The 144,179-nt window shown below is 41.3% G+C and overlaps 1 long non-coding RNA gene across 1 annotated transcript; it reads left to right on the forward strand.

Annotated features, from left to right (window-relative positions):
- Positions 1-14,776: 14,776 nt before the first annotated feature.
- On the forward strand, positions 14,777-87,149 carry LOC139185720 (uncharacterized). Its single transcript, XR_011569199.1, has 2 exons — positions 14,777-14,938; positions 79,758-87,149. It is a non-coding gene; the product is annotated as an uncharacterized lncRNA (long non-coding RNA).
- The last annotated feature ends 57,030 nt before the right edge of the window (positions 87,150-144,179 follow it).

Below are 144,179 nucleotides of genomic sequence, written 5' to 3' on the forward strand. Positions count from 1 at the left end.
TGGTTAACCTGAAAGTTTTCTTCCAGTTCAAGGTTGCCTGCAGAGCCCAGCCTCCTCAGGGTAGCTCAGGCATGATTTGGGGTTTACCTTCTCTCTTGAGGTCATGACTGCACTGTTTAGGAAACAGCCTCAGAACATAACACGACATAGTGTGTTGATGCAAAATACCCAGAAATCCAAGGTGTTGATTTATTGTTGTTGTTCAGTCTCTAAGTCACGTCCAACTCTGCGACCCCATGGATTGCAGCTTGACAGGCTTCCCTGTCCTTCACTATCTCCTAGAGCTTGCTCAAACTCATGTCCATCAAGTCTATGATGCCATCCAATCATATCATCCTCTGTCGCCCCCTTCTCTTCCTGCCCTCAATCTTTTCCAGCATCAGGGTCTTTTCTAATGAGTCGGCTCTTCACATCAGGTGGCCAAAGTATTGGAGCTTCAGTTTCAGCATCAATCCTTCCAATGAATATTCAGGGTTGATTTTCTTTAGGATTGAGCCCACAGAAAAGTGGGGAAGAACCATGTGAAATAGCTGTGGCTATGTTTTCTGAGACTACATCCTTGAAGCAAGGATAAGACAAGAGCAACAAAAGGAAAGAAATTCTGTTGTATTATATTATATTATTTATTTGATTTTTAATTTAGTCTTTTTTCTTTCTGGCGTAACCCCTTTCCTTCTAGGTAGAACTTTGCTCTTCCAAACCATGCCCTAGCCCACTCCTGTCCCCATGGCTCCTGGGTACCACCAGGCTCTGTTTCAGAGATCTGAGCAGGTGGATTTGACCACCTTCATTGGCCCTGAATACACCTCTGAATAGTGTCATCTATAGCATCTCACTACCATGTGGCCTCACATCCTCTTAGAAAACCATCTGGCCTGTATATCCTGGGATTATTAAGTTGACATTCAGTTAAACTTTCAAAACAATCTATCAGTTCAGTTCAGCCACTCAGTTATGTCCAACTCTTTGCAACCCCGTGGATTGTAGCACGGTAGGCTTCCCTGTTCATCACCAACTCCTGGAGCTTGCTCAAACTCATGTCCATTGAGTCGGTGATGCCATCCAACCATCTCATCCTCTGTCGTCCCCTTCTCCTCCTGCCTTTAATCTTTCCCAGCTTCAGGGTCTTTTCCAATGAGTCAGTCTATGGCCACTCACAAATAGGGCTTCCCAGGTGGCTCAGTGGTAAAGAATCCACCTGCCAATGCACAATACACAGGAGATTCAGGTTTGATCCATGGGTGGGGAAGAGTCCCTGGAGAAGGAAATGGCAACCCACCCTAGTATTCTTGCCTGGAGAATCCCATGGACAGAGGAGCCTGGCAGTCTACAGTCCATGGGGTCACAAATGAGTCAGACAGGACTGAGCAACTAAACAACGGCAACACGAACAATATGGGCAGATAGAACAAAGTAACAAAGAATCAAGTGTTTTCCTGTTTCTTTCTACTATCTCTTCCTTCACAGCATACAAACACACACACACATATGTGTGTGCCTATGTATGCACCACACAGCAATTACCACTTTTAGAATTACTGTTGAATTTGAACAAGAAGAAGCATTTGTATGTACATAGTGTACTACAGTAATTCATTAGTCTCTTTTTCTCCTTTTTAATAGCTGTTTTTCCAGTTTTATTGAAATACAATTGACATAACATTGTATAAGTTTAAGTTTCACAACATAATGACTTGATATGTAAATAGGTCATGAAATGATTACCACAAGTGTAGTGAATGTTCTTCAACATACACAGTTACAATTTTTTCCTTTATGTTGAGGACTTTTAAGCCCTAATCTCTTAGCAACTTTCAAATATAGGAAACAGTATTGTTAAAACAGTCAGCATGCTGGACTCATCCCCCTAGAAATTGTTTATTATATAAGTGAAAGTTTATACCTTTTGACCTTGTGGCTTTTCATAGCTGCTTTTAAGTTTTAGAGCAAGTATTCTTCTCTAAAAACGGTGACTATTTTGAAACGTCTTACAATTTCAAGGAATTAGCAGGATCACTGCAATAATTTTTTTGTGTTCTTCACAAAAGATGCCTTTCTGTAGATGTGACTTGGTTCCATCACCAGCTGAAGATAATTATCAATAGCACAAGAGGCTTACTCTATGTTGGACATGCTCATACATGGGAATGGCACCCTCCTCTCTGACTTGTGTGGGGAAAACAATAGCCTCAATGCCACCAAATTATCTAAAGGAGAGGAAAGCTTCGGTCCTTGGAAAATCCATCTTATTATTTGCTTTACTTCTTTTGAGCTGTATTGTTACCTTAAAACCATTATGCTGTCAAAAACGTCTTTTCTGTCCTGTTCCAAATCTTTTAACACTCTTAAGACAGTAGGTGGTGTAGGAAGGAAGGAAGTGACTCCCTTATTCAGACAAAGCCTACCAACAGCACTTACTAAATTTGGGCCATCAAGGACCTTGGCCAATCAACAAAGAGCTGTGAGCTCTACTTAGCCTTATTAGATATTTACCTGTTCTTTTCAGATTTTTATGCAGAATAGTTTCTCAGGGCCAGAGTTTTCTCACAATCATTACTGGGTGGAAATAACCATCACTGTCTTCTTTCTCTGTCACACACAGCCATCTACACTGCCTCCCATGTTTGTCTGTATGCTTCTTATACAATCGCCAAGTCTATTAATCTTCAGAGAATCTTTCTTCCCTGTTTTCAGTGCTAATGGTAAAGAAGCCACTTCCCAATATAGGAGACACAAGAGTCTCAGGTTTGATCCCAGGGTTGGGAAGATCCCCTGCAGTAGGAAATGGCAACCTGCTCCAGTATTATTGCCTGGAAAATCCCATGGACAGAGGAGCCTGGTGGACTACAGCCCATAGAGTTGCAAAGAGTTGGACATGACTAAGCACACACACCACCATCCTTCATGAGCCTTTAGGGAGAGTACAGGTAGCAGATTTGATGGGCTCACAAAGGATATTGATCCATCTGTAAAGATGTGGATGGGTGGGTATCCAAATGTTAATATCAGAGAGGCTTCAAGAACTTAGGTCTGACTGTAGGGGTTTTCCTGGGCAATAATTCCACTTGCAGTGGGGTTGGAGAGGAGAGACCACCCAGTTCCTAGGAGTTACATCTGTGTTGAATTGAGACCCATGTGAGTCAGCATCATCCCTCTGGCCCAGGTTACTACCACCGCCCTAGAAGAAGGGGTTCTCTAGGTAGACAATTCCCATCAAACATGTTCAGACAGAGGCCCTAGCAGGAAGCTCCTAAAAGGATGGAACAGCTCAGGAAGTTCTCCAGTGCACGGTTACCAAGTTGCACGCTCTCATCCACCACCCAGTCTTCCCACTGAGATTTCATCTCCTTGCCTGGACCTTCCTGAGTTCATTTCTCTTCCTTTGATGCCAAAAATTTCCCTGAACCCAGCCCTTTTTGGATGCCAATTTCCTAACCAGATCATGATTTGCAGAGACATCCTAGACTTTGGGTGGCTTTCCTAGGTCTAAGATACCTGGCTCCTTCTCTCTTCGATGGCTAACCTCTCTGGACTTGACTTCGCTCCAGTTGCTGACTTTCCCCTGGCCCACCAGGACACCATCTTTTTCTGACTTCAGAGCTCACAACCCTTCTCTCTGTTCTTGAAACAACAGAGATATACCTTTATTTTGATTTTTATTGCATTATATTGTAAAGACTTGTTGGTGTCTGGCTCACAAGCCATGAGCAACAGGAAAAAAGGAAAAATTAGAAATGCCACTCTAGTCCCAGAAGTATACAAGAGGCTGTTAATTATAGATGTTCAGTATATGTTTGTTGAGCCTGCCTGACTTATGGACCTTATGTAACCAGCTCCCCTAAAATATTCATATTTCCATATCTCATTGGCCAAATTCATAGACAAAAATTTATTTAAGTTGGATCTATCATTTTGGCTAATTTTAGATAATATTGTTTAAATCAGACTTTTGAGGATATTACAAATATAAATTCTATAATGTCAGCTTACTATCAATGGATAGTCAACATGTACATTTTAAATATGTGGAAATCCTACTACTTATTTAACACTTGTGAGATGGTTATCCAGATACCACTTATATGTGGAATCTAAAAACATATACCGGTGAACTTATTTACAAAACAAAAGTAGGCTCATAGACATAGAAAACAAACTTATGGTTACCAAAGGGGAAAGAAGGGAAATAAATTGGGAGTTTGAGATTAACAGATACACTTTGCTATATACAAAATACGTGACCAACAAGGACCTACCGTATAACACAGGGACCTATACTCAGTGTTTTTATAATTACCTATAAGGGAAAGGAATCTGAAAAAGAATAAATTATGTATATATATACATGAGTGTATAACTGAATCACTGTGCTGGACACCTGAAATGAACACAATGCTATAAATTAGCTATATTTCAATTTAAAAATATAATTATCTAGATGAGCTAATACATTAATGGAAGACATAAGCTTGATAATAAAATGCACAGATTTAAAATTTTCTATAATGGTTGATCTGCATAAGTTTCATTTTTCAAATAAGTGGACTCTTTCTAATGCTTGAGGGTGCTATTAATTTCCTAGGGAGGACCTGAGGAAACTTGTTTCACAGTTGAAGAAAGAACATTGAGATAAAACTTTGCACCAATTTTATGACCCCTTTGGTTTCAATAATTGAAAATGTTTACATGTCTTCATTCATCCCTGTCACCACCATAGTGGTGCCGTTGACAGCTGACAGTCTTACTGTGGGCTCCCTACCACAAGGAATGTGCATTGAATTCTGGCTTTGAAGGATCCCAGTGTCTTCCTTGGAGAAGGAAATGGCAACCCACTCCAGTGTTCTTGCCTGGAGAATCCCAGGGACGGGAGAGCCTGGTGGGCTGCCGTCTATGGGGTCTCGCAGAGTCGGACACGACTGAAGCAACTTAGCAGCAGCAGTGTCTTCCTTGGTTGGGGAAGATTCCCTAGGGGAGGGAATGGCAACCTATTCCAGTGTTCTTCCCTGGGAAACCCCATGGACAGAGGAGTCTGGCAGGCTACAGTCCATGAGATTGCAAAGAATCAGATACAACTTGGCAACTAAACCACCACTGCCTCTACTAGGGTCTCCCTGGGTACTTTTCCCTGGTATCCCAAAGACCGATGCTAGTGGGACCAAGACTGTGGGGTCATAGCCATGGCCCCAAGTTTGCCAGGTTTGGTGTCTGGAAGAGGGTCCGAGGTGAAATTCTGCCTTTCTTACTTTGCACTGTGCCCAGAAGGCCTCCTCCGGCCACAAATTTGAAATGGATATTTCAAAGTACTCTTAGTAGACTCTGTAAGAATCACAGCTATTCTGTGTTTCTTGTACATTCCACATCCTTGATTTGGGCTACACAAATATTCTTCCTGTGGTCTTACTCAGAAAGGCTAAAACAATAATATTCTAACCAATTGAATTTGAGGGGAAAAAAGGCCATCATTTCTGCCTCTTTGTCACCTTAGGTTTGGCTTCTCACTGAAGCTCAGATACTATGAACATCTTTCCTGAAGCAGCATGTACAGTGGGGGAGTGGGCTTCCCAGAAGGGTAGTGCCCTTCCAAGGGCAAGGCCAGCTGGATGGTTTCAGAGCAGAAGACCTGGGCTTCTGTCAGCTCAGAATTCTGCCCCTAAATCATCTTGTGTCCACGTCATGTCCAATTCAAACCCTATATGTTCTCTTTCTTCTTCCTACCTCCCTCTCTCTTTCTCTCTCTCTCTTCCTTCTTTTATTTCTTTCTTTAATTCATGGATGGTCTGGGCAGAATCTCTAAGATGTTTAAATAAGCCCATTCAAAAGACAGATAAAATCCAGTTCTTTCTTTCCTTCTATGTAATTTTTTTCCCAATTCTTGTGTTCTAAAATACCAAGCTTTAGTAATACATATTATCTTTTTTCCAAGCCATATTACTATTTCATGAGTGTGAGCTTTAAAAACAGCCTTGCTAAGAAAGGTGGGTCACTTGTAAATGGAAAGACTGAGGCAGAGAGTGATGCGGCCCTTCTCTCAGGGCCCCTCGTGGCTAAGCCCAGGCTCCCGTGGACTTTGGAAGCTTAATTTATTCCAGAGAAGGGCCAAGTTCCAGACTATGCAACTTACACATGAAAAGGCAACCCAAACAAGACTACTTTCCTGAATTTTAAATAGAAGTCTCAAATTGCCTGCAAGTAAGCATAAAATTCCAAGTTTTACTGTGCAAAAATCCTATAGTATAGGCACACAGATGGACAAATAAGCTGGAAAATGATGAGAATGAGAATGAAAAACACCTTCTTTACAATATTTAAATATATTGTAAGATACATTGTGCTTGTTAGGAGATTAAAAAAAATTTTTTTACTTGTATGTAGGTTTCATGCCTTCACTACTAATATACACCCAAGACATCACTAAGTATCAATATTCACCTTGTACGTGTTTCATGTTCAGTTATCAACTTAAAACAATTTACAGAGCTCTTCTTTTTTTAGCTGTTTATTTTATACTGGAATATAACCAGTTAACAATGTTGTGATATTTTCAAATGCACAACAAAGGGACTCAGCCATACAGATACATGTATCCATTCCCCCTAAACTATTCTCCTGCCCAGGCTGCCACATAACATTGAGCAGTAGGACCTTGTTGGTTATACATTTTAAATATAGTAGTGTATACAGTACTCTTGCCTGGAAAATCCCATGGATGGAGGAGCCTGGTGGGCTGCAGTCCATGGGGTCACTAAGAGTCGGACACGACTGAGCGACTTCACTTTCACTTTTCACTTTCATGCATTGGAGAAGGAAATGGCAACCCACTCCAGTGTTCTTGCCTGGAGAATCCCAGGGACAGGGGAGCCTGGTGGGCTGCCGTCTATGGGGTCGCACAGAGTCGGACACGACTGAAGCGGCTTAGTAGCAGTAGCAGCAGCAGCAGTGTATACATGTCCGTCTCTAACTCCCTATCCCTTCCCCTGGTAACCATAAATAAACTTTAAAATTTCAACAGAGTTCACCCTTACTCTTAGCAAAGTGTTACCTAAGTGACAGACATCTGAACAAACCACCATAACAGGAGCTTGCGTTTGCATCTCACATTGCAGTTTTCCTAATGTTTTGCTGTACGGTATATTTGATCATGATGTCTACTCTAGAGTATATTTTACACTTCACCGTTCTGTCCCAGCCTAAAGATGGGGAACACTGTAGCAAGATAAGACACCTGGGTGAGACCCCAAGAAGTGGCCCCCCAGGTTAAAACCACAGTGATGACTACAAAGCTGATGCAGATAAGCATCAAGAAGTTCTGGTCAGAAACAACAGAAGCAGACAAAGTCACAGACCCGGTGAGGAGGAATGAAAGAGACACAGGAGGAAAGAGGAAGGCCTTTGACCCCAAACAATTCTGACCTTAGGTCAAATACTGTTTGCCTGTGGTCTCCTCATCTAGTCCCTGGTAGGGGAGGTTCCGGGGGATCGCGGTGGGATGTCCTAGTCCTGAAGGTTTGTACAGGGTTTGAAGTGCATTTAGACAGCATTCTAACTACAGCTGCGGGTGGAAGTAGACCCAGAGAAGTGACATTGTTAGTAAAACACTTACTGAATGCATGTTCAGTCTTGTCCTAGTCTTTGCGACCCTGCGAAATGTAGCCCACGAGCTCCTCTGTCTATGGGATTCTCCAGGCAAGAATACTGCAAAGGGTAGCCGTTTCCTTCTCCAGGAGATCTTCCCGATACAGGGATCAAATCCAAGTCCTTGTGTTTCCTGCATTGGCCAGCAGACTCTTTACCATTAGCACAAAGTGGGAAACCCAGTAAAACACTTACCTCCAGTAAATAGAATCAGTGATAATTAATTTCTCTTTCTAGTTTCCAATTGATATTGGTCATGGTTTCTTGATTTTTATGTTGAACTCTATGTATATGTAAGTATGCTTGTGTGTAAATATACATATATATATACATACATAAAGGTAAATATTCCTGTTTAATTATATCTTGATTGTATTCTGGTGAAGAAGGCCATGAAACATACACACAAGTAAAACTTTTGTCAATGTATTTTACAATATAATTTTAAATGTATATGTATATATACATATATATGTGTTACAAATGCAACTTTGAATGTTTTAAGTTTATACAGTAAAAAGGTGAAAATTTTCAAGGCAGATAAAATTAGCTCTAACTATTCAGTGTTGTTATTTACATTCAAAAATAATCTTTATATTTAAAATGCTAACCTTGCTAGGCTTGACCTTACACAAGCTTGCATTCTCAGCATTGATTTATAAAACTTATATACTCAGAGGAAAAAAAATTTTTGAAATAGAAAATAAGCAATGCTAAAAAAGAAATTATTCCACAAAGCATCATATAGATAGGAACATAACTTGAAACAGTATGAAAATTCTGAGTTTGTGTGTTTAGTTGGGGTTCTATTTATGCAGCCACTCTCAAAGTAAAGGAAGAAATACAAGATATTTTTAACAATAATCTATCCATACATTCAAAATAGTCTTGGAGTTTAACGGAATTTCATACTATGTTATGGCTTGGAATGCACTAAATAGATTTATAGGTAAATTTCCCAAAACAAATCAGTTGAGGCAGTATCATAAATGGAAAGATTCTGTACCAAGATTTTTTTTCCCCAGAAAGATATGGATGAATTAACACCATAAACTTGAAATGGTAATTTTATGTTAATCATCTTCTGTGTTTCAGAATGCATAGATACTTCTGTGTAATGCACTAGTGTGCTTGTGTGTGTGTGTGTGTGTGTGTGTGTGTGTGTGTGCGCGCGCATGCACATAGGCATAGGTGTGTGTCTGCAGCTCTAGATGTTAATGCTTTTCCTTAAACAGGCTGGGCTCATCATAGCAAATACCCAATGAAGAAATAAATGTCCTTGACGTTCCATTTACTAGACAGTGGGTGGCACCATCTTAAGAAGCAGATGATGCAAGTTCGTACTTGGCACTATTCTCTTTATTTGGGCTACAAACTCTATCCAAATTGTGAAGGACTTTCCACATTAGTAATTAATAGAGCCCCATTATGCTAACTATCACCCAACTTAGGACATCTTAGAGGAAAGATAAGAGATGAATAATTTGAAGTAATTTTCTTGTAATCATGCCAATCACTTGAGCAAAGTAGTTATTAAAGGAAACAGTATTACGATGAATTATAGGACTTCTTGCACTGAATACCTTTTCTTATCAGCTGCTTATAGTTTCTGATGCTTAAAAAAAAAGACAAACAAGCAAAAGTCTATTCCGAAGAACACTCATCCGACTGTAAATACTAGTTTGTTTAGCAAACCCTGCATTTTAATGAGGCTTGAAAGACAGACTTTATCGTAGTTTCTGCTCATCTCCTTGAAAAGCGCTGAAGTTTGTCTGTCTCACCTTCCCTTAAAAGGTACATGTGACGAGCTTGAGTCACCTCTGATGACAAGGATTCTTCCAGTTCAGATTTGCTGAAGTGATTAGACATTATTTATCTAATTAAATGTTCCAAACACATCGTTATTGAAAGGAATAAATTTAATACATTTGTTGAGCAGTGTTAACTGAAATGTAACTGCACATCATTTGACTTTTTAACATTTTATTATATCTATTAAGTCTTTCTGTGCTTAATTAAATCAACTTATTTTTTACAGTTAATTTAACGTGATTTCATTTTCGTTCCAGAGTCTGAATCGGATATTATGGAGAAAGCCAACTGTATACACAAATTAAGTTCTGACTCCTCAGGTGCCCCCTTGCATTTCATTCAAATCTGGAAGCTTCTGGGAATTATCATGTTTTAAATGGATGTTATTTTTCACAGAGTGGAAAGCTATCTCTTCGTCGTCGTCTTTTTTTTTTTCCTAACTTAACAATTTTTAAGCCTACCGAACCATCAGAGTTGTACTATTTGCATCATTGATCATGGCCAACTTTTGGAAGAAATATTATTTTTAATGCTTGGGGAAAAAATTAATCAGATCAAAAATGTGAAAGGATCAGTCTTAGTTGCCACTCCCTGGGGGTTAGACTTTTTATTTGTCTCTGTAGAAACAAGGGTGTCTAAATAATAACACTACAGTTTCCAAGATGACACGAGCATTTGAGTAGCAATACCTGGGCGGGAGTGTAATGTGGAGGAAGTTGTTTTATTATTATTACTATACTCAAATTAGTGCTTCTCACTGATGATTGTTTAGCAGCATTCTTTTCTTCTCAGGAAACCCAAACTCTGAAATGGGAGGAGGAGCAGAAATAAAGCCACAAATGTTTGATGCTGATCACAGCCATGAATCGTGTGACTGGGCCGTGAAGGGGGAGACTGGTACATTCAGACCCCCCCACCCCAGAAGTGCTAAGATGGAGTGCATGGCTGGAAACAAACGGGAAAGAAGATTCGAAGGTTGCAAGTGGTGGTGGAAAATTCTAATGAGACATTTACGTCAGCTTACAAAGCTCCTTGTTTTCCCAAATGCTGGAGTGTTTCAGGTTGTGTCAGTCTTCGACTGAAAAGTCCTAACAGGGAAAGCTTCTGAAATGCTTGTGGAACCATCAGGATGGTGAATTTAAAAGGTGACCACAAATGCATTTGGTGGAGATTAACTACCCCATATCAGAGAACAAAATGAAAAAAAAAAAAAAGAAGACAGTGAGTGTGTGTGTGCTGACGGATGGTTCCTCCAGGGGCCCCCGACGTTTATCAGAAATTCTTGCCCCCCTTGGCTCTGGGGGCCCACTCCTGGCTACTCGGTGGCCACTTGCACTGGCTTCGATTCCCCTCTGGGGGAGGTGTTCATGATGGCAAATTTGGCCAAAAGATTTTTTTCACTACCCTCCAACATCTCCTTTCACCTCCAACCTCAAGGCAGGGCCCTGGCTTTCACTTTAGAGTCGGGAGGATAAAGACGTGGGGCCATCCGGGCTGACCCCCAGGGCCTGGCTGTCAATCACAGCCTCCCCATCTCTGCTCCCTTTCACACCAGGCAGCTGGACCCATGGCTGTCAACCAGGTAACAACCTCCAGACAATAGAGGCCTGAAAGCCTGGTCTAGACACTCTTTTAGCCACTTATTTGCTGCTCTTGGCAGCTGTTGAAGCATAAATAAGCAGTTTGTAATCAGAAAGCTGACATCATCGCCGCTCGGCTGAGAGGGGAGATTGTTCCTGAGGTCTGAACGGCTTTTTTTTTTTTTTTTTTTTTTTGTGAGTGTGACAACAGATTCTGGGGTGGAGAATGCAGATTTGTGCCATGCTAAGCTGGTCTTTCTTTGATTTACAGAAGACAATTGGATCAGGTCCCCGGCTCCAGGACACACCAGAATTTTTTTTTAACATGTTCAGTTCCTGATGACCAGTAAAATTGGATAATAAATTGGGTGGCCACGGGCCATGGGCCAGTCCTGAGAAAGAAGAAAGCAGGGTACATGGAAGTTTGGGCTTGGGACCTTCTCTGGGCCACCGGACATACATCTCATCCTCCCCTTGAACGTGGGCCTGGGGCACAGTTTGGGCGGGACGCATAGAATGGAGGGTTGGTGTTGAAGTGTGTCTGTACGTTTCATTTCTCAGGAGGCAGCAGAGAGACGGGGGTGTTTATTGCCACTTCCCAAGGGTGGTTCCTTGTTTTTGTTGTTTTTTTCCCCAAGATCAAGTTTGCCATTCAAAGTGACTGGCAGTTATCCTGGTGAAAGAGAACAGACTTGAACCATTCTCCTGAACTGTGGACTTTCCAGCATCTCTACAACTGAGAAAACTGCCCTCTCTCTGAGGTTCTTTCCCCCAAAACTGAGGTCGTTATCAGAAGGAGCCTAGCTAGCAAGATGGCAAACTCTTATTTATTTATAATAATTGATTTCTTATAATTCTTTTGAGGATGTTCCCCAAAGGAGGGAGAGCTTCTCTAGTTTCTTTTAGCAATGAGGTCTTGATGGCTCTTGTGTCTGCCTAGAAATCTGCTCAGGGTCTGTTGGTAGATGCCCGGCCCAGATGAATTCCAAGGTGCCAGGGAGCCTGTTACCTGAAAGCCGTTCAGGTGATGCTGCCCATCTCCAGTTTCACTGACCGAAAAAGACAGTTTCGCAAAAATATTGACTTCCTATCTCCCGGAGGGTCCCTGGTATTAGTTTGCTATAAGTAGCTCATGATTTAGAATACAAAGGCATTTCCAGAATGCATGTTGAACAAAATGACATAGCAGATAATTGAAATTTATTTGCAATTTTCAAACTACAATAAACACAATTCTCCTTTTCTTTCATTAATAATCGCACGGCTAATGCATAGCAATTCCTTCTGCAGCTTTACAAGCAAACTTGAGCTGCTGTGTTGTAATAGCTGGAAAAGTTAATGTAGCTTGAACAAGGTTCCTAATTGTCCCTGTCTCTGTCATATTTGTCTACTTGAATGGTCCTAAATACCACAGCGATTAATTACTCCAGAGCAGGTATTACAAGATGTTATCATCTTTCCCCGACTGTCTGGGTGAATGGAGAGAAGCGGGAGACTGTGCCAGTGTTTCATCTCTGCTCTTCCTGTAAGGCACTTTAACCAGAAGATTTAACGTGTCAAAGTTAACTGCGTTCTCTAGCAGATATTCACATTCTAATTAAAGATTAAGAACGCAGTACATTACACTGTGATTTGTCATACATGGCTTGTTAAATAGGAAACCTACCGGGATTCCCTAACATTTTATAAACATTATTCAGGGCTTTTAATGTGGGCAAAGAAAAAAATGATTTGACTATAGTGCAGTCTGGAAAGCGGGTCGCCCTCCGCCCAGCCCCCTGCCAGCCCCCAGTAAATCACAAAATCAGACGACAACTCGGGCAGTTGAGAAACTGTCTTGCTGCAGATATTTTGTTCAAACCCTGAATCAACTCTGGTTTGTCTTGGGTGGTGCAGGGGATATCTTGGTTATTATGCCTCGGTAATTTTTTTTTCTTTTTCTTTTTTTTTTGACTTTTGCTTTTTGCTGTCTCCCAAGTAGAGGACGAGTCTTTGTTTGAATATGAGTACCAAAGGACGGCAGGAACATGAAACAGTGTTTTTACCGCAGCCTCTCATCCCCTTGGCCCGAGGAGCACTAGTGGCCCAGGCCTGGTTCATGTTCTCTGATTGCCTGAGGAGTAAATTAATGAGGTTACTGAGACGCTGCACATTTGCATATCCACAGATGCTTATTAGGTATGAATGCCAGGTGCACTGAATTTGGGGGATGCAGGATTTGTTAAGCATTAACCATCTTTCCGCTCCTTGGAAAAGAGGTGTTTTGTCACTAAAAATAAGATGCAGGCAAAACTCCTGCTTAATAACTCTCTGAATAATCACGATCAGATAGAAAGCCAAGGAAAAGGAAGGTCTTTCCTAAAAGCAGCAGAGAACCCACCGGGCTTGCCCTCGTTGCGGGGAGACCTAGATGTGGTGGTCCCAGAGCATAAAGGAAGTTGGATGCGATGTTCTGCTTGGAATATGGACTTTAATGATGCTGGTGGCAGGTGCAGCAGACCATGATGCCGTCATCCCGAATGCAAAATTATCAATTGAAGGAGACCTTACATCTGTAAATATTATTGACTGGTCGCCAGTCCAAGCTGGAGCAGGGGAGACCTTTGCTAAGAAAATGATGCTCAAGCCTGAATCACAGAATCAGTCCTACCTGTGTCTCTGAGGGGTGTGGGCGCATGTTTCCACTTGGGTGATCTCTGCTGTGTGCAAGCACATTGTGTATATCTTATTGGGACAAGGTCCGTGGTGCCTTAGTGGTGGCTTGGAGACTCCGTCCTCAGAGCTTCAAGGGTCAGGTTTCATATTCCTCCTATTCTTAGGAACACTTGGCAAAACAACAGGGTGGGAAAGCCTGCCTGGCCTTTTTGCTCTCATTTTATACAGGTAGGTTTTCTTACTTTCAATTTCTTTTTTCTCTCTCTTTTTTTTCCCTCTTTAAGGAAAATGATTGGCAGCACTCAACCTCAAGGAACTGATCTATCAAAATCAAGCTGGGATAAGTATTTCCTTGAGAAATAATATATATTTACCAACAGACTCTGTTCTGCCCCCTTGTAACCCTGTACCTGGCACACCACTCCCGCCCACCCTCAGACCAGTGATAACCCTGTATTAAGAATATAGTCACCGTGTCTGTATGCAAATAAATATATATTTTTTCAAAGATTCCATGATACATATTCTCTATTTTGCAATGTCTTTTCTTGATTGTAAAAATATTTCCGAGATCTAAAGAGCGTTTTGAAAGATCCTCCCCCCTATTTTAAAAAATAGCTATCTAAATATGAATGACTTAAGCATCTTCCCAGAGAAAAGTCAGAGCCTTTATTTCAATCTCGCATCAGACTTAAGCTTTTCATTTATTCTGTTGAGATTCAGAGGTAGAGTAATTGTCAGAACGCTACCCCCTCACCCCGCCTCCAATGATCTGCACATGTTTTAAAATTTGATTTATTTTCTCACACAAATTTCTGAAGCATTCATAAACATACTGAGAAATCACAATTATTTCAACGTGGCAGAGTTGTAACGACGCCCCTATATATTTTCATAAACTGGAGTATTACAGATTTACCACTATTTGTTAATAACATTATATAAGACATTAAAAAAAAAAAACCTGCATTTCACCCCAAAAGGGCCTGCCTGCAAACATACACTGCAGTACAATCACTGGAGTCCAGGGTTTTTGTCACACAGGCAGAGCACAGATTTTTTTGATTATGTAGATTTCTTTTCCTGCCGTAGTTTCATATGCAAAGCATGCAGAGCCCCATCCGTGCTATCTCCTAAAGCAGTCATTCTGAAACCCAATCTGGGGACAGTGCAGACTAAATAAAATTTCATTTTGATTTGGCCTCCTGCTGCGAATGGGACTGCTTTGTCTCAGCCGACAGAACGAGCGAGCCAGAAAGGTATGTCCTGTTTTGCATGGCTGATGGTGTGTCTTGCGGCTCCCAGGCAGGCCCTCCTGCAGCCCGCTCCTGCTCAGGCGGGCTCCCAGCTCCTAGACTCTGCTTGTCTTTCTCTTCCCCCTTCCATTGCTTCCGGGACTGCCTGCCTTTACCTGCAAGGCAGAGCCGGGACAAACCCACACCGATGGTTTACTTTGGCAGATGCTTAATAGCTTGTGTGGCTGTGTTCGTTTTTTTTCTCCCTGTCTTTGTTGCCGGTTTTTTTCTTCTTCTTCTTCTCATTTGGTTTTTGTTTTGTTCTGCTTCCCTGCCCCACACTGGCTGTCCCTGTTTCTCAAGGTGTTGAATGCCAAAATCTGAACTTAAAGAAAAATTGTGTATTGCGGCTAGGATGCTCCTGAGATTTTCCTGGGAGATTTTTGTCATGCTGAATTTTATTGTAAATTGGAAGCTGCGGTGGACAGCTTTGAAAGACTTTCGTTTGCACAGCCCTTTTGAGCCTCCTTGGCAGAAAAGCAATCGCCCATTTTAAAGAAAGGGAGAAAACAGAAAATAACAACTCTTCCAATAGGACTGAACTGTTTTGCCATCTTGGTATGTTTTTTGTAAAATGTATTGTGGTATCTGCCTGAAGAGCTGCAAAAAGTGACTCTTTTTTAAATGGTGACCTTCATCACAAGAGGCTGGATGGTGTCAGAGACTGTCGTCCCCCCTTTTGGAGAATGGATAGTGATCAGGGAACGACCTGCTCTGATGTTCTCAGAAGAGGCTACAGATAACCATGGCGATGTGCCAGGGAGGTTGCCAGTGGGGGAAGTCAGTTTTTAAGCCCAAATTTCTCCTTGGATTTGTCATTGCCCTTGATCAATTCCTATGGCTCCATAAGGGAAAGAAGTTCTTCCCTGGTTAATATGCTGAGAAACTATTAATATAAACTAGATAATAGCAAATTGGTAAAGGTGGGTATTAAACAAAAAATAAATTAAGAGAAGAGCAGGGAGGGGCTGCTCTCTGACTCTGGGTTTGACGTAAGTAATTCCAAAGAGGAGACAGAGGAGTAGAAAAAAATGCTAATTAGTTGCATAGGGATCTCATCCACCCCCACCATCGGAAGTAGAAACAAAATGTCACAGAACTTTGCAAAGGGTCGGAAATTAACTTTATAGCTCCATACTATTGCACTGTTGCAGTCACCCCCGTGTGCTGTGATAAGTGCACCTCTAGGGGTCATTCTTGATGCCATGTCTCAAATTCAGTGGGTGAGGTCTTTGCTATTACAATGAATTGTCCTTTTGTAACTAAATCTCCAAATTCACTCTGTTGCATCATTTGGCCAAGAGCCATCAAAAATTTTCCTAATGTGTTGACAGACCCCTGCTTGTCATGTACAATAGGTTAAAGAACAAAGTTAAAGCTAAAGAAGACATCGAAGAAACTATACCCTGAAAACAGCACAACATGTCTGATAAAGATGGCACCATCTTTATAAGGAAAAGGAAGACGGTGGTGTCAGATGGGCCTGGCAGTGTTCCATTGGACAGGGGCATAGTTTCTCCATCAGCATGTCTTTTTGCTCTAGCCTCAGTGGCAGAGTCAACTCAGTTATTTTACAGCTGCTAGTTGATTATATTAAAAAGCCCAAGTTTGTGTTTTGTCTAATTTGTAAATGTTTTCACAGAACCATTTATTGGCATTATAGGGACTTTTTTGCTGACTAAGTGAACACATCAAAAAGTAAAATCCACTACATTACCTCATTGGCTTTTTTAAAATTATGATTATTTGGCAACTATAAAATACCTTTTTAAAAAATCTATAATATGGACACTGGTTTTGAATAACAAGATTTTATTTGTCCATAAAAGTATACGGGAATTTATGTGTATGTTATGTGTATATATACATATTTGTATACATGTATATGCATGGTTTCCCAGGTGACTCAGTAGTAAAGAATTGGCTCGCCAAGCAGGAGATGAGGGTTCCATCCCTGGGTTGGGAAGATCCCCTGGAGGAGAAAATGGCAATCCACTCCAGTATTCTTGCCTGGAAAATCCCATGAACAGAGGAGCCTGGCAGGCCTACAGTCCATAGGGTCGCAAAGAGTTGGACATGACTTAGCCACTAAACCACCACCACCATATATGCAGAGAGAGAGAGAGAATGAACCAATGATACTGTTTTTAGAGCCACAAAGTTTATCTTGAGGAAAAAAAACAACAAATACATCTAGCAGAGAAAATTCTATGCTATGATTTGATATATCATATACATGTAATTATCACCAAAGTTTAGCGTTAAAGCATGGGATATTTTTATTAGTTCATGTCTTCATCTCAAAGTCTGCCTGTAGGAATCAGATTACTATAGGAAGATTTAACCTCTTTTGTAGTTTAGGGAAATGACCTCAAAGAAGAATGGGTGCTGCCTTAGCATCAGCCTCTTCATTCCAGTCTTCTGGCATCTGCCATGCCTGTTGGCCTTCATGTTTCAATCCATGTGCTCCATAAATATGACAGTTGAGTGTGCCTGCAAGCCCTGACTGTAACTGGTAGAAGTATTGAAGGTATAATGACTGTAATGCTGGCTTTTGGCATGTGAACTTAGTTTGTTGTTGTTGTTCAATCACTAAGTGGTATCCAACTCTTTGTGACTCCATAGACTGCAGCACAACAGATTCCTCTGTCCTTCACTCTCTCTCCAAGTTTGCTCAAATTCATATCCATTGAGTTGGTGGTGTTATCTAACCATCTCAACCTCTGGCACCCTCTTCTCCTCCTGCCTCCAATCTTTCCCAGCATCAGGGTCTTTTCCAATGAGTCAGCTCTTAGCATCGGGTGGCCAAATTATTGGAGCTTCAGCTGGGACAAATACTCTGAATATTCAATATTCATCCCTGAATATTCAGGGTTGATTTCCTTTAGGATTGACTGGCTTGACCTCCTTGCAGCCCAAGTGACTCTCAAGAGTCTTCTCCAGTATTTTATTTGCCAATGTTTGTGATAAGCAGTCTGACCTTCTATAATTCATTATCTGGATTTCTTTACAAGTAAGAGAAAGATGGAACAGTGGCTGGAGTTAAGGCAAATTGTAGCCAAAGACACAATTTTTTCTTTTGACCCTTCCTAATGGCAACCCACTCCAGTGTTCTTGCTTGGAGAATCCCAGGGACAGGAGCCTGGTGGGCTGCCGTCTGTGGGGTCACACAGAGCCAGACACGACTGAAGTGACTTAGCAGCAGCAGCAGCAGCAGCAACTCTTGGGAAACAGTAGATACACAAGAAATCCTCCTTGAGAGAATAAATGAGTGAATGAGTGACCCTGGTTGAGGGCAGGAGGAGAGGAACAGGAGAGCTTTCCATCCTTGGAGCCCATCTCCTGTACATCCAGCGGTCATCACACATGAGGAAGGAAGAAAACTTGAAAGCCATGGATTCTCCACCTGGGGCCCACAGTTTTCTTAGGCATGAGAATCCATTGAAAATACATGCACATCTTTTTCCCCCCAAATATTAAACTGCATGACAACCTCAAAAAGATTTAACTAGAAACCTCTGAATGTTAGGGCTCTAGGATTTTAAGAATATCCAGCCAGAAAACAGTCACAAGTGGCAGGCAACGGGAAAGCTTAACATTCTCTGAAAAGCTTGGAAAGAGAAGTACAATTTATTTACTCTCTGCAACTATTTCCTGGCTACAAAGAGGAAATAGTTACTCCATGAAACGTAGAGAGGCTAAAAAAGAGCAATACTAAAAAACAAAATTATAGGGAAATTTTGTTCTACATTTCAGCAGGTGTGCTAATAGACAACAGAAACCAAAACAATAATGAGAATGCAAGTTAGAATCCAGACTTTGGTCTCTGGGGAGGTACCATTAAAAAACACCTTTGGCATTATTTTTCAGAGACTCACACTGGACTTGGAAATAAACTGCTAATGTTGTTTTAATAAAAATAGCTATATTTAACAGAAAGGCCATTCACTTTAGCAGTCTTAATAGGCAAAACACTCTCTACTCTTTTGACGTATGTGATAATAAAGAAAATTTCTGATCTAGAAAGTACAGGAAGAACTGTGAACAATTAGGTTTTCTGTGATAAGTTAGGTAACCTTGGAAAACCCCCACAAAGCAGCAGATCAGGGAGGCGATTCCAGCAAGATTAGTTCTTGGACAATGGGACATCCAACTGTCCTGTTGGAGAGAAGACTTCTACTTGACCTATGACATCAAAAGTTGTATGGTCAGAGAACGTCTGTAAACTGTGGTTTTCATGCACATGGAAATAATCCTAGACTTCAATATTTTCGCCTTATGAAACTTCAGTAGATTTTAGCATCCAGATTAAAGAACTTGAATGTTAAATGTAGAGCAATACATGTTCTCCATACAATGGTCATCCTCAGAAAAAAATGACATAATGTTTCTTAGAAAGCCCACATTGCACTGATCACTGACTTGTCAAGTGATTAACCAGAGGGGAGTCCTGTGGTTGGGCTTCCGTGGCTGCTCATGATTACTCAATGGGTGGGAGCTGCTGTCACAGCAAAGACTGGGAAGTCACCACTGGCCACTGAGCTGGACTGAGTACAGGGCAGGGGCATGGGGTTCTCCGGATGGAGAAGTAAACTGAGGTCATACCCACAGGAGGAGTCCTATGCACTTCCCTTGTCGTTCTGCTCAAGACAAAATAAAACATCATGAGTTCCTCAGCTCCAGACTGCTCGCAGGAAAGCAAGTAGCCATCTAAAGACCACAGAGACAATGATCTCAGTCAGGAGAGGACCAGAAGACAATGTGATTCCTGCCCTATCCCCAAGCCACCCGGATGCATGAACTGTACCCACCTTTCCCCACACACTAGCATGTCATCTTAGGGGAAGAAGCAGAGAAGGGGGTAAACACCCAAGAAACTGGGGGTTTTATTCAAATGAAAGAATGAACACCAACTGAGAAAGGCAGCTTAGATGGTCAGGCCTGACCTGACAGCTCCAAACTTGATTGGACTTTTAATTAATTTCTTTCCTGTACCCTCCTTCGCTACTGTTTGAGGGCTCAGGAAGAAGCTGAGATGAGCTGCAACCAAAGTAAACTGAACTTTCACTTCATATACAAGTCAAATTGTCACAGAAATTTTGCAACAGCTACGCTCAAAAGATTCTAGGTTTTTACATAAAACTTCCCATCGATGACCTAAGGAAATACTAGAAAGTCTATATCCCGGTCTCAAAATAGAGGGGGAATAACATTGAACAAGTATTGGTTGCAATATGTCAGATTAATCTTCTTCCATACCTGCTATTGGAAGGACTGATGCTGAAGCTGAAGCTCCAATACTCTGGCCACCTGTTGGGAAGAACCAACTCATTGGAAAAGACCCTGATTCCAGGAAAGATTGAAGGCAAAGAAAAAGGGAGCAACAGAGGATGAGAAGGTTGGATGGGATCACTAACTCAATGCACATGGATTTGAGCAAACTCCAGGAAATGGTGAAGGACAGGAGAGCCTGATGTGCTGCAGTCCATGGGATTACAAAGAGCTGGACATGATTTAGTGACTGAATAACAACAAATATTTACCATACTTTAACACCAGAGGGCTAGACCTCACCTCTGCATGGATTTCTCAGAGCAATTTCTCCATTTGTGGGAGGAATCCTTGATGTAGAAGGGTGAGCCCTTAACTCATCTGCAAATTTCCTGAGTCCTGACCTAGTTCATGGGCCAGACTCCATAGGAGCTCAAATAAAGCCATATTATTCCTCCCAAGAATTTAATGTTTGAAACAGAAATGCCCACTTTTCAGGAGATGTTGGAACTTGATGACATCAATGTGGATGTGGAAAAAGACAAATGATTTGATACGTCCTCCCAAAGACCTAAGTGTCGTCATCTTTCTGCTCCTTCTGCAGACTGGATTCATCAACTCCTTATGTCTGATGCCATGAAATGCCACAGCATTATCTCCATCAGTCCCCCTGTTCTGCTTAAGTTTTCTAGAATTTATTTCTCTTGTTTCCAACTTAAAGGAATCTCATGTGGTGCCAACAAATATGTGAACAGGAAATTCTTAGAAATCAGTGAAACGTCCTAGGCATTCAACCATGCGGCCTCACAGAGGAAGTGTAGCAACCGAGAACACAGTCTTGGACTCAGATCCACGTAGTGAAACTGAAGTGTGTTGTTGAATCTGATAATACAAATGTTGAAAATGCTCATGATGTCAACCAGAAGTGTTCTAGAAAGGTACATAAATGTCTTCAGGAATGCCAATACTTCACATCAGGGAGATGCCATCTTTGAGAATTAAATGTTCCAGGGTACAGCATGTAGAATAACTTTCCAAAAGTTATGCCATCTTCCTTCTGTTCCATTGGCTTGTTTATTCATGTAAAACATGCACCAGGCATGGTGAATGTAAGCAGAAAACTATCTTAAAATTCAAGAGGAAAGTCAAAAGACTCGAGAAGTATCATAGCATTCAAGGACAGAGGCAGAACCAAGCTGCTACTATAGGGATGGAGATACAATAGGGATCTAATTATTTCTCTAAACAGAGACCAGGGGGCTGGAGTTTTCAAACAGTGCAGGAAAATAAATGGAAATCTCAATTTTAAAAAACATGCATTATTTTGAAGGTTTGCTACTAAAACACCATCTTTGACTTCACCAGTACATCAAACTAGTGAAGTGGTCTAGATATAAAAAAGAACAGCTGTGTTATGAATAAGGCATAAACTAAGGCTTGGTTTTCACCTGTAGAATTTCTCCCTTACAATATTTTATATAAGCATTCAGTAACTCAGATTACTAGTATTAATGTCAATGGTTTTATTAATGACTATTGATGGGTAATTTCCTGGTGGCTCAGACAGTAAAGAATCTGCCTGCAATGCAGGAGACCTCAGTTCGATCCCTGGGTCAGGAAGATCCCCTGAAGAAGGAAATTGCTACCCACACCAGTACTCTTGCCTGGAGAGTTCCCTGAATAGAAGAGTCTGGTGAGCTATCATCCATGGAGTCGTAAAGAATCTGACACAATTGAGTGACTAACAATGTATTATCAGGTGATGTTTTTGTCACCCAAGAAAACACTCTTTCAGTTCATAATATGCAAGGATCCTATTATAAAAGAACTAGTGTAGAAATAGATAACCTTGGGGAAAAGTCTTCACCTGATCATTTTAGTGGTGTTCTGTGTCTGTGTAAAGGGCAAAAGAAGGTGAATTTAGCTATACCATTATCACCCACCCACATTAAGAATGCATTTATTCCCCTCTAGTCCATTACAGACTGCTGTGCTTTTCACTTACAGACTCTTTTTTATTTTCTTTGCTTATTAAAAGAATACTTGAATCTTTTACCACTAAAGAATGCTTTTGAGGAGAACAGTATATATGGAAACTGACATGCTTCTCAAAAAAGAAGTGACTATCTGTGGTCTAGCTAAATGGTAACCAAGAGTGTTTTTATTTTTTTTACCAGCAATCTATGAGTATTTGAAAAGCATAAACATTAATGAGGGTGAAGGGCTCCGTGGAATGAGCGGATAGGGTTTGGAGTAATGGGATGAAATTAAGAAAAGGGAAAATTAGGTTGATTACCAATTACCAATTGAAAATCTTGTTAATGTTGAGGTCTATTAGACTGTAGGGTAATCTTCCAAGGGAAGTGGTGGGACTCCCATTGCTTCGATGTTTAAAATTAGAGTGGACAGAGCACTATCAAGAGCACCCCGTGGGGAAGGATCCACCCTGTTGTGTGGAATGAGCCTGTTCACCTTGGTTGCCTTTATAGGCTCAAGCTTCCACATGCCATAGGGAGAGACAGGGAAATCATTTTTAAATATTTCATCTGCTTTTCATCTAGAACCGTCTTTCTGACCCTTTGATAGAAACCCCCCAAAAGGCAGTGTCTTTTTGGTTTTTTTTTTTTTGTCCACAAAGACCTTCCCAAGGTATCCTTTCTACCTAGGAACCTGACATCTTTCTGAGATCCAGAAAACCAGCATCTTATGTCTCATGGTACTTTGGTTTTCAGGAAAGTAAAAATTAGGGTGACCAGGTAAACAATACTTTAATAATATGGCTATCACAAGAAAGTTTCCTCAGTCTTGAAAGATAAAGAGATGGACTGAATGAGAGGGAATGCTACAGACGGAGAAAGAACAGAGCTAATTAGCAATCAGTGAGCATTGCACTGTGTTCCGGCATCATATAAAATTAGGTGGCACCAATCACATGAAAAAAATGGATATTTTCTTCTATTCCCTGGGAGTCCATCATGGTATGAAGTTCATTTCAGAAAAAAAAAAAAAAACAGTCTTTATCTTAATGAGAACATTTCTGGAAATTAATGTTAGAAAAGATAGTTACAGCTTCTAATTTTAATGAAGTAGTACTTTATACTTTTTGGAGGTTCTGTAAATCATTATAAAAAAAAGAAAGAATACCATACCCACATGGCATCCATATCTTTGCACAATATCTCTTTATTCTGGTTTAAATAAACATGCCTAGCCTCATAAATCCCCAAAAGAAAACAGGCATGAGGTTATAAGCATGTCTGTGTAAATTGCTGGGCTGAGTGGACAGTGGGATTCAGAGTGTCCATTAGAACAATGACAATCAGACACCCAAATCCCAATATCCCCTCATTACTGGAGGTGGCCCAGAGGAGGCTAAAGATTGTAGGATGGTGAAGGCGGAGAGAGCGTGTGCCCTGAAAGTCTGCATTAGGCAAAACCAGTGTGTCAAACCAAGTAGGTCAACAGATCCCACACTGCCTCTTTTGAAGATTTTGTTTGTTTGTTTTTGGCTGCGCTGAGTCTTTGCTGCTTCACAGGCTTTGCTCTAGTTGTGTGAGTGGGGCTGCTCTCTAGCACTGGTGCTCAGGCTTCTCATTGCAGAGGCTTCTTTTGTGGAGCATGGGCTCTAGGCGGCTGGGCTTCGGTACTTGTGGCTCATGGGCTCAGTATTTGCAGCTCCTGGGCTGTAGAGCCCAGACTCAATAGTTGCAGCACATGGACTTTGTTGCTCCAGGGCACGTGGGATCTTCGCAGACCAGAGACTGAACCGGTGCTCCCTGTGTTGGCAGGTGGATTCTTTACCACTGAGCCACCAAGGAGGCCATCACTCTTCCTCCTCTTCACTCTTTAACTTTCTAGTGACTAATAGTTAAAAAGTCATCCTTGGTCTTCAGTAAAGAAAATTGGGGATGGTAGAAGATACGTATAATGCAGGATTTCAATTTGTCTTCTAAAAACGATGCCGGGAAAAAGTGAGAGAGTTCAGAGAAAAAGATTAAAACGGTACCTTTCATATTACACGCTCTGTCTTCATTTCCCATCCCTTCCATCTGGTAAATTCCTTCCCTGTTTATGAGTTTAATGTTTTAACTGATTGCAAAATTGCTGTAGTTGAAGATGTTCAATAGAAATCTCTCACTCCTACCAGTTGGTTTCACACATGAAATGAACATTTTCCAGAAAAAAAAAAAATCTTTTTTTTTGGTCTACCATGGGAAACAGCTTCTTTAGAAACTTGTGATTGTACAAGATGAAAACTACATTTCTGAATTCAGACACTTCCATGCAATCCATTGCTGTGATTGTTCTTGAAATCACATCCATGCGATGCTTATTTCACAGGAATGGCATTCGGAGAGAATCTAAGTCCAGTGCTGTGAGTGCAAGTGTTGGGTACTTGGCAGATGTGTGCTGAGCCCTAGGCTGAGGCCAAGGTCAGAGAGCCGGGCTGATGACAGTGGCTCCCTCCGGAGAGCCGAGCTGGCAGGACCATCTTTACACCATAAGCCAAGGAAAGGTGATACCAGCTTAAGAGCGGAGGTACAGAGACACCACGTCCCTTTTCTTTTCTCACTTTGTGGCCAAGCTGACAAGAGAGGTTGATAAGTGACACACTAAATTTTCTAGATAAGGAAACAAGTGAAGTGCTTTTATGAAAGCAGTTGTTTTCCCTGTCTAGAGACTAGCCAGGGAAGGAACAAGGGTGCTCGTGTTCTGTTGTTCAGTTGCTAAGTCATGTCTGACTCTTTGCAACCCCATAGACTACAGCACACAGGCTTCCCTACCCTTCACCATTTCCCAGAGTTTGCTCAGACTCATGCCCATTGAGTCAGTGATGCCATCCAACCATTTCATCCTCTCTTGCCCCCTTTTCCTCCTGTTCTCAATCTTTGCCGGCATCAGGGTCTTCTCCAATGAGTTAGCTGTTCACATCAGGTGGCCAAAGTATTGGAGCTTTATCATCAGTCCTTTCAAGGAGTATTCAGGGTTGATTTTCTTCAGAACTGACTGGCTTGATCTCCTTCCAGTCCAAGGGACTCTAAAGAGTCTTCTCCAGCACCACAGTTCGAAAGCACCAATTCTTCAGTGCTCAGCCTTCTTTATGGTCCTACTCTCACATCCATACATGACTACTGGAAAAACCATAGCTCTGACCATATGAAGCTTTGTCAACAAAGTGATGTCTCTGTTTTTTAATATGCTATATATATTTGTCATAGCCTTTTTTCCAAGGAGCAAGCATTTAGAAATCCCCAAATCACCAGTTGTTCTTGTTCAGTCATGCCCAACTCTTTACACCCCTGGACTCCAGCATTAATCCTGCAGTCCATGGACTGCAGCCTCCCTGTCCTTCACTATCTCCCAGAGTTTACCAGTTAGGGTACCTTAAATTCAAAATATGGTGTTATCCATCAGAAATAAATACCCAAATTTTTCCTTATAGACAACTCTTACTGAGAAATGTACAAAGTCATTTACATTTACTGTCAAAATTGAGTGTATATATTATTTAAATATCCACATACTCACTTCTTATGTTCAATTAGGAGATACTTTTTTTCTGTAGACCCCAACATTGCAATTTATTTTTAGAACGATACTACTTTACATATAAATAAAATTTCAGAACACTTTCAAGCATATTATTTCATTTTATCTTTTAAGAAATGTTCAATTTTTATTGTCAATAGCAATTTAATTATAGCTTTATTTTATTTAACCAACTGGTAGAAGAAATGTAGACTTGAAGTTATGCATCAACAAAATTCATATCCAATAACAAATGTAGTCATAATAACAGACTCTAGCAAATTACCAAATTATAATCACATAACACATTTTCCAGGCAGCTTCCCTGGTGGCTCAACAGTAAAGAACCTGCTTGCCAATGCAGGAGACGTGGATCTGATCCCTGAGTCAGGAAGATCCCCTGGAGAAGGAAATGGCAACCCACTCCAGTATTCTTGCCTGAAGCATTCCACAGAGAGAGGAGCCTCGCGGGCTACAGACCATAAGGTCACAAAAGAATCAGACGCAACTGAGCGACTAAACAAAAACAATCAACTGGTCATTTGTAGGACCAGGTAAAATGAACCTGTGGGGGCCCTTGTTAAAAATAGTTGAGAGACTTGCCTGGTGGTCCAGTAGTTAAGACTTCATCTTCCAACATAGGGGATGTGGGTTCAAGCCCTGATCCAGAAGCTAACGTTCCACATGCCTCACAGTCAAAGAACCAAAACATAAAACAGAAACATTGTTACAAATTCAATAACTTTTTTTTTTAATTGCTGTTGTCAGTAATTAAACTCAGTAATTAAAGCTCAGTCATGTCTGACTCTTTGCGACCCCATGGACTGCAGCATGCCGGGGCTTCCCTGTCTATCACCAACTCTCGGAGCTTACTCGAACTCATGTCCATCGAGTCTGTGATGCTATCAAACCATCTCGGCCTCTGTTGTCCCCTTCTTCTCCTGACTTCAATCTTTCCCAGCATCAGAATCTTTTCTAATGAATCAGTTCTTCTCATCAGGTGGCCAAAGTATTGCAGCTTCAGTTTCAGCATCAGTCCTTCTAATGAATATTCAGGACTGATTTCCTTTAGGATTGATTGGCTTGATCTCCTTGTCCAAGGGACTCCCAAGAGTCTGCTCAAAACCACAATTCAAAAGCATCTGTTCTTCGGCACTCAGCATTCTTTCTGGTCCAACTCTTACATCCATATCTGAGTACTGGAAAAACCATAGTTTTGACTAGACAGACCTTTGTTGGCAAAGTAATGTCTCTGCTTTTTAAATGGTCCACATTAAAAAAAAAAAAAAAACTGGCTTAAAATTTTGAAAGGATGATGGCAGAGTGTTAAACCCTACACACATGAAGGGGGCCTCTGTCACCACTGACTTTTCTGAGTGTCATTTGATTCTGCTTCCAAAGGCCCAGATTTCAGTTCAAGGCAAGAGGAAGCTATATAACAATTAGCTGTTGCTCAGTTGCTCAGTGTATCCAACTCTTTGCAACCCCATGAACAGAAGCACACTAAGCTTCCCTGTCCTTCACCATCTCCTGGAGCTCCCTCAAACTCATGTTCATTGAATTGATTATGTAACAATTAGGGCTGTTTACAAATAGAGCAGCCAACTTTGTTACACAGCCTTTACCCTTCCATGGAAAGTTCACACAGAACCTGGAAGATGACCTGCCAGAGACGCTGAAGGAGAAATTAATTCCCATTTTGGGACAGAGCCAGACATAGCTTTAGAGGTCCCGTTTCATGCTACAATTCTATGAGTCTGCCAATTTTCATCATCTTCAAATTTCTTAAAGGAGTCACTTTATACGATTCGTTAATACGACGTAGGAAGCACACCAACATTCTCGACATTGTCACTTTAAAGGGATCATCTCCCTGTCAAAAAATCTTGGCATTGCCATTGTTTGACATAAATAAAGGTGGCCAAAGATACATGGGCTTCATGAGCACTTATATGACTCCACTCAGCATGGAAGAAGCTTGTTAACAAACATGCAAGACAGTCAAGGGGGTTGGGTATTTCACTACTTGAAAATCCACGTGTCCGTCAGTGCTATGCAAAGCTTGCAGTCCCCTAACCCACAGCTATCACAACCAACCCTTTGTGGTCACTGTAAGTCTTCATATAATTGCGGCATCATTATACAGAGAGGCTAAGGTAAGAAGCTACTGAGGATGAATTTGAAATGTTGAAGCCATAATATTGAAATGCACATTACGAAGAGGCTACAGAGGTAAAAAGCAGCCAAGAATCCCATGCGTCCCTGAGTTGATCAACAAAGAAACCAGCCCACAGGTAGAGTCAGAGCAGAAAAACTATTGAGATTCTCACAAGGACCAAAACAAGGGACCCATGGAACTACCCGGGTCTTATTGTTTTGCCTGAGTAACATAATCATTAGTGATATTAATATAGTGTATTTTTATTGAGTCCCTTCAGGCTGTTCAACTACTTTGAATCTACTTAATGTTGGTTAAATGGCGTCTGGCTGGTAGTCAGATGGACGGGCTCTTGTTTTCTTCCAGAGCTCACATTCAGGAGCATTCACCATGGCCATTATGCTAATAAAATAAGGATGGGGCTGGTTCTAGCATCCTGGATTTTTGTTGAGCACAGCAGCGTGGTGCATCAAAGGCGAGTCGAGAGATGTGACGTAAATGGAAATCGCGGAATATCATAGTGCCGCACAACAGGTGCACAAAATAGATGTTCAAAATGGTTTCTATTATTTGGCTTTTTTGGAATCAAATCAGAATCAAGAACAATAGTGGCCATTTCAGATAAATTACTTCAGCACATTCTTGCAGACTGAGCAGCTGTAAAGGAGGGGAGGAGGGAAGCTGGGGGTGCTTGCTGTTTGGAAGGTGGTTGCAAATACATTTCTAGGGTGTATATAGTAGATGCGGGATATTATATTTGTTTTTGCCTTTCATGCATGATGATAAAAGTAGTTTCCTTTCCAGGGTTGCATGTTTCATTAGTCCCGGCATTTTAATAATTAAGTAGCACAACTCTAGAGCCAATAGCTAACATAAAAGTTTGCAGACAATCCATTATTTTTCTCAGACAGCCTGTTTGAAGAGCCCATGGAGATGCAGGTTAATGATTTAAGTTCTAAAACAGGTTGTTCCATAAAATCTTGGGTGTTTATGTAGTTTTGTTCTAGCGGGTACTGTCTTTTGTCAGGTGTGGTGTTATTAATGACAGGAGATGGGGTGAGGGGCCGGTGGTCCCCTCTGTACATCATTATCCACTTCAGCCCACTCTCTGGCTATTTCTGCTGTATTACAGTTACTATTTGTAATTTTTAATGTTGGGAAGGGAGAGGTTTGTTGTCTTTATAATCCTCTCTGTTAGCATATTCTATTTTATTAGACATAATTCAGAGGAAGAGAGAAAGAAGGCGGCAGACACTGGTTAAGGGGGATATATAATTGGGTGTAGTGGGATTAAACTGTTATTAGTGTACACTCTTAATGGATGCCCCATAAAGAAGCCATGGCAAAGGCATTAATGAGCGATAAAGGAAGAGAAGGCAAGTTGAACAGTGTTTCCAATACTGAGATGCTACTTAACAAACAAATTGTTTAGTAACCACTCGAAAAGCACACCAGATTCCTGATATATTTAAGCAGGAAGATTTTCCTCCAGAATTGTCTGTTGTTTTTAAATCTGTAACTTCCCATTGGCAGGATCTTTCTCACACCCCGATCCTAATATTGAGTTTTGCTCCAACATCGAGCCTTGAATATTAAAAAAAAAATAAAAATAAAAATCCTGAAAATTTTCAATCGAATGGAGAAATACATAAATGTATCTAAAAATACGGCTCTTCTTTGATTAAAAAAAAAAGAGCAAAATATGTGAGCACTAATGCCCCCAGGTGATGGGAGTGGGAAATAGGGACATGATTTTTTAGATATAAATATTCAAATGTTGAAAAAGGTTAAAAGTGAAAATTGCAATGTACTTTTCTGTTAAACTTTTTATTAAAAAGTCAGGGCCAGCGTCCTTTTGCTGTGGTCGTTGATGTTGCAGGTAAAAATCAAAGAGAAAGCGCAAGTATAGATGGTTTCACAGATGATTTAGATAACGTGCTGTAATCTAGTGGATGAATTACTCTTTGGGTTAAGTGTGTATCTGATGGATCACACTGTGTAAATGTAGACAGTAACTTTTTCTGCTTTATATTCTTTTCATTATTTCCCTTTCTCACAATAAAGTAGGATTTTTTTCCCTCTCTTAAAATAAACATATTATAGATTTAATGACCACAGCAGAGAAGCCAGAATACACTATTAACAGCATGATGTTTGTGTGATATTTTTCAAACCTCAGAGATTTTTGATAAAACTTTTATAAAAGAATTACTACTTCACTTAGATTGCACACTCATAACCACGAATATTTATAAATTGTATTCCCCACAAAAAATCATCACCCCACTTGTTGAGGACTTTTTTGGAGGCTTCTTTATTTTAAACTTTTGTAAGAATTAATCCTTGAGGTCCTGTTCAATTGTGAAGTTCTGAATAATATTCTTTTCCATTTGAATATATTTTTAAGAACAATCTAAATTCCATGGCTGCCTGTGTTTTCTAGAAATCCTCTCTACCTCTCTTCTGTGAAAGACTGTCTAGCATTTGTGACTTGGAATGTGTTTGTAAAATATGAAGGAACCGCGGATGGTGTCTAAGGAAAACTCAGCTACCTCCCGAAATGGAATGTTTATGTGAGCAATTTCACAAGATAAGGTTGACAGTCAAGGTGGCCCACCTCAAAGATCTAGGACTTAACCTTACAAAGATGCACAGTTTCTTTCTTTCTTTTTTTTTTTTCCTTGATGTATCTTTTCGCTTTTATAAAAATGGGTTTCAGTTCTCATGCATAAACGACTCAGGCAGAGAAATGAAAAGTTCTTTGCATGAGAAATAGGATCTTAGGTATATGAAAACTTGGTGTTGGAAGTAGTTTTCGCTTTTTTCCATTCGTTTTTATTGCTTTCCAAAGTGAAAACTCCACAGAGTCAGAAGCCAAAAGGCCTTTTGAAAAATGCCACTTTCAGATTTCAGCCAACAGCCTCAGCTGACTCGACAAGAGAGGTTCTAACAAGACAGTTGCTCGCTGCCGGCTACAGTTCCCGCTTTTGTCTCCTGTGGAAACTAACACGGGGCAAATTGAAAGAGTGATTATTTTAAGGCTCCACTGTCTTTCCTGATCCAGTGTCTACAGTATTTTCATAGAAAATGGGAGCAGGAAAAGCAGGGGGAGATGTCAGACCTTGTCAGTTTCAGCTGTGGTTGTTGGCAGAGAGCTGAAAGTTCTAGCTTTTCAAACAAGCTGCAGAAATCTCTGCTCCTTTTGCTTTTAAAACAAAAATGTTAGTTGAACACCAACTTTACCCTTACCTGTCCCTTCTATGCTTTCCCTTTGCATTGTGATTTTTAGGGAGGAAAAAAAAAAGGCACAATAGTTCATTTGGGCAGTTCTGAGGGAAACTTGTGCTGCCAAAACTTTGTTCCAATAAATAAGCCATGAATAATGGATGCTCTCAAACCATGGGACACTGTATCTGTGAATGTAAGTAACTGGTTTATCCAATCGGCGATTTATTCAGACCCTTTGGTTTGCTCTGTTGTTCTCTCCCCAGCGAACCTTTATTCACTTTGTAAATCTCACCTTTTATGGAGTAAGACAAAAAAGGCAGGAGGTACTATAAACAGTTGCTCAAAAAAGCATATATTATTACAGATCAAATTAAGGATTAGTCTGTCTTTACAATCTAAACCTGTCCTGTCCTATTAGCTACTTCTGTCCTATAAAATGCTACTAATACTTATTAATTAGCTATTTCTTTAGTATGCTTTAATGATTTTAAAAATCATTACCTTTAAATTTTACAAATTCAACGTATTTAACCCATTTTTGATCTCCCAATTCTTTTTTTAAAATCACATAGTTTAATAACATTCTATTTTAAGACCTCAGAATATAGGAATGTTTTTTAGTGCTTCAGACTATCATGACAGGCAGGTTCTTATGACGATGCTGTGTGATTGCATCTATTATTATTGGGTACTTACTGTGTACCAGGCACTTCACACGCATTGTCCCAATTAATTCTTCGAGAAACACTTTGAGGCAGCTGCTATTATCCTTATTTCACAGATGAGAAAGCTAAAGGCGAGCTTAAATAACTTTCCAACATGACACAGGAAGAGCTGGGAGGTGTGCAAACCCAGGCCTCTCTGACTCAGAACACATATTCTTAACAAATGGCGCTGCGTCACAGTTTTTACCTCTGCCTGCTCACACAGGAGAGGGGAGGTGGGGAGTGCTATATGATGACAGTCCGTGCATAGCTTGCTGGTGTAGATAGCAGGTCCCAGACTGTTAGGCTGACATGTTGGAGGGCACAGTGTGGCTACCCAGGATGATGCTGTAGGATAATTAGTAAGAAGGAAAGCTGTTCACAGGCATAGCTATACATAGAGGCTTGGACTGTCCTCCCAGTTGGAAGCCCCCAGTGAGTCCAGCCAGCCTCGGTGTCAGTAGGTACCTAAGCTCCTACCATAAGCACATAGAAGGAAGTGGTTCCAGTCCCCACCGCTCTTTCCTGAAGCTGCCTGAGCACAGAGACTCATCTCAAAGCTGAGATGATAGAGAAATGCAGGAGGCATGTGACCTCAGAAATACATGCTCCCAGCCCCTGGCATCTGGGCATTTTGGACACAAAGGAGAAAGACGGTGTTTACATCAGCCAGAGGGCTGATGAAGACATTCCCTCTCTTTTCCAAGGACACCACTCTCACCTGCCTCCACACACATACACCTTGAAACAAACCATGTTTACCTATAATTTCAAAGTTAGGAGCAGACCCCGTACTTAGGCTCCAGTTCAAAACTGACTTTCTTTGATGAGAGGAAGGAAAAGATATTCATTCTACAAATCAGAGTTACTGCCATAAGGATTCAAATATCTGTGAGATTTAACAATTGATGTGCATGTTGAATTTAGAGTGTAGACGAAGACCTCAAATTATTTCCCAGGTGTAAAGCGATGGGGAGGCCCTCAGGTGTCGCTAAGACCCTCGTGGTCCAGAGCCTTGGGAGCCAGCGAGATGCAGCTGCCCCCGGGGCAGCGAGGGGCAGAGCTGGGGAGTCAGGCCTGCTCCCCGGAATCCGGCTGTTACGTGTACTGTTAATTGTGCACCAGCGGTTTTGTCTACTTTAGTTCATTTATAAAGTTGGAAAGGAAAGGTCTCAAAAGTATGCTCTCTGCTTGTTATTGAAGCAAGAGGGCTTTTTCCAACTTAATTACTGAGGTAGATTGCCAACTTTCTTTTCTTCAGTAACAAGAATCTTCTTTTTAAGGACTGACTTCTCATGGATTCCTATTAGATAACAGCATTTTTGAAAGAATTTGTGTATATTTTTCAATAGAATCATTTTCAACTCCTAGAGGAAAACCCCAGAAGTACTTTGAGTTATCCTACAAATTAAAAATACGTAGCATTTTCCAAGGGCAAATATCCAAAATCTTCTAATTTAAAAAATCCTAATTATTCTATAAATTTCTACTAATCTTGCTGGCATATATTTGATGGTATATACTACACACACACACATACATAAACACATACACATACATATATACAATATACATACACCAATGCATATACATATATATAATATGCATCCACATATACATATGCATAATATACATGTGTACATGTGCATACACTTATGGATATATACATACACACATGTGCACACGGGATATACATACACACAATATACACATATATATACAGACACATATATACATATATATATACATGATACATGTACATATATACATATATACAATATACATACATATACAGCCTACATACACAGTCACCTATACCACACACATTTATGCACACATATACACAATATAAATGCACATACACATATACACAAACATACATATATACTTATATACACATGCACATACACAATCTGCACACTGTACACATATACACACACCTACACATATACATACACATATATACCCACATACATATACATGCACAGACACCTATGCACATATATACATTCACGTATTCATTTATATACATACATATACGCCATATACATACACATACACATATATACAATATGTATGCACTTATACCTACATGTTTGTGCTCAGTCATGTCTGAATCTTTGCGACGCTATGGACCATAGCCCTCCAGACTCCTCTGTTCTTGGGATTCTCCAGGCAAGAATACTGGAGTGGGGTATCATGCCCTTCTCCAGGGGATCTTCCTGACCCAAGTATCGAACCTACATCTCTTACGTCTCCTGTATTGGCAGGCAGGTTCTTTACCACGAGGGCCACCTGGGAAGCCCCACCTCTATTCTAATTCGAGCTTATTCTATCCCAGTGAGGTGGTATAGTTAATATGACATTGCAAGTCAACCGGACCCTAAAACCTTTATTCTTTCCGCTAAATCACATCACCGTCTTTTCCTAATTTACTCTTATCAATAGATTTTCTTCTTATATCTACTTATTTTAAGGCTTATATTTTCTTACTTGAACTTATTCTTTATATATTATGGATGCTTATTCTTTAATGATTATGTAGCCATCTGTTTAAATTTTTTTTTACCTTTTTATGTAGAAAAGCCTTGTAGTGTGTTCTTTTTTGCTATCATTTAAGAAATACTTAAACTCTGTATCAAAAGTATATTCTCATATTTTCTTCTGAAATGTTTTGTTTTTCATTTTGAATACACTTTCCCATCTGGAATATATTTTTGTGAAAAGAGTGTGAGGTAGAGATCTAATTTTATCTTTTCAGTCCCTTCTTCCAGTTTTTTTATATTTATTTTTATTTATGCATGTATGTATGTATTAATATCTGGCCGCACTGGATGTTAGCTGCAGCATGAGAGATCTAGTTCCCTGACTAGGGATCAAATCCAGGCCCCCTGCATTCGGTGTGCAGGGCCTTAGCCACTAGACCGCCAGGGAAGTCCCTCCTTCTCTTTTTTTCTTTACCCTCTATTGACAAACCCATTATGCCTTTCTATATTTGCAGTCCCAACTCAATATAGGGGTTCCTATGTGTATATACACATGTGTATAGATGGCTGTTCATGAGCTCCTGATTCTGTTCTGATGGTCAATTTGTTTACCCTTCCACAAGCATCACAATGATTTAGTCGCTATGGCTTTAGCATAAGCCTGAGTACCTGTTTTCCTCCTTTCTATTAATGTTCTTTTATGAATGTATTTCTTTGGTCTACACGATTTTTAAGTTCCTCTTGTACTTTTCTGCTGACTTGAGGGTTAATTTTTGTTTAATGTTTGTTTTAGAGATTTATTTTGTGTTGGCAAAACTCAGAGTATGCATTCTGAGTATATATCTAAATGAGGATATATTGTCATTACGGTTTTTATTGAAGTATAGTTGATTTACAATGCTGCACAAGTTTCACGTGTTCAGCAAAGTGATTCTGTTATATATACCTATGTATCTAATTTTTTTCAGATTCTTTTCCCTTACAAGTAATTATAAAATATTGGGCAGAGTTCCCTGTGGTATACAGTAGGCCCTTGTTGCTTGTCTATTTTATATACAGTAAAGTGTATATGTTAATCCCAATCTCCTAATTTATCCTTCCCCCCTACATCCCCTTTGGTAACCATCAGTTAGTTTTCTGTGTCTGAGGGTCTGTTTCCATTTTGTATATAAACTCACTGTATCATTTTTTCAGATTCCACCTGTAACCAGTATCACATTCTGTTTGTCTCTGTTGGATTTACTTCACTTAGTATGTTAATCTCTAGGTGCGTCCATGTCGCTGCAAATGGCATTATTTCATTCTTTTCTATGGCTGAATAATATTCCCTTGTATACATCTTTAATTCCTTGAGTAACCCTTTTTCGATGATGCCTGTGAATGGTAGACTCTGAATCTCTGTCTGAAAACGTTTGAATTTCAGGTCTAGTTTCAGTGGTTATTTATCTGTACTCAGCAGTCTCTGCCGACTGTTTGGTTCCATTCTTCCAGTTCCCCTCAGATACCATCCCTCCTTCTGCCAGCTGAGGAGTTTCCACGTCAACACCTAAAGAATCTTCAGTAAATTACATCTCGCTTTCTGGTATTCATACCCAGAGGACATCCATGGTATCACACTACTAGAACCAGAACTCTTAGGATCCCCTCATCAGATCTTAGCCGGGTACCATGTAGCAAAGGTGTGCAGTGAAAACAACAGTGAGATTTTCAAAGACTAAAGCAGTCTTCTTAATCTTATCTTTGTATACTCTGAATGAATATAGAACATATATTTCTATACTCAGTGATACATTTCAGATATGTGTTTTTATTTCCATGTGGGTAATATTCCAGTTAGGGAACAGTATCTGAATAGTTAGTCAATAGCATCTGTTAGCTAGCCACAAAATTTCAAGTTTAGAAACTGGAACACTTCAGGACATGAACCCCACCACCTTCGTTCTGGACCCTCTGTGCATATCTTCTTTGTAGCTCTCTGGGCCTCGGTGTTATCCTTGCTTCTTGTCCCTTATTCCAAGTGGACCATTTTATCTTCAGAAATAGCAACATGTTCTACCCCACCTTGTGTCTTTACAACCCAAAACAGTGATTGGCATATAAGGAGGATATTATGAATGCTTGCTGAATAAAGGAATTATATAGAGGCAGGTAGAAGTAACAGGGATAAATCAACACAAATCAAGCAAGATTTAAAAAGCAGTGCCCTGGGACTTCCCTGATAGTCCAGTGGCTAAGACTCCGTGATCCCAATACAGGGGGCATGGGTTTGATCCCTGGCCAGGAAACTAGATCCCACATGCTGTAACTAAGGGTTCGCATGACACAGCTAAAGATCCCACATGCCACAAGACTCAGTGCAGCCAAATAAGTAATTTTTTTAAAGCAGTGCACTTATATTTATATATAAAAAGTTACTTCAGATGGGGAATTTGGGGGCGGGGAGAAGGCTAGTGAAATGAAGATATTTATTTTGCTACGAAAGAAAATGTAGAATTGTCCATGGACAGAGAAATACATTTGGGGAGTGACCTGCTGTGGAAAAGACAGTCTAGTTCAAAGAGAAGGAGCAGAATCAGAAAAAAGAACGTGGGAAGAAGCATAGCTTTTCCCAGCTGTGGAGGATCACGAAACAGATTCCTACTTAGGAATTCTGATTCGATTCACCTAGAAATTCGAATCTGAGACACACTATCAGCATAACAATTATGGAATGGTTTAAATATTGCGCACGCAATATCAATACACATTATTTAAGAACCATCTATAACATGAATGCTAAATCACTCAGTAGTGTCTGACTCTTTGCGACCCCATGGACTGTAGCCCACCAGGCTCCTCTGTCCATGGGATTCCCCAGGCAAGAAAACTGGAGTGGGTTGTCATTCCCTTCTCCAGGGGATCTCCCCTACCCAGGGACTAAAGCCATATCTCTTGCATTTCCTGTATTGGCAGGCAGATTATTTACCACTAGCAGGCTGACTATTAGTTCACTCTATAAATATATTACATTTTGCTTACCCACAAAACACTTTACAGATATTTGGGTTATTTCTAGTTTTGAATAGTATCAATAAACATTCAATTATTTATTGTGTACATATTTTTTATGGATTTATATTTCCAGTGTCATTTTATTTCATAACTACCTAGCAGTGAGATGGTTAGATCATATGGCAGGGGATTGTCTACCATTTTAAGAAAAATATCACACAATTTTTCAAAGATTGACACCATTTTATTTCTCCAACAGCAGGGTATCAGTGCTCTAATTCATCCACACCCTCATCACATCATATGAGGACAAGTGCTTTCAATCCTAGCCAGATGCCATTCTAATATGTATGTTGTAGTATCTCACTGTGGTTTTAATTTGCATTCCCTAACCATTAATGCGGAGAAGGCAATGGCACCCTACTCCAGTACTCTTGCCTGGAAAATCCCATGGACGGAGGAGCCTGGGAGGCTGCAGTCCATGGGGTCACTAAGAGTCGGACACGACTGAACGACTTCACCTTCACTTTTCACTTTCATGCATTGGAGAAGGAAATGGGAACCCTCTCCAGTGTTCTTGCCTGGAGAATCCCAGGGACGGGGGAGCCTGGTGGGCTGCCGTCTATGGGGTCGCACAGAGTCGGACACAACTGAAGCGACTTAGCAGCAGCAGCAGCAGCAACCAATAATGATGTTGAGCATCTCTTCATGTGCTCATTTGTCACCTGTATGTCTTCCCTCCTGAAGTGTCTGTTCAAATATCTGACCCATTTGTAATTGATTTGTTTTTGTTTTCTTATCACTGAGTTTTGAAAGTTCTTTATGTTCCAAACACGTCTCTTTTTTCAGATATTTGCTTTGAAAATGTTTTCTTTCGTGTGTGGCTTGTCCTTGTTTCTTAATAACAGTGTCTTTTGGAGAGAGGAAATTTTCACTTTTGATGAAGCTCAATTTAAATGTATTACTTTTTTTTCCTTTATGGATAGTGATTTTGCTGTTGTATCTAAGAAATCTGTAGGCTAGCAAAGTCACAAAGATTTTTCTCTTGTGTTTTCTTCCAAGTGTTGTATAGTTTTATGTTTCACATTTAAGTCGATGATATGCTTTAAGTTAATTTTCTTCATATATTAGATTATACGGCTCAAAGTTCATTTGTTGGTTATAGATATCTAATTGTTTTTTCACCATGTGTTGAAATATGTACAGTGCTTTGATATATACAGTTTTTCTTTTAGCTTTTTGGTTCAGTTAAACGTATCAATCTTTACATGTTTCCCTTTTGCTTTTATGCTTAGAAAAGGCTTCTCCAAACAGAGATCAAATAAATTACATTTTCCCCAGGAAGTTTTAGATATATAAAATATTTAATTAATTAGAAAATTACAAAATTCCTTAAACCAAAGGGGTTCCCATTGATTTTAAAGGTTGCATGGAAAAATTAAAACTGAAAGAACAAGAACACTTAAATTTTTGTTAGGGTAAGCTGGAACTGAAATGTGAACTATTACCACATAAACAAGATGTTAAAATTGTAATATAATACCAAATATATATTCAATACTAATACATTTGGAAACATTAAAGAATCTAAGAAAATATAAAATGACAACATTGGCTGGGAGAGTTGACAAACTTAATATAACAATAAACATGGAAGGAACTTGAATTGTTCTCAAAGAATTGTCTCAAATGAAATGTAGATCCAAATAGCGTTATGGGTGAATTCTTTCAAAAAATTCAAAGAAGTTCCATGGTATATAAACTGCATCAGAGCATAGAAAAAGATGGCAAGTTTTCTGGCTACATTTGCAAACCTTGTACCACACTCAAAAACAAAACTACAGTCTAATGTCAAATGTGCACGTGAATGTAAAAATTCCCAAACGATGTTAGAAGACCAAATCAATCAAATCTAGAAATACAGAGAAAAAATTGACATCCCACACCCAGTTGAGTTTCAATCGAGGTTCTCACAAATGGTTCCTTATGGGAAATCTAGGTATTAAATCAGTAGAGAATTTATGTGATTAGCGTAAACCATTACCAAAGATCTGTTTTTTAAAAACATTTTTTATTGAGTTAATTGTAGTCCACACACAGTTATAAGAAATAAAGCAGAATAATAATGTGGAAATAATACACCCAGTTTTCCCAGTTAACATCTTACACAGCTATAGTACAGCATCACAATCAAGAAATTTATATTAATGAAATCTATCAGTCTTATTTAAATTCGGCCAGTTTTACATGCACCCATTTACATGTGTTTAGTTCTATGCAATTTTACCACTAGCATGACCACCACCAGTCAAGATGCAGATACTTTCATCATAAGGACCTCTTATGCTGACTTTTATAGCCGCAGACACAGCCTATGACTACCTGTGACCTGTTCACTATTTCTAGGATTCTGTCATTTTATTTCCAAGAATGTTGTGTAAATGAATCATGCAATATATATTCTTTCCTCACTCAGCTTAATGCCATTGAGATTCATCCAAGTCGTTGCACACACCAATAGTTGATTCCCTTCGTTGCTGAACTTTATTTCACGGTATGGATGAACCACAGTTGTTTTTGCTTTGTTTGTTTGTTTTTAACATTCACCTGTTGAAGGACTTAGACGAGTTGTTCGGTGTAGTTCGGTTACTACGTACAAAGCTGCTATGAAAATTTATCTGCAGGTTTTTCTGTGAACATAAGTTTTTATTTCTCTTGAATAAATGGCTCGATTCCTCCCAAAATGTTTTTTTAAGTGCAATGGCTGGGTCATATGGTATGCATATGCTTAGTTTTGTCATCCACTGCATACTCATTTTCATTTTACATCCCCACTAGCAATATACAAGTTTTCCAGTTTCTCTGTATCCTCACTGGCATTTGGTGATATCACTATTTTTTTATTTTAGCCATTCTTTTAGGTGTGTAGTAATATCTCCTTGTGGTTTTAATTTGCATTTCCCTAATGGCTAATGATATTGAACATCTTTTCATGTGCTTATTTGCCATCTGTGTATCTTCTTCAGTAAAATGTCTCTTCATGTCTTCTGCCCATTTTCTAATTGGTTTGTTTGTTTGCAAATATTTTCTACCAGTATGTAGCTTGTCTTTTCATTATCTTAACAGAGTTTGGGCAGAACAAAAGTTTTCTTTTTGACAAAGTCCAATTTATCAATTTGTCCTTTTATGATTTGTGCTTTTGGTGCTGTGTTCAGGAACTCCTGGGCAAGCCCTAGATCCTGAAGGCTTTCTCGTAAGGTATTTTTTCTGAAAGTCTTACAGGTTTACTACATTTAAGTTTGTGATTCGTTAAATTAATTTTTTGTTGAAGACTTAGATAAAGATTTGTCCTTTTTGCATATGGATACCCAGTTTCTCCAGCATCATTTATTGAAAAAGCTATCCTTCCTCTATCAAATTATTTTTATACCTTTGTCAGACATAAATTGGACTTATTTGTGTAGGACTCTCTTAGGGGTCTTTATTCGGTTCCACTCTTAGTGGACTTATTATTGGGCTTCGCTGGTGACTCAGATAGTAAAGAATCTGCCTGCAATGCACAAGACCTGGGTTTGATCTTTGGGTTGGGAAGATTACTGGAGAAGGAAACGGTGACCCACTTCAGTATTCTTGCCTGGGAAATCCCATGGACAGAGGATCTTGGTGGGCTACAGTCCATAGCGTCTTAAAGAGTAGGACACGACTGAGTGACTAAACATACACAGCCTTATTATTGTAGAGTGAGATCTTTCACTTTATTTTTCTTCAATTTTTTAAATTATTTTAAAGCCTGTGCTTTTCCACATAAATTTAACTTGTCTAAGTCTACAAAAAATGTTGCTGGGAATTTGAATTGCACTAAACTCGTAGATCAATTTGGGAAGAATTAATATCTTTACTATGTTGAGTCTTCCAATCAGTGAATGAGGTATGTCTCTTCATTTAGTTAGATTTTCTTTGATTTCATTTATTAGCAGTGTGTAACTTCCAGCACAGAGATCATCTATCTATTTATGAAATAGTTATAAATCTAATATTATTCATCTATCAACTGATAGATCATTAAATCAAACTTTAGATTTGTAACTATTTCCTTTGCTTTGGCACAATTATAGATTATATTTTGTCTTTAGTTTTGGTTTCTGCTGGTCTGTTGCTAGTTTATAGAAATACTGTTGATTTTTCTGTGTTGATCTTGTATCTTGAAACTACCGAAGTCACTTATCAGTTCTAGGAGATAGCTGAGATATCTTGAGGGTTTTCTATATAGACAATACAGTTATAATGTGACCTACAAATAGGAACACAGTTTTTTGTTTCCTTTTAAACATGCATGCTCTTTATCTCCCACCACCCAGTAAAACTTCCAGCACTATGTTAAATATGAGTGATGAAGACAGACATTCCTTCTTGTGTCTGATCTTAAGGAGAAGGATTCAGTCTTTCAGCATTAAGTATTATGATAGATAATATTGTCTCTATCATATGAGTATATTTTTTGTATAGCTATCTTCATGGTTGCTCTATCAAAACCTAATTTTTTTAAATGTCATAGTAAAGTAAAATTGAACGGTTAACTTCCAAACATAATAAAAATATCTTAAAATAATTCAAAATCAGGCATCAGAGCAAAACACAAAGTGTTTCGTTAAAGTCATGGCAGTGCAAAAATGCATGTTATTATCATTAATAGCGGACTTTTTAATGAAACTTATACCTCATGCAATAAAGATAAGAAAATAAACAAAAGAATCAAACCTGGAATTGAAGAGTCAGATTTATCTTTTTCTTCTTATATTCCAATCCTTTGATTGACTTCCTAGAAAACCAAGGAAAGAAATTCAAATTTGTGAATTGATAAGATATTTCAGTTATGAGACTAGCTATAAAATAAAGATACGGAAGTAAACAGATTCCTATAGTGAAAAATCTAGTAGAAAACATAAAATTAACAATAGAAAAAAATCCTAAGAATAAACATTTTTTTTTTAATTCTCAAAACTAAACTTTCTTGGCAGTCCAGTGATTAAGACTGCGCTTCCAGTGCAGGAGGCATGGGTTCAATCCCTGGTCAAGGAACTAAGATCCCACATGTTGCATGACTTCATCAAATGAAAGAAAAGAAACAAGGAAATAAAAATCTTCAAAACTTCAATGGCTTGAAATAAAAATCCATAAAAACATTGGGACATACTATGATTTTAACTAAAAAAATAGATATTTGAAAATATTATAATACTTTTAAAGTCAAATAACATATTTACTGTAATTTTAATAAAATTTGTAACCAAAGTTATTTTAGAGTAAGTAGGGCTAAGAAAATTTAGAAACAGCAGAATGATGAAAGACTTGCCCTACTTATCATTTAATTGTCTTTAAAAGTTGCAGTAACTAAAACAGTGTGATGATGATCTTAGAAAAGTCAGGCAGATTAAAAGCATGGGATAAAACTCCAGAAATAAAACACTTAAGTATTTGGTATATCACAAAAATTATGTTGTAAAACAGGGGAGAGCTGAGTGTTTAATCAGTATTTCTTCTACAGAAAATAAAATAGTGCATTGTAATTTTCGTAAATTTAATTTCCTTTGAATCTAGAAATATATGTGTTTTCTCATTTTTTTCTTCTTAAAAAGACGTTGAAAATAACATTTTTCTTAAAAAGGAAAACTCAGGTTTCTTTATCTAACCTGCTTTTATAGTAATGGATCCGTTCTCTTTTACTCCTGGTTTGTTTTCTTTTACTCCTGGTTTGTTTTTGTTTCATGCTTATTTTTCTAACCTTTATATGAATAATTAACTTGTGTTATTCTTTCTTGTTTAGTATCAAAATTATTTTATCCTATAAACTTATGTGTAAGTAAAACTGTGACAACATCCCATAGATTTTTTATATGTGCGTTTTGATTGTAATTGTTTATTAAATAATCCAAAGCCATTTTTTTGCCCCTTTGTTAAGCATTATTTATGTTCTTTTTATTTTTCAAAAAAGATAATATTTTATGAGTATTTATTTATATTTTTGTTATCAACTTCTAGATTTTTTGCACTGATGTCAGATATTGTGTGAGAAAATTTGTTTTGTTGACTATATTGAGAGTGGCTCTATAAACAATATAATCATATTTAAGTGGTCCATGTGTGTTTTAGTTGCTCAGTCATGTCTGACCCTTTGCGACCCTTTCAACTATAGCCCTCCAGGTTCCTCTGTCCATGGGGATTCCCTAGACAAGAATACTGGAATGGGTTGCCATGCCCTCCTCCAGGGGATCTTCCCAACCCAGGGATCAAACCCGCATCTCCTATGTCTCCTACATTGCAGGCAGATTCTTTACCTGTCGAGCCATCAGAGAAGCCCTAAGTGATCCATAGACATTTGAAATGTATAGCATAATTGCATATTTATTTCCTCATATCAAATTGGTTTCATGATTTAAATCTTAAGCATCCAATTTTTTTTGGCCTATTATCTGTTAAGCACTCAAAAAACATGTCAAAATCTCTCACTTCTATTGTTTCTCTGTCAACAGACTTTCCTGTTTTTAACCATAGTTATTTACATAGTTTGTTGCTATGTAATTCTGTATGTAAACTTTCATGAGCATTATTTTATCTGGTGATTATACTCTGAATTTTTAAAAGAGAGAAAATGCCCCTGTAGGAGTTGTCATAGCTTTTTTTTTTTTTTGCCTTCAAATATGTGTTGCCAGATATTAATAGGGACCATTATCTCATTTTTATTTGTTGTCATTAAGTGATATATTTAGTCCCTTTTGGTTATTATACATTTTTGTGTGTATGTGCTTGCGTGCTCAGTCACTTCAATTGTGTCCGACTCTGTGATCCCATCGACTGTAGCCCGCCAGGCTCCTCCGTCCATGGGAATTCCCAGGCAAGAATATTGGAGTGAGATGCCATTTCCTTCTCCAGGGTATCTTCCCAACCCAGGGATTGAAACCGCATCTCCTGCGTCTCCTGCATTGCAGGCGGATTCTTTACCCACTGAGCCACCTTGCAAACCCATGTTTTTTCCTTCTTTCTATTATTTTATTTTAGTCTTTTTAGCAGTATGAACTGTGATCTATTTGATCAATTTTCTCTAGTAATTTTGAAGTGATAAATCTTATTTTAATATTACTACCAGATGCCTTGAAAACACAGGCCGTGCCATCCTGCTATTGGCTCCATCTGCTGCTCTGCTGCTCAGTGTAGCCATGCCTGATCTCCATTTTCGATACTGTTATTAAAAGCTAGAAAAACAGATTTGGAGTGGCACTCCCTTTCTCGTTTGTGACCTGCTCTTGCCCCTCCAAACTGGTGCAATTGGGTTTCTCACAGACTCTCTGTTTATATCTTGTTGAAACACACTTCTTTCTGTGGAAGGAAAACTAAGAGTTTTCTCTTGGGGGTCTTCGTCACATCTAGTCTGGCTGCATGTCTGACCTGAATTTCTAAATGTTTCTGTAACACAACCTTAATTTTCAGCACTCGTGTCCTCCCTTGCTAGCTCAGATGGTAAAGAATCTGCCTGCAATGCAGGAGACCCAAGTTCAATCCCTGGGTGGGGAAGATTCCCTGGAGAAGAGAATGACAACCCAGTCCAATAAACTTGCCTGGAGAATTCCAGGGACAGAGGAGCCTGACAGGCTACATAGTCCGTGGGGTCCGAAAAGAGTCAGACACGACTGAGCAACTAACACTTGCACTTTCTTCCCTACCACACTTCCTGTTTTTCTATTGCTTTGCTCATCTGAATTGGAATCTGCAGAGGGAAAGTTCACTGAAGCTTGAAGCCATGTGTGGGATATATTGAGCAAGAAGTCAAACTATAGAAGGTTGTATAAAACAATAAATCCCATTTGAGCTTTCAAAACCATTAATTTCTCATATCTGGAACTCCCTATACTAAAGTAAGTCAGACAGAGAAAGACGATATCATATGATGTCATTTGATACTGCTTATATGTGGCATTTAAAGAAATGGTACACATGAACCCATTTACAAAACAGAAATGGACTCACAGATGTAGAAAACAAAGTTGTGGTTACCAGGAGGGAAGGGGGAGGGATAAGTTGGGAGACTGGGATTGACATATACACACTGCCACATATAGAGTAGATAATAAGGGCCTACTGTACAGCATAGGGAACTCAGCTCAATACTCTGTAATGACCTATGTGGGAAAAGAATCTTTAAAAAATGGTTATATGTATGTATACATATATAACTGATTCACTTTGCTATACAGCAGAAACTAACACAACATTGTTAATCAGCTATACTCCAACAAAAATTTTAAATTAAAATCTTAAGTTAAAAAGTATATCTCCATATATAATTAATATAAGAACAACTTAAGAATATGAATTCTGTATCCCAAATGGAGATAGGGTTGTTTGATCTTCACACTTTCAAGCTTAATGTTAAAATCCGTGGAAAAATCCTTCTTTACTTGATATCCCTCCACGGGAGGATTCTTTAAAGGTAAAATAAACTACCATAAACATATTGTTTCATAGTAGGATCAAGAATCATATTCTTAAATCAACACAATTACAATGTAATCTATGTAATTTTATATATTCTCTTGGATTTCTCTAGAATAATTTAAATGATCAAATCTCATAACCCTATTTGTTAGTGACTTTCAGGTTTCTTTTAAAGGGGATAAACATACCTTAGACTGAGAACTTTTCTAACTCAGAATCTGTGTATTTTACAAAGGCCATGCATTTTGTATCTCTAAAAAATTCTGCTAAAGTTAAATGTCTTCAACATAATAACTCTTTAGTAAAGAGCTTTATCATTCTGACAGCTTCTTTCATGCAGGTCAAAATGAAGCACACAACTTTTTCTCTGGTCTGCAAACAAAGCTGTTTGAACTCTTTTTTTTTTTAAGGCAACTCGCACCTCTTCACATACCTTGCACTGTTTTCAAGTCCAAAGTAACAAACATCAAAACAGCACCTAAACAAAGTAGTTTGTGTTCCTATCTTTATCCCTCTAATTGAAGTCTTATTTACAGTTTTACTATAATGTTTTTGAATTGTAATGGTTAGGAGTTTGTTTGAAATCTTCAGTACAAGTGAAAGTTTATTTTCCTATGATTAATTCACTCTAAAAGGCATGCACAAAATAATACAATCATAGTAAGCTTTGGAAAGAAACTTAGAGATCATTTGTCAAACTATCTTATTTATAGAGGAGAAAGTTTGGCCCAGAGAAGTTCTTTGATTTGTGTAATGAAAGAGTCATAATGTCAGTAGCATTTGTGTTTTCCAAGCAAAACAGGACTGAGGCAGAAAGTTGAGTTTGTTCCCTGAATAACTCAGATCAAAAGAAGCTGAGGTATCTGAACTCAAAAGCCAGATGATAGGTTTGCCCTCAAACATCAGGACACATTTTGTTTGTAATTTTGCTTATCCACAGTATTCATGTGCTTTCTAATTAAACATTTAATCAGTGATGATTAAGATGGACACAATAAAGGACAGAAATGGTATGGACCTAAAAGAAGCAAAAGGTATTAAGAAGAGGTGGCAAGAATACACGGAAGAACTATACAAAAAGATCTTCATGACCCAGAGAATCACGATGGTGTGATCACTCACCTAGAGCCGACATCTGGAATATGAAGTCAAGTGGGCCTTAGGAAGCATCACTACAAACAAAGCTAGTGGAAGTCATGGAATTCCAGTTGAGCTATTTCAAATCCTAAAAGGTAATGCTGTGAAAGTGCTGCCCTCAATACGCAAATTTAGAAAAGGTCAGTTTTCATCCCAACCCCAAAGAAAGGCAATGCCAAAAAATGCTCATGATGATGGACAAGGAAGCCTGGCGTGCTGCAGTCTATGGGGTTGCAAAAAGTCAGACACGATTGAGAGACTGAACTGTATATTCTGCTTTTTTGGCCAGGAGGCATGTGGGATCCTAACTCCCTGACCAGGGATCGAACCCACATCCCCTGCATCCTAACCTAGACAAACAGGGAAGTCCCCAGCACATGTCTTAACTCTGAGCTATGCTTCCCTTAGCCCTGTCTCTGTGCGTTCACCCTCATCTCCTCCACTCCCTGCCTTGTGTTCAATCTTCCTTCCTGTCCGTCACTCCCTCAACTCATCATGACATCACCCTGGCTTCCAGGGAATCCAGGTACAACTGTCATCACATAGGTTGAGTCTTTTTTCCAAAATTCCACAGGAGACACATCTCCCCTCCTGACAGAATTGAGGCAGGAGTCCTTACAGTCATTGTAGCCACGTGGCTGAGCGTCATTTAAAACTGGCCAGTCTGTTGGGTGACAATCAAGGAAACCTGGGTGGCTAATGCCTTTTAAAATAAGCATCTTTGATCAGTAACCTCAGGACCTGTTGCCATGAAGCCACACTTTTCCCTTCTAGGGAGGAAATGTGTCACTCCACCAAGAGAATTACATTCACCAGTTAGAATATGTGTGTTTGTAGGCTCCATGGCTGCAGAGATGCACTGCTATGGTCAGAAAGGCACTTACACAGTCATCGCCGGGTCCAGACCCCGGCTTCACAGAGGAGCCAACAGACTCAGGGAAGTGAAGGGACCCCCTCCCCCACCCCCACACAGCTACTTACATCTTATAATAACACACTGAGCTGAGACACTGAGACAAGAAACTGCCACAGCGCAGAAGACACTTCCGTAGCTTTTCTTCACTGTGGTGGTCAGTCCGAGGCAAGAGGTAGATGTACCCACTCCCCCACTGTAAAGCAATGGGAGACTCATTCTGTTTGGACAGAAACTCCAAGATGAGAGCAGCAGGGCAATCAAGGGAGGAGGCTGGGCCCTGTCCAGACCACATATCTCTCATTCCTGAAGTCAGGGGACCTCCCCAATCACACATGCGCAGAAAAGGCTCCTTGAAGGTCAAAGGGGAGTTATGTCAAGGGATGCTCTACCCATAGTCTGCTTTGGTAGAATCCATCTTGGCTAAGAGGTGAGCATGCACACACATGGAGGGTCCTGAGGTACACCAAAAACGGACTGTGAACCAGGCAAATCCAGATGATTGGCCAGAGGAAACTGGAAGACACGCCCCATATATGTAATTCAACTCTCATACGAGTGCAGCTCAGCAACTCTCCCTCTGAGTCTTCCTGTGTCTATCCACATGCACTGCACTCTTTTTCCTCCTAATAAATATTTTATTTGCTTCTCTACTTTCCATCTTTGTTGAAATTCTTTTCTGCAAAGCCAAAATGCCAGGGCCCTTGGTCTAGTGGCTAGGATCTGGTGCTTTCACTGCCCGACAGCCTGTCTCTGGTTGGGAACCCAAGCCCTGCTTGAAGCTGCTGCAAACCTAGGCCACCCAAGACCAACTCACACAAGGGGATCAGTACAGCTGTGTCAAAGGGCTAACTGGTCAGATTCTGAGTCACAAGACAGAATATCTTCCTGCATGGTTGTGTTACATGAGTTTCAGCAGAAGTTACTTAATCATGTCTCATATAGAAGCTCAATTTAAGTACCAATTCTCCTGTCTTACCTGGTGGCTCAGATGGTAAAGTATCTGTCTGCAGTTTTGGAGACCCAGGTTTCATCCCTGAGTCAGGAAGATACCTTGGAGAAGGGATTGGCCACCCACTCCAGTATTCTTGCCTGGGGAATTCCATGGACAGAGGAGCCTGGAGGGCTAAGGGGTCAGAAAGTGTCAGACATGACTGAGGGACTAACACACCCTTTCTCCTGACTTAACAATTTTATGGGAAAGAGGATTTATACCCAAGACCACTTTGTCACTCAGTCAGTACTTCACAAAAAAATAGTAAATGGATAATTCAAGTCTACCACTCAGATAATTAGACTTAAAAATCCGTAAATGTATTTTCTCCTGGAGAGAGAGGACAGCCAGCTACTAACAGCGACCCTGGAATGTAATGGTTAAGCGGGAGGTGACCTGTGGAGCCACAGAGCCAGAAGGGCTCAGGGGAGAGAGGAATGACTGGGTCAGTAGGATCAAGACCTTCCTTGTCCAGGTCAAGACTTCACTGGATGTGTCAAATCAGGGATGCTCTGCAGATTCTAAACCAGGGTTATTTGGCCCCAGTCTTTTGTAAAAAACAGTTGCAGCTGCCAGGTGTTAAGTATCTTTTATTTTGCTAGGATGATAATCTGTTGATAATCTAGGACATGTCTGAAACTCAGTCTGTGTAAAGATTTGTAGATTCTAGAATGGTATACGCCATTCAGCAAATCCACTGGTTAAGAATCTGCTAGGTGGACACCATCCTGATGCGGAGACAGACTGGTCAGTAAGATACACAAGATGCTTTTCTCTGCCCAAGACTGCAGCCTTGCAGGGAGACAGGTCCATGAACAATCTCTGTGTAACTGGACACACAGGGGCAAGCAACGCAAGGCCAGGGAGGGGTCTTGGCTGCAGAGGCCAGGAGGGGAGAAGCTGGGAGAGAAGGAGAATACTCTGCCTGGGGAATCAGCCAGGCTTTGAGAGCAGGTGTTTTAATCACCTCTTCAGCATCCACGGAGGAAGTGCTGATTCAAAAGGAGAGTTCATACAAAGACCCAGATGAAAATATGTAAAATGGCCAGTGCCAGTACCCTGGCCCTATGACCATAAAACCTGCTTCTTTTTTGATTTACAGTGTCATATTAGTTTCAAATGTACAGCACAGTGGTTTTCATATATACATATATATAATTTTTCAGATTCTTTTCCCTTATTTGTTGTTGTTACTGTTTAGTGGCTAAGTCATGTCTGACTCTTTGTGATCCCATGGACTGTAGCCCACCAGGTTCCTCTGTCCATGGGATTCTCCAGGCAAGAATACTGGAGTGGTTTTCCATGCCCTCCTCCAAGGGACCTTCCCCACCCAGGGATTGAACCCATGTCTCCTGCATTGGCAGGTGGGTTCTTTACCACTGAGCCACCTGGGAAGCCCCCTTTTCCCTGATAGATTATTCCAAAATATTTTAATGTTTTGTCAAACTTACTTCTTGAGGCTACACATGCACCCCAGCATGTGAACAAAATAATTTCATGTCAGGGGAGCATGTTCAGTTCAGTTCAGTCACTCAGTCGTGTCTGAATCTTTGCAACCCCAGGGACTGCAGCACTCCAGGCTTCCCTGTCCATCACCAACTCCCGGAGCTTACTCAAACTAATGTCCATCGAGTTGGTGATCCATCCAACCATCTCATCCTCTGTTATCCCCTTCTCCTCCCACCTTCAATCTTGCCCAGCATCAGGGTCTTTTCTAATGAGCCAGTTCTTCTCATCAGGTGGCCAAAGTATTGGAGTTTCAGCTTCAGCATCAGTCCTTCCAATGAACACTCAAGACTGATTTCTTTTAGGATTGTCTGGTTTGATCTCCTTGCTGTTCAAGGGACTCTCAAGAGTCTTCTCCAACACCACAGTTCAAAAGCATCAATTCTTTGCTGCTCAGCTTTCTTTATAGTCTAATTCTCACATCCATACATGACTACTGGAAAAACCATAGCTTTGACAGATGGACCTTTGTTGGAAAAGTAATGTCTCTGCTTTTAAATATGTTGTCTAGGTTGGTCATAGCTTTTCTTCCAAGGAGCAAGTATCTTTTAATTTCATGGCTGCAGTCACCATCTGCAGTGATTTTGGAGCCCCCAAAAATAAAGTCTCTCATTGTTTCCATTGTTTCCCCATCTATTTGCCATGAAGTAATGGGACTGAATGCCATGATCTTAGTTTTCTGAATGTCGAGTTTTAAGCCGGCTTTTTCATGCTCCTCTTTCACTTTCATCAAGAGGTTCTTTAGTTCTTCTTAACTTTCTGCCATAAGGGTGGTATCATCTGCATATCTAAGGTTATTGATATTTCTCCCGGCCATCTTGATTCCAGTTTGTGCCTCATCCAGCCTGGCACTTTGAATGATATACTCTGCATATAAGCTAAATAAGCTGGGTGACAATATACAGCCTTGATGTACTCCTTTCCCAAGTTGGAACCAATCTGTTGCTCCATGTCTGGTTTTAACTGTTGCTTCTTGACCTGCATACAGATTTCTCAGGAAGCAGGTAAAGTGGTCTGGTATTCCCATCTCTTTAAGAATTTTCCATAGTTTGTTGTGATCCAGAGTCAAAGGCTTTGGCATAGTCAGTAAAGCAGAAGTAGATGTTTTTCTGGAACACTCTTGCTTTTTTGATGATCCAGTGGATGTTGGATATTTGATCTCTGTTTCCTCTGCCTTTTCTAAATCCAGCCTGAACATCTGGAAGTTCATGGTTCACATATTGTTGAACCTTGACTTGGAGAGTTTTGCTAGCATGTGAGATAAGTGCAATTGTGTAGTAGTTTGAACATTCTTTGGCATTGCGTTTCTTTGTGATTGGAATGAAAACTGACCTTTTTCAGTCCTGTGGCCACTGCTGAGTTTTCCAAATTTGCTGGTATATTGAGTGCAGTACTTTCACATTGACATCTTTTAGGATTTGAAATAGCTCAACTGGAATTCCATCACCTCCACTAGCTTTGTTCACAGTGATGCTTCCCTAAGGCCCACTTGACTTCACATTCAAGGATATCTGGCTCTAGGTGAGTGATCCATCACCTAGGGGAGCACGGATCTTTAGTAATTCTTGGCCTTACACATTTAGAGGCTTCCCTGACAGCTCAATTGATAAAGAATCTGCCTGCAATGCAGGAGACCCAGTTCAATTCCTGGGTCGGGAAGATCCACTGGAGAAGGGAAAGCCTACCCACTCCAGTAATCTGGCCTGGAGAATTTCATGGACTACAGTCCATGGTGTTTCAAAGAGTCGGACACGACTGAGCACCTTTCACTTTCATTTTACACATTTAGGTATGTGACTATGCCTTCTAATCCATTCGATTGCATCACTGAATAAGGCATATTGATTTACCAAAGTATACATTGTGAGTTTTAGATTCATTAGCCTGTAGACTTTAAGGAAATCATTAAGCATGGGACTGCTTAGGCTCAATTCTTTTCAGCTTGGTAGGAAAATAGAAAATGCCTATCTCCAACAATTAAATAAAGGGAGCGTCTTCTTGGTAGGCACCATGTCAACCTGTCAAACAGGGACCCACACAGAACCTCCCTCCTGAAGGTCTGGAACTCACATGTCCTTGGTGAATACAAACGAGGGACACAAACCCCTTTGTGTCAGGGCTCCACAAATGTGGAATCAGTCACCAGTCAATTTAAGAACAATTGGAAGCTTTTCCTGTTTTAAAAGGGAGCTGAAACAATACCTCGTGATGAGTGGAAGTTGTCGTAATTGTTTTAATTGATGTTATTCTTGTGTTATCTCAGTTTATTGTGTATTTATATGCGTTGGCTTATCGCAGGTCATGCTTGAAAATGGGCTTTCAGCTTCATTTACAGACACAGTTAACAAATCAATCAAGACATGTATGTATGTTTCTCAACCCCACTTGTTTATATCAGATGGGGTTGCCATATGTACGCTCCATACATTTCATGCCCTCATGTTTATATCACACAGATAATCCATCTGAGATTGATTTCAACTTCACTTTTAAGTCCTTAGAACCAACACAGCAAACATGCATCTTGAAATACAAGTTGAAGTTATTTTACCACAGAAGAACAAAAAGACCTAATGTTTTTTAACTCTTTCTTGTGGATCTATTTAAAGTAATGTGCCTGTGGCTCGTGACAAGAATTTGCTGGAGAAGAAAGTGGCCATCAGAATGCTGTAACTCTCTAATTTCATCCCCCACACACACGAGCACTGAAAGCAAAAAAGACGGTGTAAACAAAGCCACAGAGAAGATCACTTGGGGAGGAGTGCATTCTAACACCAAGCACTGGTGTCACAGCTGATGGAGAAATGGCATGTGTAATGCACACTCTGCTTATAAATGATAAACATCTACACACACATCCCTACCTGTCTGTCATTTTCTGGTATCCAAAACACAGCAAATGAACCAGCAAATACACAAGGAGAAAGGAGAGGAACAGGGTGTCATTGTTTCATCTACTCCATTTATAATCTTAGAAGCCACAAATGCAGCTCATCTGGGAAATGTGTTTTTCTCCAAACTTCATAACATGGCTGTGTTAATTCAGACATCGTCACAGCCATGTGGTCACCCTTGTCCCCCAAACCCTCACCTTTGTAGCTGAAGCGACTTAGCAGCAGCAGCAGCAGGATGTATGCCCAGCAGGGAACAGAAGTGGGGGACAAATACAGACTTGAGTGACCTAATACCTGTGCATCATAAACCCCACCACCATCCAAAATGGAAAATAATCTCACATGGAGGCAGCATGTGGACTTGCCAAGGAAGAAACTGAAGAGCAAAATATCTTCCTTAAGGGGATGGGTCTTCAGAGCTACTGGGCTCTTGTATTTCGCTCAGTAAATATCCAAATCTGAACCCTGCCCAGTGTAGTGGTTTGTAAGCAAATATTCTGAGGGAAGAGGAGGGATGGGGTGTTCAAAGAGGATGAAAAACCTGAAATGGCTATTAGAATCCATTGTATCATTCCAGCTGCTACGCAGACATATTGCGTCCATGTGTCGAAAACGCTTACTAAGTTTTTCTCTTGGAGGAAAATAAGCCATAAGCACACAATAGCCTTTGTCTCTTTCAAAGGCTGGATAACACAGGGCCTCTGCACATCTCAGTTGAAGGTACACTGGCTTGGCACCTAAAGCTCTAACCCACGCTTCCTGTGTTTCCCTCCAGTCTCCAGGGGCCATGCAATTGGCTGACAAGGACCACAGAAAGCTCTGTGCTGGGACCCCAGGGGACGCAGAGCATCAAGGGCCTGGAGAATGAATGCCCCTTATTGATTCCACAGACATGTGCTCTCAGGGCTCTCCGGAGGCCTATCATGCATTTCCATGTACAGATTAACTGAACCGTAAGGGCTTCCCTGGGGCTCCCCTGGTGGCTCAGTGGTAAAGAATCCTCCTGTCAATGCAGGAGATGTGGGTTCAATCCCTGGTCCAGGAAGATGTCCTAGGAGAAGGAAATGGCAACCTACTACCGTATTCTTGCCTGGAAAATTTCATGGACAGAGGAGCCTGGTGGGCTACAGTCCATGGGGTTTCAAAGAGTTGGACACGACTTAACTACTAAACAATAACAACAAGGACTCAAAAATCTCCAATGCAGTCCAGATGTTTACATCAAAGTTGTAGGCACCACTTAGATGATTCTCTGCCAACACTCAGGACAGGAACCCAATTTATAGAAAGATGTGAAATTATCTTAAGAACAATAACTATCCCTATAGGAGAACCATAAAAACCTCGCAGGAAATAGATGCAGGCAGTGGTAAAGCTGGAAGAGACTTCGAAGACAATATAGGATAAGTAGGAGCTAAGAAGAACAGAAGAGTCGAGGTATTTGTAGAAAATTGTGGGACCCACAGCACGGCTTTCTCTGTGCTGCACTTCACTGCACACATGTGCACAAGGCCTTTCAAGAAACAAAAAGATGAGGTCCCCAAATGAGAACAGCACACTGATTAAACTGTACGTTAACATGACTACATACATTAAAACTCTTACAACACATCTATCAGTGGAAAAGCACAGAAATGATTACACATGACTTAAGCCTCCTTTTCATTCTGAGCTTAACCCATGGTAATATTTCAAGACAGAGTTGAAACAACCAATCTATTGCCACAAGTGGTTTTGCAAGATTCTCAAATGATTTCCTCCCTTCCTTAATTCTGAACCTACTGGACCACATCACAATAATATTTCTCTAGATAACTGTTCTATTCAAATATCAAAGCCTTCTACTACAGACTTATGGTTGTCATCTAAAATTATGTATTTCTAATCATTCGTTTGCTGGAATTCTTTGAATTCGGAGAACCAATCTTGTCATGGAACACAAGTATAGCATTGCAAATGAGAAATGCCAACTTCAAACTTTTTCATGTGAGAATTTATTGCTGGCACCTAAGTGGGTGCTGACCATGCCTGACTCCATAGAGAATGAACACAATGGCACTCCTCATGGAGTTTACAACAGATAAGCTCATCAAACTTAGTGAAAACTAGAATCAGTGCTTAGTAAAAATTTACGGTGGGCAGGATGGTTTCATCGTTGTTGTCTAATCGCTGAGTCATGTCTGACTCTTGGCGACCGCATGGACTGCAGCATGCCAGCCTTCCCTGTTCTTTACTGTCTCCCAGAGCTTGCTCAAACTCACGTCCATGAAGTCCTTGATGCCATCCAACCATCTCATCCTCTGTTACCCCCTTCTCCTCCTGCCCCCAATCTTTCCCAGCATCAGCGTCTTTTCCAATGAATCGGCTCTTCTCATCAGGTGGCCAAAGTATTGGAGTTTCAGCTTCAGCATCAGTCCTTCCAATGAATATTCAGGGTTGATTTCCTTTAGGACTGACTGGTTTGATCTCCTAGCTATCCAAAGGGCTCTCAAGAGTCTTCTCCAGCACCACAGTTTGAAAGCATCAATTCTTCAGCGCTCAGACCTCTCTTAACCAAAAGTAAAAAGAGCTAATCCTCAAAACAGCAAAGAAGGATTGACAAGAGAGAGATCCAGCATAGTCTGGGCTTTTTTCTGGAGACAATGCAGAGTCAGTAAGGTGTTTTTGTTTGTTTTTTGTTTGGGGGAGATTTTTAAAGTATAGTAGATTTTTGATGTTGTCCCAATCTATGCTGGATAAAAAAGTGACTCAGTTTTACATATATGCATATTCTTTTTTAATATTCTTTTCCATTATGGTTTATCCCAGGAGACTGGATATAGTTTCTGGATACAGTAGGACCTTGTTGCTTATCCATATAAATGTAATAATGTACAATCAGGATTTTTAAACAGAAAACTTGGGTTGTCAGTTTGCAATTTAGAAGATGAACTTGGCAGCAACGAGAACAAGAGGTTAGAGGTGGTGGTAACTCCAAAAAAGTATAAAGGACTTGGAATTGGATAATTTTATGATCAGAAATTTAGAAACATTTTATTTGTTTTTTAATGCCCATAGTAACTTCCATAAGACTGCCTAACAAAAATTTTTTAATTCAAATATCTGCTTATGTTGGTCTCAGAATTCCAAATATAGTTAAAAGGTTGAAATGTATTTTGATGCAAAATTTTAGCAAAATTTTGGAGTAAATACGAGTCTAGTGAAATCTGACTCCAATTTTTTTTACGAACTTTCTTTAAGAACAAAGCTCATTACTCTTACTGGATATTGGAAACATATTCAAAGCCCAGAAACAGAACATTGAATTGTTTCAGGTGTACCTCCTGGATACATTTCTGTACCTGATGAACTCGTGCTCAGTGCTGCTGAGATGACCTTCATCTTCAGGGCCTGGGTGGAAATTTAGGTTCAATTTACCAGGAAAGGTAGGCCTGGTACCTATAGTATCAACAGCTACGAATGAATGAAAGCTTGTCTTTAAACAATCCATTTAGAAATTCAGAATTATTTTGCTGTATGCTATTTTCACAAAGACATCCTGGTAAGGTAGACATAGTATAGTATTAAAGTGCTTTGATTTCTTATAAATGACTCCAGTGTAGTCGATTTAAACGAACAATTGGCAGCTGAAAGAGTCTGAGGTAAATATAAACCCAGGAAAACCATGGGAATCTCGAAAATTGTTTCACTGCTTTCACAATAAATGAGATAGCACATATTTTAAAAGTCAAGATGACGGGACGTGAAAGGAACATTTTGTAGCACCGGTGATTTTCAAGAGAAGTTAAGTTTGTAGTGGCAACTAACCAGGGCTGCTCGTCTCTTGAATGGGATAGGTGAGCTGTTGCGGAAATAATATGCATCTTTTCCAATGGAATGAACTAAATGAGTCATTATGGAGACACTCATTACTGGCTGTTTCACTTAATGGCTCCATGAAAAGATGTATCAAGGGCTACAAACTTTGTGACCAATAAGAGAGTGGAGAAATAATGAGGTAAACTGGTCCAATCTGTACGCAGATAAAATCCCAATAAGCCACAGTAGGGGGGCGGTGCTGGCAGCCTTACGGCCCTCGGTTCAGGTGCCAAGGGTTTTCTACAGCCTGATTGAAACCAGAAAGTGACAGAGAGGGAGGGAAAGAGAGACAAAGAGAAAGATAAAGAGAGACAGAGGGGCAGAGAAAAGAGAGAGAGGGAGAGAGAAAACGAGAGATTGAGAGAGGGAGAGACAGAGAGAAAGATAGATAGAGAGGCAGGGAGAGACAGAGAAAAGAGACAGAAAGAGGGAGAGAGAGAGTGAGATGGGCAAAGAGGAAGAAAGAGAAAAACAGAGGAAGAGAAAGAGGCAGAGAGGGACAGAGAACAGGAGACAGAGAGAGAAAGAGAACCTACCCGTAATAAGATTTTCTTCCTTATAGAAAGCACATTTCAATGTTCTTGTCACACACTTGTTTAGACATTATTGAGTGTTATGTTTCTGTAAAACATTTCAAAGGTTGATGGAAGTTGTACATTTCCCGAATTAGGAAATAGTACACTGTGCACTCTCTAATAACAGATGTAATAAATGTATTTTGACGCTCATTTAAGAATAGTGTTCCTTCTCTCCACACTATCACATACAGATGTAGGATGGGAAATCCTTAGACATAGATATCCATCCACATTCACACAGGTTCCAAGATCTATTATGCAAATGGAGGGATAGGATTAAATGCTGCACCTACCAAAGAGGATTTGATTCAAAAACATCCAAACCCATCCCAGTGAATCACACTGTCAATTCATCCCCAGCCATCTCAAAGGAAGACGAAACTACACAGACCTTCCTTCGTCTTCTCTAACTTCTGATTCTGTTAAAACCCATCCTGATATTTAACCTCGATCTGCCCTGCCACCAGTATAAGCCTATTACTTCTTATTTTGTTCCATTGACTAATGAGAATAACTGGCCCCATCCTCTTCATAATATCCTTTGATGGAGGAGTACAATAGTTATTATGGCTCCCTTGGGAAACTGAATGTGTCCAGTTCTCTTAACCTTTTCTCCTGGGTCATATTTTCTAACCTCTTTATCATTTTGGATGCTCCCCTCAGAACCCAAAGCCCAGATTCCAAATGAAGCCTGTCCAAGTCAAGTCAAACAAATAATTGCCTAGCTGGCTTTAAGTGTGAGCACCTCTTCACACAAACTGCCACCATCTGACTTTTCCTGGCAGATGGTTGTATCTGTCGGCTCTTTACAATATTCTCTGAACAGTTCACCTGGGGAGAGGGAATCAGTTTGCCTTTTCTCTGATGAATCCTCAGTCTTCCAAACAAGGATGTGCTTGCTGGAATTTTTTCACTAACTGGACCCTTACTTTGCTAGCATGCTTCTTGAAATAAAGCTCTTGTGCCGAGTACTAAACTTCTCCAAATTATGTGAAAGTAAATTCACCTGATGGGACTTTTTACTATTTTAACTTAAATTCTATTTTATATTAGAGCAGATATTGGTTTACAGTGTTGCATTAGCTTCAGGTGTACACCAAAGTGAGTAAGTTATACATATACACATCGCCACTCTTTTTTCAGATTCTTCTCTCATAGATTCTTCTCCCATATACTCCCATACATAGTATCAAGTCCCCTGTGCTGTACAGTAGCTTCTTCTTGGTTACCTAGTTTATCCATAATAATGTGTTAATCCAAAGCTCCTAATTTTTCTAAATTATATGAAAGCAAATTTGCCTGATGCACTGCTTGTTTTTCTATTAATTTGTATTGAAGTATAGTTGCTTTATAATGTGGTGTTAGTTTCTGCTGTACAGCAAAGTGAATCAGCCACATGTGTACGTATATTCCCTCTTCCTTGGATTTCCTCCCCATTTAGGTCACCACAGAGTACTGAGTAGAGTTCAAAGGAAACCATAATTCACAAAGACACATGCACCCCAGTATTCTCTGCAGCGCTATTTACCATAGCCAGGACGTGGAAGCAACCTGGATGAGAGCAAGTGATGCTTTCTGATTCTCAAAAACAATAAATAAATAAGTGCTCTCAATAGTATTGTCAATAGCTAGGGAAATGGGAAACAGGTTCAAATACAGAACATGGCAGGTTTCTTCCCAGATTCTACCTCTGATGGTCCCAGTTCCATATTCTAGGCAGGAATCCTGCTCAGTCTCCCCACCTAGAATGCCAATGAGTGTCCCCAGGACAAGGTCCTTTCATTGAATGTTTAACAAATTCCCTTCGAAGTCTTGGTGAAGATGGCAAATCCTCCATCATCAACCTTGTTATTTTATCATCTTTTCAATTTTATCATCTTTCAATAGTTGTGCTTGAATGTTAAAACAGAAGAGTCAAAATATACCTTACCTTCCTTTTCTGTAAAATAAAAGGTGAAATATCCTTTAAAACTACAGGGAATTAGAACAACAAGGAAAAGCTTAAGATCACCCAGCTGAGGCCCAGACAAATGGAAGCAAGGCAAGCGCATTCCCCACCCGGCTTTGAATCCATTCTCAGTTTCTGACCCACAGAAACTCTGAGCATAATAAAGTGGCTATTTTTAAGGACTGGGTTTTGGAATAAATAACTTGCTGTATGTGTGTGTCTGTTCAGTCTGACTCTTCGCAATCCCATGGACTGTAGCCCAACAGGCTCCTCTGCCCATGGAATTTTCCAAGCAAGAATGCTGGAGTGGGTTTCCATTTCCTTCTCCAGCAAAACTTCCTGCAGGGATTGAACCTGCATCTCCTGTATTGGGCAGGCAGATTCTTTATCACTGTGTCACCTGGGAAGCCCAGTCATAGATAAATGGAAAATTTACCTAACAGTTTTGAAGGGCGTCCATCTAGGGAAGATGATAAGACCCTGAAATCGGGATTTTGAGAGTGCTGGCAGGCTGGGACAACGTTGTCTAACGACACAGTACTAGCCAGAAGGGCAGGATAAGACCAATCTAAGTGTATAGCTACCTGACTCCCTGGTACACCTGCCAATCTATTCCAAAGATCTGAAAGGAAACCAAAACCCCAAGCATCTTGCAGGACCCCTAAATACTGTTTCTCGTGGCATTTTTTGTTCTTTTCAACCATCGATACTTCAGGATGATTTAAGCACATTTTTTCTAATGGCACATCCTTCCATGAGTTTAAATGTTAGCAATTTGTTATAGCATTTCTCATTCTTCAAAGACATGTGGATTCAGACTATCATCGATAAATCACCGTTATGGTGTTTTTGTAGCAGAAATGGCTTCTGTTGACACAATGTAATTAGCAAGCAAGCAAAGCACTAAGTTCACATGTAAATACAACAATACTGATTCCGCAGCTGCCAGACTCTGCCTCTGAAAACAGCCTATGTTGTGTTTCTACCTTGTTCCATGTCTTGTAGGACACGGCAAAGCTGGCAAATTGTAGGCTAAGGTAGTATCATTGGTTACTTTTCTTTCTTTTTTTTTAATTTATTTTTGACTGTGCTAGCTCACTGTTGCAGCATGGGCTTTCCTCTAGTTGCGGCAAGCAGGGGCCACTCTCTACTTGCCCCGCGTGAGCTTCTCTTTGCAGTGGCATCTCTTGCTGCAGAGCATGGGCTCTAGGGCATGCAGGCTTTAGTAGTTGTGGCTTCTGGCTCTAGAGCACAGGTGCAGTAGCTGTGGGCCTGTGGGCTTAGTTGCTCCTCGGCACGTGGGATCTTCCCAGACCAGGGATCAAATCCATGCCTCTTGCGTTGGCAGGCAGATTCTTTACCACTGAGCCACTAGGGAAGCCCCACCAGTCATCTTTCTGAGTCCCTTCCTCCTTCCTTCCTAGAGACGCTGCAAACACAGGTGATTGCCTCTCCTCAGCAGAGATTCTCAGAGAGGCTCCTGTTTCACTCTCTTGTCACATCAGATAACTCACCAGAATATTTCCTCTTTTCTTTCCTTTCTTTAAAGATGAAAACATGATTCAAACCAAGGCAAAGTGTACAAAGGACCCATCCGTCTCTCTGTCTGATTTGGGTGTAGTGAGGCTTTTGTTTCCTAAGCGATGGAATCCCTCTGCCCCTCTCCTTGTCTTTTTTCCCTTTTCAGATGTTTATGTTCAGCGCATCCGTGGAATTGAGCTAAATGCCAGGCAAGTTCCCTGCTGGGCAGTGAGGGTCCACCCGCCACCCAGCCCCTGGCCGCAGAGCTTCAAGCTATTTAATTTTGGAAATGACATTTCTTTACAGTTCTTCCAAGATAGCAATTTATGTCAATCATCTGAAAACTCCCTTTGCCAATCACAATGTCAATGGACTTGAATTTCCTATTGACTTTGGGGTGAGAGGGCTATCGCTTTGACTCTTCTGAGTAGTACTTTTCACTACCATACAGAAACGTTTCCCTCCCAGGGAATTTTCCTTGTGGTTGCAGACCTAATCTAACCTTCCTTTTATAGTGCCAGGAAATAGAAAAAGAGGAAAATTTTGTAGAGTGTTTTATTGCCAGGAAGCATGGCTCTAGTTGACTCTCTCTATCATGAACTCCTGTGATCTTATCCCCAAAAAAACTCAGTTATAATTCAGGGGGAGATGAAAGCCCTGGAGCACCCAGACTTAGCCATGGCAGTGCATTGCTGCATCCTAGGAGCTGATGTGAAAGTAACCTATAAAATCGTCTTGCATGCATGGGTTCTAAAAACCAGTGTTTGTACAAACTAAACAATGTCTCTGTTTATTAGGATTATTAATGTTAATCTTAATAATTAAGTAACTAATTGGGTAGGATTAGATTTAATTCATGTTTACCTTTATAAATGCATAAAGGAGGGTTTTATGTGTGTCATTCACAGAAATCAAACATTCTTATCCAAAGGACACAGGTAAGATGAACAATTTTACTATTGTTCAGTCACTAAGTCGTATTTGACTCTTTTCGACCCCATGGACACCATCTGTCCTCCACCATCTCCCAGAGTTTGCTCCGCTTCATGTCCATGGAGTCGGTGATGCTATCTAACCATCTCATCATCTGCTACCCTCTAGGTATAATAAAAAAAAAAATTCTTACAGTATTTCTTTTCCTCCACTTCCTTGAAATAGGTGAAAGACCTGAATATTTTTATTTTACTAAAAGTTCAAGATTCGATTTTGAAAAGGTGAGAAAAGCTATTGTCATGCAGATAGAGGTGATGGTCTAGGATAAGTGGAAGTGAGATTCAGGTGAGAAGGAAAATGATAGGATTCTGTTTAAAAAACTCACATTTTGCTTCCTAACAAAAAGGATGTATGTCTTAGACGTAATGTGTGTGTGTGTGAACATGCATGCATGCTCAGTCGCTTAGTCATGATTGACTCTTTGTGACTCTGTGGACCGTAGTCTCCTCTACGGTCCACATCAGCTCCTCTGTCCATGGGATTTCCCAGGCAAGAATACTGGAGTGGGTTGCCATGCCCTCTTCCAGGGGATCTTCCTAACTCAGGGATGGAACCTTTGTCTCTTGAGTCTCCTGCATTGGCAGGCCGATTCTTTACCGCTAGCACCACCAAAGCTTAAATTCATGTAAGTCTTGTGTAAGATTCTTTGGAGTTGATTGGCACCTGATAACACCAAGTAATGAAACCCTGGGATATTTGGAGAATAATAATGCACTTAGAGCAAACTGAGACAATAAATCTGAGAAACCTGTTTTTGGAAGATGGTCACTTCATCCCTGTAGAATGACTCTGATTTATTTAGGAACTCCTGATGCCAGTTTGGTGAATCTGAATTTGAATCTGATAGTTCACTACTGGCTGTCCTTTACGGCATCAGAAAGCAGAAGTTTTATAGCTTTAGTCTACTACCCAGAATGTTGTGGGGACCTTCAATAGCCAGGAAGGGATATAACCTATTTGCAAGTGGGGTGTGGGCATTTTCTGGGCATCATGGTTCTTTTGTAAAAGTGATTTGGGCAAGGAAAATCCCAGGCAAATTCTGTTTCACATTCCCTTGGCGTCCACAGAAGCCATCAATTTAAGCTTCCTTCTGTCTGGATTTCCCCAGCCAACAATTTGCTGCTTGATTATTGTTTTCTATTGCTAAAGTGACCCTTAACTATGGTTGCTGGAAAATTCCCTGGTCCCCTCAAAGCAATGGAGAAATCCTAGACCAGTGGGTTGGTTTTTTTTTCTTTTTCCTATTAGTCTTGTGCCCTGTGCAAATACTTAGGTAGCTACACTTCCTCTCAGCTGAGTGCCTGAATAGGCACTCTTCAAAACACTGATGATGTGCGTGACATCAAAGGCCTGATGTGGCTGTAAAGACAAGAGACTTCGAGAAGGACATACTTGTCCCACTACTGGCTGTCCTTTAAGGCATAAGAAAGCAGGAATTTTATAGCTTTAGTCCACCACCCAGAATGTTGTGGAGTCCTTCAATAGCCAGGAAGGGATGTAACCTCTTTGCATGTGTATTAGTTTGGGTCTGGTGGTTTAGTCGCCAAGTCATGTCCGATTCTTGCTACCCTATAGACTTTAGCCTGCCAGGTTTCTCTGTCCATAAGATTCTCTAGGCAAGAATACTGGAGTAGGTTGCCATTTCCTTCTCCAAGTTTGGGTCTAGTCCCTGAAAAACTAAACACATTTTGTCATAGAATCAGCACCTCCAAGTTGAAGCTAAGCAGGAAAACTTTGACTCCTGTAGCAAGAAGGAAAAAGAGATTCTGAGAAGGGACCACAAGGTTTGCTCATTTTTACTCCTGGGCTTTGGTGACTTTGACCTGTTCTCTTCTTTGAGTTTCCTGGGCTTCTTAGCAAGCCATGGAGGAATATCACAAGTGCTTCCCCTCGCAAATCTGGGATTCTGCTTCAGTGAAGGACAGGGGGGAAGCTGCTTTGGGGCTGTCATTGTTTTAACTTCTCAAGGTGAGAATTCAGACACAGCCTTTAAATATGTTACAGCCTATGGAAGAACACACTTTGGCCACCTGATGCGAAGAGCTGACTCATTTGAAAAGGCTCTGATGCTGGGAAAGATTGACGGCCCGGGGAGAAGGGGACGACAGAGGATGAGATAGTTGGATGGCGTCACCGATTCAATGGACATGAGTTTGGGTAAACTCCAGGAGTTGGCGATGGACAGGGATTGCATGCCGCAGTCCATGGGGTCACAAAACGTCAGACACGACTGAACTGAACTGATGGAAGAACTTATTCATTCATGGACATCTTCATTCATTCAACATCTGCTGAATGTCTTTCATACTCCAGGAATCAGTCAGTCTCTAGGAAGTAGGAAGTGGACAGACCGTGACTCTCTGCTCTCAGAAGCACCTGATAGCCCCAAGGGGACAGATGGGCGAGCTCACAATCCAATATGATGTGATGATGTGATGGTGCTTATAAATGAGGTGTGAACCAACCACTACGACGGGGCCCCCCAGTAAGCCACCCCCCAGGGGAATCAGGTCATGGAGTGTGATAGTCAAGCTGGAGGTTTCTCATCTAGAGAAATCACTTTAGTAGAAAAAAGAAAAGGCATTAAAAATCGGTTTTTCTTTTGGTTGATAAATACATGGACATACAACCGGGGTTAATACACATTATTAACCCACTACAGAACCATAAGTTGTAAGTGAAAAATGTCACAGACAAGATCTTTCCTGTTATCTAAATTTCATATTTCCTAGAGAACTATATAATCTGGATATTTAAAAGGCTTATTTAACTTTGCCAACCAAAGATTTTTACTGTTTAAGAGTGTTGGTCATTCATAAACAAGGGTCACTTATGCACAGTAGATCCCTTTTTATTCAAAATCCAAATTGAGGAGCTCAAAACAGTCATTTAAATCATGTTTTAAGGACTTCCCTGGCTGTCCAGTGGCTAAGACTTTACCTTCCCGTGCAGCGGGTGTGGGTTCAACCCCTGGTCAGGGAACTAAGATCCCCAGTACCTCACAGGCAAAAAACTAAAAACGTAAAACAGAAGGACTATTGTAATAAATTCAATAAAGACTTTAAAAACACGTGTTCTACAATTTCTTTAATAGAAAACCCTTACTAGCTCAAGTCAAGGATTTATTATTAAAATTAAGATCCTCATCGTCTGTCAGAGGATCAGGACAATACCACATTAACATCTAAAACCATGAAATTTTGAAAGACCTTAAACATTAAACCAAGGTTAAGTTTAGTAGATTATTATTGCCAAACATATTTGACTAAATGTTAATTCCCTGAAAACTTACTACTTTAGTATTTGACAAACAGTAAGCAAACAAAATTATTAAGCAAAGCGTCCCTCCCCACATTGGTTTCAGCCATCTCTCCCCATCTTAGATAGGAGACTCCATCGCTGTAGTTTTTCAGGTTAAAAATGCACACACTTAGTTGTTGCCTAAGGTTAAGAGGGATAGGAGAACTGAGAACGAAAGCTAAAGAGGATAGATCTTTTGTTGTGGTGAAAATTTCCCAAACTGATTTTAATGATGGTTGTACAATTCTGTGAATATCGAAATACCTATGTTGCTTAGTTTCTGCTTTTATTGTCTGCCTTCTTCTGAATGTGAGCTTCATGGGAGTGGGTCTTAAAACTTTGTCCCATTCACTGTTAATCCCAGAGAGCATAGAATATATAGAATACGTACTAGACCCTCAGAAACAGATGTTAGATACACTCTCGTGCAGGCTCAGTCATTTCGTGTCTGACTCTTTGTGACCCCATGGACTATAGCCCATCAGGTTCTTCCGTCCATGAGATTTTCCAGGCAAGAATACTGGAGTGGGTTGCCGTTTCCTCCTCCAGGGGATCTTTCTGAACCAAGGATCGAACCTACGTCTTCTGCACTGGCAGGCAGGTTCTTTACCACTGCACCAGCTGAGAAGCCCTGACTCTCGTGACCACACTACTACAAACACTGGAAAGCATTGATTGGAAGCAGAGCATCCAACAAGTGCCCAAGCTACGTGTCCGTGGCAGAGGGGCAGTATTTGGAGTTTTCCTGAACAACACAAATATTTTAGATTGAATAATTATATTCATTGGAAAGAATCGTTTTAAGAGATTCCTTAGATAACTGAGAGTTTACTGCATTGTTAAATGTTTTAATGAAGTGTGCTCTCATAGAAACTGTTTCATCTAAACATACTGGAGTCTCGTCTTAATTTTAACTTTGCTAACTAAGTTATGGAAAGGAAAGGCAGAAGGGATTTCAGTGAAGACCAGACGCAGGTCCTGCTTCGTATACAACATCCATTTGATTCTTCTGACACATTTTAATGACTTTGTAGATAACCAGCCAGATCATCCTGATTATATCATCCAGTGTTAATAATTATCTTTCTGAATTTATAGTCCGTTTTTCTAAGGAATCCAACTATCAGAGAAGCATCTGTTTGTCCCTCATCTATGATTTCTTTCTTGCTTTTAATTTCACTACTGAAACCAAAATGCCATTTACACTAGTTAATTCAAAATACAAAATTCCACATTGCTCATGCAATTGAATATTGGATTCTTACCTGATGTAATGCTACAAAGTTATTTATAGAAGCTCCAGTGTCCAAAAGATATAAAAAGATTTACTCCCAGGTGGCTGCCTCTGGGGGAAAAAAAAAAAACTAAAGTAGCTGGTAAAGTTTGGGTAAGGATCACAAGGTCAAATACAAATATATATTTACCACCTAACATATCCCACATAGGATATTAAGCTCAGGATTTTTTTTCTTAAAAATACGAATTTCTCAGTAATCCCAAAACTCAAATCACTTGAATAACATTTATTTACTTTACAGCAAATATTTGCACTAGCCCCCATTTTGTTCAAAGCAGGAGTAGATTTCTCCCTATTCCTCTACAAGGGTACTTTAAAAATACATATGTAAAATTATCATACAAAAGAGAAGCTACATTACACTATATCTAATGGCTATTAACCAAATGGGTCATTATAAATTGGAAATAATCAGGAATTGGGATGCAAAAATACTTTGCCAAGTAGCAAGGATTTTTAAAAAACAGGCAGTCAAGTAGAAACTAAGACACAGAGAACAAATGTATTGACAGCAAGGGAGAGGAAAGAATTGGGAGATTGGGGTTGACAGATATACAAGTGATACTGTATATAAAATAGATAACTAATAAGAACACACTGTAGCGCACAGGGAATGCTACTCAGTGCTCTGTCATGACCTAAATGGGAAGAAAGTCAAAAAAAAGGGGATATATATATATATATATATATATATATATATATTTATATATGTAAACCTGTGGCTGATTCACTTTGCTGCACAGCAGAAATTGACACCACATTGTAAAACAACTCTACTCCAGTAAAAATTAATTTAGAAATAAACAAACAAATAAATAAAAAGCGGGTGACCAAAACCACTTTCATGGCTTAGCAATAATATAAAATTGACAATTTCAAATAAAATGGTATGTGAAAAACAAGTCGCGTTTGGTTCCCTCCTCCCTCTCCAGGGCTGTCATGGGAAAGAAAAGGCATTTATCTGGGCTTTGGGGAGTGGGAGTCTGGCCCGAGGTCCAGGCGTGCCTGCAGACAAGAATAGTGTTCAGAGGTTGGTTACAGCACCTCCTTTATCTCCAGGGCATAAACCCCTCACAATCCACCCCCCTCCGCGATGGCTGTGGTTCTTCTGGAAAGAGGTGGAAAAGAAACTTGAGGAAGGAGGAAGCATAAAACAGAGCTGAGTATTAATCCGCGTCAAAGTACTTAGAGTAATCAATATTTCAAAAATTAATGCAAAATAATGTGAGAATTCAAGGTCCTTTGAGGATTTTCTCGCAGTCAGCTTACTCTGTCATTTAAGCAAGATTCAAACGAGAGCTTGGGACACTCCAATGCAAAGCAGTGGGTCTCTGTAAATTCCAGGGCTGGGAGAGAGAGAATCCAGAGAACCACTCGTCTTCCTCCTCAACTTTACCAAAACCACGTGTTCTACGTGGCTAAAACGGAAGTGTATTCTAGATTTTAAGCTTTTGCAAGGAAGTATCTCTTTAAAATATTAAGAATCATTTCCCGTCTAATGCATGTTTGTGCTTCAGATTGAATTTGGCTCTTACTTTAATTTGAAGGTCTATGTTAAGTCACCCCAAAGCATTTTTCCTTTACATTTAATAATATTTTACAACAAAACCATGTCTCTTTCCCTTGAAGCCCAGAATCTTCTAAAGTCTCAGGAAGGACTTCAGTTGACATCTTTCTGGCAACAGTGGAAAGAGTCCTTCAACTGTTTTCTACGAGGTTTACACCCACATTTCACATTTTAAAATGAAGGCAGGGACTTCCCTGGCGGTCTCGAGTGGTGAAGACTTTACCTTTCAATGCAGGAGATGCAGGTTGGATCCTTTGTCGGGGAGCTACATCCCACATGCCTCATGGCCAAAAAAAAAAACAAAACATGAAACAGAAGCAGTATTGTAACAAATTCAATAAAGACTTAAAAAAAAAATGGTCCACATCAAAAAAAAAATCTTAAAAACAAAAAAAATGAAGACATTTTTAACCCTGTATCTGATTTTCTTTTCCATCCTGGGCACGTTAAGGAGGAATGAGTCTTTTGTCTCAGGGGTCCTGCAAGGAGGATAGTGACAGGCTGGCAGCTCTCACTACACATGGCCTGTGACTTTCTGAGTCAATTCCCGGCCTCTAAACCCAGGACTGCTCCGGCACCTAAGCTGCCTGCTCTTCTGCAGACCGTGCACTCTGTCCAGTGAGTTGCCTTAGAGTTGCCTTATGGTCCAAACACGACGACTCCTCTCTTGCACCTCAGGAAATCCTTTCATGTGTCTCGTTCATTTTTCATTTCCATTGTACATGTTTTTCCCTGATTTCTCTGCCATGCCTGCAATGAAGTGGAAAGAGTTAAACTATAACAATAAAAAACAAAATTGGAAAAAGAATTACTTCCTCCTTCAACTCATAGAAATTGAACATCAAAATAGCCAGGATTTCAGAAGGAAAAGAATTTAATCTCATAAAATGCCTTGGTGTCAGGGATGTGTGGTGGGGAGAGGAAGGGCGGAGACTCAGCCACCTTCTGATGTCAAGGTCATAGTTATTCCAAATTCTACAGCTGCAGGTATGCTCTGCTCACCTGGATAGCTCGCCTCTTCAATCATCACAAGCAGACAATCTCCCTCTTTAACTATAATCATGACTTTTGCCATAAACTCTATTTTGTCCCCAATTAATGGTGCTTCACCAACATTTGGAAATTATTCGATCTGTTTCTGTTCTTTTATTTTTAATATTTCTAGGATTTTGCTTCATATGAGCAGGATATAGTAACTTTAAAAAAACCCACTGAGCTGGTGTCAATCTTGAAATACATGTGTTTAATCTATTAACATTTATTGCAACTACCAATACATTTGGAATTTGTTTTACTGCAATTCATTTTCATTGCCCCTCCTTTTTCTTTCTATTTTTGTGATTTCTGTGTGTTTGACACAAAGTTTTCAGTATTCTTTTCATTCATTTGTCCCAGAAAATTGACTATAAATGTTTTCTAAGCAAGATCTATGGGCTTCCCTAGTAGTTCAGGCGGTATAGCATCTTCCTGCAATGCAGGAGACCCAAGTTAGATACCTGGGTTCAGAAGACCCCCTGGAGAAGGAAATGGAAACCCACTCCAGTATTCTTGCCTGGAGAATTCCATGGACAGAGGAGCCTGGCAGGCTACAGTCCACTGGGTCACAAAGATTCTGACACGACTGAGCAACTAACACATACACAAGCAAGATCTATGGTGACTTCCAAGATCTATGGAAGACTCTCATCTTCTGAAAAACAAGGGTCCCAGCTCACACTGTCTCCTGATTAGGCCCCCTCCTCCCCCTCAAACCCCCTCGGCCACCGCCGTCTCTCTCAGTCTCTCTCACTGTATGTCTCCCATCATTCCCTCTGTCCTACTATTGCAGTTTAATACACTTTTGCTGCTAGTCTCTCAGTCGTGTCCCACTGTTCGAGACCCCATGGACTGTAGCCCACCAGGCTTCTCTGTCCATGGGATTCTCCAGGCAAGAACACTGGAGTGGGTTGCCATTTCTTCCTCCAGGGGATCTTCCTGACCCAGGGATTGAACCTGTGTCTCCTGCATTGCAGGCAAATTCTTTACCATCTGAGCCAGCAGAGAAGCCCTTCATCACTTATAAGTTCCATCTTGAAAAACAAAAGAAAAAATGATTTGTTTTTACAACTGCACTGTCAGTTTTACTGTTATTTTTCGGTCCTACTCCTCTCCACGTTTATTTTTCTTCTTTGTAAAGTACATCATAAGGAATTATTTCAATAAGTTCTGCAAATAGTTAACTCTATCTTTGCACTTCTGAATTAAAAAAAAAAATCTCCTTAATGAATAATAAGTTTCTGAATTCTACTGGGTGTAGAATTCAAGTTCAATGGAACCCAAGGTATTGGTCCATTGTCTACCAGCGTTATCGTCAATGAGGAGTCTGGTGTCCAAGACTTTAACCTGTAAACTGTTTTTTTGTTGGTGCTGATTTGATTTCTTTTTTTTTTAATTAACGCTTTATATAATATACCATGCTTTTGAAATGTGAGGTTTTTTTACAGTCCAGTACATGAACAACCTTGGTGAGCATTCTGTGTGCACTTGAAAAGACTGTGTATTCTATAGTTGTTGAGTCTTTTATTCTGTAAATGTCGGTTAGGTCAAGATGGTGCCATTCACATCTTCTATAACTTTACTGACTTATGCTCTAGAAACAACTGATTTTTCTAGTTGTTCTGTCATTTACTGATGAAGTAGTAATGAATTTTCCATTGCAACTTCGATTATCTATTTCTCCTTTTAGTTCTGAGAGTTTTTGTTTTGAACCTCTCTTACGGGTTGCATCATAATTATTATGTATACATTACAAGCAGACCTCAGAGATTTTACAAGCTCCATTTCAGACCACTATAATAAAACGAATATCTCGATAAAGTAAGTCACAGAAAGTTTTTGGTTTCCCAGTGCATGGAAGAGCTAGGTTTACATTGTTCTGTAGTCTGTTAAGTGTACAAAAGCACTGTGTCTTTTAAAGAATGTACATGCCTCGATTAAAAATGCTTTATTACTAAAAAGCACTATCACCTGAGCCTCCAGTGAGTCCTAAATTTTTTTGCAAAAGTAACACCAAAGATCAGTGCTCACAGAGACTTCCCTGGCGTTTCAGTGGTTATGACTGCCTTCCAGTGCAGGGGGTACAGATTTGATACCTGGTCAGAGAACTAGAGTTCACATGTCTTAGAGCCAAAAACCAAAACATAAAACAGAAGCAGCAAGGTAGCAAATTCATTAATGACTTGAAAAAACAGATCAGTGATCACAGTTCACCATGTATATAAGGAAATATAAGTGTAATACAATATGTAATATAAATATAACAATGTAAATATAATATAAATATAATAATGTAAATATACTATTGATATAACAACTATAAAAATAATAATAATGTTTGAAACATTGAGAGAATTACCAAAATGTGACACAGAGGTACGAAGTGAGAAAATGTTGTTATTGTTGTTCAGTCACTCAGGTGTGTCCAACTCTTTGCGACCCCATGGACTGTAGCCCACCAGGCTTCCTATCCATGGATTCTCCAGGCAAGAATACCGGATGAGTTGCCATTTCCTTCTCCAGGGGATCCAATTTCTGACAATTTAACTAACCTCCCAGAATCAGTTTAACCAGAGACTTGCTGTAAGGATTAAAGGAGATGGTGTTTATGACGTGCCCAGGCTAAGAGCTTGCTAAATGAGTATCGCTCCTGCAGAGCCTGCTGATAACAATACTGTTGCAGCTACTACAGAAGCGAAAGGATCCATGGACCAGGACCCAGAAGCTGGGAAGTGCAGAATGACAATGGGTTTTTTTACAGCTTGTCACAAGTCAGCAGCATTTGGTGTCTACCGTGCTGGGTAGAGAGCTAAATTATGAAACTTGGCTGGGAACCAGAAGGTGAGGCTGGAGGTGGAGCAGGAGCTCAGGGCAGATCTGAGCAAGGGGAGCATCAGCTGGGCTGCGGTGAGCAGTGGCAGCAGACTTCCTTAGATAGAGCAGCATCACTGCTGCCAGGTGATAGCTCTGTGACCTCCTGCTCCCCTGGAGTTTGTACCAGTGCACGAGTTCCAGGCCTTGAATCTGCCTGGTAGTCAGTGGAGCTCAGGCCCTGCCCCTTCACCACTTCGGCCGAACGCAGAGAGTGCTTGCATGCATGCTAAATCACGTCAGTTGTGTCCATGTCTTTGCAACCCTATGGACTGTAACTCGCCAAGCTCCTCTGTCCATGGGATTCTCTAGGCAGGAATACTGGAGTGTGTTGCTATGCCCTCCTTCAAGGGATCTTCCCTACCCAGGGATCAAACTTGCATTTCTTATGTCTCCTGCATTGACAGGTGGGTTCTTTACCACGAGTGCCACCTGGGAACTCACAAATGCAGAGAGATGGACCTTTATTAGAGGTGAGACTCCAGTGATAGAGACGAACAGGACTGGAGATGTTTCCCACCCAGGTACAAAGACCATACAAATACACAGGGGTGGTGGTTACACACCACACATTAAAGGTGGGTAAGTGATTCTAGGTCTTTCCATAGCTCCCATGTTGAGAGTCTCTCCGGTTCCCCGTGGCTGTTGGGTGTCTCTATAACCTTCCCCAAGCACAGACCTGCAGTCCATAACATTGTGGGCAAACAGGAGACAGGCAGCAGAAGAGCTCTGTAAACCCGCTCACCTCTGGTCTTACCATCTGCCCTCCATAGAGCTGATCTGTCCAAGGTCACCATGAGCTCATCTTTCGAAACTTCCCATGACAAGTCTTTTCATAAAAGCTTGAATTTCTAACTTTAATAGGCTGATGATAATAAAAGCAATTGTTCAGAAGCCAGAAAAACTAAATAAGTCAAGAGGATGATAAAGATTTAAACATAAGTCATATTTAGATATTTTTAACCAAGTAATATGCTAGAAAAATATTTCTTATTATTCTTTAATTAGGCAAAGATGCATAAAGGCCATAAAACACTGTATCTCTATCGCAGTCTGCTTTGACTTAGGTAAACAAAAAGCTCTTCTTTGCCAAGTTCCCCAACTCAAGAAGTAGAAGTGTCATGTCAATGAAGTTAACAGTTAAGAACAAAGTATTTTAACTTCAAATTGTTATTCAGGAAAGAATTTTGAGGACTCCTTTAAAAAAAATTGGCAGTTGTCATTTAATATATGATGTGATCTAAAAGCGTATTATTTTTTAATGTTACCTAGGAGATTTCATCAGCTTCCTGACATTCTTAATCTTTGGTATAATTGTCTAAATTGATAGAACATCTTTTATTAAACGGATCAAGTCACACCCTGCCCTTTCATAAGTCAAGTAAACAGGTGTGATTATTCAGGGCTCGGAGTTCTTACTTCCTTTGTCTCGCTTTTTTCTTTCCCCCCTCCAACCCTCTTAAAACTCTCTGATAATGATAAAAGTGACATTGTCTTAAATGATAAGAAGCACCAAAATTATTTTCTCCCTGACCTTTATCGCTTGCTGAACAAGTAGCTTCTGTTAGCAAAAGAGTTCAAGCTTTTTCTTACAAAGGATTCCTGGCATCGTGCCGCAAGAAAAACATTTATTGTTTCTGATAAGGAAAGTTATTAAGCCCTCATCTTTTCTCAGAAAACCATTTAAGCAAAATAAAATTGAAGAGTATTTTAGGAACTACAGAAGAAGCAATTGAAGGGAAGGGCTTCCCTGGTGGCTCAGATGGTAAAGAATCTGCCTGCAAGGCAGGAGACTCTGCAAGGCAGGTTCAAACCCTGAGTCAGGAAGATCCCCTGGAGAAGGAAATGGCAACCCACTCCAGTGTTCTTGCCTGGAGAATCCCATGGACAGAGGAGCCTGGCAGGCTACAGTCCAGAGTGTTGCAAAGACTCAGACATGACCAGAGACTAACACACACAGGGGCAAAAAAAAAAATTCATAGGTTACATTTTCTGCAGATTCTCATGGAGTTTTAGAACTTGGACTGTGTTTCTTGAATCGCATAAAATACATATCCAGGATAATTGTTGGCATCATTTTGATACCCTGTGGCACATTTAAATCACTAAACTTGAAAGTAGAAAAAGTAAGTTTTGTAAAAAGAAGTTGGGGAGAGCAAATAACAGGAAAAAAATCACATGAAATTCACATAATGGGCTGATTACGCTTGAACCTCTGCAATTGGCTATTTCTTGGATTGAGGGGTTCAGAACCAATTTTCATCTCCTTTTAAACCTAAATGTGTGTGTGTTTGCATCAAAAGTGTTGCCACCATTTGTTAAAAAGGCAGTGCATGTGCAAAGTTTCATCACTTGGTAGTTAGCTGCCTTTACTGTTTTTTTTTTTTTTTTTCTGGGGCTTTGAAACAAACCAGTATGATCTATGTATCCTGTAGGCTGCAGAGTCCATGAGAACGGAAAGACACTTTTGTCATTAATTCTTAAAAAACTATGGACTAAATGGCTGCCAAGTCAAAGTTATAACAAAATCCCTTCCTTTTGTTCCCAAAAAGTGTGGGTTGCTTTTACACTGTGCTCCATTCAACTGTAGGTATAGCATATAGTCAGAGAAAAGACACCTAGTATATTAAAGCCACATAAAAGGAAGCATGCATTTACAAATAATAAGATTCATTAAGGAAAATAATAGAAGTGGCAGTAATACTCATTAAGTCGAGAATTCATAACTTGAGATTTCTCATTCACAATGAGCTTCATGGTATGCCACAGTCTTTAATAGTCTAGCTGCTTTTTGTAATCCTTTCCTTAAAAGGCTTTGCATGTTAGAATATGCAAAATACACATAAAAGACCGGCTTCTCTGACCATCTCTTTGTGTTTGGGTATAGATTTCTGTATGGCATAATATTTCCACTTGTGCTGGCTTCCTGGCATGAGAATGTTTATTGCGCTCATTAGCTAAGAGGGTATCGGCAGTGGTCCAATGCACACAGATCTGCCTTCTGATTTCAGCCATTAAATTGCAATGGGGATTCACGGGCTTTAACATCGTGGGTGTGAGAATAATAAAGCGGAGCTCCATCTTTAGCCCAGTTACCATGGATGCAGTTAAAGGTCAGAGTGCCAGCTGCTAACTAGTTGCCTTTTGAGCTATGTCTCCCCACCTGCTCTGGGTTTTCAAGCACTCTGTCCCTCTAGGTCTGTCCCGGAATACCTTCACCCACTTTAGTGACACACTCACCTCTCCCCTCTAAGACAGAGGACTCCCCCTTTCAAGACAATGGTTGCCATAGGTCTCGTCTTCTATTTATGTTTTATAGATGGGTACAGAATCGGAAGAAAGAGGCTATAATAAAAATACACACTGCTGTTGCTTCAGCATCCTCAATTCTCCGCTCATTTTCTGCACATCACTCTACATGCCTAACGAAAAAAAAAAGAAGTATAGTAAATTCCCATCTCTGTTAAAACTGGTAATGGGTTCAGGCGCTGATGCATTCACAACATGAAACATCAACTTCTTCATTCGGCCCAAAGTCCTAGGAGTTAATTCCCTGTACTGCATGAAGTGTCAAGGTAATTACAGAAGACCAGCCCTATTTCTCCGTGCGCCGCCTGGCTTCCCGAGCCCCTCTGTTTACAGATGCACCAACGCAGAACCACAGTGCTTTCATTCAGCTGAGCTTCTTAATCGAAAAGGTTTGGACAATGTTGGATTTTCAAAAAGAAGAACTGTGTCTGTGGCGGGGGGTAAGGGGTGCAGAATTAAAAGTAGCCAAGCAAAATCAAGTGCATGGTAAGAAAGCTGAAAGCGCTATAAAATATCCCCTGATGTCAACACCTCATTTCAATAGATTTTAAAACTCCTGTTCATTTCCAAAAGACGGTACTATGAGCCTTTCCCCAAGTAACCTAACTGGGGATCTAACCTAACACGATCACATTTTGAGATATTCGGGGAACATGTAGCTAAAAAAAAAAAAATTCCTTGGGGAAAGTTTATTGTTTTTCTTTCTGTGTAGATATAACTCCTAACTATGTGTAGCTATATAAGCCAGAATACAAAGAAACTTAGAAAAAAAAATGTTGTGCCCCTCTGTTTTAAACATACATTTATATAACTTGTCATTTCATAAAAATAAATTAAGTATTATATGAGCCAAATGTTTCAATTCCACACAAGAGTGGTTTCTGGGACTCTTGGCAGAATGCCACTATATTCATTTTTATTTCAAACACAATGTGAAGTCTTTAATTTTAATATACTTTGTAACTATAATGGTTATAAGGCATATACTGTATTAATTCATCCTCATCCTTTTCTGGTCCTGGGCAGATTCCACTGAGGAACAGAAAGATGCCCTGATTTCATGTGTCTTACATACTTGAAAATATTGCTGAAGAGTCGAGCAGAATGTAGACCGGAGAGCACAAGAATCTGAAGCTGAGCCTTCAGGGCTCTGTGCCCTAAATGCTGACACTAGCTTTGACATCTTGTCCTTCCGCATCCCTGGTCCCCAAGTTTAATGGCCAGGTGGAAAGGTGAGGGGCACCCCCTGGGGCTCTTCCCCAGCTCCTGAGTCCCGACGCATCTCCCCAGGGAGCCGTCTCTCAGCCTGTCCTCAGTCTGGAACTGGGCATCAGTTGGTTAGCTGATGGGAGCCTGTGTGTGGCAGCCTGTGTGATGGCAGTGTGTCCAAGGGCCCCTTTCTTCTCTGGAATGCCACCAGCCAGCAGTCAGAGAAACAGCAGAGAGAGAACACTAGGATAGCCCAGTCCCAGCTCTGCCAGGAAAAGGAAAGACCGATCCCAGGAAGAGGGAACAGAGTGGCAAGGATGGATACATATGTAACTCTACTAATCCCCAGTGACAGTCCTGGGGTTTCAGAACGACCTTCGTAGCACAGTGGAATTTCTTCATTAAAGAGCTGCTGAAGGGGGCGGAAGGGAGAAGTCATCTCCCTAAGCCGTGTGGCAGTATCTTGGGGACACCAAGCTAACACATTTCCAGCGATCACGAAGACTTCAGCTCCACTCTTCCTCTGCCACACTTCTAATCAGAGAATTTCTTCCTGTGCCTTGTTTACTGTTGATATTTTCAGGCTGATTGGAGAGGAATGACATTTTGACAATTTACTATAGCAGTAAGCACTGTGCAAACAAAAGGTGCTGATGAAAACGGGAACCCATTATTATGTAAATGACAGCTGAGTAACACAGACTCCATCTCCCAGTCACCATCATTGAGACCAGTTTTACTCAATGATAATAATTTTCATGATTGCAGACTTCAGAGTGATCAGAAATATGCTTTCGCTGTTGCATTTATCTACCGCTGGTACTTGACCCTTAATTAAATTCTGAAACTTTTTTATATAATAAAGTAAAATACAGCTGACACTTCTGCTCAAACAAAGAGGCTCCAACACAGAGCTACCAAATAAGATAAAGGTATTCCAGACTTACCTCGCCGTATTTATAGTAAACATGGATGGTACAGTGTATTTTGAAAGCTAGCTTAAAGTTTAAAATGCAGATGTGTGCTATCAAGCGATTTCAATTCTGTGCTTCAGAGCTGCTCCTCTTAAATGGTGCTAAATATCTTGGACACGTCATAATAAAAAAAAAAAATCTGTTTAAAAGACATGTAAATGTGCTCTGAAAATAAGTTCTGTGGATTCTTTAAATCTTCCATCTTAATATCTAGACTATTCAAATCGAGTCTTCAAAACTATGCCATTTATTAAGATACACACAGCATGGTAAGCTGGCGTTGAGTTTTGTAAGGGAATATTTTCTTCATAAATTCATTCTTGTCTTAAAAGGAGAAAAGCCGAGGCAAATCTGAAGACAGCATTTTGGCTTTAATGAAAAATTGATTGGCTAAAACAGATGTCAAAGTGAAAATACAAAGAAGTCAGGCATTATGCGTGTATCAGCTTTTCTTTTTAAGCGTTCCTGATGGAAGAATACACTTTGGCTAATGTGTTCTCATTCTCTTGAAATCTTTCTAGTGCTTCAGAGTGTTTATTTACCTTGAAGTTTTCAGAGTCTCAGGATAGGTAAAAAGGTCTTCATTGAATATGTTAATAAGGAAAAGTCAGCTTGAAGGGGCAATTGAATGAGCCCATTTTTTAATTTTTTTTTTTTATATAACCCTTTGTAACCAGGCAGCTCATGGAACCAATGAGCTCCGAAGGTAATTACTTAAGTGGGTTTCATGAAGAGTAGAGAGATGATTGGGCCACATTAAATAACAATTGTGTCCTTAATGATGTGTTGGGCTATAATGCAAACATCCCTCCACCATCACTCGCAGGATCTCCACTGTACCTTTCTAACGACCCCCAGGCCCTCCATCTCCCTGCCTCAACTGGGGGCTTTCAGAGACTGTATAAACACTAAGTGAGCTGGTATATTTTTTTAGACTGCAGGGCCTGCAGCTGCGTGGTCATTGATAAATTGGCTATGAATTGCTGAAATACTTCATATGAATATAAACATTGTTGTAGCTTTGTAACTGAAAAAACATGGAAGAAAGAAATGTGCTTGACTTGAGAGAGAAGACTACAGTTCAGAATGCAGCCTTCTAGAGATTTCCTTCTTGGTGCAGTGTAAAGGTCTCGTTTACAGGGAAACCAGCATAAAAAGTCCAAAAAGTATGGGGATGTAGTGGAAATTTTCTTTATTAAAAAGGGATGTTTTAAAGAAAGTAATTCAAGTGTGGTTTTGAGTTTAGGTATCAGTGGTTAAAAAAAAAAAAAAAAACACCTGCCAATACAGGAGACTTAGGTTAAATCCCAGGGTCAGGAAGATTCCCTGGAGAAGGAAATCACAACCCACTCCAGTATTCTTGCCTGGAGAATCCTATGGAGAGAGGAGCCCTGTGGGCTACAGTCCATGGGGTTGCAAAGAGTCAGACACAACAGCGATTAAACAACAACAATGTGTATAGAGGCAGAAAATACTACTGCAGCATGTTATATTCTTTTCAAACATGTAGTAATCTGAGTGTTTGTGTCCACTCCATTTGTGTAGAGATATCATAATAAATATACCTGATGTCTGAGTTAGGAGTTACATGAGATGCTACCTAACCCTGAAAGAATTTTCACAGTGGTGTAAACTTGTAGGAGAAAAATAAAATGGAAAGGGTAATGCGCCCAGGGCCATAAATTTTCTGGTAACCCCTAATAGTATCTTTTTGTGGACATGGCTGTTGAATCTTTTAGATGATCATGAAATCTCTAATGCTAAAATCAATAAATATATTTCTGAGTTAATTCCAATAGAATGGACAAAATTCAATCAGCTGTCCAAATACTTTTCACTAAATTCTAACTCTTGGGATTAACTCTGTACCCATTTCAGAGAATGGGAAAATGAGGTACCTAAAATGAGAAAACTCCTCTGAAATTTCACTGTAAGTTAAATATATGGTGGGAATGGAAATGAACCAATCTCTCACCTCTTCTCTTTTTTTTTTTTTTTTTTTTGTCTGTCTGCTTGTTTTAGTTGAGTAATGAAGACATTGAGATAAGAAGTGATACAGAAACAGACATATGCGCCACAGAAAAACCACAATCCAAGCTCATGTTGAAACATGTGTTCCCAGATTGGACTTTGGAAATAAGTACCACCAAACCTCTCCATGTTAATTCTTCAAATTAAATGAGGGTAGTGTAACTATGGGGCTTCCCAAGTGGCTCAGCAGTAAAGAATCCGCCTGTAATGCAGGAGACAAGTTCAATGCAGTTCAATCCCTGAGACGGGAAGACTCCCTAAAGTAGTAAATGGTAACCCACTTCAGTATGCTTGCTTGGAGAATTCCTTGGACAGTGGAACCTGGTAGGCTACAGTCCACAGAGTCGCAGAGAGTCAGGCACAACTGAGCATGCGTGCATCGCACCTGTATATCACAATCTCCAATTCTGCCTTCTTGGATGAAGCACCTATGGTACACCAAGTGTGGAGCTTTGCAGATGTAAGAACAGCAGCCTTGAACAGAGGAAAGAAGAGGAGGAGGCCACCAAGGCTGGGTCCTGCGTCTTGTTTGATGCTTCCTTTTTGTTCACAGCCATCGGTGAGCTGGGGTATCAGACCCCATAGGAGGTTGCCTGTCTCTCTGCTTTCTCAGAGCTTGAATTGAACCCTGGTCTGATTGACTCCAAAGCAAGACTCATTCACAGCCTGAGCTGGCCAGTGGGGAAAGGGATAATCAAGGCTCAAGTCCAGATGCCCCAGTAGCATGCTGCAGGCACTGGCAAAGAAGCAATGCCACTGTACTGACTAAAGGAGACCACCCCTCATCCCGAATATTCTTTTAAAACCAAGGATGAGCTGCCATATGAGATATTACCTGACCAGCTCCTATTGAGTCCTGAGCGATCTGACTTTTCATCAAGTATTTTGTCCTGAACTCTAGAGAGTTAAGTATTTTGTGCCCATTTCACAGATTTGAGAAATGAAATTCATAAAGTAAAATATTTCTCCAAGGCTAGGATGAATGAATTGCACAGCTGGAAATGAGAGAAAAGCCAGGGGCACTTCCCCTGGTGGTGGTGGTGGGCCTCAGTCTTCCCTGGTCGCCGTGTTTGATTCCCAAAGAGCCTTTGTAAGTTTGTGTGCTATGATCCTCTCAGTGACATTTGAAAGTGAGAAGAACCAACTGTGATACACACACACAAACTCCTTCAAAATATCTTGGGCGCACTCTTTTTTAAAGCAGAACTCCATGTGAGTGATAGCCAATTATTTGGAGGAACTCAAGAGCCTCTTGATGAAAGTGAAAGTGGAGAGTGAAAAAGTTGGCTTAAAGCTCAACATTCAGAAAATGAAGATCATGGCACCTGGTCCCACCACTTCATGGGAAATAGATGGGGAAACAGTGGAAACAGTGGCAGACTTTATTTTTCTGGGCTCCAAAATCACTACAGATGGTGACTGCAGCCATGAAATTAAAAGACGCTTACTCCTTGGAAGGAAAGGTATGACCAACCTAGATAGCATATTCAAAAGCAGAGACATTAGTTTGCCAACAAAGGTCCGTCTAGTCAAGGCTATGGTTTTTCCTGTGGTCATGTATGGATGTGAGAGTTGGACTGTGAAGAAGGCTGAGCGCCAAAGAATTGATGCTTTTGAACTGTGATGTTGGAGAAGACTCTTGAGAGTCCCTTGGACTGCAAGGAGATCCAACCAGTCCATTCTGAAGGAGATCAGCCCTGGGATTTCTTTGGAATGAATGATGCTAAAGCTGAAACTCCAGTACTTTGGCCACCTCATGCGAAGAGTTGACTCATTGGAAAAGACTCTGATGCTGGGAGGGATTGGGGGCAGGAGGAGAAGGGGACGACAGAGGATGAGATGGCTGGATGGCATCACTGACTCAATGGACGTGAGTCTCAGTGAACTCCGGGAGTTGGTGATGGACAGGGAGGCCTGGCGTGCTGACACAACTGAGTGACTGATCTGATCTGATCTGATTGGGTGCCAGGCAATGTTTTGCACTTGATGTATATGAACTGCTCAAAACCACCTTATAAAGTATGCATTATTGTTTTCAGGGCTTCCCAGATGGCTTAGTGGGTAAAGAATCTACCTGCAATAAAGGAGACACAGGCTCAACCTCTGGGTTGGAAAGATCCCCTGAAGGAGGGAAGGGCAACCCACTCCAGTATTCTTGCCTGGAGAACCCCATGGACAGAGGAGTCTTCCACGATACAGTCCATGGGGTTGCAAAGAATCAGACACAACTGAGTGACTGAGCACACAGGCATACACACAGCATTGCTTTCATCCCCATTTTATGAATGAGGAATCTGAACCACGAGGACTAGGTGACTCACTCCAGGCCGTGCAGCTGGAGAATGGAGCCAGGATCTGAACCCAGGATGGGCTTCATGAGCCTGGACCACTGAGCCACTCTGCTTCCTGCGAAAGCAATGGTGGTTGGTTAGAGTGAGACCCATCCCAGACCATGGCAGCAAGAAACTAGGAAATACTGATTAAAACCCTATGGTAAATGGACTCAACTAGTTATCCCTTTCTTCAAAATACTTTTGCTGGGGACCATTCTTTCCTCTTTATTGAATTTGTTACAATGCTGTTTCAGCTCTATGTTTTGGTTTTTTGGGCCACAAGGCATGTGAGATCTTAGCTCCCCGACCAGGGATCGAACCAGCATCCCCTGCAATGGAAGGGGGAGTCTTATCCTCTAGACCACCAGGGAAGACTCTATTTATTCTTTTTAATACAACCTATTTGGATGCTTTTGTTTTCTCTTGATTTTCATTTCATTTCATTATTTCATACACAGATTTCAAATTAACAACAAATTTTGTTGCCTACCCTCAGACTGAAATACAATAACGTATAGACTTAGATTCAGCAACATCCATGCTTATATATATTGATACTTAATACTTCTTTATTGTAGCTAAATTAATAATGTAACTTTTTTATGTCAATATGCCAATTCATATGAAAGATACTTGCAAAAAAATTATTCTTGAAGCACTTTAGGAAGAGATATGAAAGGAATAATAAAATAGAGGAATAAATAAAATTATTTGGGATGAAGTTATAAATTATAGTAAGGGCTTCCCTGGTGGCTCAGACGGTAAAGAATCTGCCTGCAGTGCAGGAGACCAAGGTTCAATCCCTGAGTTAAGAAGATCCCTTAAAGAGGGGAATGGCAACGTACTTCAGTATTCTTGCCTGGGAAATCCCATGGACAGAGGAGCCTGGTGGGCTACAGTGCATGGGGTCGCAGAGTTGGACAAGACTGAGCAACTAACACTTAACTATAAACTTTAGTACTGGCTCAAAATCCTTGAGAAAGGAACTTCTCCATGTCTAGGTGATCTCTGAATTTCCCTTGCTGCTCTGTCTCATTTCTCTGTGCTGTTCTGTTTTCTCACTTGACTCTGGGAGATGGTCCAGGTCTCTGGCAGTTTGCACAGCATGTCACACCATTCTTCCTCCTTGACCCCAAGGAGGAACCACAGTCCTGACCTCTTTCTCACCTGGCCCCTCATAAATGGGTGTAGAAAACTCCACCCTTGCCCTCAGGAGCTGCAAGTCATTCCAGATCCAGTGCCAGCTGCTCCTTGGGAACCTTCCAAACCCAGAGCACAGGGTTAGTTCACATGTGACTGGGATAAAGGTTTGTGATGGGAGCTTATGCCTTTTAATACATGCTAACTGAGTCACCACTGTGGACCCAGCCCTGCATTCCCTGACTAACCCTGGAGCGAGGGTAGAAACCCCACGTTCTTGCTGAACACTGCTTGAGAGACCCTAGTCAGCCGGAGGCGCCCCGAAGGTCCCTGTGAAGATTCACATTCTCAAAATGCTCCCAGGAGCCCTGAGCTGCCTCAAAGGCACTTTGCTTTCTCACACAATGATGCTCTCCCAAGAAGTAGAGACAGAGTTGAAGCGTGGGCTGCAGGAGTGTCAGTAGGGAGATGCATCGGGACCAAGTGGGACTGGTCCATGTCCAGAGTGGGACTGGACAGAGGGGAACACCAGGCTTCAGTGCCAACAATGTCCCAGCAGACTCAAGGGGCTCTAGGGCCAGCATGGCCCTTCCAAGTCACTCCAGTGTGGAGCAAGGAGGTCAGGCCCTTAAAACCCCACATCAGGGGTGTGCTCGTGTATGCGTGCTCAGCTGTGTCAGACTCTTTGCAACCCCATGGACTATAGCCTGTCAAGCTCTTCTGTCCATGGGATTCTCCAGGCAAGAATACTGGAGTAGTCTGCCATTTTCTCCTCCAGTGGATCTTCCTGACCCAGGAATAGAACCTGCATCTCCTTCCCTGGCAGGTGGATTCTTTACCATCTAAGCCCCCTTTATTTTTTGTTAACTTATTCTACAGGCTCTTCTCCACAGAGGAGTCAAAGTGATCTTCCTTTTTTAAAAATTTGAAGTACAGTTGATATACAGTATTACATAAGTTCAGCTTCCCTGGTGGCTCAGGGGTAAAGAATCCACCTGGGATGCAAGAGATTTGAGTTCAATCCCTAGGTTGGGAAGATCCCTTGGAAAAGAAAATGGCAATCCACTCCAGTATTCTTGCTTGGAAAATTCCATGGACCAAGGAGCCTAGCGAGCTACAGTCAGAGGGGTCTCAAAAGAGTCAGATATGACTTAGTGACTAAACAACAGCAGCAGCATTATGTAAGTTACAGGTGTACAATACAGTGATTCACAATTTTAAGGAAGATCAGGTTGAGCTTCTTCTAAGCTGAACCTCCTCCGCTTGGGATGTGGCCCCTCGGCCTTGATTCCTGGCCAACAAGCCCCTCACATCTGAAGACTGATCATGGCTCAGCCCTCACCTTCTACCCACTCCTCTCATCTCGGCTGCTTTGCCCTTTTCATTGTCATGCAGACCCTCTTCCTATGCTGTGGTTCAGGCCTCTGCTTTTGCTGGGACTTCTGTTTCCTTTGCTTGCCCCCTAGAATTGTCACATCTCCATTAAGATGCCAGATTCTTGGGGAGTCCCCTGCAACACCCTGATTCAGAAGGGCTCCTCACCTTTCCAGACTCTTTCTGTCTCTCTGAAGCCAGTATTCATTCCCGGTAAGGAGTGTGTGTGTGTGTGTGTGAGCACATGTTGTTTTGCTCACCACTATATCTAAGCTCCTAGAACAGTTCCTGGCCTAGAGGAGCATTGAATAAATATTTGTTGAGTGAGGACGTAAATGAAGAGATCAATGAGCAAATAGAAGCACGCCAAAAAGTTATGGATAATGGAGTTACCGAAATTTTCAAGGAGAGGATCAGAGTCAATCTCAGCTAAAAGAAAACCCTCCAATAAATGGAAATAAAAATGTTTATTCTACTGAGTTATGATCAGAAGGAGAGGATTTATATCTCAGTTCATTTACAAGCACCATATTATAAATTCCTTGAGGCCACAAACCAGGTTTCATTTCAGTTTTATTCCCCCAAAGCCCCTAGCATAGGTGCATGGTACTGTAAATGAATGAGTTGCCCCCTAAATGAATGTTGAACTCAATTAATTTAGCATATCAGTATACTCTGTCATTAAAACAAAGCCTTCGGTCACCTGAAGCCTTCATGAATGCAGAAGGTTGGCCCATTTCAAGTATCGTTATGTTTTTTCTTGATCATCTTTAATAGTGTTAGACTAGCACACCAATTTTCCTAAAAAATGCCTGTAGATGTCGAGTTAGGGAAAAACATTAAATATTGCATTGCTATTTGAGAGAATTTGCTAACTTTCATAGGAATGAAAGGCTCATTCACTGGGGCTCAGAAGGACTAGCCCATGAACAGCGTTTATGGGGTGGGCTCTGTGCTTGGCCCCGCCATGGGCAAAGGTGCTGTCTTAATGATCCAGAGGAATGCTCGGGACACACGTGGCTGTTGGAGGGAGCTGGTGTGGGGGCTTTGGCTGGGTTCCTTTATTTTAGCTTGGTAAACCAAGCCTGGAGTAGGAAACAGCAACCCACTCCAATATTCTTGCCTGGGAAATCCCAAGGACAGAGGATCCTGGTGGGTGTGACAGAGGAGCCAGTGACAGTCCATTAGGTCACAAAGAGTCTGACCCTACTGAGCAACTGAGCACAGCAAACCAGCTACTCTGCCTGCTAATGAAAAATTGGTACGATGTATTTTGAAGCAAGTAAGGGACTGACCGTGACGCTCCCCTTGCAGCAAACATACATCCCTATGAACACTGGGAGAAGCAAGGCTGAGCATCCCTTCACCACAACTTTCGAGAACCTCAGCAACAACAACCAGCCAATCAACAATAGGTCCAGCTGAAAAGCCATGAGAAACCCAGATATGGCATTACAAAGCAGAGACATTACTCTGCCGGTTTTCCCAGTAGTCATGTATGGATGTGAGAGTTGGACCATAAAGAAAGCTGAGTACCGAAGAATTGATGCTTTTGAACTGTGGTGTTGGAGAAGACTCTTGAGAGTCTCTTGGACTGCAAGGAGATCAAACTAGTCAATCCTAAAGGAAGTCAGCCCTGAACATTCACCTGAAGGACTGGTGCTGAAGCTGAAACTCTAATACTTTGGCGACCTGATGTGGAGAGCTGACTTATTGGAAAAGACCTCGATGCTGGGAAAGACTGAGGGCAGGAAGAGAATGGGGCAGCAGAGGATGAGATAGTTGGACGGCATCACTGATTCAATGGACATGCTTCTGCTGCTGCTAAGTCACTTCAGTCATGTCCAACTCTTTGTGACCCCATAGACGGCAGCCCACCAGGCTCCCCCTGTCCCTGGGATTCTCCAGGCAAGAACACTGGAGTGGGTTGCCATTTCCTTCTCCAATGCGTGAAAGTAAAAAGTGAAAGTGAAGTTGCTCAGTCGTGTCCAACTCTTAGTGACCCCATGCACTGCAGCCTACCAGGCTCCTTCATCCATGGGATTTGCCAAGCAAGAGTACTGGAGTGGGGTGCCATTGCCTTCCCTGAAATGTCCATGAGTTTGAGCAAACTCTAGGAGATAGTGAAGGACAGAGAAGCTTGGCATGCTGCAGTCCCTGGGGTCGAAAATAGCAGGACACAACTTAGCAACTAAACAATAAAACAACAGCTCAGTAGAGAAATGCCAGCATGGACCATCATACTGATATTGTAAGCAGTCCAGCCACATTCAAACCTGAGCCCAGTCTTCCCGGTCAAGGCCAAATCTCCAATCACAGACACCATGGAGGAAATAAGAAGCTGAGGGAGACAGACGGGAAGAAGAGCCCAAGAGACCAGAGACCCAAGGGACACACAGGAGGCAGCAGTGGGCCCTGTGTGCCCTGTCTCTTTGCAGTCATGAACCATGTTTAAGCAGACACTGCATTTTTCCCATTATCTCTGTTTTTCTCATAATGAAAATAACCCAAGCTTTTCAAAAAAAAAAAAAAAATTTAACCAAGACACTCATACCTGCAAAAGTCAAATAAAACCACTCATAATCCTACCACAAGCAGACCAGCATTATTCATCTTTTATGTGAATGTTACACATATATTTTTCTCCATATAATGTAGTTCACATCTACTAACTAATAACTGACTGTCAACCGTCTGAGAATTCTGCAGCTCTACCGCATGCCTGAAAGACGTGCTATCAACTGTATTTAGCATTTCTGTCTACTCCTTGGTCCATTCATCCAGTGAATATTTTTTAAGTACCTACTATGTTCCAAGAAGTAGTCTGCAAGCTCCTGATGCAAACTAAGAGACACCATCATTGTTTTCAAGCAGGTCAAAAGGAGAAAAGAAAGTCATTACAGTTCCATGAATTATAATTTAGTGAGTAGGAGCATCTTACCTAGTTAGAGACTGAGAAGTTCCAGAGATGTGATAAATGAACTCCGTATTGGTGAGTAGGAGGCAGCTAATAGGGAAGGAGTGAGGGGGAGGGGACCAGGAGAGGAAGCATTTGAGGAGTAGTCAGGAGGTCAGAAGAGCTGACACCCAGGAGGGGAGACGAGAAGAGAGGATGGGTGGTGCTCAGTGGGTGTGGGATTCAGGAGGGTTCTGCTGAGGCTGAGCTGGCATTTATTAAAGCTACTCCAAGAATAGCAAAAGCATGAACGGGGGCAAGTAGAAGCATGGACAGGAGGGAAAGTTAACTTGAGCCCAGATGATAGGATCCGAAACAGAGGAAGCAACTGGGAGCCTTGGGGAGAGGAGGAGGTGGCGGTGGGGCTGGAGAAGGGTCCATGTTGGGAGGAAGGCAGCGTGTGGGACAGAGAAGACAGGGGCCAGCCTCCTTGGGGAAAGGGCTAATGAGGGCTGAGGTGTCTGGGTAGCAACTGCTCCGTGGAGAGCTAGACAGCAAAGCAGGAAAGAGGAGCTAGACCTCAGTCACAGCAAGCAAACTCTACAGCAGGGATCTCTGTAAAAGTTGGAGCTGGGTGGCTTGGAGGTATTTGCAGCAGAATTGGAGACAAGCTGGACACCAGGCACATGGTGGCCAGACTTTTCTCCCCACCCTTGACCCCTTCTCCTCTTCTTCCACCTGCAGAAAAATGACCGCACATGTGCTGTTCCCAAGATGACCTGTATGTCACTCTTCACATTTCACCTAAATCCATCAAAGGAACTCTGTTTCTTCTCTCTGTGTGTATGTGTGTGTGTGAGAGAGAAAAAAAGCTAGCTTCTCCGTTCCTTATTGCTGCCAGTTCTTACCTAGATTTCCTAAGGAACAATCTTTTTTCTACTTTCTCATTATCTGTTTCTCTTATTGTCTGTACAGGACTCCAACTCCTTTTCCTGGAAAGAGACTTGCTGTGAGGTGTCTATAACGGGGCGCTGGGGTTGGAGAGGATGTTTAAAAGAATAATTAGAAATAATGCAATTAGATAGTCACATCAGAAGCTACACACACACACTCACATACACTCACACATACACTCACATTCACACAAACATTCACACACACACACATATTTGAGTCTACGACCTCATCTTTTAAAACTAAACCTATATTTCCTCAAGCATTAGCATTTTAGGTCAAACCTTTACAAGGATTTCTTCGTTAATTTCGTCACCTTATGATTTTTCTACTTGGTTTAATTAACCAGCATGGCAACTGTACTGATATTTGGCTTATTACCGTATGGAGCTTTTCAGCCATGCAGGTGCAGTGGATTAAACAGACTTTTATAGGTTAGATCTGAAACATAAACACGATTTGTAATACATTTCTTTTCAAAAGTGTATACTAAGCTCCCCAGCAGCATACTTCAAATTAGCCTGTAGAAGTTACCTGCTCATAATTTGAAGTTTCCTGAATAGACATAGATACTGATGTATGTAAATATGTCTAGATAGAACTCTGGATGCACGATATAATTGTGTTGTAGCTAAGATAATGTTCCACAGCAGGGTAAATTAGCACATTCGTGAATTATCCATATGTTTAACATCAGTTGCAAAGATCTAATCATTAGTTGAAGAAAAACTTACACTCCATCAGAAAAAAAATTTCTCTATAAACACTGACGCAGTTAGATTCCTGGAGTGAATGGCAACGTCAGTCGAAGTATAACAGGCTTGTGAATTCCAAACACACTTGCATTTGAGGATGGCCACTTGTCAACAACAGGCTTCCCTGGTGGTTAAGACAGTAAATAATCTGCCTGCAATGCAGGAAACCCGGGTTCAATTCCTGGATTGGGAAGATTCCTTGGAGAAGGAAACAGCCACCCACTCCAGTATTCTTGCCTGGAGAATTCCATGGACAGAGGAGCCTGGCGGGTTGCAGTTGATACATTTGCAAAAGAGTCAGACACAACTGAGCAACTAACACACACACTCGTCCAGAGCGGAGTATCTTTAAGTTCAACCAAATCTTACAAACGAAAGTTAGAAGAAAGAATAATTAATCAAGTCACAGACTGGTTCTTTCCTATCACAGATTAATCTTGAGGCAATAATATTACAAGCTTGGATTTAGAAAAAAAATTGTCCCCAAAATATAGACTATAAAAGATGGATGCCCTGTGAGATGGGAACAGTTATTCCACAGATGGAAAAATCTACCGGATAGGCTGCTGAGTTAATCACAGTCGAAACAGGTTTCTTTTTTCTAGAACTTCTCGGAGACTTTGCTATGCTGACGGGCGCTGTGAATTTCTACGATGGGACACTACTTCTCAAGCTGATCTGTGCCTCGTCAGTTGGCAGTGGCAGGGAGCGAGGTCTCAGGATGGGAAGACCTTTCAACGTGGATGAAAGCTCAACTGGTCCAAACTGTACCTGGGGCCTGAAACTGACCTCAGGATGTCAAATGGAGATTTGGAGATTTCATCACAAGTGCAAGAACTTGGACTTCCTATTGGTCCAGTGGATAAGAATCCACCAGCCAATGCAGGATACACAGGTTCGATCCCTGGTCTGGGGAGAATCCACAGGCTGTGGACCAACTAAACCCGGGCACCACAACTACTGAAGCCCGAGCACTCTAGAGACTGTGTTTGACAGCAAGAGAAGCCATCACAGTTAGAAGCCTGTGTACTGCAACAAAGAGAAGCTCCCGCTTGCCACACCTAGAGAAAAGCCCTTGCAGCAACAAAGACCCAGTACAGCCAAAAATAAATAAAAATTATTGTTTTTTAAAGTGCAGTTCTTTTTCTGGGTCACAAATGCAAGTCTGAGAAATAAGAGAACAAGCAGTCACTATATCCATGGCTTTCAAACAAATTTAAGGGAAGTGAGAAAAAAATAAGGGAAGTTCTTCAGCACTGCCGTTTTGTAAAAAGTGTGGTGTTCTAGGAGGGGGTAGATGGGGATACGGCAGTGGGGATGGAGGGCACCAGAAGTCACCAAGGTGCCAAAGAGATGTGTTGAGTCACCTCCACCCAGCCCAGCTACTCTCTGTAGACGAACAGCAAGCACGAACAATCTCAAGTTCACGGGTGTCTTGGAGGGACGGGCTGACTTAACCACAGAGTTGAAATCCCCCAAGACGGTCAGTGTAAACCGCCACGGGGATTGGTCTCTGCCTCTGGAAGCTAAACCCTTATCGCTCTACAATGAGGGTGCTTTACATTTGGAATCAATATTTAATTCATCAACACTCAGCCTGAAAACTGAATGTACTGTCGGAGTTGGCAAGGGGATGCGAAATTTATGTTTTAATTAGTTGGCCCTTTCATCAAACGGTAGACACGATGTCTGTGGTTTAGGACTTTGAAACAAACCCTATGTGAGGGGGAAATCACCAGGCACATAGAACCCATTCATGTGCATGTTTATGGTTTCTCTACCTGCGAAACGGAAAGAGTTTGTGAAGGTATATTTTGGGGAAAATTTACACAGGTTTCTTGTTCATCAAATTAAGCCAGTGCGTATTTTACTCAGCAGAACATGAACTTGGGTGTGGCTTCTTAGATTGGGGTGGGGTTTTGCCCGGGATTTTTCTGAATTGTTCAGTGAAGATACCACACACATGGCAAAGAAAACATCCAGGTTAAATTGGGTAGAGATCATTTTTTAAAGTTTTATGCATGTGTGTGTGTGCACGCACACATGTGATTATATATATATATTTTTTTGTCTGCCTCGGGCTTCATTGCTCTATGGGACGTGGAATCTTAGTTCCCTTACCAGGGATCGAACCCATGTCCCCAGCATTGCAAGGAGGATTCTTAATCACTGGACTACCAGTGAAGTCTCTAGAGATCATTTAAGTATGTGAACTCAAGTACTATGAATTAAACCTTCACAGACAACGGCGTGTGGAAAGGAAGTCAGAAACCGTTGCTGAGGATGAGACACAAGCAGAGCGCTTTCGTCCATCTTTGCGGTAACAGTTCTGTGAAATCAATGAGATTATTTGTATAACCAGAGTCTTGACTTCCTGTTACCAATGCTGAGAAATAGAAGTCAACCAAAGCACTGGTTCTTCTCAGTCAGACCCTTGGAAGGGTCAGCACCCAGGAAACAGCTCTGTCTAAACTGGTCACACGCCCAGCCTACAACACAACAACCCTCCAAACGGATGCTCCAGAGAAGAGCGGAAGGTACTTAACGGCTTCTCCCATCCTTGTAGACCCCAAGCCCATCCTCATGATGCACTCTGCTCTAAGAGGACTGGAAAACCAGTATCTTTCATAGTAATGACTTCCAGTTTACAGCCTTCATTGGTTATATTTCCTCAATAGCTGTTGTGTTGAGATTAACTGCATAAATGGTCTGCAGCTGTCTGTTATGAATTAAGGGAGTTTAATCAAAGTATTTCTAATGTACAGCATAATGATAATACATGGGGGAAGTACTATTTAAGAGATAATGATGGCTTCAGAAGATCACTGTTGTAATGTTTAGTGCATATGCCTTCAGCATTGAATTTGTTGTTGTTCTGAATATGCTTAATGGATCGCTGAAAGGCGGCCTAATGCAGGATTGTTTGATGGGGCTGACAGAGCTGGAATTAGCCCATTGCTGTTTACTGCATACAGCCATTAAGATTAATTGCTGCCAGATAATTTTGACTGTTTTTATCTTCTGGAAAAAGTGTCACTAATGGGTTTATAAATTGGTTCACTATTACTAATAGTCAGGCCAGTGTAACAGGATAGAATGTCAGCTAATTCTAAAGATAAAGGTAAAAAAAAAGTCTAAAGTACTATATGGCTTGCTAGTTTTCAGGAATACTGTCATTTAATAACAGACACGCTGATATACGATGCTCATTAATGTGATTTCCTGAGCTTTGCGTTGAACCTAATAGATGCTAATAAAGTCTTATTGAATGTCCCATTAAAAAAGCGCAATCTGTTTTCTACATTAGTGGCCAGTGTTGCTTATCCTCAATGAGTAAAACCCAAATTCCAATCTGTTCCCAAACCAAGCTTTTCAGAGCATCTTTACACCTATTTTTGTTTTTATGAATGTGAACTGACTTCCTAGGTGGCTTAGATGGTAAAGAATCCACCTGCAATGCAGGAGATCCAGATTCGATCCCTAGGTTGGCTTCAATCCCTGGATTGTGAAGATCCCCTGGAGAAAGGAGTGGCAACCCACTCCAGTATTCTTGCCTGGAGAATTCCATGGACAGAGGAGCCTGGCAAGCTACAGTCCATGGGATCGCAAAATGTTGGACATGACCGAGTGGCTAACACTTTCATACTTTCAAATGCGAACTGTATAGAGACAAACTCAAGAAAAATTAACAAAGTTCATGAATTTGCAGTCATAAGTGGTATGTAAGTTACCTGTGAAGTTCACAATTTGGGCTTTTTTATGTAATGTTCAGGCAAGCTTCTAGGAACTATTGTTTGAGGATTGTTTGCAATTGAATACTATTTTAAACATTAAAGTAACTTAGTAGTACTGATTTAAAAGAAAAACAAAAAGCTTCAGGGACTTCCCCAGTGGTCCAGTGGTTGAGGGTCTGCCTTCCAGTGCTGGGGATGCCGGTTCAATCCCTGCTCTGGGAACTAACATCCCACATGCCAAAGAGCAACTGGGCCTGCTCCCCACAGCTGCTGAACCCAGGAATCGGAACTGGAGAAGCCCGAGAGCCACAGTGAAAGGGCCAAATAAATAAATGTGTTTTTTTTTTTTTTTTAATTCACACACGTAAATTTTAACACCTAAATCTTAAGACTAAAATGTTCTAAGTATATTTTTCCGAGGAAAATTAAATGAATTTAATTCTTTTTAAGTGATGTGATTCTAGTAGATTATCCATGGAGCAGTCAGTCATCTCCTCGAACTAACCAACCAAACTTCCCACACTGGTTGGCAGAAGTTAACATGAGTTTTGCCAGCTTACCACAATTTATAATAAAATCCCTTGTGCACAGAATTTCAAATGGACTCTTTATTTCTGAGTTCTAAAAACTCAATGGAAAAAATATGAACCAGACAGATAGAGAGTGAATATTTAGCCACGAGAAGAAACCAGTAATTCATGAGTGGTGAGGTTCTTCCTCAAGAATGGATGGTGTAAACTATGAAGCATTTCTTTCATGAAGTCAAAAACATATTTATATCTTTCAACTAATTTTTTGTATTACACTTAAAAGTTTTACATTTAAAAATACCTGAACCCCTGAAGTGTGTATAAGGTAAGATATGACAATTTATTTTTCCTTCTTTTTTTTTTTTGATGGTGTTGTTTGATGTGTATGCTCAGTTGCTCAGTCATGTCTGACTCTGCAACCATTTGGACTGTAGCCCACCAGGTTCCTCTGTCCATGGAATTTTCCAGGCAAGAATGCTGGAGTGGGTTGCCATGCGCTCCTCCAGGGGATCTTCCCGACCTAGGATGGAACCCACGTCTCCTGCATCTCCTTTATTGACAGGCAGATTCTTTACCACTGAGCTGTTGGGGAAGTTACTAATAGATAGTCACTGATGTCAGATGTACAGGTGATTCCCGAGCTCATCAGAGTAACACGTTCCTGCAGTGTTACCGGGCATATTCTTCAGGTCTCCTTTCCCAAACTACTGACTCAATTTAAGATTCCATCCTCCATCCTCTGCTTGTATTGAATCTGCCTTGTAAAGCTCATTCCTTTCAAGTGATAGGGTGTTGAGAGACATGAGGGGCGGGGGGGAGTTCAAGACCAGGCATGAGATTCATCCGATGCTATTTCTTTAACGTGATCCATTCTTCCTTTGATCTGTGAAGTTCCCAGCATCCAGTCAAGGTTATTGGGATCCAGAGATGGAGCGTTGGCAGCCGCTTCAGTGTCAGTTGTCTGGCGTTAGATGATTTTTCTCTCAGCCACATTCTACCCGCTACCTTTGAGGTATGGCATTCAGCCTCACTGCATCACTGAGAAAAGAAATGGTAAAATTAAGTACATTTTAAAACTGCTCATTGAACACACATCATTAAATAATTCTATAAGAAATTCATAAACAGAGACAAGTAGGAAGATTAAACTGCTACAAATTATGTGGTGGAGGTAGCAGGGAGTGTACACTTACTTTACTCTTTGTTCCAGCCACAAAGTGTCTAGGGCTAGGCATGGTTATGCCCATGGCTTAACAATGAGTACCTTTAAGGAAGTGTGACCCCTGAGTGCCCCCAAAAGGGAGACTATTGTAACAGCATTTAGCTCATATCTAGGAACTGGTAAAGAACAGGTCTGCCAATGCAGGAGATGCAAGAGACACAGATTCAATCCCTAGGTCGGTAAGATCCCCTGGAGGAAGGCATGGCAACCTACTCCAGGATTCTTGCCTGGAGAATCCTATGGACAGAGCAGCCTGGTGGGCTACCCTGGGGTCCATAGGGTCACTAAGAGTTGGACATGACGGAATCAACTTAACATGCCCACACATACAAAAATTGGTTTAAAATGTCTTTGTGTTGCTCAAATTACAGTTGTTCTCAGTTGAGGCTTTAAGTTTCTATCTTTCTTCCTTTCTCTGTCTTGGTCCTTCTTCACCTTAATTCCCATCCCACTAGCAGCAAGTAAGTGGGGAAAGGAGCAACTTCCTCTCCTTCACCCCAAAATGCCGTGACAGTGCTGGCCACCAGTGGTCATTCCTATTCTCTGCCATTCTTCCTGACCATCCCATCCTATCTCTTTGACAGGTGTTGAGTCTACTTACCTCTGTTTTCTCTGTTTCTACCTGTTCTGTATCCTTCATGAGACCAAGGGCTTCTGTGTTTTCAAACAAATGAACCTCAGCACACGAAATGGCACTGGGTCCCCAGGTGGTGCCTTAGCATCCAAGGCTGTGTAACAAACCACTCCAGAATGTAGCTGTGCAAAGCAGCAGCCTTCCCCTTGTCATCTCTCTTGTGGGGTCTTTGGGTCAGGAATTAGGGACGGGCTAGTTCCTGACACACAGGCTCAGTGGTTCTGCCTCAGGACCTCCGAGGCAGTTGCAGGAGACATAACAGCTGGGGGCTTTCTGGGCATCTTTTTCTCTTCTGTAGTCTCGAGGGCTCTCCATTTGGTCTTTCTTCATGGGGTTAGTTGGGCTTCTCCAGAAGTGGCTGGGTTGGCCCCTTTCTAGGTGTTTCAAATAGAAGCTGTTTAATAAAAGAGATCAGAGAAGGCAATGGCAACCCACTCCAGTACTCTTGCCTGGAAAATCCCATGGATGGAGGAGCCTGGTGGGCTGCTGTCTATGGGGTCGCACAGAGTCGGACACGACTGACGCGACTTAGCAGCAGCAGCAGCAATAAAGGAGATGACTATGCAAACATCAGAAGTGCAGAAAATGACATGAGGGTCATGATCCCCTTCAGATATAGCAACATCATGAAGGACCAGAGGGATAAAAAAGGGACAACTGCGAGGCATATTCAGAGAACCCAGTGGAGTCGAATGTTCATCTTACTGAACCAGCCAATGACAGCTCCCATCTCTCTCCAGGCATCACAGAAGGTGAGAAAGTTATTTACTTAATCTGCTATATTCATTGAATCTGCTGTGATCAGGGTTTTATTTTAGCCATAAAGAATCCAAAATGTTCTGTAAACAAAGTTAACCTAAAATGCACACTGTACTTCATCTAATCACTTCTCCCCATTTATTTATTTATCACTTATTTGTTTGCTTTAGCAGCCCGTGTGATAGACTGTGCACTGGATGCGTGCGTGTCCTCATGTGTCATATACTGTTCATCATAGAGTCAAGACTGTAAGGAGACAGACTTCTAAAGATCTCATCTCTGCTTCCACTACTTTTTTGAAAAAAATTTTTATTTTACATTGGAGTATAGCTGATTAAATTTCCTTGGAAGAAAAGCTATGATCAACCTAGACAGCATATTAGAAAGCAGAGACATTACTTTGCCAACAAAGGTCCATATAGTCAAAGCTATGGTTTTTCCAGTGGTCATGTATGGATGTGAGAGTTGGACTATAAAGAAAGCTGAGTGCTGAAGAACTGATGCTTTTGAACTGTGGTGTTGGAGAAGACTCTTGAGAGTCCCTTGGACTGCAAGATCAAACCAGTCAATCTTAAAAGAAATCAGTCCTGAATATTCATTGAAAGGACTGATGTTGAAGCTGAAATTCCAATACCTTGGCCACCTGATGCGAAGAACCAACTCACTGGAAAAGACCCTGATGCTGGGAAAGACTGAAGGCAGGAGGAGAATGGGACGACTGAGGATGAGATGGTTGAATTGCATCAAAGATTCGATGGACATGAGTTTGAGCAAGCTCCAGGAGATGGTGAAGGACAGAGAAGCCTGGCATGCTGCAGTCCATGGGGCATGCCACGTAGAGAGTCAGACACGACTGAGTGACTGAACTGAATAGCTGATTAATAATGTTGTAATAGTTTCAGGTGGACCTCAAAGGGACTCAGCCATACACGTGCATGTATCCATTCTCCCGCAAACTCCTTTTGCATCTAGGCTGCTACATGACATCGAGCAGAGTTCCCTGTGCTATACAGCAGGTCTTTGCTGGTTATCCATTTTAAATGCAGCAGTGTGTGCACGTCCTTCCCACACTCCCTAGGTAACCCTTACCCCATTTGTCCCCCATGGCAACCATAATTTCATTCCACTTCTTTTTGAAGCAAACTATTCTGTTCCAGGGGTGTGTCTTTCTTATGCTCAGTCACTTGTATGCAAGAGTCAACCCAAGCCACAGCAGCACACTTAACTCTTGTCTCACATCAACTCACATTCCATTGGCCAGGGCAAGTCATGGGGCCACAAACAACATGAATGAGGCTCAAAAGCGTTTTTCCCCACAAAGGGAGGGGAAAGAGAGAGCTGGAAAATACCTCTCTCACTTTCCCATGCGTCAGAATTCCTGGAGGGTTTGTTTGTTAAGCCTGACTATGGGTCCCAGTGCCAGCGTTTCTGATTTGTTAGCTTGGGGCCTGTAAATCGGCTTTCCTAACAAATCCCCTAGTCGTACAGATGCTGCTTCATCCAAAGACGACACTTTGAAAACCACTGATCTAAACTCTCACTGTTGGCATCTGGAGATGCCATGCGACGCCTGAGTAGAGAACAGGAAAGTGTGAGTGCAAGAGGAATGAAAACCCCAAATGATAAAAGTCTTGGGATAGTCTTTGTGAAAAAAAAAAAAATGCAATAGGATCTTGGTTTAATTAGCCTAAAGCAAGGCAGCTAACAGAGAACTTAATGACAGTCTTCATGTCTGCAATGGAAGAGGAACAGCTGTTTTTTTGGAGGATGAGACCGGTATGACAATGCACTGGGAGAGATTCAAGGTAGCCGTGAGCAACAACAATCCATCTGCAAGGCTGCAGAGGTGACGCGCGCACTAAGGACTCTGAGAGAAGCAGAATTAGATCACTTCAGGCACAAGCCATAGCCACTCTGCAATTATTTGACTTTTGTTCTTTCACTGGAGCAATATGAGAATTGTCTCTGAGGGTCGCTTTCGGCTCCGTAATGAGGATAAGGAAAACAATGAGGAAGAGGTAAAGACCAGGGGGAAAATGTCGTCTGCATTTGTGAGTGCATTTCAAGATGCCACCAGTCGTTTTCTGTAAAAGCAAGCATTTCTTAATTTTGCTGTCACCCCTAACATGTGATGAACCTCATTCCATTGTGAAGCTGACCTTTCTGGCTGAAAAAAGCATTCCAGAAGACAGAATACCTGGCTCAAAGTCTCAGTTCTGGCATATTTCTGTTGTTGTTGTTGATTGCTTAATTACTTCAATCTTTCTGAGTTTCTTGTCCATAAATGAGGTTAATAATTTCAACAGTATTAGTGTGCTGCAAGGATCCAAAAAGCTAATACATGAGAAGTTGCTTTGCAAACCATAGAGTGCTGTTGGCAGGCTGAATTTGTGGTGATTGTAGGTGGGGAGCGGGGGAGTGGGAGGGATGCCGTCTTAACGGGCAGCTATGCTTCTCCAACAGGAATTTCAAAGTGAAAGTCGCTTGGTGTGTCTGACTCTTTGCAACCCCATGGACTACATATAAGCTGCCAGGCTCCTCTGTCCATAGAATTCTCCAGGCAAGAATACTGAAGTACGTTGCCATTCCTCTCTTCAAGGGATCTTCCCAACTCAGGGATCAAACATAGGACTCTCGCATTGCAGGCGGATTCTTTACCATCTGAGCCACCAGGGAAACCCAAGAATACCAGAGTGGGGAGCCTATCCCTTCTCCAGGGGATCTTCTCGATCCAGGCATTGAATTGGAGTCTCCTGAGCACTCTGAAATTCTGAGGATGGTGTGTGTTTTGGACCTCAGATAATGAAGGCAGCTGACTGAACTCTCAGTTCAGGCATGTTATGAACATCAGTTGTCACAAGGCCCTTCTCTTGTCTCATTTTATTATTTTCCCTTTAACCCCATTTTCAATCCTGTCCTCCCTGATCCCTCATTTTTGATATGCATAAATCTTTAGATATGCATAAATCTTTGAAACACAATGCATGCTCAATCACTTCAGTCATGTCTCACTCTCCATGACCCCATGGATTGTGGCCCACCAGGCTCCTCTATCCATGGGATTTTTCCCAGCAAGAATACTGGAGTAGGTTGTCATTTCCTTCTCCAGGGGATCTTCCCAACCCAGGGATCAAACCTGCGTCTCCTGCATTGCAGGTGGAATCTTTACCCCTGAGCCAATTGTTGGGAAGTCCAACAATTAAATATGTATGATTGTGTGTTTTAGACCTTGCTCCATGTTTTACAGAGTCAATTTATTGTATACCTGAAATTAACACAGCATTGTAAATCAATTACACTTCAATAATAAATAAAACCCTGAATACTCTCCAAAATATATACATTATATATATATATATATAATTATGTATATATTATTTACCTATATATACATTCACACATACACACTTTTCTTACATGAAATTTCAGGAGTTAAAGATCCTCCAAGGGCTGAGGAACAACTATCACAGATCTATGAGAACAATTAAGCATTCATCCCTGAGGGATATTCAAAGCTTTACTCACTTGTATCAGAATCACAAGCTGCATCCATGATAGAGCAACCTGGAAGAAGAGGTACATTCTTAAAAGTGTGAATTAACCAACATGAATCCTAGAATCTTCAAGTCCTCTGAGGACAAGGATGACGAATGGAGGCTTGGAGGAATGAAGTACCCCAGCCATCTTCAAGGAGCATTCTGCATTCCCAGTGAGGAGCTCTCTGTGGCTGCTTCTTCCGCTTACTTTCAGGGTGGTGAGTTTTGTTCAGAAAATGTGATTGATAGGGCAGTGTCTCCACACACATCGTTAGCCTGTGGTGGGTAAGCTCAGGTGGTCAGAGCTTCGTGCTAATGAGGCAGAGGTTAGGAGCTCAGTGCGCACGTGGACCACAGCTTTTGTCTCGTTCACATCCCCAGCCTACTCCCAACGTGGGCCACCTGTCTTGGAAATGAATTCAGAGGGAGGAGCCTTGTGGAAGGGCCTGGATGGACTGCTGCACATGTATCATGACTCTGGGTAACCAACTCCTCTCAGAGCTCCTGATGGCTGATGAGGATGGTCAGCTTTATTTAAAAAGGACAGCAAGCATAACCAAGACATTCACGCTCTGTGGATTTTGTGATGATGTTAAATTGTCACTAGATTTTATATCCTTGGGAAATACATATTTGAATGTGAATGTATTAGATAAAATAGTGAGTATTTACTGACATAGAGATGGGTGAGCATTCAGTCTGCAGAAAGCTCATCTGACTAAAAGCAACCTTGATGTTCTGGAGTTCTTAATTGGCAAATCCTGGATGAAATGTTATTAAACAGTTGTTGAACTGAACAAAACTTTTCAGTGTATTTCTCTCATAGAGCAAAGCCTAGATTTGTGGAGCATCCTGTCCATGTTTGGGAGCACTTTAGACACTCCTCATTTTGGGTAAAAGCTGTACAATCCAAAACAAGCCAGAGGTCAGGAAATGGTTCTCAGATCCTCCCTGACCCATAGACTTTTCTTCAACCCATGCATGCATGTTGAGTCGCTTCACCGTGTCTAACTCTTTGAGACCCCATAGACTGCGGCCCACCAGGCTCCTCTGCCCATGCGATTCTCCAGGCAAGAATACTGGAATGGGTTGCCATGACCTTCACCAGGGGATCTTCACGACCCAGGGATTGAACCGCCGTCTCTTATGTCTCCTGCATTGACAGGCAAGTTCTTTACCACTAGCGCCACCTGGGAAGCCCTTCTTCAACCCATAAGAAGTCAAATGGTGTTTTAGCTCCTTCATGGTTGTCATGTCTGCCCCTCCCCACCCTCCTTATTACCACTTCAGCTAAAACCCTGGTTATTTCCCTACTGGACTGGCTAGAGCTCACAGCTAACCCCTCACCAACACTGAGGATGAGTTACAAGGTGAGCTCTAGAATTGGACTGCCTGGTTAAGCTTGAAATCCATAGAACTTCTCTTCCCTCTAAGCAAGCAAACTTGCAAATATCCTTTGAGTCAAACAACCACAAAAGTCATTTGTATTTTTTCTACTGGGTGATCATTTCAGACCTCAAAATTGATCCAACATCCTGAGGGCTTTTATCTTCTCCATGGGACCCTAGAGAGAGACGGGTGCTGCTTGAAGTGGAGAAAAGACATGGAAGTCACAAGCTGTGTATAGTGTATGTTTTTATCGCCTGCCCTCCAAGCTGTGTCTCACACATATGCAGACTAGAGATGTGGCACTTAAATAATTAGCTCTTGATTAGAAAGATCTGGCTGGCTAGTTCTCAGTTCTTTTTCCACCCCCCCCCCCTTCATTTTCTTTTCTTTTTTCTTTAGATAGAAATAGCAGATAATAGATAAATAGATAGATGGGCATGTGTTCAGTCATTTCAGTCTTGTCCAACTCTGCAACCCCAGGGACTGTAGCCCACCAGGCTCCTCTGTCCATGGTATTCTCCAGGCAAGAATACTGGAGCGGGTTGTCATTTCCTCCTCCAGGGAATCTTCCCTACCCAGATCAAACTCAGGTCCCTGTGTCTCTTGCATTGCAGGTAGATTCTTTACCACTGAGCCACTGAGGAAGCCCCCAGATAAACAGATAGATATAGTAGATAAATAGATAGGGTTGATAGCTGGATAGATAGATAGAAAGATAGATATATAAAGAGATAGACAAACATGATATGACCGATGATAGAATCAGAAGAGTCAGTCTTGGCACTAATCTAAAATGATCACAGCTATGCTTTCAAACTGATTCATGTCCAAAGTGCCCCAACACATGGACAGGATGCTCCAGAGTGAATTCCACAGTACAGGCACTCCTTGGAAAGGTGCGGGGGTCAGGGGTGGGGGGAGAAGGGGGAGAAGGGAGGGTGGGTTTCTCTTTCACTCTCTGGTCACCCCAGTTAGAGGAAGGTTGGCAGCTCTCAGTAGACCACAAGCCAGGAACTGAAAGCAGCACATTTAAAATAAATAACTCTCCCAAATACAAACCACAGAATATTAGTTACCATCAGAGAAAAAGTGAAGGAGAAAAAGAAATGAGGGGGAAAAAATCGAATCCTCCCCACTCAGCCTCAGAACGCCCCTTGGAGCTGGGCAGGAGTTCTTTATTACTCAGATAATTCAGAAGAAGAAATCTCCTGTCTGGACAGGCATCGCCTCTGGGCTGAGTAGGTTATCCATTTGAACTCCCTTCTGCAGCCTGGCTGCTCCACAGGTGAATGTGGCCTGAAATAAAGGTATAAATTATCAGCACGGTACATGGGGATTTAACCTTCCAAGGCCCCTTCATTAACCTCAAACCTCCTCTGCCTACAATCACCATGTGGAAAAAAGGTCCTATGTGTGGCCTGGCGGAAGCTAACGCAAATGTTTCACTGATTTTTGAATGAAGGAACAACAACAACAAAAAATAACCCTAACTGCGACCCATAAAAGACATAGCAATTTAGAGTTTGGTTGTTTCCTATGGAATGTGTATGATTTTTTTCACCCCCTCCTCTGATTTTCCCTTTAAAAAAAAAAAATAATTGTTAAGTTTTTTCAACATTGTGGCCTTAGGAGGTAATTTGCTAAATAGGACAAAATTAGCTGATTTTTGGACCATTTAAAAGAACATTTCTTTTGAAAGCATATAAAATGTATTAAAGCAATCTTCGAAGTCTTTACCCCTGCTTGAGATTTTAATTTACTCCAAGCTAATAAATTATCCCCTTTCTCAGAAGCTATTGAAAAATTTCAGTTAAATCCTTTTTAAATTTTAATGTGTTCAATTGAATCCCAAGCAATTTAGACGCACACACTCCCAGCTTGGGGTGGTCAGCTCACCAAGGAAAGACTGAAAAGGGGTCAGATTAACGGGAACCCCCTCCCGCCCCCTGGGATTACCAAGGTGGTATTAACGAATGTGATTTCCCCTGCACGTACAAGGTCCGATTGTTGGATAATTACTTTTCCACAACAGCATTTAACAAACGCTCCTGTTTGAAGGCTAGGACCATTTTCTCTACAGCTGGAGGATGTTCAGGAAAGGCAGGATGATGGGGAGTGGGGGTGGGGGGAGCAGGAAGCCGGGTGGCTCTAATCAGAGCCAAATCGGGTGCTAGGGTCACTTTGGTTGTAGCGTTTGCCCGAGCACAAAGGTTCACTTCATCTCCGGCAGGGCTCTGCACACTTATCAGAAATATTTTTTCAGGCTATCAATTATTATATTTGAACATTGCATCCTGGCTCAGGGGAGCCCTCAGCAAGCTGTAGCAAAAATCAATCCAGTTTTACAACTTTTACCTTGGCAGGGCTCCAGCTCTGTCCGTTACCCGGTAATTTAAAGATGCCATAGCTCTTTCGGTGCCACAGATATATCCCCGAGTATGACATGTCCTTGATCACAGCAATCATTTTTTAAAGTTTGCCCAGGTGTCCTGGGTAGGGTTAACTCTCACGGAGGTTGCAGGCATCACCTTAGCAGTTCCGCTTTGTCCGTAATCATACCTGATGATTGTGGTGAACAAAACACTTCCCCTTCCCACACTGTCTGCTCTATATGACAGCAGCCACGCAAGCTCATTTTATTTGATCAGGTGGAAGAAGGCTGAGCAGCAAAGAATTGGTGCTTTCAAACTGTGGTGCTGGAGAAGACTCCTGAGAGCCCCTTGAACTACAAGGAGATCAAACCAGTCAATCCTAAAGGAAATCAGTCCCGCATGCTCATTGGCAGGCATGGTGCTGAAGCTGAAACTCCAATACTTCGGCCACTGGATGTGAAGAGCTGACTCACTGGAAAAGACCCTGATGCTGGGAAAGACTATGGGCAGGAGGAAAAAGGGGTGACAGGGGATGAGATGATTGGATGGCTTTAATGATTCAATGGATGTGAATTGAATGATTCAATTCAAGCAAACTCTGGGAGATAGTGAAGGCCTGGTGTGCTGGGGGCTTCCAGTCCATGGGGTCGCAGAGTCACACATGACTTAGCGACTGAACAACACAGGAGAATCTGTGTTTTTTGTTTTTTAACTTTACAATATTGTATTGGTTTTGCCATATATCAAAATGAATCTGCCACAGGTATACATGTGTTTCCCATCCTGAACCCTCCTCCCTCCTCCCTCCCCATACCCTCCCTCTGGGTCGTCCCAGTGCACCAGCCCCAAGCATCCAGTATCGTGCATCGAACCTGGACTGGCGACTCATTTCATATATGATATTATACATGTTTCAATGCCATTCTCTCAAATCATCCCACCCTCTCCCTCTCCCACAGAGTCCAAAAGACTGTTCTATACATCTGTGTCTCTTTTGCTGTCTCGTATACAGGGTTATTGTTACCATCTTTCTAAATTCCATATATATGCGTTAGTATACTGTATTGGTGTTTTTCTTTCTGGCTTGCTTCACTCTGTATAATAGGCTCCAGTTTCATCCACCTCATTAGAACTGATTCAAATGTATTCTTTTTAATGGCTGAGTAATACTCCATTGTATATATGTACCACAGCTTTCTTATCCATTCATCTGCTGATGGACATCTAGGTTGCTTCCATGTCCTGGCTATTATAAACAGTGCTGCGATGAACATTTTTGAAATCACAGATTAGGAATAGAGTCCGAGTCCTACTTGGAAAAACTTAAAGCCAACTAGGATGTGAACTGCACGAGCCTCTAGAGCTTGGCTCTTTGACTGACACCCTTGGGGAGATGGTCCTGGCCCAGGGAGTAACCGCCTGTTAGCTGAGTGCACACGTGTGCAGTTTAAGGGCTAGGCTCTGAGGATTGGCACCCTAGAGCAGGCTGTGTGTCATAAGCCAGGGCAGTGTGATTTTAAGAGGATATGGTACTGCTCCGGGAAACATTTACGACCTCTCAGAAGGTGGGAAATTTGGATTGCAGCTGCTGGTTTCATATACGGATGAGTTGCTGTAGATGGCAGGAAACGAGCCACCCATACCAGGCTTTGGAATATCTGTGAAGTAGTAGGAATAAAAGAGGAAGGCTTGCCTTAGGGCTACGTTTGAAAAGAACTTTTTAAATTTATTTTTATTTTTAATTGGAGAATAATTGCTTTACAAAGTAGTGTTGGTTTTGCTATACAAAAATGTGAATCAGCCATAAGCATACATATATCCCCTCCCTCCTGAGCCTCCCTCCTACCTCCCTATCTCACCCTCTAGGTTATGCAGAGTGAAGTTAAGTCAGAAAGAGAAAAACAAATATCATACTTTAATACATTTTTTGTGGAGTCAATTAATAGAAAAATGGTACAAAAATTCCTGTAGGGCAGGAGTAGAGATGCAGAAGGAAAGAATGGACATGCAGACACAGGGAAAAGGAGAGGGTGGGAACAACTGAGAGAGAAGCATAGACATATATATACTACCATGTGTAAAACACATAGCTAGTGGGAAGTTGTTGAAAAGACTTTTTGGGGGGAGGTTTTTTTTTTAATTTTGAAATTCCTTATTCTTTTAACTAAAGTATAATTACTTTATAATACTGTGATGGGTTTTGCCACATAACAACATGAATCTCATTAGGTATACATAGGTCCCCTCCCTCTTGAACCCCCCTCCCACCACCCTCCCCATCCCATCCCTCTAGTCTGTCACAGAGCACTGGCTTTGGGTTCCTTGCAACATACATCGAACTTCACTGACTGTCTATTTTGCATACGGTAATATATATGTTTCAGTGTTATTCTCCCAATCACCTCACCCTCTCCTTCCTCCACTGTGTCCAAAATGTTGTGTCTCCTTTGCCGCCCTGCAAGTAGGATCATCAGTACCATCCTTCTAGATTCCATATATATACATTAATATATGATATTTGTCTTTCTCTTTCCGACTTCACTCTGAAAAGACTCTTTAAGCAGGTATGCTTTAGAAGCCAGGAGCATCTCAATCTCTTCAGTGAATCCGCATATGTAGATAAAGCAGTGATTAGATGGGGCTTGTTTTCGGTGCATGGGGTGAGGTGTGGAGTCCTTAGCATGGGGAAGGGAGTGTGGATGTTAAGAGTCATTCATTAACCACCCAGTGGGCTGGCCAAGTTGGCTCAGAGGGTGAAGAATCCCACCTGCAATGTAGGAGACCTGGGCTGGGAAAATCTCCTGGAGAAGGGAACAGCTACCCACTCCAGTATTCTTGCCCGGGGAATTCCATGGACAGAGGAGCCTGGCAGAGCACAGTCAGTGGGATCACCAAGAGCCGGATGTGACTGAGCACTTTCACTTTCACAGGATGAACGAACTGCTCCTGTCTGCCTTGTCTGATGACAACTAGGGTGAGCTTGGGGCATCTTTCTGCAACCCCCGCGAGCATGAAAGTCTAGATACCCTTCAGCTTAGGTGGCAGGAGGGTGGAGTCACATATGCTCTGTGGTTTTTGTCAAGAGTACAACATTAATTGTATAAAAGGTTTGTGTTTGACTTGGCTGGACACCCCCTTCCCCAACCTGTAGCTTTTCCCGGTGCTTTCATGGTTGAACACTTTGGCATTTTCGGGTTGCCAGCTTCGCCAGTATCTGGTCTGAGAGTCACGTTGTTGTTGTTCAGTCACTAAGTCATGTCCAGCTCCTTGCGACCCCATGGACTGCAGCACGCCAGGCCCCCCTGTCCTCCACTATCTCCCGGAGTTTGCTCAAACTCATGTCCATTGAGTCAGTGATGCCATCCAACCGTCTCATCCTCTGTCCGCCTTCTCCTCCTGCCCTCAATCTTTCTAGGGCTTGGGGTCTTTTCCAATCAGTCAGGTGTTTGCATTAGGTGATCAAAGTATTGGAGCTTTAGCTTCTGCATCATACCTGCCAATGAGAATTCAGGGTTGATTTCCTTTAGGATGGACTGGTTGGATCTCCTTGCAGTCCAAGGGACTCTCAAAAGTCTTCTCAGCACCACAGTTCAAAAGCATCAATTCTTTGGTGATCAACCTTCTTATGGTCCAACTCTCAGATCCATACATGATTACCGGAAAAACCACAGCTTTGACTATATGGACCTTTGTCAGCAAAGTGATGTCTCTGCTTTTTAGCATGCTGTCTAGGTTTGCTACAGCTTTTCTTCCAAGGAGCAAGCATCATGAGGCACAAAGAAACCCAAGTACACACACTGACACGTCCTTCCAGAGTCTGCAGGTGCCAGGCAGCTGCGTTCTCTCCACCTTGCACTGTTTCTAGGCTTGTTTCATATATAAGGTCCCTGGGTTTCAACTGCTCTCAGCAGGAGGAGGAGGGAAAGGTACATTTACTCCATCTTCCCAGAAGCAGAAGTCTTTTCCTGATGTCTTCTCAAATTATGATTTAGTTTAAAAATAACTTTGTCTCATGACAGTTCTATGGCTGGCTTCACAGATGGACAAATGAGCTATTTTTTCAGTTATTGAACTTTACCACATAGTGGCATTTGTGTTCATTAAAATTTGAAAGTAAATAGAAACAACAAATAGTTCTGATGATAACTGTCTTATTTTAATATTTATGTGGAAGCTGCAGCATCATAAATATTGAGTTATGCTATTATCCCTGTCTGTCCTGGCTTTTAATAAATGTAAAATCTGGCAAATATTACTACATCTATGCTTTCTTTAGCTTTGAACTTAAGAATAGAAAACACATCCCCTTATTAAAATTTGAAAAATGTCTGTTTGGTGAACAGGCTGTCTCCAAATCTCATTTACCATCTCGTTTTCACTTCCCAAATATTCTCCCAGAAGACTCTCCCCAATCTTCATCATTTTTGCAAATGCAGGTAAACACGAGATAATTCACATGCTGTATAGTGATGAAAAAGCAGTGGGATGAGTTGTTTCTCAGCTGCTCATGATTTCCTTCCTAGCTACACAGAAAAGGAAGCTGAGAGGAAGGGAGAGAAAAGACAAGGGTAAAACTGGGCACAGGGGTGACAGAGTGAGGGAAGGGAAGGAACGCAGAGGGAAAAGGAAGCTTCCAAGGTATCCTGGGGGACTGACATGGTGCTGCGTCTGCAAGGCCAGATTAAGATACCTCTAGATGTTGGGACCCGGAATTTCAGTATATGCTAACAGATAAATGGATGAAGAAGATGGAACGGTGGGAATTCCCTGGCGGTCCAGTGGTTAAGACTCCACACTCTCACCGCTGAGAACCCAAGTTCAATCCCTGGTTGGGGAACTAAAATCATACAAGCCGCTCAGCATGATTAAAAAAAAAAAAGATGGACTATTATTCTTCCAATTGTGTGTATGCTAAGTCTCATCAGCCGTGTCCAACTCTTTGCAGCCTCCATGAACTGTAGCTGGCCAGGTTCCTCTGTCCAAGGAATTCCCCAGGCAAGAATACTGGAGTGGGTTGCCAATTCCTCCTCCAGGGGATCTTCCCCGATCAGGGATCGAACACTCATCTCCTGTGTCGGCAGGTGGATTCTTTACCACTGAGCCACCTGGAAAGCCCCACCTTATGGGGAAAAAGTGTTATACCCATTTACACATGAGAGTAAGAGGCTCAGGGAATTAGAGCCTAGGAAGAAGAGAATGATGAGCTACACGAAGCCATCAGTGCCTGCGTCCCCTCTTGCTGGGATGTGAAGAGGTGATGGAGAGTGAACAGCACCGTGGCCTAAAGTCAGAAGCCTTGAGTTCCAGGTGACTCTGATTCATGACCTGGTGATCTTTGGCTACTCACAGAATGACCCGGCCTTTGCCTGGGGTGTGTAAACAGTGGATTGGACAATCAGATGAAATGCCTGTAGAAGCTTTTGCTTGGCTGTCAAGATGTGTTAGATAGCGTGCCACCTGCCACATCTCACCTTGACTACCTCCCTGAAGCCGTTTAAGTCTGCCACCTCTGCATAGCCTAACTCTTTCCAGATCCTACAATTAACTCCAAATAACGGGGTTTTTCCCCCAGTATTTGTACCAAAAATTCATGTTCAGCTTTCAGATCTTGAAACACTGGCTTTATTCTGAATGGAGCACCTGAAATAATTTAACACCTAGATCCTTCCTAAGACGTAATTCTCTGCACTAACCCACCAAATACTCAACTCTTTTGAAGGAGCATATAATTCAGCCCAACTCTTTGTAACAGACATCCAAGACATCAGGTTAGATCAAAGGAAGGGTTTGAACTAAGGTGGGTATTTTTGATCTCAAGTTATGAAACTGGCCCAGAACTCCACCGCTGGGTGTGGTGTACCAGCCAAAGCTTCCCATGGGCCCTAATGGAATTCTGAGGGTGGCCATCGTGCTACCTTCCATCAGATGAGTTGGATCTGTGGCAGGTGAACATGGAGGTCTTCTGGGATTTTTATATGAACCTTCTGAAATGTTTATGACAGATGACTGTGTTACAGACAGAGACAAGTCAGTCGTCAGAACCACCTGTTCATCCCTTTCCCCTTTCCCAAATTCCCCTTTGAGAAATGAGAGGAACCTCATTCACTGTGGAGGGCAGTGTCAGCAAAGAGGAAGCACCGTCTCTGAGACACACACTCCCCAGTGCCAACCCCACCATCAGGCATGCCCACACCTGCCAGCATTCCCAACCAGAGGGGGACCTCCAGCTGGAAGGGTGGCTACAGGAGGCCTGGCCTATCCCTCCTGGAGCCAGGTACCTGCCTGCCACACCTGGAATGGTCCCAGTTGGGCGGGATTCGGGAGGGGACTCCATGTTTGTGGTTTGACTGGAGATGGATGTGGCTGGGAGATGCCAACAGAGGCACTTAGCACTTCAAAGAACTGAAGACCTTTTTCTTAAACTTGGGGCTCGGGGAGAAACGTCAGGACACAAATAGACTACAGTCCACAGGAGCTAGTGTGCGTGGTAATAGCCAGAGATGCCCCCCAAGGCAGAGACGGATGGGACCAAGGCAGCCAGCGTGATCCTCATCAGGCAGGAAGGCAGGCCGATCGCATCAGTTGTCACCTAAGACACCAAATGCTTTAAGAAGTGGAAAAAGAGAAAATGAAGTGCTGGTCACTCTTGTGGATAAGGATGCATAGCTCTGACAGGAAGGGGAGCCCTGGAGGATTAGTGGCCAAGGTGAATGCTTGGACTCTTGCACACTAGTGTCAGGTCTGCCCAGGTGGGTCAGAGGTAAAGAATCTGCCTGCCAATGCAGGAGAATTAGGCTCGATCCCTGAGTCAGGAAGATCCCCTGGAGAAGGAAACGGCAACCCACTCCACTATCCTTGCCTGGGAAATCCCAAGGACAGAGGAGCCTGGTGGGATACAGTCCATGGGGCTGAAAGGGTTGGACACGACTGAGAGACTGAGCACGCATGCATGCACGGTAGACCTGGAAAGGAGCCCAACCATTTCAAAAGCTCTAACATTCCTCAGAAATATTGTTTCTCAAGCTTGGAATTGAGTCTGAAATGCTAAGGAGAGGGAAGCTTTTGGCTGCGGGTGAAAGCTCTGAGTTCTGCTCCTAGAGGTGAAATTCCCAGCATTCCACGCTCAAGCATGCTCTGGACCCCTGGACCACACAGGGCAGGTGTAAATTCCTCCTGTATCTGATGCTGTCTGGGCGGGGGAGCTGTATGTGTGCATGCGCATACTACATAAGCAAACGCTCCTGTTGTCTCGCTTTTCCCACTTCAGATGACAGGCTATGTTTTGGCAACCTTGACTCCTGCGGGGATGTGAAAACCTGTGGCCCCAGTTGGTGTCCACAGGTAGCAATAATACGCACGCCACTAAAACAGAAGCACCAGCTCTGAGGTAATCTCTTTTAACAACACCCAAGGGATGGAAACGAGGCATTTCTTTCACCGGGCTTATGGCATTGCTACTCATGAGTAAAATTTAATGTTTTATTTGAAGATGTCAATGGGTTTCAAGGCATTGTTTCTCTTTGGCAATTGCTTGTTTATCGGTGATTCTCTGAGATCCAACAGCCTGCTAGGAAAATGTACCAGGCCTGGGAAGCACATACATTCAGGATAAAAATTAATTTTGCCACTTTCCCATGCTACTAAAGCACTGGATCTGATTACTACCCTTTGGGTTTCGATTTCATTTATTCTTGCTAATTTCCTAATTTCTGAGGTGGAGAGCATGATAAACAAAGACAGAGCATCCAGTGGAAATGCCCTGGTGATGCTTTGTTGAGTTAAACATAAATGGATCAGAGGCTCAGGGTCACAGTCTCCTGTAAATCACTATACATGGTCAAAAAAAAAAAAAAAAAAAGAATAGTTAAAAACTTTACAGACAAAGCAGCTGGAAAAATCAGTGAAGACATCTAATATTTATACTTTCTTCTCAGGAGCAATCAGTGTTTAAGATCCAAAAATGCTTAAATTATAGCATTTTGCTAACTGAAACTGTGATTTATGAAAAGACATTTTAAACATATATAAGATTTTTCAGTAGCACAGTGGTAAAGTATTCACCTGCCAATGCAGGAGACACTTGGTTTCGATCCTGGGTCAGGAAGGTCCCCTGGAGCAGGAAATGGTAACCCACTTCAGTATTCTTGTCAGGAAAATCCCATGGACAGAGGAGCCTAGTGGGCTTAGCCCGTGGTGCTGCAAAGAGTCGGACACAAGTAATGGACTGAGCATGCATGCACAAGATTTTTTTCGCAGAATTTTCTGAGATATCCTTTGGTTTATTTGTATGACAGTTGGGTTCTATTTCTTTATTGGTTGGTTCAGAAAGGAAATGAAAACCCAAGTATAATTTTCAGCTTTTATATTTGAAAGAAACCTTCTGAGTCATAGCGATTCCATTTTGTATCTTGACATGTGTAGTGATTTTTATTTATGGATCAAAGAAGCAAAAAAGTTGGCAAACTAGTGCCGTCATTAAAATTGAGTTAGAATAGGGTTATACTCATCATCAAAAAATGTTTTCATTTATGAGTCAAAGTGGACCACAGAGTGAACCCAGGCCCTTCCATTCCTGGATCAGAAATGCACACAAGCCAAGCAGAAGGAAGTCTTGGAGTGCAAAACTCCCAAGGCTCTTCAGGACATGTTTGTTTGGGGTTTTTTTTTTTTGGTTTTTTTTGTTTTTTCCTTTCAATTCTGTGTTAGGATAACTGCTTCGAAATGTGAGACCCAAAAACCAAAAAAGGATTTCGTATTTTCACCAGATTTTAGATCAAACTGACAGGTGTCTAATCTATTTCTGAGCACAATTGGGCAATTTAAAATAAACTTCCAAGAACTGATTTGCATACAATAACTTGTCCAGTCTGGTTTGTGAGTAGCATCACCTGTTATCAGTGCTTAGGGAGCAACAGCAGGGATGAAGAATTGCAGGTCTTCCTGGGTCCCTTCTCTTAACCTTGACTCCTAGTCCTTCAGAAATGCCTAATTGCAATTATTTCTGGGGACTTTTGCTGCTTGCTTCTTTGGAAAATCAAGCCTGCTGATTGGTAAATTTGAAAAGTGCCAGCTTGTAGATGAGCAGGAAGCTGAAGCAGAAGTGTCTGTTGTGTTCTTGAAGATCAGAGTCTCTGAAATGGGGTTGGACTAGGTTAGTTCCACATGCTTTAAGAAGTATTTCTTTCATCTACAAAGGTCAGGTAAGTTGCACGTGAGTGCATGCTAAGTCATTTCAGTAGTGTCCGATTCTTTCCTACCCTATGAACTGCAGCCCTCTAGGCTCCTCTGTCCATGGGATTCTCCAGGCAAGAATACTAGAGGGGTTTGCCCATGCCCTCCTCCAGGAGATCTTCCCAACTCAGGGATCAAACCCATGTCTCTACATCTACTGCATTGGCAAGCAGGCTCTTTTCCATTGGCATCACTTGGGAAGCCCCTCAGTAAGTTACCAAGACTTAAAAGATGCCAATGAAGGAGTTGGAGAACAAACAGAGCTGGGCATGATCAAGCTACACTTTAAACAATTGTGTACATCAAGGTTTCAGCCTGAGGAGTCTTCTTGTTGGTATTTTGGGGGCTTCCCATTGGAGAAGGAAATGGCAGCCCACTCCATTGTTCTTGCCTGGAGAATCCCAGGGACAGGGGAGCCTGGTGGGCTGCCGTCTATGGGGTCACACAGAGTTGGACACGACTGAAGTGACTTAGCAGCAGCAGCAGCTAGTGGCTCAGTGATAAAGAATCTGCCTGCCAATTCAAGAGACACAAGTTTGATCCCTGAGTCGGGAAGATCCCCTGGAGAAGGAAATGACAACCCACTCCAGTATTCTTTTTTTTTTTTTTTTTAATTTTTAGGGGCCACAGTGCGCCCGAGCCCTCCGCGCCCTCCCCGCCCACCGGCCCGCGGCCAGACCTCGCGCCCTCCGTCCGGCTGACACTCTCCCACTCCAGTATTCTTGCCTGGGAAATCCCATGGACAGAAGAGCCTGGGGGACTACGGTCCATGGGGTTGCAAAAGATCAGACACGACTTAACAGCTAGATAACAACTTGATGGTATTTCCTTAGGAGGGATTCAAAATTTTGTAATGTAGCATGATATACTTTTAAACCTATTTCAAGGCTGATGAAGCCTGAAATTTTACTCTTAATTACAAGCCTTTACATCTATAATTAGCAGAATAACTCTTCTTCCACTTGGGTATTTATTCACAGATATAATATTAGATCCTAAATCACAATCACTAAAGCATAATTACTTAAATCTAGGTGATCAGTTATTCCTAGTACCAAGTCCACATATGACCCAACTTTCAACACTGTCCCCAGTCCTCCAGATATTTTCCATAATTAAATACTCATTCATTAAGTCATGTTCGAATCTTTGTGACCCCATAGACTGTAGCCTGCCAGACTCCTCTGCCCATGGGATTTCCCAGGCAAGAATACTGGAGTGGGTTGCCATTTCCTACTCCAGGGCATCTTCTCCATCCAGGGATTGAACCTGGGTATCCTACCCTGGCAGGCAGATTCTTTACCACTGAGCCACCTGGTAAGTACATAAATGCTATGCTATGCTATGCTAAGTCACTTCAGTCATGTCCAAATCTCTACAACCCCACAGACAACAGCCCACCAGGCTCCCCCATCCCTGGGATTCTCCAGGCAAGAACACTGGAGTGGGTTGCCATTGCCTTCTCCAATGCATGAAAGTGAAAAGTGAAAGTGAAGTCACTCAGTCGTGTCCGACTCTTAGCGACCCCATGGACTGCAGCCTACCAGGCTCCTCCGTCCATGGGGTTTTCCAGGCAAGAGTACTAGAGTGGGGTGCCATTGCCTTCTCCGAAGTACATAAATACTCAGTATCAAACATCCAAATCCATAAGTGTAAAAAATTCCCTGTAGAAAAAAATTCTAAAATTTCCACACTGTTTCAATGGAGAACCTCATGTCCATTATGTATGCAATACATTTACTATTGCTAGAAGATGCCACCTGTAAAATCAGATCATTCACAGTAGCTAACATAACACATTTAATCACTTGAGTCTCTGGATAACAAACCCAGGCTGAAATCTGTTTTACACAGTCATTTAAGATTTAAGTATGGTTAATTCTCATGCACAAACTCACAATTCTAATAATCCCCCCCAAACATCCAGCTGGCCTCCTGTGCCTCTCGTCTAACACTTGAGTTTTCTCTCTCCATCACTACGACTCCATTAGGTACCGTCATCCTAATGCTTTGCACTCATCCTCCTCCTTCCACTCAACAGTTTTATGAGCGTTATTCCATCAATCCTCACAAATGCCTCTTTTAACAGAATCTAACATTAGCAATGCATGATGAAGAATTACTGTAAATAATCAACATTAAATACCTTCCTGTCAAAATAAGTGGAAGAGGACGTTTTGCAGTGCAGGACTCCTGATTTTTATTGTTTTTTCATGTACTCGCTAATTTGCAAAATTCTACAATCCACAATGGGTCCTCCCGTCATTAGTGTTAATTAGCGGGATTGTACTGTACTAATAAATCAACATTACCCAAATGCAGCGCATGGAGATACATCCCTGTTTATGCATTTTTAAAAATTAGATCTTGTTCACCACCGAAGTCCTAGTCTTCACTGATAGAGTCTGGATATACATAGATCCCTTTCTACAACGAGGTTTGCATGGAGACAGCAGGCGTGTTTGTAATAATTGTGTTTGTGTATGCTCAGCCGTGTCTGACTCTTTGTGACCCCATGGACCATAGGCCACCCAGGCCCCTCTGTCCATGGGATTTCCCAGGCAAGATTACTGGAGTGGGCTGCCATTTCCTCCTCCAGAGGTTCTTTCCAACCCAGGGGTTGAATCCACATCTGTTGCACCTCCTACACTGTCTGGTAGATTCTTTACCCCTGAACCACCAGGGAAGACCAATGATTGTGTATCTGTTCTCAATCTCACACACTCAGAGGGAGACAGTGACCAAGGCAGGACAGGACCACTGGTTTCACATCATCCAGCACATTAATATAGAAAAAAGAAGCTTGTTCAAAGTCCAGTTGGAACTCAGGTGTTCTCACACCCAGGCCCCAGTCCATCCAGCACAACAAACTGGCCACTCGTGTGAAAAGTGTGAACACGTATCTCCACCAAAGACTTATTTTTCCCAAGCCCATCCATTTCCCTGTCTTCCAACCCCTACCGTTAATGGCACCCATCCTGCCAAACTGACCCTCTCTCTGCCCCTTAACTGCTTAGCCGAGAACTCTGTGATTCCTGTGTGTGGCACGCTGCGTGTATTACTTTTTCTCATGAGAACATTCAGTCGATTAAATTAGACTTATGGTTGGGATGTACTTCAGAATTTATCCGACCTGGGATCCACTGACTGAACGGCATACCTTTCTTCTAACCTCGCATCATCATTTAATTATAATAGACGAAAGTGGTTTCCCTGGCCAGTCGGCACGAAGGAAGGTCATATGGCCACTGACCCACATCTGTACAGCTGTTCCTCGTCTCTTTTCACAGGCGCTCTCTCTGGTGGCCAGTAATGGCTCAGAGCCTGTCAGCACAAATGCTTCCCAACTGTATTGTTATTCTACAATAAATAATGCCCACCAGTGCTCAGGGAAGACCTCATGTTTCTCTGCCTCTTGACAAGGAGATGGGTGACAGAGGGAGAGTCTCTAGATCGCAACAAAAGCAAGTCATCCAACGTCACAGAGACAGGAAAGAGGCCGGAGCAGCGTCCTCTCTAGAGACTCTCTCCAGAAAGAGGACAGTTTTCCCTTTGAAATGGGAAGGGATCTTCCAAAGAACTTTTAAGTTCTGTGGCTCTTTGATTCTCCCGGCAGTTGCTTTGAATTGTCATTTCTCCCAAAATTTTGTGATCTTGTCACCAAAGGCACATCTATATGCATGGATGAATATTCAGTGTATCTATGAACAGTATATTGGAAAAAAACTCGAGCATAATTTTAGTATCCCCGTCCTATACAAAGGGTACTCAGAATCTCGGTAATAAATACACTGGCACCCTCCGCTGCTCTGTAATCCAAGATGGAGAAACTGTCTGGTTTCTGTTAAAGCTGGATGAATTAAGAAAGACTGTAAGATTGCATTTGGACAAGAACCCTGAAATTTGGCTGCTTATTCAAATCTTGTGCAAATTTCTGTAGACTGCCGAATTGGTCTGAAGCGAGGGGTTAGCCTGTAAATATTATGGACCTTGACGTGCCTTTTCATCTGCTGTTTTTCCTATCAAATTGTAAAATAAACTTGGAGGTGGCTCGGGGAAGTGAGAAAGTGTTGGGAGACACACCCCAAAGCCAAGTGAAAGGAAAGAATGATACAAAATGGGCCATGTTAGGTTTCAAATTAAGCATATCACAGTGGGAATGCTAAATATCCTATTTTATCATAGGAAAAATAAGGGAAATAGAATATGTTTTTCCAACTGTTTAATATTGAAGAGGTCGGGGCTGTGTTTGCAGAAGGAAGTCTTTGATATAAGAAAGGCTCTGGTTAGTTCTAAAGTCTCATCTGAAACTTTTGAAATGTGACTTTTACTGAAGCTCATGACTGTGTATGTGTGTGTGTGTGTGTGTGCGTGCGTGCACACACAGGAGTATGTGGACCACTGGGAGGACTGAAAACTTAATTGTATTTATCCATCACATTGTTGTTGGTTAGTCGCTCAGTCATGTCCGAATCTTTGGGACCCTATGGACTGTAGCCCACCAGGCTCCTCTGTCCATGGGATTTCCCAGGCAAGAGTACTGGAGTGGGTTGCCATTTCCTTCTCCAGGGGATCTTCCTGACCTAGGGATCAAACCCACATCTCCTGCACTGGCTGGCAAATTCTTTACCACTAAGCACCTGGGAAGCCCATTTATTCATTATACTTTTTCACGTGTCAATATTCCACTTTATGATGACTATTTTAGTAAACTGAAAATAGAAAAACTGTATGAAGAAGAGAGAATCCTTAAGCATGCTTACAGTATATTTTTAGAGCTTATTGTATTAGATGGATTTGACTGTAGACTTAGCCCTTATTTACAGAAATAACTGGCAAGACTTGATTTTTGGCAACAGAAATGTACTAAATATAATATCCTAAGCATTTATCTACTGCTGCACTTCATTGACTCTCTTCTAGTTTCACGAAGTGACAATCTCATCATCCGATATCAATTATAAGTTACGCCATTATAAACGATGTCATATAGAAAACGTCTGTCTGCTAAAGATGAATACACAGGTGAAGCAAACTGTCTCAGTGAATAATCAGCAATGAATTTTCCCAAGTGGTTCCTGCAAATTCCAAAAATGAGTATTGACTTCACCTGCTTCATGAACAACAAAAAGAGCAGACAGCTGGCTGTAAAGATTCGGGACATAATTACGATTAGTAATTACTGCGTTGTTTCTAAACAGGAAGTTCATGAGGAAGATCTTAGGATGCTCTGTTTAGCTACATGATTCTTTTCATCGTTTTATGTCGTGAAAAGAGTCGTTGATGGACTGCCTCATGAAAATCAAAACTGTTCATCACGTTGCTGGAAAAGGCATCACTTCTGCTCCAAATTTCCTGCAGAAGGGAGCAAAGAGAGAGCACTGAAAAGAGAACTGTGTGTACGAGTGCGCACTGTGGCCCAGATTTCTAAGAGGTGAATATGTTTAATTTCCTGAGGGTTTATCCCTTCTAACTCTTACGTATAACATATGGTTCACTGGATGCAATTCAACGCCAATTGTTACCATACAGAAATATTAAAAGTGAGTCCTTAAGGCCCTGTCTCTGTCCTTGGGCTACTGTGAATATTGTTTGTCCATCAGTTCATGATCCAGTGAAGGGTACCATGTTTCAGCAAGTTGAGCTAAGGCAGTGATCCTCAACCGGGGTCAGCTTTGCTCCCCATGGGACATTTGGCAAAATCTGAGGATGTTTTTATTTTTAATGACTGGGGAGGAGGAGAGTGAGCACAGGCCTCTTACTGGGCAGAGACCAGAGATGCTGCGAAACATCCCGCAATGCACAGGACAGCTTCCACAACTAGGAGTTATTCAGCCCCAAATGTCAAGAACACCAAATCTGAGAAACCCTAAGTCAGGGCGAGCCGGGACAGTGACCAGGGTTGGAGAATAGATTTCTCAAATGTCAATTGTCTATCACCTAGTCTCTCAAAGAAAATGTTCTAAAACATCTTTCCCATGAAAGAATCTCGTGGGAACTCTGATGGCTCCTTGCAGTAGGGTGCAGCTGGATGCAAATTTGCCCGAAGCAGAAATCCCTTTTGTCTCTCTCTATTTATCATCATCATCATTACTTTTTTACTTTAGTTAGCAGATGTTTCTTTAGTGCTCTGACATCCTTTTTAATTTGCACATTTATTAATTTGGCTGGCGGAGAGCAGAGTTCTTTACCTGCCGATCCTCCCTGTGCCTTGGGGCTGGCGGCATCGCACATAGAGAGTTGCTCTGGTCCACCATCCATCACTGGGAAGCATTTTTTTAACCTACAGCATCTTTAAATGGGATCATTGGCTGACCAGTGCTTTTGTCCTATCTCCGGCTCCAAGTGAAAGGAGCTGATTGCTCTGAAGTCCATTTACCCTCCACTCCAGGGGAATTGTTTGGATTCTCACGTGCACCCTCACAACATCCCATTTATAGCTGTGACAAAGAAGTAAGCAATTAATCAGACATCTCTCCTAACAATACTGACCTGCCAGCATTCAAATGCTTTAATTAAAATCGCAGCACAGTATATGCCAGGGGTAACAGCCTAGCAATGTCTCCGCGAGGCAGGAAGCTGCTCTGCTCACCAGCCCCGAAGCAAACACACATATTAGGGACGTCCTGGCATGAGACCCGTAATGAGAAGGAAAACACTTCTCCGGGGAGGATTTGCACACACTGACGCTCACCTACAGAAGTAGATTACATCCACATCGTGCTCAGTCACAGACTGCGACATAAAAGGATGCGCTGGATAGAGTGCATTGTATTTTTCTTTCTTCCTTTTTAAAAAAAAAAAATTTTTTTTCCAGAAACTTACACAGACAAGGAGGAACCATAAACCTAACCCAGCAGTGTTGGGCTTTATTCACCTCTGCAGTTTTAAAAATAAAATGTCAGTGCAACTTCAAGATTTACAAGGTTTAAATATCAGTAAGCACAGAAAAGGCTGGGTTGTTTTTTCTTTCAATGTCAAGTCACCCCAGTGACAGGTTTTAGTTTCATGATATTCAAGCATGCTCCCCAATTGTTCTGCCTTTCAAGTACACAGTCCTACAAAGATTTTTAAATTGCCAAGAGGCATTGCGTTTAGAGTACTGTGGAGTGTTTGGGAAGATTGCCATCCACTTATTTTTACTAGGCTTATAGTTATTTTTTTCAAGGTCATATGTAATCCATTGATACAGGTCAGCATCCTTTGAAATAAACACAGAATCCATTCATCTCTTCTTGAAGTACAGCACATCCACAGTTAACAATTGCCTATATTGCCTATATTTTAACTGGTAAGCTGGACATATTAACAGGTAATAGGTAACTTGGACAGGTTACTTTTCAACATCATCTAAGCTAACTTAAAATGTTTCTAACGTGTATGGTCATTGCACTTACACTCCAGAGTTTAAGTATTATGTTGTCCTTTGCTTCTAGCTAAAATTCCCTAACACATCCTCCATGAAAAAGTTATTTTATTTGTTATTTATTTTCAATTTTTAAATTTGATATCAGAGTATGGTTGATTCACAATTTTGTGTTAGTTTCATGTGAACTGCAAAGTGATTCAGTTATACGTATTTATTTATCTATTCTTTTTCAGCTTCTTTTCCCTTATATGTCCTTACAGAGTATTGTGTAGAGTTCCCAGTGCTATACAGTAGGTCCTTATTAATGATCCATTGTACAAATAAGTTCACTTGTACGTTTTTTGGATTCTACATGTAAGTGATATCATATGATAAAAATCTATTTTTTATTGAAATATGGTTGAATCACAAAGTTTCAGGGATACAGCAAAGTAGCCCAATTATACATACAATATCTATTCTTTCTAAGATTCTTTTTCATTATCGGCTGTCACAGAGTATTGAGCAGAGCGCTCTGTGCCGCACAGTAGGTCTTTGTTGATTATCCATTTTATATACAGCAGTGGCTTGGCATTAACATGCAAAATGCTCTTTAAGAGTTAGTCTCATTGGTCAGTTTGCACCAGCACAGCTGTCCAATGGTGCTAAAACTGGTCCCCTGTCACCCGGGATTTCCAGGGGATTTTGAAAATCCCACGTGCCTTTTTCTAAGACTCCAAATCCTGAATGTCTTTACTCAGTTGCTCCCGCCAGCTGCCCTCAGAACTTGTGACCTACGTGGGTTCTACTCTAAGTGCTTTCACGGTTTATCTTTCTTCCACATGTGGCTCATAGACGTTTGGGGCATCGGCGGGAAGTTGCCCACATCCCTCGCTGCCTCAGGAGGGATCTCTGTATCAGCTGCTCCCCCCTCGGCTCCTGTCCACTCCCGGAAGCCAGCGTCCTCTAGCTGTGTTTATCCACGCTCCCCTCAGGGCACCGCATGTGGCCGGCTTCCTCCTCCACTCAGCAGCCCATTACGCTCCCTCTTTCTCATATCCTGCCCCCTTTCAAGTTTGTATCCTTTTTCCTTTGAAGGACCTTGATCCTTCCCACAATGGTTTTCAAGTTGGAAATATGAAACTCCAAACGTCCTTTACTTCCCTCCTCCCCACACTTCCCTCCTGTGTTTATTAAAATAATCTCTTTCTTTTCCTCTCTCTCTCTCTCTCTCTCTCTCTCTCTCTCTCTCTCTCACACAGTTTCTGAGATGAATTCAGGTTCAGAGAAAAAGACAACTATTCTTTCATCTCCTCATCTGATTGTCATGGAAGACAGTGGGCACCCTCAACAGAGAAGACATGGATCCAGGCAGTAGTAGTCAAGTATAATTTAACTATTTTTACAGGAATTTAGAAAGTTGTAATGACTGTTGGATGCAGAGAAAGCATTTTTTTTAATCCGAAGTTTGATTTTCCTCTCAACCCCTTCATTATTTGCTCCTGATTCTCTTTAGCCTAATCTGCTTCCTAAATATTACCTAGATGGTTACCACTCAGGATTCTCCAGAGAAATACATCCAGTATATATATATATGTGTGTGTGTGTGTGTGTGTATGTATGTATAGAGAGAGAGCAAGAAAGAGAGAGATTTATTTTAAGGAACTTGCTTATGATAGTGGAGGTTTGGTCAATGCAAAATCTGCATGGATAGGGGGATTGGGGGCCTGAAAACCTGGGGAACAGTTGCAGTCTGAATCCAGAGAAAATCTTCTGGCAGAATTGTTTTTTGCTCAGAAGAAGTCAGACTATGTTCTAAGCCTTCCACTGATTTGGTGAGGCCCATCTACAATGATGGATGGTAATCTACTTTACTCAAAGTCCTCTGACTTAATCTTGCCCAAGAAACACCCTCACAGAAACAACCAGAATAATGCTGATCAAATATCTGGGCACTATGGCTCAGCCACACTGACACATAAAATTAACCATAGGAATTCCCAAATCACCATCTACGGAACACTAGTTCTCTGACTCAAACCCTGGGTTAAGCTGTGTCTTGGGTGTTTCCTTTTATTATCTCTTATTATTAAAGGGAAGAAAAACAGCATTGCTATGTACTGAACACCTCCTAAATGTCAAATGCTCCATATTCACTATCTTATTTAATTCTTACTTAATAACGACTTTATGAAATAGGTATCATTATCAGAATTCTTGATGTGACAACCGTCTTACAGAAAACAAGATACTGATTAAGAAATATTATGGTTTTTCAAACTCATACTTTATGAAAAAAAGATTCAAACTTTTCATTACCATCTCCATCATTAGACCGGCCACTTTAGAATCATCTAATCACTCTGCTCTCACATCACCTTTATTTACATCTAATTTGTTGAGCTACGGCATTTTTAACCCTTCATCCAAAGCCACAGACTATTAAAACAGGTTATTTATTTCATCTATGCCAGAGAAGTACATCGATCATGGATTTTACTAAAAACGTTTGAAATTTCTTAAACTCATGAGGTAACAAAGTCCTCAGCTTTACCCCTATCAGAATCCAAAAGCCAAAATTGATCAAAATGGCTTCAAGGTATAAAGCTTTTCCTAAATGGGACTTAGTAGTTTAAAAACAAAAAAAGTGATTGAGAGAGCACCCAGAAGGGGCAAAAAAGGTTAACAAAGGGTCAAGTACAAGGCAACTGTGGTTGGTTTGTTTGTTTCCTGAATGACAATTTGGTGCTGATGAGGAGGATGCAAGGACTTTGCCTTATAATCAGTCACCACCTATGGTGACAGATTTCAGCAAAATCACACAGCAGCTTAGCTGCTACAGGGTCAGTACATCCTTTAACCTTGAGGGTCACCAGAGGTAAAGCCCTGCCCATACTTTTCAAGGCAAGAGTATGGGAAAAATAAGAAGAAAAACCAGAGAAAAGGGAGAGGGACAGGGGAAAAATCATAGCGAAGTCCCGTCATATTGAGGTGGGAAAAAGAAAGATTCTTCAAGATCAAACGTGTGTCTGCTGCTTCAGATTCTCCAGAGCAGAGTTCTGTCATCTAGACCTGGAAGTCAAATCTGTCTCATTGCTTGTTTTACAAATAAAGTTTTATTGGAATACAGCCACAACCATTCATCTATGTATTGTCTGTGAGTGGTTTTCCTACATGGGCACAATTGAGTAGCATCACTGACCAAGACCACATGAGTTTCATAGCCTAAAATATTTACTCTTTAGCCTTTGACAGCAAGACCAGCCAGCCCCTGACCAGTGCAAACCCAGCATACTAAGGGTGTCCATTTCCCCGGACAGGTCTCTACCCCTTACCCTCTCTACAGGTTCTTGTAAAGACAGCCCTTATCCACTTGGCAGTAATTTTTTTAAACATCCTGTTGACCTCTGTGGAGCAACACTTGATTCTCCCTGTCTTACCCAGGATGACTACTGAGAAAATTAACTTTAAATTGCTTAGATACCCTCTGAAAGAAAAGATTACATTCACCAAGGTAAAAACAGGTTTGACCTACTGGAGGTTTTTTTTTTTTTTTTTTAAATGAAAACACAGTCATGTTCTGAAGAATATAGAAGAGAGCAGAAATTCCTAGTATGGAGTCAGGCTGTCCTGATGTGAAAGAGTCACTGACCAGGAATGACATAAGGAGCACATTCTGGTCTGTCAAACGGGGAGAAGAGTGTCCCCTTTCCTTTGTGTTTATGAGGATTTAAAAGTCTGGCACAGAATAGGAGTGTAGCAAACCACATCAAAACTGAATGCTGGACATAGAGAATAGATATGTGGGCATGGAGAGGGAAGGAGAAGGTAAGACAAATTGGAAGAGTAGCATTAACATATGTGTTAACGACCATGTGTAAAACAGACAGACAGTGGGAAGCTGCTGTATAGCACAGGGAGCTCGGGGGGAGGCTGGGAGGAGGCTCCAAAGGGAGGGGATATGTGTGAACACATCTCTGATTCAGGTTGTACAGCAGAGACCAACACAGATTGGTAAAGCACCCTCCAATTCAAAACTAAAAAATCAAGTTAAAAATAAATTTTAAAGCATGAAGAAAAAATATATACGGCACAGAAATTTGATCACAATCACATGGACAGAAACCAGAATGAAATGCCCACAGCCTCATGACTCCAATAAATCAATTTTTTAAATTTCAAAGAATAAAAACTGAGTGCTGACGAACAATGCGTAACTCCTCCCCACCGTGTGGTTTTCTGGGTGACTTTGCTGATCTCACCTGAGCTTCCAAGAGCCTCCTGAGTCACCTGCGGGGTGCTCAGGGCTGTGCCAGCTGGGCCCGTGGGTCTCTCTCCAGGGCAACCCAACCTGCACTTGGCCTCTGGGCTGGCATCTACCACTCAGCTCCTTGCTGTGCATTTGCTGAAGTCCCAAAGGCCCAGACAAGCCCGCAGCCAAGCCCTGTGGCCACGTGGTTGCAAGGTGGCCTCCATTCCTGATGGAGGGGGCAAGGAGGACTGGCACCCTCAGCTCCACACGCCTGCTAAGGATGAGGCTGAGGAAAGGCCGTTGTGTGCCTCTCATTCTGTGTCTGTGCCTGTTCCATGGCACCCCGGCCCCTTCGCATGTGCCAGGAATGTTCCAACACGCCAGCGTTACTCCTTTCCTGGGAGTCAGACACTGTGCTCAGACGCAAGCATCTGTGAATTCTGCAGCTGCAGTCACTGTCCTCAGTGATTCTGGAGCCCAAGAAAATAAAATCTGCCGCTCTTTCCTCCTTTTCTCCATCTCTTTGCCAAAATGTGATTCCTCTAAACCCACGTTTTCTCATCTGCAGAATGGATAGGACACTGCCCACCATTCAGAGCAGGGGTAAGAATTGCACACAGTTCCTGTCTCAATTACCCTCAGGGGAGCTCAGGGGTAATTATCCACGGACTCGCTTTTGCCCTCAGAGGCTTTCCAGTTTGTGTAAAATACAATCTGTCCACCTCATATCGGAAACACTTAGTTCCAGTATCTAAGACTCTGTGCTCCAATGCAGGGGGCCTGGGTTCAATCCCTGGTCAGGGAACAAGATCTCACATGCAGCCATTAAGACCCAATGCAGCCAAATAAATAAATATTTTTCAAAAATACTTAGCTCCAGGCCTGACACACAGTGCATGCTCCCTTAGGCACCATGGTTTAATATACTGAAATTCCCCCAAATTTTGCATTAACTTTTTAAAAACGCATTCATTTTTAATTGGAGGAAAATTGCTTTACGATATTGTGTTGGTTTCTGCCGTACATCAACATGAATCCGCCATAAGTATACATTTTTCCCCTCCCTCTCAAACCTCCTTCCCACCTCCCACCCCATTCCATCCTTCTACGTTGTCACACAGCACCGGGATTGTTACAAAGCTACTCTCTCAATTCGTCTCACCCTCTTCTTCCCTCACCGTGTCTACAAGTCTGTTCTCTATGTCTAGGCTCATCAGTGCCATCTTTCTAGATTCCATATATGTGTTAATATATATTAACACATTTGTTTTTCTTTGTTTTTCTTTCTTACTTACTTCACTCTGTATTAATAGGCTCTGGATTCATCCACCTCACTAGAACTGACTCAAATGCATTCCTTTTTATGGCTGAGTAACATTCCATTGTATAGATGTACCACAACTTCTTTAACCATTCATCTGCCGATGGACATTTAAGTTGCTTCCATGTTTTAGCTATTGTAAATAGCGCTGCAATGAACATCGGGGTACATGTGTCTTTTCAATTATGATTTTCATTAACTTTCTAAAACGTTTACATTTCAAAACTGTTTTTAGCAAAAAAAAAAAAAAAAAGTTCCAAAATGTGCAACATTGTCAGGCCTTGTGGGCACCAGAGCCTATAAAACAAAAAGGCATTTTGGAAAGAAGGAAATATCAATAATACTGCCTTTGTTTGCACAGTGACATTAATAATATATCAATACTGTTAATGCATACAGACTCTCCTTGTGGTGGAGCTGCTCAATGTGTGTTACATGGATTGACCCCTCCACATCTTCACCCCACTCAGTCGTCATTCTCACCTTACGGAGGAGTAAACAGTCATCCCGGTCAGAAGCAGTGATGCTAGGTTTGCAGCCCAGCCTGTCTGTCTCCTGAGACTGTGCTCTGGTCTTGCTGAATGCGCTCAGGACGGAAATCCCAACCTAGTGGTTACCCTCTTGGTTGCCTGTCCCGGGCTGGGAACCCATGTATGATAGGAGGCTCTTCTATGAAAGAAAATAGTTTCCAAGGCACTCAAATTTCCTATCACCATTTTGGCCTCTTGGTATCTTCTTCAGCTTCTTCCCAGGTTCTCATTTGTGTTCCAAGATAGCTGAGGTTCTAGAGAGATAGTCCTATTGTTTGAAAAAATGACACATTTTTCCTCTTGAAAATCAACATATTTTACCCAAGGGATATTTCAGAATATACCTTGCCTCCCTATAATGCTGATCATTTTTTCTAATAACTACCTGATTTTTTTTCCTATCACACCTAGACAAGACATGAGCTCCACTCTAAGATAATAAGGATGCCTCAGCTTCCACTCTCATTAATGTAATGATTCCATAACACGATGACAGATAAAAGAACTTTCTTTCTCTTCTACTCAAGGCTGATTTTACATAAAAATAGACCATAACTCAGAGTCTGTAATGTCTATGGAAAGGTTATACTCGTTTCCATCCAAATAGGCTGAGCTAATAAAAATTATATTTGTTACAATCCAAATAGATTAACCGGCCTCAAGGGCTTAGCTATGTATTACACTTTTCAATTTTCTTATAATTAAATTAACATAAAATAGTCTTCACAAATAAATGGCTGCTTCAGAAATAGTTAAGCTCTGTTTAACAAAAACGGCCATTCTGTTTACACTTGCAGCTGCTCAGGTGGATCTAGGAGGTGGGAAGAGGCACTTCTCTGTGGAGTGGACACGTGATAGAAGGATTAGCGGAAAGACCCCCTCTCATGTGCCCTGCTGGGGCCATCAGTGCCACGGCTGCAGCGCAGAATAAAGCCAGGATCAACGCCACCTGTGCCAACCTGCCGCTCTTCACCAGGTGTGGTCGGCCACCAGCCAGTGGAGCTGATGGCAGGACCTCAGCTGCTGCCCTGAAAGCTCATTAACAAAGGGTCTGCTGCCTTTTCTCGGCTCATCTTCCCTTGTCTTCTCCAGAAGCCTGACCTCTACGCATTTGCCTTCCTCCTAGAAATCCTGCTAAAATATTGCTTCTGTTTGTACACTCCTTTATTCAGGACTTTCTGTGCCATGGTTTCACTCACGTTTTCACCCAGAGGGTTTACAACATCCAATCATCAAGGAAGATTCACATCGTGCTACTGGAAATATCATGAACCAAGGAGAAGATGGCCCTAAACTGCTTGAATCCCTTCAGAGTTTGTATCTGCCCAAAGGAATTAACTTCAGATCGGCCTTTTGTTTTATTCTATGGATGTCTCCAGTGCTTCCCTGGTGACTCAATGGTAAAGAACCTGCCTGCCAATGGAGGAGACCAAGGAGAAGGGGTTCCATCCCAGGGTCAGGAAGATCCCCTTGAAGAAGGAAATGGCAACCCACTCCAGTATTCTTGCCTGGAGAATACTATGGACAGAGGAGCCTGGCGGGCTACAGTCCAGAGGGTTGCAAAGAGTTGGACACAGTGACTGAACAATAACAATCGATGTCTTCATAAGAGGTACAGTGCAGTAGCTGTTGCCATTTGAAACCATCAGAAATAGAGATTTCTTGGTTCTGAAAGTCAAACAGGAGACCATTCAAAGTAAGGACGTGGGCAGTGATGTGGGCGGGGTGCCGTTCGAGCTACAGCCATTCCTCAGGTCTCTCATCCATACGTCCTCCTGCGTTTTAACAGATCCCACCCCATTTCAAAATGGGAAAGCTGGTGGGAAACCAGGGAACAGGTGTGTAAAAGCTCTGAGTCTTGATGACAGCCTGAAGCAGGATCCCTCCAAGGGTCAACCTTGTATACAGGTTCTGGAGGAACTCTGACATGGACCCAATGGGAGCCATCCATCCTGGGAGCTCTTCTTTGAGCTCAGTGGTCCGACAGCACCAATGGGAAAACACAGCCTGATAGGACAAACGATGGTAGAATGCCAATATTCACACCAGCAGCCCTTTCTACATCACTGTGATTATCTCCTGAAAATAAACAGAAGTTGGGACTTCCCTGGTGGTCCGTGGCTAAGACTCTGAGCTCCCAATGCAGGGGCCAGGGTTCAATACCTGGTCAAGGAATTAAGTCCCACATGCCACAGCTAAATATCCTGAGTGCCAAACTAGGACCCAGCACAGCCAAATAAATAAATATTTTAAAAACAAAATTAAAAGCAAACAGAACTTAGAAAACACCTTGATTGTGTTAGGGCACAGTGCAGGCTCCTTCACTCTCCCTAAGCCCCTCACCACTGCCCACGTTTGGAATAATGAGTCCTTATTAGCACCTCTGCAAAAGACTCAGAAAAACAGAGAGGAGGCTCACATGAGTCTGTATTGCTGCACATCTGCAGTTTTTTGTCAAAGGTTGGTTGAAGAAAGAGGTCAAAACTGATAGTACAATAAAAGAACTCAATCATCTGTGGGGCTCTTCTATTTATGACACCCTGGTTCCCTCTCTTCATGGACCAGCAAGACCTGGCCTCACACTTAAGATTAAAGTCACTTTGGGTCAAGGGTCCCAGTGAGCTGAGCAGGTGAGCAGGTGAGCAACACTTTACTTTGCATTTTATCACATCTCCTCTTTTAATGTAGATGCTAGAGCAAGAGCCTCTTCATAAAACAATGCATTTGAGTGTCTCCTTTCATCCCAGCCACCCAGTGTGCAGAATAAAATCCCCCATGAAATGACCCCAACTCCTCTCGTCCCTCCTCCGGCCTCCCCTGTAGGGCAGCAGCCCTTCCAACTGCACATCGTCAAAGTCCACACCCCAGCATTTCTCTCACTGACTCCTGGTCTTCAAAACCCTTTCCCTATTTGTGGTTTGGTCACTCAGTCGTGTCCGACTCTTTGCAACCCCATGCGCTGCAGCACGCCAGGCTTCCCTGTCCTTCACCATCTCCTGGAGTTTGCTTAGATTCATGTCCATTCAGTCAGTGATGCTATCTAACCATCCCTATGGCTGAGTAATATTCCATTGTCTATCTGTCCCATATCTTTTTTATCCGTCTCTATCAATGGACTTTTTGCAGCAACATGGATAGACCCAGAGACAATTGTAGTAAGTGAAGTAAGTCAGAGAAAGACAAATATCATATGATATCATTTGTATGTGAAATCTAATTTTTAAAATGGTGCAAATGAACTTATTTACAAGACAGGAACAGACCCACAGATATCAAAAACAAACTTATGGTTACTTAGGCTTCCTTGGTGGCCCAGATGTTAAAGAATCTGCCTGGAATGCAGGAGACACAGGTTTGATCCCTAGGTTGGGAAGCTCCTCTGGAGAAGGGAATGGCAACCCACTCCAGTATTCTTGCCTGGACCATGGGGTCGAAAAGAGTTGGACACGACTGAATGACTAGCACACATCAAGACTTCAGTCCAGTGATTCTCAAGCTTGGACAGTCATCAGGATCACCCGGAGGGATTCTTAGGATGTGGACCACTGAGTCCTCCCCCATGCCCAGCGACAGTCCTGAGTCAGTGAGTAGGACTAGAGAATTTTCACATCCAACAGGTCTGCAGGGGGTGAAGCTAGGCTAATGCTGCTCCAGTCAGAACACACTTTGAGAACTGCTGCTGGAGTCCCATGTTGTGGAACTCGCACCCTTAAATTTCATCCTGAGGTTAAGTGTGGAGCCGTCCTGATCTCCATAGAGATATCAGCTTCAGGATAATGAGCATACTGACGGAAAGCTAGGGGCACCAATGAAAGTGACCCACAAATGAAAACAGGAAGGCAGCCGTGAGAACGCTGCCCTGCTCCGCTAGAACTCACAGAGACTTAAAACTCAGCCCAGGCTCTCAAGATGTTATCGTCCCCAAAAGGGAAAGGAAAAAGCTTTATCAGACTGAATGTCTATACAAATAAGCAAAGCTGACCTCCTTCTTCCTTTCAACAAGTAGCTGACAGCTCAGGACACCAGACAGAGGAAGGGAGAGTGGGGCCAGGCTGTGGGTCCTGAGAGCAAAGCCTGTGATTAATCTGGAGGAAGAAGAGGGAATTTGGAGCACAAATGCTGTGAAACAAGAGGAATGTGAAAGAAAGAGGGAGAGAGAGAATGAAAAAAGGAAGGGGACACGGGAGGGGAGGGAAGAGAGGGAGGAAGAGAGAAAGCAAATGAAAAAAGGAATGAAAAGTTAAGCAAAGGGAAAAAAAGGTTGAGAGCAGTCCTGCTCCTGGTGTCACTCCGGAATAGTTTATCTTCTGACTTACGGGGCCAGAGACCAGTTACAGCAGGTCTAAGTGTGATTCCATTTCCCACAGTCCCACGGGGCGGCCCCTGTGAACAAAGATGCGGTTCTTTCTCTGAGGAGCTCAGGTGAGCCATCGACAACAGCCACCTGGAGTGGGGGCCTGCTGATGGCCTTAAGAGAAAAGAATTTGATTAAAATTCAAAGGAAAAAAAAAATCAGCCGAGATGATTTAGAAAGCATTATGCATTTATTGAACAAACACTGCTAAAGACATTTCAGCAAACTGTGTGCTTAAAAAGTAATAAATAGCTATTGTGCTTACTTCATAAACTTGTCAGACTGTCTTCATTTTATTTTCCTGAACAAACTGAATTTCTGTACTGCTCATCCCCAGCCAGTTAATAAATACATCACCCTAAAAAGTGCTGTGGTATTAAATTTACAGCAGATAAAATATGGATGAAGGTGCTATGCTTCAGGTACGTCAAGTGTGATTTAATATCTCACACTCCTCTCAGGAGGAGTAAAAGATTACTAGGGCTGCTTCACCCGCCAGGGAGCGACCTTTGCTCCCAGGTAACAGCCACTCAGCAAATAGAGCCAAATGAAGACAGAGAATAGCATATAGATTTACCATAAGAAAAAATTGATCTAAATCCACGTATCAAATCTGCTGATCAGAGCTCTGGAGCAAGCTGGAGAAGTGCCTTACAATCTTCATGTGTAATTGAAGAAACGTTGGGTAGAAGGGACGCCCTGAAAATGTGTGGGGTGATTTGTGGTTCTTTTGAAAATTTTTACTTTATTACTATTATTATCGGGCTTCCCTGGTGACTCAGAGATCAAGACTCCTCCTGCCAAAGCAGGAGACTCAGGTTCGATCCCTGGACCAGGAAGATCCTCTGGAGAAGGAAATGCCAACCCACTCCAGTATTCTTGCCTGGAGAATCCCATGGACAAAGGAGCCTAATAGCCCCAGTCCATGGGGTCAAGAAAGAGTCAGACATGACTTAGCAACTAAACCACTGCGACCACTGCTATCATTATTACTGTTTGCCTGTTGGATCATTGGAATAAAATGTCCTTAGAAGAAAATACTCCTTGACTTCAGGTCTCAGCGAAGAGTGTTTTCTTCTCTCTGTAGGAACTCTAAGCTCTCACTGAGCATTTCAGAGATCAGGAGAGTCTTATAAAAGAAGGCGCTGCTCCCCAGGCAAGTTTCTCAACAAGCTGATTTAATTTATATCTTTTTTTAAAGTTCTGTTTAAATGACAAAAAAAAAAAAATCTCCAAGGAGAACATTTGTTAGCACAGAAAATAAATTCTTATGATTAACATTTTGCCATCTAAAAGGGCTGGTGACTAAGAGAGTCCTCTTCACTTCAAAGGTAGGAGAGAAATGAGTTTTAAAACAAGGGTAAGAAAGAAGCAAATTGCTGCTGAGCTATTTTTATTTCAAATATATAAAAGTAGAGTTGGTAACTGCCATGTATAAATCTTCAAAGTGCAGATTGCCAAGGGTCTTCCTCTAAAGACTGCTGTGAAAAAATAAACTCGGGCAATTAAAGCGGCTTTTTCCTTTCGCCAGGGAGGTAAGGGAAGTGGCCCCGTGTCCCAGGGGCTCCTGGCTTCCTCTCTGTTCCCAGGGAGCAGTGTGTCTTTGCTCATTTAAAAAAAAAAAAAAAAATCTCTCCAGCTCTGGGCCTTTGCAAATAAAAGCTTTTGTTGCTTCCCCCGAAGTGATGGCTCCACGGTTTGAGTTTTTTTTTGTTTGTTTATTTGTTTTTCACTGGGCATATTTGTGCTTAACTGGTAATTGGTTTGAAGGAGCCAGAGGGGGCTGGGGACAAGGTTGTTTATTTCAGATTTCTTCAATGGTAAACAGTGAGGCCTTGGCTCTACCGAATAGGTTTGCACAAAAGCGCTGATTTTTGAAATAGATGGAAGTGGGGGAAATATTTCAAAACACGTGAGAGAAAGGATTGAGCGGGTGGTTGGAGAAGCGTGTGTGTGTCTGTGTGTGTGTGTCTGTGTGCCCATGTACATTTACCATAAACAGGAGAGTTCAAAATGAAAACTCTCTTTAAAGTCAGTTATTGAAAATTTTTTTTAAAAATGAAGCACATTCAAAAATATCCATTTAGCTCTCAGCAAGTGAAAATGAGTTTAAAATTTCTTGTTTGGAAACATTATCATGAAATCTAAACATTTGAAAATATGAGTATGTTTTAATTTATTGAGCTGTAACAATAAAGGAAGAAAACTAAAAATCAGACAAATGGAGACCCCCTGGTTTTCTGAGTTTCTTTTCAGTTATAGACATTTCTGTGACAGAATTTTGTTAAAAGCCATTTTTGATACCGGAAAGGGCAATAGAGTTTTTTTATGAAGTCAATTAGTGAGACAGGCCTACCCACTTCCCACACCAGCCTCATCTCTCAGACAGTCAAATAGGGGTCCTTGCCACATCTTTCTGTTGTTGCTCAGTCACTAAGCTGTGTCCGACTCTTTGCAGACCCCATGGACTGCAGCACACCATGCTTCCCTGTCCTTCACTATCTCCTAGAGTTTACTCAAACTCATGTACATAGAGTCAGTGATGCCATCCAACCATCTCATCCTCTGTCACCCTATTCTCCTTCTGACCTCAATCCTTCCCTGAATCAGGGTCTTTTCCAGTGAGCCAGCTCTTCGCATCAGGTGGCCAAAGTATTGGAGTTTCAGCTTCAGCATCGGTCCTTCCAATGAATATTCAGGGTTTTTTCCCTTTGGGAGTGACTAGTTTGATCTCCTTGCTGTCCAAGAGACTCCAAACAAACCCTTTTCCCATTATGCCTGTGCTGTGGATTGGCCAAGGCAGACTAACATCATGACTCACAGATGTATCTACCCTGGCATCAGCGACTCCAGAAGGAGTGAGCCTGTTCCCTTAGTTTGGCTCTGTGGGGAGGGCGGTGAGGTGGGTGGGCTAGGGAGGAGGGAGACACAGCGACAGGGAAGAGAGAAGAAGGGACACTAACTCTGTTTGCTTGGGGTTATTTAATTTTTCAAATATATGTGTGTGTTTTGAGAACTCGGGGAGGAGAGCTGGAAGCAACTGGCAAGGAGGTAGAGGTTGTGCAGGGACAAGAAGGGATTTACGGGCACAGTTTCAAACCCCATGAAAGCTTCCTTATAGGCACCTCTTTCCCAAAACAACCAGACAGGGAAGGGTTAGTGTTTAGCTAACACTTGAAGGGAAAATAATGCCCCCAATTTAAGTACCATCATATTTCCCAAAGGCTAATTCCATCTCACCATGCCACTCGTGTGTTTATTCTTTATTTCCCTTCTGTCCCCAGTTTATAGATCATTTTGTCAAATTATCTTTCAATATGGAATCTGTTTTTTTAAAAACAACTGGGAAATGTCTCCCACTTCGTTGAGGGAACCCTGCCTGAGGAGGTGGTAAGGAAGGATCTTCAATCAAGACCCCTTTGGGGGTGATGGTGGGGTTGGGGTTTAGCTGCTCAGTCATGACCGACTCTTGCGATCCCACGGACTGTGGGATCTTCTGTCCATGGGACTGTCCAGGCAAGAACACTGGAGTGGGTTGCCATTTCCTCCTCCCAAGACCTCTTTGTTTCCACCTAATATCTGTTGAAAAAGTCTACATAAGAGCAATGTCACTAGGGGTTTTAAACAGGGTTTGCAAAACTGGAGAAATAAACTTGACTCACTGGAGAGGATCCCGAGGTAATTCACTAGCATTTCAAAACAACTACTAAGTGGCCATTTATTTTGAAAATTTGTAAAAAGCTAACGATACCATTAACTGTCCGGTTTATGAAAGCTGGTAATAGCTGTTTACTTGCCATACCCCACTACCACACCACCAGGGATGGACACCCCTGCACGCCGCTGTACTTTTGCCTTCAACAGGCCACCAGGTGGACCCTGCAGTTCTCTCATGAAGAGGGGGTGACAGGTGTCACTCAAAATCTTACAGCTCCTGGAGTTTGAGTCACCAGCATGGATTTCTATTTTCTGCTGTCCCCTCTGATGGACTCTTTCCTAGGATGTGCCCACTTGATGTCCCTGTGTAACGGAGAAGAGATAGTCTTGGCACTCACCTCTCTAACTCAAGCGCTTATTAGTACCCCGTGTCCAGCGCAGAAGTTAAGTTGTAATCATTGTTTTAAATTTAGTTTAGTTTTTTAATTCATATTAAAGCCCAGATCACATCCTGGTGCATTTCTTAATAGACTTTATTTTTTTTTTAGAACCGTTTTAGATTCTTCCTGGATTTGTTTTTTAATATTGTCTTTATGTTTGTAATTCTCATTCAATGAACATCACTGAAAATACTGGGAAATTATAAACCATGGGTTTTGAGCTGCATGGATTAGCATTTTTTATGCCCTTGAAACAATGCTAAAGAAGGAAATGTCATTCAGAATTGTATTGGTGGTATGACTAAAAATAAATTTACCTGAAATGTTACAAAAAATAAAGACATACAGGTAAAAGACATTAGTATTTATAAAGAAACTAGTTAACTAGTTTGTTTAAATTGTTTTCCTCAGGAAAAAAATATTATAGATGAAATTGCTAGATGAACAAAAAAAATACGTTCTTAGAGTACTTTTTGTTTATGTACACACACACACATATTTACATCTGGATACTCCTAAAAGCTTGTACCAGTTAATACTCCTCACATTCAATTAGGAGGGCCTGTCTTTTTTCCCAGACATGGAAAATGCTGATTATTCTCTTTCTTTTAAATCTGTGATAAATTGTGCCTTTTTTTTGTAATTCATTGATAGCCACAGTTTGAAATTTTCACATGTATTTTTCTCTGATGGATACTTTATGACTTTCTCATGGATCTATTGGGATGTTCAGCTTTTTTCTTATTGATATAGTAAAGCTCTTTATTATATTAAGCATGTTAACTTTTATTATTTAGTTGTAAGAACATTCTTCAATTTTGTTGTTTGCTTTCTATTTTTTAATGTTTTAGTTTGTTATAATGATATAGAACCTGGGAGTGGGTTGCTTAATCTGTGTTTATTTTAATATAGTAAGGACTTCCTTGGTGGCTCAGTGGTAAAGAACTTGCCTGCCAATGCAGGAGACTCAAGTTCCATCCCTGGTCTGGGAAGATCCCCTGGAGAAGGAAATGGCAACGCACTGCAGTCTTCTTGTCTAGATCCCATTGACAGAGGAGCCTGGCAGGCTACAGTCCATGATGTCCCAAAACAGTTGGACATAACTTAGCAACCGAACAACACCACCATATGGTAAACGTGTTGTGTTTCCCTGCACACTTTGCCTTCAGTACTCTGCTAAGGTAGACTTTGCACTCACCCCAAAACTGCATATTTATCTATATTTTCTTTTAACAGTTTATCTGAATAATCTGACTATGGCTGCACCAGGCCCATACTATCTTCAGCTTTATAGTATATTTTAGTATCTGTTAAAGCAAATCTCTCCTCATTTTTATTTTCCAAATTCTCTTTGCATTCTGGAGTGTTAAGTCTTACTAGTGGATTATTTAGAATAATGGTAAATTCCAATCTCTGAGATTTTATTAAAATTTTATTCAATTTACTTTTTTTTTTTACTTTGGAAGAAGTTAGTGTTTTTATTATTACTGAGTCTTCCCATCTCAGAGCCCTGCAATCTTTTCATTTATGCAAGCCTTTTTTTATCATGTTGTTCAGTAGTTTTACTCTTTCATGTCAGCCACTTACTTTTCTTTCCAAGCATATTTCTGGATATGAGATTATCATACCATTTTTAATACTTATTATAATTCTAGGAAAAGTTATCACATTTGATTTTTATTTTCTTACCTGCCAAAGCTTCTTCCTAATCCTGATTGCTTGTTGTCCCTGATTGACCCCTTTCAATTTTACCAGTCCACAATCATTGTCGTTGCTACTCAGTCGCTAAGTCATGTCTGACTCTTTGCCATCCCATGGACTGCAGCATGCCAGGCTTCCCTGTCCTTCACTATCTCTCAGAGTTTATCCAAGTTCATTTCCACTGAATTGGTGATGCCGTCCAACCACCTCATCTTCTGCCGCCCTCTTGTCCTTTTGCCATCAATTTTTCCCAGCATCAGGGTCCATAATCATGTCATCGACAGATAATTTTCTCTCTCCTTTCTTAGTATTTGCACCCCACATTTTTATTTATTACCTAATTGCATTCACTGACTTTTTGTGAAAAATAAAGAACAATGGTACTGGTGGGTAGCCTTGCCTTCTCCTGTGCTTAAGGAAATACTTTCAGTTCTTCTCCACAGAACACGATGCTGTTTTATAGTTTGAGATATTCTATGTGTGTTTTGCTTCAGGTTGTTATAATCAAGCACAGTTCACTGGACCTCATAAGATAATGTTTCTTCTTCTCCTGTGTAGTTGTTATTGTTTAGTTGCTCAATCACGTCCGACTCTTTGAGACCCCGAGGACTACAGCCCACCAGGCTCCTCTGTCCGTGGGATTCTCCAGGCGGGAATGCTGGAGTGGGTTGCCATGCCCTCCTCCAGGGGATCTTCCTGACCCACGGATGGAACTCAAGTCTCCTGCCTTGGCAGGTGGGTTCTTTATTACAGAGCCATCGAAGAAGCTCCTTTCTCCTTCTATAGGCATGAGTTATACTAACAAATGTGAAGACATTTTTACATTCCCAGAATAAACCTTAATTGGTCAAGGTGGGTATGTTTTTTAAATACTGCTGAATTCCTTCTATTTATATGTACTGAAGAGTTCTTCATTTATATTCAAACGTGATATGGATATATTGTTTTCTCTTTTTTGTTCAATTTTGGGCAAGATTTGATTAAAAGGTTATGCTACCTTGATAAAAAGAATTAATAAAAACTTGCTTCATTTTTATTCTATTAATACATAACAGTGTATATGAACTGGAAAATAATTGTTCTTTGAAGTTTTAGCAAGACCCCTTTGGGCCTAGAACTAGCTTTTTTCCATTCTTTTCCTCTTGGTTACTGACTTTTTTAATATTTCTAATTCTTACTGAATACTCTTTTATAATTTGAACCCTGAAAAAGATATGTACTTTGTTCAGTATTTAAAATATATTTGTATAAAGTTGCACAAATATTCTCTTACAGTTCTTTAATTGTCTATAGCCCCTGTTATGTACTGTCTATTCCAAAAAGCCAGCTATTGAGTTCATTTTTCACTTTTATTTTTATTCCATTGAGCTTATTTATAATACTAATGTATGTGTAAAATGTTTATCATTTATTTACTATACTTTCACATTTTTACTTATGGAAAAGTATAAAAAACTATGAATTTTTATCTGAGTACAATTATGGCTATGTTTTGTAAGAACTGATGTGATGTAATAATGTTACCACCATTATTTTAAGGTATTATACACTTTGATTTTATTCCTCTGACTGCTTTAAAAAACTAACCAGGATAGTTTCTATAGTTTTATTTTTAATTACAAATTTTTACTATACTCTTATCAGATATAATTAGCAACACTGTTATCTCAAAAATTATTTTTTATGTTGACATATTTTGGCCTTTCTTTATTTACATTTTATACCTCTCTTGTAAGCTCTTTGTGTGAAAAGATAGAAAAATAAGTATACCAATATTCCTTGCTATTACTGTATTTCTCCATTTCTCCTTCAGTTAATAATTTTTTCACATATTTCAGTGCTATGTGATTTTACAAACAAAGGTTCATAATATTTAACATTTCACATTAGATCATATCCAAATTATCATACTTTGTCTCATAACAAATGCATATTTTGGTATATCTTTAGCCATCTTTAATATAACATTTTCTTTTATCACTTTGTATTAGGTATAACTCATAAGCAACATAGAGTTAACATCTTAACCTTTAATTAAGGCTTTATTTGTATTAAAATGTGAGTTTTCCCCTCATATTAAAGCCATGACAGATAGACTTACCAGCATATGGCTGTTACATCATATTTTGTGTCTTTGGTTTTTTTAATGCTTTCTTGATATTTTCCTGCTTTCTGCATTTTTAAAATCTGGTCAGTATTTTCTTTAATTTCTTCCTCTTTATAATTTTGGATTTATGTATCTATCTTTAGTCACTGACACTGTAAAATTTTTAAAAACACATGTCTGTTTCAGAGATCATTCTCCACAAAAATAAACTCAGCATTACCGTAGGGCTTCCCACCTCCCCCAGATCCCTTCACAGGTTTTTTTTTCCTCTGAGACTTTTATCCAGACTTATTATGCTTCTATTATTACATCTTTTTCTTTCAAGCTTTGTAACATTTGTATTCTTCTGTCCCTGATATCAAAATGTGCTGCTTATTGATTTGTTTAGGTGGTATTATGTTTACCACAGGTTCTTATGCATTATAGCTTCTTAATTCACAAGTTTCAAAATGTATTATGCTTAATGTCTCAGTTGACTTTATTATATTTTAAATACTTTTTTCAGAAATGAAACATTATTGATAAACTTCCTCCTAGGTTCCTTCCACATCTGAGAATGTCTTTCTGTTCTTTTCCCACATAAACACAGTCTGGTTGGTATAGATTTTAGAAATTGGGTCACTTTTTCCTCAAACTCTGCAGACAAAGCCCTGTTGGTTTTCTGGCATTTAATATGTGTAGAATATTATGGCTAGACTGAGACTATTCACATTTTTCCAAACCTCTTTTTATCATATTTTACCATTTTTCCCTGCTTGAATGACTTCTATGGCCATAAAATTCAATTGTTTCAGCAAAATGTTTCTAAGTTGTAGTGTTTGTTTGGTATTTCACTTAAGCCTTTTTAAATGAAGATTATTAAAGATTCAGGAGGATGAAATGCAGACCTTCAAAGCCTCTGATGCCTTTTTTCGGTCCTCACAGTTCCATTTTTATCCTTTGACTCCCTTTTAGGGTTTTGTATATCTTTTCATTTGATGGAAAAAATGTCAGCTGAGAAAAAACATTTTTACATCCAGTTTCTGATTAAAACTTTGAACAGTGTTTCCCTTCCAATTCTTCTATTCATTCCATTTCATTTCTTGGCCACTCTTTTTATATATAAATTTGTTCTTCATTACCTTGCCTTCATTTGCATCATATTATTTTCATATGGTTGTTCTTTACCTCTGTATCCTGAGGGATTTTGTCAAATTCATCTTCCATAAAACTGATCAATTTTCTGCAATATCGGTGTTCTTAGCTGCCCCCCATTCTGCTATGGCTATGGCAGAAAATATTTTCTTCATCTCAATGAAATTACTTTTTAATTCAATGTTTTCTTATTCTCTCATCTTTTACTTCCTATTTTACAGGCACAGTTATTTTTAAATTGCTTTTGTTATCCAAACTTTATCTCTATTTCTTGAATGTATTTTTCTTTTTTCCCAAAATATTCTCTCCTACTGTCTCTTGTATAGTCTGATGATCTTCCTTTTTAAGGCTGCAGAATTTGTTTAGAGAAAGTCTGATTATTTATCTGTGATATCTTCTTTATGCAACTACTTCTGTCACCAAATGTGTGAGGTTCTTATCAGACATCAAATACTTGTCATGTTTTCACACCAATTCTCTGACACTAATTCATCCATTCAGTTCAGTTCTGACACTAACTACCCAGACCTCATAGGTTAAGGGCTCAACTCCGTAAGACTGACCTCGCTTCGAAAGCCACTCAAAAGTCCCTGCGGCCACCCACCCATACTTTTGATTGACTGGCTCTAAATTTAAGGATTTCCTCTACCCCTCCTCAGGTTCCACAGTTCACTAGAACAACTTATGAAACCTTAGGGAAGCATTTTATTTTACTATTAGTGATTATTACAAAAGATGCAACTCAGAAACAGTGAAATAGAAGAGATACATGGGTCAAGGTACAGAGTGGGGTGGGGTGGGGGTGCAGAACTTTCATGCCCTCATGTCCATTGAGTCACCATCCAACCATCTCATCCTCTGTAGCCCCCTTCTCCTGCCCTCTGTCTTTTACAGCATCAGTGTCTTTTCTAATGAGTCGGCTCTTCACATCAGCTGGCCAAAGTATTGGGGCTTCAGCATCAGTCTTTCCAATGAATATTCAGGGTTGATTTCCTTTTGGATTGACTGGTTCGATCTTCTTGCTGTCCAAGGGACTCTCAAGACTCTTCTCCAGCACCACAATTTGAAAGCATTAATCCTTCAGTGTTCAGCCTCTTTCATGGTCCAACTCTCACATCCACACACAACTACTGAAAAAAAAACACAGCTTTGACCATACAGACCTTACCGGGCAAAACGATGTCTTTGCTTTTTAACACACCATCTAGGTTGGTCATAGCTTTTCTTCCAAGGAGCAAGGGTCTTTTAATTTCATGGCTGCAGTCACTGTCCACAGTGACTTTGGAGCCCAAGAAAATAAGATCTGTTATTGTTTCCACTTTTTCCCCAACTACTTGCCATGAAGTGATTGGACAGGATGAGAAATGAGCTTGAATGCTAATAATAACATAGGGTAGTATTACAGAGCAATTATTGTGTACCAGACACTATGTTATGTACTTTAAAACCATTATCTCATTGAAACCTCTCAAACTAAGATACAGGTATTATTATCCCTATTTTTAAAATGAGGAAATGGAGGTTCAGAAATGCTCAGGGTCATCCCCACAGTAATGTAGCAAATTAGCAGAGAAACCAGGATTCTAACATGTTCACCTTAGCTTGGATCTGTGACATCTCTGTGTTTGAAAGAGAAAGACTTTTCATCGTTTCCACAAAAACAGAAGCCAGGGTGCGAACCACTGAGATACTGCCTGAATCTAGTGAAGTGGGGTGGAATAGAAAGTTGGAAAGCAGACCCTGAGGCAGGGGCTCAAAGGCACGGTGTTTATTGGGAGGTGCAAGAAACGTGAGTTGTGGAATGAGGACAGGAGACACAGAGGGCAAGGCAGCCAACAAAAGTTTTAAATAACCAAACAACCGCCATTCTGGCAAATGAAGCTTAATCCAATAGGAAAGAGCTACCCAGGTGGCTCAGTGGTAAAGAATCTGCCTGCCAATGCAGGGTATGCAAGAGACACAGGTTCCGTTTCCAGGTTGGGAAGAGCCCCTGGAGGAGGAAATGGCAATCCATTCCAGTATTCTTGCCTCAAAGCTCCATGGGCAGAAGTGCCTGGTGGGCTACATGGATCTCAAATAATCAGACATGACTCACCATGCACACTTGCATGCATGCACGTGCACACACACACATACACCCCAGCAGGAAAATTATGGAAAATGAAGTACCTAGAGTTATTTCAACAGAGGACTGAAGAAGATGGGATATGTATAGACCCATTCCAACCTGGTAGTTGAGGACTGTTTCTGTGAATTTTAGTTCCCTGGACCTCTGGGCAGGAAACTACCATGAGGTGGAAAAAGCACCCAGAGATGCAGATGCTGCAGGCAGAACTTAGTTACAGCACCACAGAGTCATGCAGCACCTTAGACGGATATGAGTGTATTCCCAAAGGGGCTGCTGTGGAAAGAACCCACCAGATGTACTGACTCTAGTAACAAAGTTAGGAAAGGCCCTGGTGGAGAAGCCACGCTTTTCCAGTGCAGGGGGTGCAGCTTCAAGCCCTGGTCAACCAAAATTTAAAAAAAAAAATCTCTATGGAGACTTCCCTGACAGTTTAGTGGTTAAGACTCCACATTTGCAATGCTTGAGGTGAGGTTCAATCTGTGGGAGCTAAGATCCCATATGCCACTTGGCACGGACAAAAAATAAATTAAAAATAAATGAATAAATAAGGAAAAGCCATCAAAAATCTGTTGACATGAAATCTCCCTCTATGAAAGTCATAGGTTCTCAAACTTGATTGTACCTGGAAAGGTCTTTAAAAAATGCTAATGGAACTTCAATTCTGGAAAAATCTATTTGTGCTTGTTCAGTAGTGTCCAGCTGTTTGTGACCTCATGGACTGTGGTCCACCAGGCTTCTCTACCCAAGGGATTTCCCAGGAGAGAATACTGGAGTTGGTTATGATTTGCCACTCCAAGGATCTTCCTGACCCAGGAATCGAACTGACCCAGGGATCGAACCCACATCTCCTGTGTCTCCAGCATTGCCGGTAATCTTTACCTCTAAACCATAAGAGAGGCCCAAGTTACATATGTATAATGTGTAATAAAATCAGCAAAATTTGTTGTTTTTCAGTTGCTAAATCATGCCCAACTCTTTGCAACCCCGTGGACTGCAGCACAGCAGGCTTCCTTTGTAGGATGAAGCTAAAGCAATTCTTAGCATCTGAAAACAAGTCAGCTCATGGGAAATATAAAAGACAAGAGATGAAATTCTTCACTGAAAGTCCTGATTTCCTACTTTCACTGTCCACTGCCCTTTCTACCTTTCTTTAAACCCAACTTGTCTAGTCAGCTTCCTAGAAGTCTGGTCTGAGTCCCACTAAAGGGAATCTCACCATTTGGGATAGAAAGTCCAAGAAGGGACTCATTTTTCTCATTAGCATTGCTAAGTATTCAAGCACTCACCCATTTCCCACTAAGTTCAGTGGAACAAGATCTGAAAGAACTCGAGTGGAGCCAGATAGTCTCTAAGTGTATTTTAAAATCCTAAAATTAGTTGGCCTTGCATTTACCTAATTTAACAAATGAGCTCAACTGATTCTCAAAAACTGAGAAGTGTCTTGAGTGTCTGAGTATACTACCCAAAGCAATCTACAGATTCAAGGCAATCCCTATCAAGCTACCAATGGTATTTTTCACAGAACTAGAACAAATAATTTCATAATTTGTATGGAAATACAAAAAACCTCAAATAGCCAAAGAAATCTTGAGAAAGAAGAATTAAACTGGAGGAATCAACCTGCCTGACTTCAGACTATACTACAAAGCTACAGTCATCAAGACAGTATGGTACTGGCATAAAAACAGAAATATAGATCAATGGAACAAAATAGAAAGCCCAGAGATAAACCCATGCACCTATGGAAATCTTATCTTTGACAAAGGAGACAAGAATATACAATGGATAAAAACAATCTCTTTAACAAGTGGTGCTGGGAAAACTGGTCAACCACTTGTAAAAGAATGAAACTAGAACACTTTTTAACACCATACACAAAAATAAACTCAAAATAGATTAAAGATCTAAATGCAAGACCAAAAACTGTAAAACTCCTAGAGGAAAACATAGGCAAAACACTCTCTGATGTAAATCACAGCAGGATCCTCTATGACCCACCTCCCACAGTAATGGAAATAAAAGCAAAAATAAACAAATGGGACCTAATTAAACTTAAAAGCTTTTGCACAATGAAGGAAACTATAAGCAAGGTGAAAAAACAGCCTTCAGAATGGGGAAAAATAATAGTAAATGAAGCAACTGACAAAGAATTAATCTCAAAAATATACAAGCAGCTCATGCAGCTCAATTCCAGAAAAATAAACAACCCAATCAAAAAATGAGCCAAAGAACTAAACAGACATTTCTCCAAAGAAGACATACAGATGGCTAACAAACACATGAAAAGATGCTCAACATCACTCATTATTAGAGAAATACAAATCAAAACCACAATGAGGTACAATCTCACGCCAGTCAGAATGGCTGCCATCAAAAAGTCTACAAACGATAAATGCTGAAGAGGGTGCGGAGAAAAGGGAACACTCTTACGCTGTTGGTGGGAATGCAAACTAGTACAGCCACTATGGAGAACAGTGTGGAGATTCCTTAAAAAACTGGAAATAGAACTGCCTTATGACTCAGCAATCCCACTGCTGGGCATACACACTGAGGAAACCAGAATTGAAAGAGACACATGTACC

Source organism: Bos indicus, chromosome 11 (genome assembly GCF_029378745.1).
Source record: "Bos indicus isolate NIAB-ARS_2022 breed Sahiwal x Tharparkar chromosome 11, NIAB-ARS_B.indTharparkar_mat_pri_1.0, whole genome shotgun sequence".
Taxonomy (NCBI): domain Eukaryota; kingdom Metazoa; phylum Chordata; class Mammalia; order Artiodactyla; family Bovidae; genus Bos; species Bos indicus.